General features: G+C 48.1%; 10 protein-coding genes across 14 annotated transcripts; 6 read left to right on the plus strand and 4 right to left on the minus strand.

The window, feature by feature from the left end:
• Positions 1–29,825: 29,825 nt before the first annotated feature.
• Positions 29,826–31,892, plus strand: LOC117837806 (probable carbohydrate esterase At4g34215). Its single transcript, XM_072290648.1, has 3 exons — positions 29,826–30,708; positions 31,189–31,409; positions 31,625–31,892. The coding sequence occupies exons 1-2, from the start codon at positions 30,184–30,186 to the stop codon at positions 31,393–31,395; spliced, it is 732 nt and encodes a 243-aa protein (XP_072146749.1). The 5' UTR covers positions 29,826–30,183; the 3' UTR covers positions 31,396–31,409; positions 31,625–31,892.
• Positions 31,893–32,468: 576 nt separating this feature from the next.
• Positions 32,469–35,561, plus strand: LOC117837807 (large ribosomal subunit protein uL14x/uL14z/uL14y). Its single transcript, XM_034717580.2, has 4 exons — positions 32,469–32,622; positions 32,729–33,013; positions 35,182–35,223; positions 35,304–35,561. Exons 1-4 carry the CDS (start codon positions 32,610–32,612, stop codon positions 35,384–35,386), a joined length of 423 nt encoding a protein of 140 aa, XP_034573471.1. The 5' UTR covers positions 32,469–32,609; the 3' UTR covers positions 35,387–35,561.
• Positions 35,562–36,068: 507 nt separating this feature from the next.
• LOC117837804 (uncharacterized) lies at positions 36,069–40,387 on the minus strand. Of its 3 annotated transcripts, none has more exons than XM_034717576.2 (5): positions 40,229–40,387; positions 37,069–37,881; positions 36,812–36,985; positions 36,585–36,704; positions 36,069–36,483 (listed from the first exon to the last, which is right to left on the minus strand). In XM_034717576.2, the coding sequence occupies exons 1-5, from the start codon at positions 40,277–40,279 to the stop codon at positions 36,379–36,381; spliced, it is 1,263 nt and encodes a 420-aa protein (XP_034573467.1). In that variant the 5' UTR covers positions 40,280–40,387; the 3' UTR covers positions 36,069–36,378. The 3 variants fall into 3 exon arrangements, with proteins under 3 accessions (XP_034573467.1, XP_034573469.1, XP_034573468.1); XM_034717578.1 differs by lacking the exon at positions 40,229–40,387 and adding an exon at positions 38,701–38,889; XM_034717577.2 differs by lacking the exon at positions 40,229–40,387 and adding an exon at positions 37,984–38,694.
• Positions 40,388–46,976: 6,589 nt separating this feature from the next.
• On the plus strand, positions 46,977–54,961 carry LOC117839003 (pre-mRNA-processing factor 19). Its single transcript, XM_034719226.2, has 18 exons — positions 46,977–47,165; positions 47,254–47,339; positions 47,429–47,500; positions 48,396–48,458; positions 49,453–49,539; positions 50,620–50,761; positions 50,840–50,958; positions 51,186–51,302; positions 51,865–51,960; positions 52,054–52,113; positions 52,203–52,277; positions 52,833–52,937; positions 53,030–53,146; positions 53,236–53,313; positions 53,391–53,487; positions 53,740–53,791; positions 54,377–54,447; positions 54,542–54,961. Exons 1-18 carry the CDS (start codon positions 47,153–47,155, stop codon positions 54,670–54,672), a joined length of 1,581 nt encoding a protein of 526 aa, XP_034575117.1. The 5' UTR covers positions 46,977–47,152; the 3' UTR covers positions 54,673–54,961.
• A 946-nt stretch (positions 54,962–55,907) lies between these two features.
• Positions 55,908–57,824, plus strand: LOC117840586 (uncharacterized). Of its 3 annotated transcripts, XM_072290997.1 has the most exons (3): positions 55,908–56,121; positions 56,843–56,958; positions 57,089–57,824. In XM_072290997.1, exon 3 carries the CDS (start codon positions 57,101–57,103, stop codon positions 57,569–57,571), a length of 471 nt encoding a protein of 156 aa, XP_072147098.1. In that variant the 5' UTR covers positions 55,908–56,121; positions 56,843–56,958; positions 57,089–57,100; the 3' UTR covers positions 57,572–57,824. The 3 variants fall into 3 exon arrangements, with proteins under 3 accessions (XP_072147098.1, XP_034577000.1, XP_034576999.1); XM_034721109.2 differs by lacking the exon at positions 56,843–56,958 and having other exon boundaries at positions 55,908–56,117; XM_034721108.2 differs by lacking the exon at positions 56,843–56,958 and having other exon boundaries at positions 55,910–56,121.
• A 226-nt stretch (positions 57,825–58,050) lies between these two features.
• LOC117840585 (uncharacterized) lies at positions 58,051–60,941 on the minus strand. Its single transcript, XM_034721106.2, has 7 exons — positions 60,587–60,941; positions 60,344–60,461; positions 60,179–60,222; positions 59,839–59,949; positions 59,211–59,303; positions 59,008–59,126; positions 58,051–58,644 (listed from the first exon to the last, which is right to left on the minus strand). The coding sequence occupies exons 1-7, from the start codon at positions 60,670–60,672 to the stop codon at positions 58,520–58,522; spliced, it is 696 nt and encodes a 231-aa protein (XP_034576997.1). The 5' UTR covers positions 60,673–60,941; the 3' UTR covers positions 58,051–58,519.
• Positions 60,942–76,484: 15,543 nt separating this feature from the next.
• LOC117840864 (RPM1 interacting protein 13) lies at positions 76,485–79,842 on the plus strand. Its single transcript, XM_034721399.2, has 4 exons — positions 76,485–76,727; positions 76,870–77,581; positions 78,086–78,172; positions 78,292–79,842. The coding sequence occupies exons 2-4, from the start codon at positions 77,177–77,179 to the stop codon at positions 79,456–79,458; spliced, it is 1,659 nt and encodes a 552-aa protein (XP_034577290.1). The 5' UTR covers positions 76,485–76,727; positions 76,870–77,176; the 3' UTR covers positions 79,459–79,842.
• A 5,152-nt stretch (positions 79,843–84,994) lies between these two features.
• LOC117840866 (uncharacterized) lies at positions 84,995–88,042 on the minus strand. Its single transcript, XM_072290440.1, has 12 exons — positions 87,884–88,042; positions 87,693–87,782; positions 87,538–87,615; positions 87,331–87,405; positions 87,089–87,141; positions 86,762–86,912; positions 86,432–86,548; positions 86,166–86,292; positions 85,969–86,072; positions 85,723–85,858; positions 85,509–85,561; positions 84,995–85,422 (listed from the first exon to the last, which is right to left on the minus strand). Exons 1-12 carry the CDS (start codon positions 88,040–88,042, stop codon positions 85,342–85,344), a joined length of 1,224 nt encoding a protein of 407 aa, XP_072146541.1. The 3' UTR covers positions 84,995–85,341.
• An 817-nt stretch (positions 88,043–88,859) lies between these two features.
• On the plus strand, positions 88,860–90,476 carry LOC117840867 (large ribosomal subunit protein eL21x/eL21w). The gene is made up of 2 exons (XM_034721403.2): positions 88,860–89,169; positions 90,012–90,476. Exons 1-2 carry the CDS (start codon positions 88,933–88,935, stop codon positions 90,267–90,269), a joined length of 495 nt encoding a protein of 164 aa, XP_034577294.1. The 5' UTR covers positions 88,860–88,932; the 3' UTR covers positions 90,270–90,476.
• An 851-nt stretch (positions 90,477–91,327) lies between these two features.
• LOC117840865 (beta-amylase 1, chloroplastic) lies at positions 91,328–94,471 on the minus strand. The gene is made up of 3 exons (XM_034721400.2): positions 93,536–94,471; positions 93,336–93,446; positions 91,328–93,249 (listed from the first exon to the last, which is right to left on the minus strand). The coding sequence occupies exons 1-3, from the start codon at positions 94,265–94,267 to the stop codon at positions 92,464–92,466; spliced, it is 1,629 nt and encodes a 542-aa protein (XP_034577291.1). The 5' UTR covers positions 94,268–94,471; the 3' UTR covers positions 91,328–92,463.
• Positions 94,472–119,145: the final 24,674 nt, after the last annotated feature.

Raw genomic sequence — 119,145 nt, forward strand, 5'->3', positions numbered from 1 at the left:
TGTGATACTGGAACCCCAATTGAATTAATTGAGTCAATAAAATCAATACAAAACTCAATGACCTCCTCGGTTTCATATCCCCTGGTGATGCTTCCTTCTGAGCGGACATGATTAAGAACATAGTTTTTTAGACTGATATGAACCTCTCGAAATGCCACATATTGTATAGGAATACTGGACCGAGAATAGTAATCTCTTTGACTAGGTGAACCAGGATATTGAAGAAGGATGGTGGAAATACTGACTCAAAGCTGACAAGACATTGTCCCACATCATTCTATAGCTTTAGTAGCTTGGTTGGATCGATTGCCTTCTGCGAAATCACATTGAGAAACGCGCATAGCTTTACGAGCGCCAATCGTACATTTCTGATAGAATACCACTTAGTGCAACCGGAAGCAACTAGGTCATCAACATATGTCAGTCATGGGCCTTTAAATTTGTGAACTTCTTTTCTTTCATATTTATTATTCCCTTTATATTTAGGAGTACCTAGAGGGAACCATGATACTATTCATGCAGTCAAAGTTATTATCATTCTCTTCCTTGCTGAGAGTGTAACTAGCAGGACGTAAGTAGTGTTGTCCTTTATCTCTCTTTTCCGAATGTAGGTCATCTCGTTGCTTCATACGTTTCAGGTCCTGTCGTACTTCCAATGTATCTTTTGAGTTCTCATAACAACCTAGGAAGCCTAGCACGTTAACGCAAAGAATCTTCGTCAGGTGCATCACGTCTATTGCATTGCACACCCCTAGGATTTCCCAATAAGGTAGCTCCCAAAATATAGACTTCTTCTTCCACATGGGTACACGTCTATTATCATCGTTCGGAACAGGTTCGATACCAAGACTCTTTCCAAAAACTACCCTTACATCCTTTATCATCTCAAATACACGCTTTCCATTATGGAGTGCAGGTTTTTTACGATGGTCTGGCGCCCCTTTGAAATGCATCCCTTTCTTTCTAAACGGGTGGTTAGCAGGAAGAAATCGACGATAACCTATATACACGATCTTCCTATAATGTTTCAAATACATGCTATCTGTATCGTCTAAACAGTGGGTGCAGGTCCGATATCCCTTATTTGCCTGTCTTGAAAGGTTACTCGGCGCAGGTCAATCATTGATGGTTATGAACAATAATGCTTATAGGTCAAAGCTCTCTTGTTTATCCTCATCCCGCACACGTACACCTTCTTCCTTCCAGAGTAGTAAAAGTTCATCAACCAACGGTCTTAGGTACACATCAATGTCGTTGCCTGGTTGTTTTGGGCCTTGAATAAGCACCGACATCATAATGAACTTTCGCTTCATGGACAATCAAAGAGGAAGGTTGAACATACATAGGATCCCAGACCAAATACTATGACCACGACTCAACTCACCGAATGGATTGAATCCATCAGTACTTAAACCAAACCTTATGCTCCTTGCATCACTTTCAAAGTCCGAGGATGCTCTATCAATTAATCTCCACTGGACCCCATCAGCGGGGTGTCTCATCATGTCATCTTGCTTACATTTTTTTATGCCATCGCATCAACTTAGCATTCGCCTTATTTCCGAACAAACGCTTCAAACGTAGTATTATAGGGAAATACCACATCACCATCGCGAAAACTCTCTTCTTGGGAGGCTGCCCCTCAACATCACTAGGATCATCTCGCCTGATCTTATACCGCAGCGCTCCGCACACAGGACAAGCATCCAATTTCTCGTATTCATCACCACGATAGAGGATATAGTCATTAGGGCATGTATGTATCTTCTGAACCTCCAATCCCATAGGGCAAACAACCTGTTTAGCTTCATATGTTGTGGATAGCGATTCATTATTCTCGAGAAGCATGTTCTTTACAATTTTCAATATTCCATGTTATGTTTTATCGAACACACCATTTTTTGCCTTTCATTACGGCATTTCCAATGTGGTACCTAGTTTTCTATACCCTGCTTGCAATCTGGGCACAACAATTTTTTGTGATCATCTATCATACGCTGCAACTTTTCTGATTTCTTCTTAGTTTTGCAGTCTTTTTGTGCATCCCGTAGCACTTGACAAGGATCATCAATAGGGCCATCTTCTGCAAACTCTTCTTCATCAACCTCACCCATTGTAGTATTTGCAAAAGCTTGGCTTGCAGTCTAATCCGGAATGTTGTTATCATCCTCCTCTTTCTTTGCCGTCTTCCATTATAAACCCTCTTTCGCCGTGCTTGGTCCAAACCAAATTGTTAGTCATGAAACCGTATCTAAACAAGTGGCTGTGAAGAGTCCCCAAGAAGAGCAGTCCTTCTTATTACTACATTGGAGGCATGGACAACATATGAATCCCTTCTCTAGCTTGTTAGCTTTGGCCACTTCGAGAAAATCATGCAAGCTATCAACGAACTCTTTGGTCTGTCTGTCCGCGTTGTACATCCATTGCTGGTCCATTTGCATCGTATTATATGAAAAATGGACATAGGTCTTCGTATTAGATAAAGAACTTAATCAACATTGATAATTGACACCAATCAACCTTCATATCATTCCCTTGATCGACAAAAAGAAAAATGCTAGAATTCTGGAACAAGACAATATATATATATATATATATATATATATACACACACACACACACACACTAAAGATTACAGACACTCCATAGTGGATTTCATGTAGTCAATAATCCTAAAATAATGGTACAACATAGCATAATGTTCGCCCTACAAGCCATCTCTGCACATGACTCAATCTTCTCCAAAGTCTACGGGGAGTCACCTCTGCTCCTCCGGTATCGAAAAATAATGGTACAACAGAAAATCTTCGAGTCCATATACTCTAGCTGAATATCATAAATGAATCTTGAAATAATTGTGCAAACATCTTTCGGAGCAAGTGTCACATTTTCAGAATAGAAGTATAGTGGCACAATAGCCTATCCAGGCAGAAGACCTGTTCACTGAGCATGGCCCATTTTAGCAAGCCAAAACTAACAAAAAATTGATGGGTCAAGGTTAGTAAACAAATCTTTGCATGACCAGGCTATTGGCCCCCTCATACTTTTATTATGAAAATGTGGCTCCAAAAGGCGTTTGGAAAACTATTTCAAGATTCTTTTATGATATTCAGCCAGAGTTTGTGGACTCGAAGTTCGTCTGTTCTACCATTATTTTAGGATTCTTGACTCCGTGAAGTCCACTATGGAACATCTGTAGTCTTTAGTATATCTTTGTTGTCCTGTTCCATAATTCTACCATTAAGTTGACCGGTGTAATTTTCATGTCACTCTAATTTAACATGCAAACTATCCAAACAATTGTAGCAATGACCAAATTCTTTTTCTTCCTACAATTTATTACCTCTGTTTTATTGCAATGACTAAATATTTAAAACACATTTACTCTATTTTTTTTCCCATACCTAATATTGATCAAGATATTTATCTAATACGAACCATATATAACAAGCAAGCTATCCATCGAATTATAGCTAAAAAATATGTATAAATAAAAATCCTCTCCATTCTCCCTCATTCTAAAAAACTCATTTTTCTCTATCTCTAAAGCAATAAATAAAGGGAGGATGATGTAGCTAATCTTGACAACACTTTGGATGAGTGAAACCCCCAAGAAATTGAAGAAAAAAATCGAGCTCAAGGGGACTAAATGGATGGCCTTTAGTCCTGGTTGGTGTTACCAACTGGGACCAGAATCCATCGTCCTTACTAGCCGTTACGATCGGGACTAAACGAGTTCTTTAGTCCCGGTTGATATCACCAACCGGGACTAAAGCTCCCGCCGTCGGTGGTGGCCGTTTGACCTGGGACTAAAGCTCCCTTAGTCCCGGTTCCAAAAAGCGTCGAGACATGTTACGCTAGATGCAAGGTCTATTTTCCACCAGGGTGCAACCGGTACTGCTATATCGGTACTAAAGGAACCGGTACTAAAGGGGAGCCTTTAGTACCGGTTGGCGAGACCAATCGGTCTAAATTGCCTGCCACATCACGCGTGACCTTTTGCTTTCCCTTTTCTTTTCTCATTTTCTTTTTTTATTTATTCTATATTAGTATTTCGTTCCATGGAGCTGGCCACCACCGCCCGAGCCCCACACACGTCGTTCCACCACCACGTCATGCCCGGCCGCTCTGGGCAGGGCGGGGCACGCCGCTTTGCTAGCTGGAGTTAGGACCGGCCGCCCTGCGCCGCCGCAGACCCTGGCCTCCGAGCACCGCGTCGCACCTCCCGGCCACCACGCCGCCAGGCTGCGCTGCGCCGCTCCGAGGTGCTCCGAATCCGGGTTGCGCTACCCTAGTCGCCGCTCCTTGGGGCCACGCTGCCTAGGTCGCTAGCGCGCCCCTTCGTCGGGCCACGCTGCCTGGTCAGCCTCGCCACCATGCCTGCCCACGGGGGCTGGTGGTGTCACCACCATCGCCACCCCGCCCGCGGGGGCTGGCCGTGCCACCATTGCCGTCGCCTCGCTCGGGCCTCGCGCCTACCCGTCGGTTGCCCGCGAGCCATCCCACCTCTGCTGAGGGAGATGTTATAGAGGATAAGTGAGAGAGAAACTGAGAAGAGATAAGGGAGAAAGGGAGGGGACGAGGAGATAAGAAGGAGAGAGAGGCAGCAGTGGGGCCCACATGGTGTGGTATAGTGTACTAGTGTTTGATTTTTTTTTCTCCGCGCATGTTGCTGTGTGTGGTTGCCCGCGCGCTGGTTTCAATATGCTTTTTGAGGGCGGACAACCCAATTAGTACCGGATGAAGCCTCAACTCGGTACTAAAACCTTCAGGCACATTAGTACCGGTTGGAGGCTCCAACTAACTAATTTGTAACCTTTAGTACCGGGTGAAGACTCCACCTGGTACTAAAGGTCCTCACGAGGTTCTCATCAAGAACTAGCCATTAAGTCCGGTACTAATGCTCATATTAGTACTAGATCAAAATACAACCGGTACTGAGCATCGTCCAGCATAGGGATGAATGCTTAATTTTTCGGTAGTGCAGAGTCGCCATCGCACTAAGGGAGCTAGCCAAAGCGAAGGTGCGACGAGGTCGTCGGCGGCCTCGTGTCCGTCCTGCCGTCGGATCATGTGGGAGCGGTGGGCCGGTGGCCGTCGAAACCGATCGGTGGCAGTTCGGCGCGGTGACCGGTCCATGTGCGGAGCTACATGCAGATGGCCGCCATGGACGTCGTGTCGACGCCCGCGCGCAGCGGCGCGGGCCACGTGCACAATGCGTTCCCGCTGCCTGCATGCGGCGTGCCAAATCGATCCGTGGGTGAGTTGGGCGAGTTGGGCGAGATGTGATGCTCCTCATATTTGCCTGCGAGAACGGTAGTGACATGACATGTCATCACAGGCCGGTATCTTAGATTCTTATCCTTGCAACGAAGGCAAATTATTAAATCCAAAAGTATATACATCTCCACAACACGTGTGTTAAAGCTTGTAACATGATCTTTGGATAATCTTAAGAAAAAAGAAGGCATCTAGTCATCAGCATGCGTAGGATCGAGGTGGCATCTACAAAGTACACGAACTTGTACATCGTAAAAAGAAAAAGAAAAGGAAAAAGAACTCACTAGTGTTAAAGCAAAAAAGGAAAATAAAAACTCGAGAATGTTCGTTGAATCGAGATTGGGAACGGAGAAATTGACATCTGTCCGACTACGATGAATTTCTGCATCCTGCAACGTGTCGTTAGAAAGAAAAAGTTAAGCGCACTCGTGTCGAAGCAATTTCTGTAGCCAGCTAAGAGCGAGGAAGCTTCGAGCCATCAGTCTGACCGGGTGATCAGCATATATCATACAAAAAGGACGGTCCTTGCATGGTGGTGGTAGGCTGGCAGCATGGGGACGGACAAATCATCCGATCCATCGTGGTCCAAGGATGACTGGCCATATTTTGGCTTTTGAGCACTAGTAGAGAAACGACTTTCCATCCATCCCCTTTTGTCCCGGTTTAAAGTTGGTCCGGGACAAAAGGTTCACCAACCGGGATTAAAACTCGGTCACTGGTGGGGGGCTCACCAACCAGGACCTTTTATCCCGGTTGCAAAGGCTAGTGGGAAAAAAAGACTCTGAGAGGCCTTTTATCCCGGTTTGAAACACCAACCGGGATAAAAGACCCCCCCTTTTATCCCGGTTGGTAACACCAACCGAGATAAAAGGGTCAAGAGCCTTTTATCCCGGTTGGAAACACCAACCGGGATAAAAGGGGGTCATTTATCCCGGTTGGTGTTTCCAACCGGGATAAAAGGGTCCCCCAACGAGGTGACTGGAAGGTGACCGGAAGGGGATTAAATCCTCGAACCCTTTTATCCCGGTTGGAAACACCAACCGGGATAAAAGGGGGTCTTTTATCCCGGTTGGTGTTTCCAACCGGGATAAAAGGGTCCCCCACGAGTTAATACAAAAGGATAGTATCCCCTACATAGTCAGATGTGGTGTGTAGGTGGGATGGTAAGGAAGCTACGCGCGAGGCTGGAGGTTGTGGGTTCGAATCCCACGAACCGCGCACGCGCATATTTCGCGTGAATAAAAGGCTCGGGAATTTTTTTTTTTTTGCAGCTGCCGGCCGTGGGTGAACCCTTTTATCCCGGTTGGTATTACCAACCGGGATAAAATGGGGTCTTTTGTCCCGGTTGAGTGACCCGGGATAAAAGACCCCCCCCCCTTTTGTCCCGGTTGGTTTATCCCGGATGCATTTCCGAGATCTTTGCACCTTACCAACCGGGATAATAGGTGAGTTCTCCACCAGTGGAGCTTTTGCCCTTTTACACGGCTACTTGTTAGGAGTAGTAGCTTTAACTTGGCTACAAGGAACAAATTTGTGTGATTGCTGCATAGAACGATTTTTCGTTTGGAATCAGCTTCAAAAGTTCCCATAAGATTTGTTTAAATTTCATCTCTTCTTTTGTTGAGGATCGTAAAGGTCGCCTTATAAATGCAGCAATATGTAGGTAAAAGCATGAGAACCAATCTAGTATAAATATAAGTCATGAACTGCAAACATGAGCAAAAGTTGCAGGAGTAACTCTTTTGGTCACTTAACGAATGCCTATATTTCTTGTTGCTTACAAAAATAGAATTTGTTATGCTTCTACATCCTTGATTAATGCAGCGCCTAAGATGATTTTATTCCACTATGCCAAAAGAAATGCGAATACCTGTCGGTTCAACAAATTTTGTACGAGAACATGCGACGTCAGCTAAAAGAAAACCAAAACTAGAGTGTCCAATGGTAACGGAACTGGCTACACGGTTTATCTACACTAGCTGGATCACTAGTTACCTCTGTGCTGAACAAGAAACATAAGGCCATCAAGTTTCCGTGTTTATTTTAGTGGCATTCACAGTTTCAGCGATCCCCCTCCACCCAAAAATCTACAAGAAGCTGCAGACAGTTTGGGCCGATCGATGAACAATTGGTTCAGGGTGTGTGGCACAAATCAGAACAGAGAACGCAAGATCTCAGAAGTCAGAATCAGCCGATCAGGTTAGATAGAAGCCATTCCATTCCAAGCTTCCAACAGCTGAACAAAACATAATTCTGTAGATGGATAGATGGCAGATTTGACTTAGTCTTGCATATATAGCTGACAACACAGAAGATTAATTAGATACTGTACAAAGACTCCACGAGCTAGCTAGCTAGCTATCTAATTGTCACTGGAAATCAGCTGGTACTATCCCCAAAATCAGTTACACGTACAAGTATAGAACTACTGAACAAATCCAAGGAATCGTTGTAGCTAGCTACAAGCGGTGGCCGTCGAAGGAGCCAAGGCCGTCGTCGAAGTTCTGGGAGTAGCTGTGCAAATCGTAGCCGAACCTCACCGCGGCCTGCCTCGGCCGCGCGGCGCGTCTCCTCCTCCAGGAGGACCTCAGCCTCGACAGCAGCTGCTTCACCGCCGCCGCCGCCGACCGGCCGCTGCTCCTGCTGCCGCTGGCGTAGCTCAGCTGCAGCTGGGTTGCCATCGCCTCTTGATCGCTCACACACTTCTCACAAGGTTGTAGCTACCCTCGCAACTAGCTTCCCTCTTTGCTCCGAGCACACGAGCTATCTCTGCAGCTGGTAGCTTCTGAACTGAAGATCCTGTGCAGAAGAAACCACCCATTGTGCAGCTTTTATAATAAGCTCGCGGTTGGGGTGTGTCCCGACAGGCGTCAACGTCGCCAGCGGCCAGCGAGACCCAGCCAAGCGGCACGCACGCACTGACTCACTCGCGTACATGGTGACGAGGAATCCACTGTGACCGACGGTCATCGGAATGGTTCAGGCAAAAGCCGATTTCAGGCATCTTTATTTTTCGGAATCGCCGTCGTGCAGTCCATAAGCATGTGTGCATTCGGTTTGCTGGTAGGGCTTTAAGATCAGGTGGCGGTTCGGCGCGGTGTCCTGTTCCATCATTCCATTGCGCGGAGCTGCATGCACATGCATGGACGTGTCGACACGCGCGCAGCGGCGCCGGCGGTGTTGCATGTCACATACTCACGTGCAAAATGCGTTCCACTGCATAGGTGTGGCCTGCCGAATCGATCCCAGAACATGCATGCATGGCTACGAGATTCGCCCGCTTGCAATGCAAAGTACTAGTGCTGAACATACAGGGGATGTCATCACAGATCGGGAAGCCGGTTTTACGAGACCGGTGGTGATGTCTTCCATTGATTCTGGATCTGATGCTTCTTTTCACTGCCAGTCCATAAATAAGTTCGGTGATGAAATTAAAGCAGACCTCCAAATCCAAAAATTTTATCACCTACTCTTTTTTTATCAACCTGACGTCCGCTCTCTTATCCTCTCCCGTCCCTCACTCCGTCCCCACCGCCACCCCTTCATCTCCCACCGTGCGCGTCCCTCACCTCCCCCTGCCACCCCTCCCCTCCGGGCGGCAAGCCCCTCCCCTCTCTCTCCCCCCTCTCTCCTCTCCCTTATCCACTCCCAGCCCCCCTCCCCGACTCGGTCCTGTCCTCTCTCTCTCCCCCCCTCTCTCTCCCAATCTCCTCTCTAATCACCGCCAGGTGGCGGCCGGAGGGTGGGCTGATTTTTTTGGTCTCTTTTTAATGAACATCACCGCTGGGTTCAGCTCCGTTGGTGAGGGGATGCCGTTGACCCTTTACCAACAACACCCATAACCGACGGTGATGTCGTTTTTGGGACCGACGGTGATAGGATCTTGTGTAGTAGTGAACTGATTCTAAACTTTTTGGATGATCTTATCCTTGTACTACTAGCAAATTAAATCCGAAAGTATGTAACTTCACAGTACATCACGTGTCGAAGTTTGGAACATGGTCTTTGGATAACGGATAGCTTCAAAAAAAAAAAGATGTCATCGAGTCAGTCATGCATAGGATCGAGGTGGGAGCAGATCACAAAGTGTCGCCTCTACCGACTATACAACCCTAAAGAAAAGAGTAAAGGAAACGCACTAGGGTTTAAAGCAAAAAACTCTAGATGAGAGGAACAAAAGCTGTTATTTGCATGCAATAGAGTAATCGGTCTGATCCGGATGATCTGCAGATCACCGAAAAGGGACGGTCGTTGGCGGCGGCAGCATGGGGATGTCGTATAAATCATCTGATCGAGTCATCATGGTCCAAGGATGATTGATAAAATTCACTGTTGAGGTTTTGCCTTGATGCTAGTTATCACTAATGGCGCCGCTCCCTTTGATTTCCTTCAACCCGAGATCAGTGAAGATTGAATTTTGATGATTTTGACGGGTGATGCTTCCTACTAATTAAAGTTCGATTCCAATAGTCTTTGTTTTTCCAGGACAATTGCATGGATCTTTTAAGGAATTTTGTAGGATTAATCTCAGTAATAAGGGAACGCTTTTTTCTTATGAAGTGATTTTGAATATTTGATTTTTCTTCAAAATTCACGCTTGCTAGCTATTCTAATACTCCATCCGTCCCAAATTGTAGGTCGTTTTAGCATTTCTAGGTCATGAATCTAAAAATCTAAATTGACTTACAATTTGGGACGGATGGAGTAGTATTTAACACAACACGAATATGAAAAAACACAATAGTATAGCAAAAGTACTAGTGCATGACATTAGAGGAGGATGAGAAATGCCATTTGACGGGTTCATAGACCTGGGGTCCCCAATGAATCCGCCTTTTCACAACGCTCGGCCCAACAGGCGGCGCAACGATAATGCGCGCCTGGGCCGGCCCTTATACGCGACGGTAGGTCGTGACCACGATCCGGCCACCGACCGGCGCTCCCGATCAGGAGGCCTTGTTGGCGCCCCGACCAAGGGGCCTAGTCGAGGCTAGGGCCACAATCCGACTCCGACCAAGCTCCCCCAATCGGGGATGTACCTCTGATCGGACCGGCGCATATCGCTCCCTCGGTCGGACTGACCGGGACGACCGACTGGGGACACCCACTCGGCATAGGCTTGGGGAGCAGGTGGAGCGGATAAGGGAAGACGCTCAGGTCAACCGCCATACAGAGGACTGTACCTCGCCACGCCCTGTGCACGCAACGCACAGTACCACCCTGCCATGTCAGGTGGGCACTATGCTACCTACCCGTCACGATGGAGTGACCTGACGAGATGAATAGGGATGGAGGGCGATGGCCACCCCGTACCCGACAACGTGGGCACTAACAAGATTAGGCAGCACCCATGCACCTTTTCTCTCCCTCTCTCTGACTTGTAAGGCCGTCCCCTTGAACTATAAAGGGGGCGCTCTCTCTCTCTCTCGATCGATCGAAGACTCTCTGACTCTCTCCAACACTTAGCGCACATTTGAGCCCCTATCACTCTCCTCCACTCGGACCAGAGCACGACCGAGCCTTGAACACCTCCTTCTCCACTCCTCACTCATTTGTACCTCCGCTGCAAACTTTGAGCACCTAGACTCAGGAATACAATCGACCGACCGACCCCCGACTGGACGTAGGGCCCGTTGCCCGAACCAGTATAAATCCTGAGTTATTGTGTGCTAGGTCATATCCGATCAAACTACGTATATTTTCCAGTAACATATGTAGCAATCAAGCATAGTCTTCTAGGCTTGTTCACTTTTTGGTGCCAACCCGTTCAAACAGGCAAACCAGACCATAGAAACTAGCTATGCGATTCCCACCGGGTTGGGCTAAACGAACCGCGGTTTGAAACCAGTCAACCCGCTGAGAAAGTACCTCGTTGAACTCATCAGCAACCAATGCAGCTACGGCACCGCCCCACAGCTAGCCTAGCAAGCGAAGCGGTAGATGCTCAAGCTGCAGCGGCAAGAGTCTCTCATAAAGCTCGCGACCCATCACATCCTGTAAATTAGTGCATGTTTTCTTCTATTTTTTTTATCTATTCCTTTCTTTCGCTGCATTGGCAACTAAGCAAGGTCGTCGAACAAGCATGCAAGCAGAGCTGGACCTAGGAGGATGGGCATGCTGTCATTTGTTTCTGCAGTGAGATTGTTCCTGCCGTTGCCACCGAAGATGCTAAGGTCGCCAGCCGTCTGTTATCGGCGGCATGACTTCGATTTCCGACATGGCGAACTCGTGGAGGCCGTACAAGCGCTGGTACTTCAATTCCTTGCGAGATAGAGATCGTGGATGTCGCCCTTCTTCGACTTCCCATGGTGTAGACGTCGCGATCTCGAGCGCTCGCGACGATCTGCTTTATCTCTGGTTCTAAACCGCATAGCCCGTCAAACCAACCCGACTAACCCACAAACGTACGGTTTGGTTTAGTAAACCACCCTAAACCGCCGTTGAACAAGCCTACATAGCCTTCCCGTGAAAAAGGCCAAAAATACGCGCATACGCCATATAACAGCTCAAAATGAATAAATTAAAGCCATCCATTCCAACGGCTGAGCCGAGCAATCCGCCGATTGCTGAATGCTAGTCTTGCTGTCATGCAGAGCTAATTGCACAGAACAAGCGAATTCTATCTATATATCTGTATATACAACTGTACAAGTATGGCATGCAGAAGAAGGATCGCTAGATCCCAGCTACAAGCGGTGGCTGCCGGAGGAGCTTAAGCCGTCGTCGAAGTTCTGGGAGTAGCTGTGCAGGTCGTACCCGAACGTCACCGCGGCCTGCCGCCTCCGCCGCGCCGCGCGTCTCCTCAACGTGGACCTCAGCCTCGACAGCAACTTTGTCACCGCCGCCGCCGATGACCGCCCGCCGCTCCTGGCGTGGACCCTCCTTTGGTTGCCGCCGGTGTACAGGCCCATCACAGACGCCATCCTCTCTTTCTTGTCTCTCGATCGCGGCCGCGGATCGCTCACAGAGCCACAGCCGCAGCGTTCTCACAAGGCACAATCTGCCCGGCCTCTTTTGCTCCCTCCCTCAGTCCCTCGTAGCTACCTGCCCTGCCTACCTCTGAAGACCTTGTGCAAAAGAAAGCACCCATGGGTGCTCCTTTATAAGCTGGGGCAGGGGATGTGTTTCGGCATGCTCTGACGTCGCCGCGAGACCCGCCAGCAGCATGGTGACGAGGCTTCCACTACAGCGATCGTCGGAATGATCCAGGTAAAAGCCGATTTCAGGCATCTTTTCGGGAGTCGCCGACTCGCCGTCGTGCAGTCGAAAAGAAAGATAACCGTCTACCACCAACCCCCCGCACAGTGCATGACTGCATGTGCACTTGGTGGTAGCCTTTGTTTCGGTCACTGAACTAGGATGTGAGGTGGCAAAACAAAATGGCTATGGCAGCATCTCGTCGTCTCAGGCTCTCAGCGTCTTTGGTTTCCGCTGCCTGCCGCCTGCCAAATCGACCGGTGTACGATGCCGGTGGAGAAGATCATATGAAGCGACGAGCTAGAACATTCCTTGTAATGTAGGAAAACTAAATCCAAAAGTGTATAATATATATATATCCACAAAGCTTCTTGGATATCTTCAAAAGAAGGTGTCATCCAGTCATCATCATGCGTAGGATTGAGGTGTGAGCATGTCAGAAAGTGTCATCTCTACCGATTACAACCCTAGAGAAAGAGTAAAAGGGAACGCACTAGTGTGTTAAATTAAAGAAAAAAATTCTAGGTGTTAGAATCTAATACCCCTCGTTATGCGCGGCAGCCCCCGAATCTTGAAAGGATATTGCGACTATGACATGAGCTTGCACCGTATGAAGAAGAACATAGATGAATATCGTAGAAAACCCTAAATGATGGCGTTGAAGCAACCGCGACAAGAGAATAGAATTTTGGCGAATCCGACCGTAGATTCTTTAAGCACAACTTCCAAAAGAGTACCAGTGATTGTTGCTCCCTCACGACCCTACTTGACCCTTTAGATTCCTCCGATTCTTGTCCTATACAAGAATCTAGTGCTATAGAACTGTCTAACCTATCTCTCTTGAGCGCTCCTAATTGCCTCTCACAAGTCTTAGATGAGACCTTGGTGTTTGCCTCTGGCTTGATTTATTCCTAGAGGCTCCACCCCTTATTTATATAATCCCCTCCAAAATCCTCATACATGCAAATAGGAATCCTACACTTAAATAGAATTCAATGCTAGTCCTAATAACATACCCTATTAAGTCCTAATCAAGTAGGACCATGCAACACTAGATGACAGGAAAGCTGCGATTTGCATTGCATGCGACGGAGTCGTCAGTCGTCTGATCGGATTATCGGCGTACATCAATAAAAGACAGGACGGTGGGTGGTGGCAGCAACATGGGGATGTCGCAAAAATCATCCAGCTGAGTCATCATTGTCCAAGAATGACTGGGAAATTTTGCTTTTGATAACCAAACAAAATTACTTTTGAGGTTCTGCCCTACTATAATTTTAGGTTACTTCAATACTTCCTCCGTTCCAAATTACAAGTCATTACAACTTTCTTGAAAAGTCAAACCATTTTATGTTTGATCAAAATTATAGAGATGATTACAAAAGTTTATGGCACCCAATTATATACTATGAAAATATATTTAATGAAGAAACTTATGCTACTTATTATTTGGTATCATAAATGTTATTACTTGATTGTATAAATTTGGTTAAACTTGAGATGTTTTGATTCTCCAAGAAAGTTGGAATGAGTTATAATTTGGAAGGGTGGGAGTAACAATTACTAGCGATAAAGCATACCCTTGACTGCGAAAAGAGTCAAACATACGAGCATATATGGCTAACATCAGGTATCCCTGCCGGCTACCTCCATTAATCAGAGCACATAACAGATCGAAATAAACAAATTGAAGCCATGAGCAATCCATTCCAACATCTGGGCAAAGCAATCTGCCGATTGCTGAATGCTGATCGATGGCAAGTATATAGTCTTGCTGAATGCTGACCTTCTAAACAAATAATTGGACGAGCTAGAGCTAACTAGCTAACCACCGGAAATCAACACTGGACTCGATCTCTCGGTGAGGAAGAAATAAGCACTAATCACTTGGCTAGTTACACAGAAGCATATGTGCAACAGAAGGATCGCTCCCAGCTACAAGCGGTGGCAACTGGAGGAGGCGAGGCCGTCGTCGAAGTTCTGGGAGTAGCTGTGCAGGTCGTAGCCGAACCTCACCGCCTGCCGCCTCGGCCCCGCCGCGCTTCTTCTCCTCCACGTAGACCTCAGCCGCGACAGCAGCTGCTTCACCGCCGCCGCGGACTGGCCGCCGCTGCCGGTGTTCAGGCCCAGCACAGACGCCATCCTCTCCCGATCGCTCACAGAGTCACACTCGCAGTGTTCTCACAAGGCACAAGCTCGCAACTAGCTGTCCGGCCTCTTTGCTCGTCGCTGCCGGCCTCTGCAATTACAGATTCTGATCAACAAGAGCTTGTGCAAAAGAAAGCACCCATGGTGCTGCTTTATAAGCTGGGGCAGGGGGATCGCGGCGAGACCTGCCAGCAGCATGGTGACGAGACATCCACTACGGGCCTACGGCGATCATCGTGGACGGTCCAGGCAAAAGCCGATTTCAGGCATCTTTTTCGGAGTAGCCGTCGTGCTGTCGAAAAGAACAGAGAGGCAATTCTCTACCTAATATTAGGAGTTGTTTGGATCACGAGTTTTAAAAAAAATCAGATTATATAAAATTGACTTTGACGTAACAAACTCAAAAATGTTGTTTGGGTACTCCCAATAAAACCCGCACGTCCAAAACCAGTCTCCTATAAACCAGGATTTTTACGTTTTGTGATAATCGGATTAACGTCGTTTTTGTCAAAACTGATCCACGTAGCGCGATTGGAAGGGCCCAACAAACTCCTATTCCAAACAGCATATTCCGTAGACCCAGCTTAACCGAATGACAAACTAAGATTTGTTTTCATAAAACTCCAGCTAAAACCTGTTTAAGAAAAACTTACTCCAAATCTCGTTGATCCAAACAACCACTTAAAGTACGGAACAAATCCTTCATGAATTCTGCCACCTTAGTTTCGACCGCCATCCTCAGGCCCTTTGTTGCGTCAAAAATCACGCGTTAACCGATTCGAAACCGTACAGAACCAGCACTTGCCGAGCAAAACCGAAACCAACTGAACACTTCTGCCTCCGAGGAAAATCCGATGCGCAAAAAGACCAGCTGCGGTGGCTTCCCGTGCGCGAGGCAAGCGCTCCCGGCTCCTGGGCCTGCTGGGCCGCCTGGCTGCTGCACGAGGCTTGTGCCGCGAGCTGGCTTTCTCATCTAATCTCCAAAAATATACGACATATCGAACAAATCATCTCCAATATTATCTACTTTGGTCCTACTTTATATGATTTCAACATAATCACACATGCACCATTTATATGATTTCCCCTATATTTATTTTCAGCATACTTCAAAACAAACAAGCTACTTTAGGGATCGAAGAAGAATGAGAAGAAAATCAATAAGTTCTGCAGGATCAAAGAAATATAAAAAAAATCCAATGCATGATGCACAAAAAGAGCTCGATGAAAGTCCGGCCTTTAGCACGAAGAAGATGACATCTCCACCTATACATTGTCTTGCCTCAAGGTCACCACGACATTTGCTATTCCCCACTCATATCCATTGCCATTTAAGGACATGCATGGAGCTCGTCCACGGTGGAGGCCCCAAACACTGTGAGCTGAACACAACCCATGCATAGTTCAGAGGACATGCACGACGCTTGTGCCGCGAGCTGCCCTGTGTCCAACACATGCCACGCTCTAGCCTTCCAAGATTGAGACGACATTGATCATAAAACGTTCGAATTATGTTTTGCGTTATAGCATGATAACATATGTGTATAGCATTGATCCGTAGCAACGCACATGCATATATGCTATAATCTCTACCTAATATTAAAGTATGGAACAAAATCTTCATTCTGCCACCTTAGTTTCGACCGTCATCCTTTGAAAAGTGGTCTAGCACCATACAACATGAGTTGGGAATGAACTGATGGCAACTTTTTAGATGACAAGGATCCGTAGCAACACACAGACACTTCTCCTAGTGAACTGCCTATTTACCTACAGTGCATTTGCAAACGAGCAACGACCAGGCTAGTATGGGAATAGGTCGGGTCGGCTGAACCAAAACCCACCTATAATGAGATCCATCACATCTTATCGTACTATTATTACTAATTGAAGATTTCATTTAAAGTCTCTATGTGAAGCCATCTAGGATCCTAGGTGGACACTTAAGAAAAAGAGAGAAATTCTCTCAAAAAAGCAAAACATCTAGCCATCAATTAGGTAGACTCAAAACACCGTAGCCGTTGAATTTATTGTATTTTCTAAAAAAATTACTCGTAGAGCGGCGCGGGCGCAAAGGCTGGCAGAGAGTCAGTGCCGGCGGCGGGGATGGGGCAGCGGCGTGCATAGACATGCTAGGGTTGGAGAGAACGGAGGTGCATCCAATGGCTGATATTGCGAGCATGAATCTCAAACAAAATGTGAGACGCCGGCAGATTGGAAGGATGGGCATGGACCAGTCTTGATCTAGGTTTGGGTAGAGCTAGGCCCAGACAATACCTACGATGAAATTAATTAAGATTAACAACTTATTTGCTTTAAGATTCGTACGGCATTCATGAAAAGGACCACAGGAGCAAAACTTTTAATTAATTAGTGGCATTCACAGTTTCAGTCGTCTCTTATAGATCGCCCAAAAATCTACTAGAAGCCGTTTGGGTTAAAATAGTTTTAAAGTTTAGGGTTTGCTTTGAGCTCATTTAAGCTGGGTGCTATTGAGCCAACAGTGCAAATAAATTGGTTTGGTTTAGGCTACAGTAGCAGTTCGGTGTGGAATCGGTGCGGATAACATGCTAGTTTATTTTACTACTAGTAAGGTGGCCGCGCAAATAGCGCGGGTACCTATGCGATTGAACATTTGAGTTTTTTTAGCTTCACCTATTAAATGTATGCAATCAATTTTGATATTTTAAATAGCGGGCTAAGCCATTTAACGGCAACCTCTTCCAAAAGCTATAAAAAGCTATAGCGGGATATAGCGGAAGATAATTCATTTAGCGGTTTTATGGAAATATGAACATTTTTAGTTAACCATGCATAGAAATATGGACCTAAGGAAAAATTTATGAATACTATGCATGTCCAGGGCTACAGGAGAACATGTCTTCGTGTCTACCGCTTCAAAATTAAAGATTACAGTTAGGTTTGGTACTGCTATCATAGTTTTTTTAAGCAATTAATGGGCTTTTGGACCTCTAGTGTGAAGAAAATGAAGCATCATCAACCCGCATAGCCGAAAATAAGATTAGCAGTGCTAAATAGATTTCGTGGCTAAGCTAAATAGCGGTGTTCAGCGGAGCTAAAGCGTCCTTAGTAGCCATAGCGGAACAATTGGCAATAGCGTAGCGCCATCTCTCTAAAAAAGCTATAGCAGAGCTATAGCGAGGCTATAACGGGTTATTTAGAACTAAGTTGTGGGGGCTGCTCCAAAAAAGGGACCCCGAATGTCATTCGTATCATTCCCTGGATAAGTAGATGATAGGAGCATTTCTCACAAGAAGTATCACATCTATCGGATTTAGTGACCGACAGTCCACTTAGGGGGTACCCAGATGGTTGATTTGTAGGCAAAGAGGATCGTAAGACTATGAACTTGATGGTAACGCAAGGTACAAGATACATAGATTTATACAGGTTTGGGCCGCCAGTGTAGCGTAATACCCTACGTCCTATTTTGAGGATTGTATTGCGCCCTGCGCTCGGGTGTTTAGGGTTTGTATGGTGGGATTGGATGTCCTCTAAGGGGTACCCCTGCCTCCCCTTATATACTCTGAGGGTAGGGTTACATGGCAAGTCCCCTAGTTGGTTACTATAGATGAGAACTAGTCCGATTACAACATGTGGGCAGCCCTAGCCGGACTCTATCTTCTGCCTTCTTCATCAAGTCGGGCCGACCCATTAGTGGTCGGCTGGGCCCTCCATGAGGGTACCTAGGTATCTATAACTGTCAAGCCCTCGAGCGGTGTGGAGTCAAGCGGCAGCCCGACGCGAATACTGAGTTGGATAAGTTTTGCTCGAGTGTTTTCATCATCTGGTTGCCTGAGAGGCTGCGCAGTGCTCAAAGAATAATCCTCGATCTGGTAGTCTTCATGTTGTGAAATGTCATGGACACACATCAAGTGATATCCCGCACCAAGCCACCGAGCTTGGGAGGTCGGCCGAGTTGCTGAAAGCACGTCGAGTTGCCTGTGGCGCCAGCCCCCGACCCAGGGAGCCAGCCGAGCTGTGGAAGTATGCCGAGTCACCTCCCGCCCTGAGCCCCTAAGCTTGGGAGGTCAGTTGAGCGGCAGGAGGCACGCCGAGTCGTCTGGTGCCCAGCTCCCGAGCCTAGGAGCCGACCGAGCCACGGAAACATGCCGTGCTGCCTCCCACCTCGAGCCCCCGAGCCTAGGAGGTCGGACAAGCGGTAGGAAGCACGTCGAGTTGTCTATGGTGTCCAGCCCCCGAGCCTAAAATAGGCATCCAACCCCCGAGCACGAGGACTAGCAGAGCCAAGGAAGCACACCGACTTGAATATGGCGCCCAGCCCCCGAGCGCGAGGACTGGCCTAGCCACGAAGGCACACCGGCCTGAAATAGGCACCCAGCCCTCGAGCGCGAGGACTGGCGGAGCCACGGAGGCACGCCAACCTGAAATAGGCGCCCAGCCCCCGAGCGCGAGGACTGGCGGAGCCACGGAGGCACGCCAACCTGAAATAGGTGCACAACCCCCGAGCGCGAGGACTAGCGGAGCCACAGAGGCACGCCGACTTGAAATAGGCTCCCGGCCCTCGAGCGCGAGGTCTGGCGGTGCCAAGGAGGCACGCCGACCTGAAATAGGCTCCCATCCCCCGAGCGCAAGGTCTGGCGGAGCCAAAGAGGCACGTTGACCAAAGTAAGGCACCCAGCCCTCGAGCCTGGGAGCTGGCCGAGTCATGGAAGTACGCCGAATCGCCTCCTACCCCGAGCTAGAGAGGTCGACCGGGCAACGGGAGGCACGCTGAGTCGTCTGTGGTGCCCAGCCCTCGAGCTTGAGAGCCAGCCGCTCCACGGAAGCGCGCTGAGTGGTTTCAGAGCTGTAAAAGACAATACAAACATTATGTAGCATAATGTAGAATATTGAATAACTCGAAAGTTTAATCGGTGTAAAAGTAAATCCTTGCACATTCTGCTCTTGTGGGCTATGTAATTTTCTCGGGTAGTTCGCCTGTTACGTTTAAGCACCTAGCCTTGCTTAGCCAGCAGTTTGCTGAGAGCGGATCTCGAGCTTGTAGACGGGGCATTACAAGATAAGTCAAGATTTCACGGATTAAAGTGTGTGCTACCTGAGTACTTTAGCAACCGATAAGAGAGACGGACAAGACGCAAAGTAGTCGAAACTGTGCGGGAAAGCGAGAGTGTGCGCTGGGCACTCGTAGGGCGTAGCCCCGACTGCCCGTGTAGCGGACGGACCAGGCTATATAAGCAGTTGGGGTGTGACCGAGGTAGTCGGTGGAAGTCATGAAGACAAAGAAAAGCCAGAGCATATTGAGATATACGGAAAGCCATAAAATATTGAATTGAAAACAAGACTTAGCTTGATTCATGTTGAGTAGGAGAGTCGTGCCTCACGTCTGGGTTTAGAAGCCCCGAGCACCATCTTGATGGTCGTGGTCGGAGGACAGTAGTCGGCGAAGTGATCGAGGACTCACCCCGACTAGCTCCATGTCGGGTCGAGTCATCGAAGTTGTCACGGGCGCGTCGGCGTCGCTAGTGCTTTTGTGGCTACGGTCATGGTCATCGCTGCCGAGTCAAGCACATACAGATGGTGTGTGCATGTAGATGGTGCCTCGATCCTGCAAAAGAACAAGACTCGGATCCATCCAAGCATTCAAGAAATTAGCAACCGATGGAGATAATTAGAAATATGAAGATAATATTAGCCGATTTAACTGAGAAAGAAAATTAAAAGTAAGAAAAAGGAAAGACGTGTTCCCTGTTTCATGCGTATCTTTGTAGATGGATTTTTCTTCGCTGCGTGTAGACGGAGGTGGCGTCAGTGCTAGAGTGCCGGAGCGTAGGGATCCGGCCGCACCCTTCATGCACCGTCAAGCCGACACAGACAGTATCGTGAACGGCAGCTTGGTCTAGATGAATACAGCTCGACTAGCAATAGCACCAATGATTGTGAACCGAACACGGCAGACGTGTTGGCGACGACTGCAGCAGTCGTGTCCCCACAGGGCCGTGCGTGACGGCGCATGACACCGGACTCGATTGCAGGAAAAGGGTCGATCCATATAGATGGGAAGCCTGTGACGGTGAAGAGGTCGGCGGATGATGAAGATGAACGGATTTGATAATGACTTCCATCAATCTCGCTGGGAGGATCTCGTGATCACCCCTGCCTGGCGTGCCAACTATCAGATTTAGTGACCGGCAATCCACCTAGGAGGTATCTAGATGGTTGATTTGTAGGCGGAGAGGATCGCAAAATCATGAATTTGATGGTAACGCAAGGTACAAGACATAGAGATTTATACAGGTTCAGGCCACCAGTGTAGCGTAATAACCTACGTCCTATTTTGAGGATTGTATTGCGCCCTGCGCTCGGGTGTTTAGGGTTCATATGGTGGGATTGAATGTCCTCTAAGGGGTACCCCTACCTCCCCTTTATACTCCGAGGGGTAGGGTTACATGGCAAGTCCCCTAATCGGTTACTATATATGAGACCTAGTCGGATTACAACACGTGGGGAGTCCTAGCCGGACTCTATCTTCTGCCTTCTTCGTCAAGTCGGGCCAACCCATTAGTGGTCGGGTGGACCCTCCATGAGGGTACCCAGGTATCTATAATCGTCAACATCCATACTTTGTACAACTTTTATTGATAATTTACATAAGGTTGAAAAGAGAAAGCATACTATTAAACATACAAGAGGGTCATAACCTCAACCTTAATTATACATCAGAGTCCTACGTAGGCAGTCCCAAACCAACAGGCGACTTGGCTCCTATGACAGATCCTCAGGATCCTCACCCTCTTCATCGATAACTTCTTCCTCTGAATAAAGGAAGGGGAAGCAAGAGTGACCATCATACAGTGGGTACATAGCAAATCCCACATTTGTTGTTTATTATTTTTATGCAGGGTTTCAAGGAATAGCTGCTAGTTTGCCTGAAAGCTAGTTGCATGCATAGTGTATATGGCTATAAATTGAAGAGAATGGAATGCATATATTTAGAAGTTGTTGGTCCTGGAGGGGAAACTACCTCCCTACCAGCCCCCAAGTTTTAAGAACATCAGGATCCGTCAGGGATTACCCGAGCCGGCTTTTGCCTTATTTCTAGACACATCTCAGGACAAGCATGAATCTCACTCTTTTTACAAAAGAGGTTATGACTAATAAATGGGAGCTTTAACTATGCGAGCTCTTGACCGTGAGCCTCGGCTATTCGAATAGTTTTACAACTCTACGCAGAGGTGTACACTTTACCCACACGTTCGATCAGTCCATACCTTGATCCTAGGCAGTACTGACTTACGAAACCTGTACCCACCAGTATCTATTCCTAGACAACATTCCCTAACTCCATCCACAAATACGACTGGGGTCTAAACAAGGGTCACACTATGTCCACTCGTGGACTCTATCTCGGGAAAAGATGCATCATAACTTGACATACAATGTCAACAGGCCCTACGGACCTCAACTCGTGACCCATGCCGACCAGACCTGGGACTCTGCGAAGATCCTGCTCTAGTCTATTTGTTGCCTACTGTGACCCCTTTGGATGATTTATTAGGTTCAGTTGGTGGGGTGTGAATCAAGACCTCACATGTTTAGGCACTCCCGAAGGTTGTACCTTTTTGGTACGTGCGGATGTACTGTCCACTAGAAAGACTTCCCCATGAGCCGATCCTCATATGACTAGAGTAAGCTTTTTAGGATAGGATCCTCTATCGAGGCTACCCTCTTACTCGCGGGTCTAGCCTTAACTGGTTGCTAGACTCACTTTAGTTATTTATGCCATAGCACTCACACTCTTCCTTAGGATTTGTGAACCATAGTACGACCTAGTGTATGTGGGGTTCATGACATCCAAGAAGACTCAAAATTATTAGGATGAGCTAAGCATGGAAATAAAGGAAATATGCAAAGCATATAAAGTAAACCGGTTATTATCTTGGTTTATTTTACTAGTAAAGCTTCGGATCAAAAGACGATGATGATTTGTGGGACTTGCCTTCCTCGAAGTCTGGATCATTTAGAGCTTCTTCTACGTAGTCCGGATCGTCAAACACGTTTCCAGTGTCGTCGTTTTCTACATTATCGTAGTTATACATAAGCAATAAAGCAAACAATTATAGCAATACATCAACATGGGTTAAAAGAAAAGAATTGGGGTTTAGGAGACTTGGGTAATTTCCTAGAATTTTCTAGGATTTTTCTAGAGCTTTTCGAGATGGTTTCCTATTTTTGGCCACATGAAATATGGGATTTTCTTATTTTAGGAAAGAGCAAGGATTTATTCTAGGGGTTATAGGTATTGGATTTGGGTAAACAAGGTATGGTTAGGTTTGAAATGGACTCTAGTATTTTTGGTGAATTGTTGGTAATTTTTGGGAATTTCTATCATGGCTAAGTGAAGTTTGGGGTGCACAAGCTTGGGTGGCTTTAGCAGAAATAAGGGGAAGAGAGAAGAGCGACAGACAGGCGGGCCTGAGAGCAGGGCCGCGTGGGTGCGCTATGTTGTGCACCATGGACGGAGAGGGGCATGGACCGGGCATGGACCGGGGGTGCATGGGTCTGCGGCTCATGTGAGCTGGGTTCATGGAGGGGAAGAGAGAGGGCGGGACCGGTGTGGGGCCACACCATAACTGTGTTGGTGCGCCCGTGGGCTCATGTGTGTGGATCAAGGGGGAGCGTGGGTCATGGGTGCACGTGAGCCAGGTGTAGGAAGGGGGAGGTTGCGGTGGCGCCGCCCAGGTTGGGCTGTCAGAGTGTCGTGCGAGTAGGGGAGCTTGCCAGAGTTGCCCGTATCGGCTAGCTCCGGTCACGAGGAGCAGCAGGAGGTGGCCTGGGTGATAGAGGAGGGTAGGGGAACTGTGGTGGGTGATGTGGGTGATAAGTGATGACCAGCAGCGAGCGAGCGGCTCGCCAGAGATGCGCGGCGATGTGCCCGTGCGAAGACTGGATGCTAGGGAGGCTTAGGAGCTAAGACAAGAGCGTGGGGGTGTTTATGAGGGTAAGGCGCACGCGGCGGCTTGTCGGTGTTTTGGCGGCGTGGCAGCCGGGCAGCAGGAGGGCTAGAGGGGGCGAGTAGCAGCGTGGGCGGTATAATGGCTATACCTGGAGCTCGTGAGGTGCTCACTCAGGTAGCATGATGGCTGGAGCTTGACTGGCAGCGAACGGATAACGGTGAGGTTGAGCGGTGGAAGGGCACGGCGAGGAGCGGCCGCTCGAGGCTCGCTACGTCGCTAGGGGAGAAGAGGCTATCGCCGCGCAGCAATTCCCAGCTTCGACCCGGCCCGGCTCTAGGAGATAGAGCATGGCGGCAGGTGGGGATGGCGCGGCATTGTCCTAACCCGGCAAAGGCTGGTGAGGTGGAGAGGGGAGGGGCGAGGAGGGGAAGGGAGCACGTGGAGGCTATTTATAGCTCGACGCGGCATCCAATGGCGCGACGGCGCGTGGCGTTAGTGGCGGGGGTGGATAGGGCCGGGAGAGGGGATGTCGGTGGGGAGGAGCATGGTCCTGGACACGCCTAGTGCTAGCACATGTGGCGCACTCGCCAGGGAGATGAATCGGGTCGGGATGGAGGAGATCAGAGGGAGCTCGCCAGTGGCCGCGCTTTGGAGCGCGGGCAGGTGAATAGGGGCGGCCGGGTTCTTGAGTAGCGGGGAGGGTTCTGACAGGCGCAGGCGATGATGGGAGTACGGGCGATGGCGGCGCCCTTGCTAGGGAACAGTAGGAGTGGCTGGAGGGCCGGGTGCAGTGCACGGCTGGCGTGACATCGTGGGCGGTCGAGGAAAAGGAAAGGGGGATGGATGGAGGTTGGGGACGATGATGTCATGACGACATCATCACGTGGCCGGGCTGGGCTGAGCGAATTGGCAGGCCGGGGCAGTTGGGCTGGGCCGCGTGCAGAAGAAAGCGGAGGTAGGCCAGGCTGGAAAGGAGGAAGGGGGCCGGTTCTGAGGTTGTCGACCCAAGTAGGTTTAAATGGTTCTTCCTTTTAGTTGGTGAGGTGTTTTAAGTTCAAATTTGAAATGTGATTTCAAATTTGAATTGGTTTTGGTGTAAGGGTTTGGAAGGAATGTTAAGGTGGAATATTTTAGAGTAGAGGGAATAGTTAGCTCAAACAAATGCATATGTGATTATGGAAAATTATTTGTGGTGCAATAATTCAAATGCAAGGCTCTAGGGCTTGAATTGCTATATAAATTTTAGAAAAAGTTTTGGGGTCCATATTTTAAATGCTTAGAAAAATTGGGATGTTACATAAGTCCAATCATTGTAATTGTTTTCTCCTAATAGCCCAAATAAAGATATCATCTGGGCTTTTTTTAATCATCATATTCTATGGGGATTTTTAAAACATGAATTTAAGAGAAAAGGGAATATCTATAGAAATTTTTAGGTTTTTCCGCGCAAATAGCACGGGTACCTAACTATTTAACATTTTAGTTTTTAGGTTCACCTATTAAACGTAAGCAATCAATTTTGTTTAGTCTGATCATCGTAATTATTTTGTCCTAATAGCCCAAATAAAGATATCATCTGGGTTTTTTAAATCATCATATTCTCTGGTGATTTTTTAAAACATGAATTAGGAGAAAAGGGAATATATTATATAGAAACTTTTAAGTTTTTTTTTCTAAAATTAATATAAAGAGTTACATATTTAACAGAAATATAACCCTTTATTTATTTTTACTCGTGCTGTACATCTTTGTTTGAATTTTAGTTTTGGTGACGGTTATCCTTAGATTTATAGAAGAATATCCAGGTGAGTGGTTAAATATATTCCACCAAAGATAATACTTAGAATTTAAATTTAAGTTTGAGTCGAAATCTTAAAGAGGATATGCATTCTCTTTAGTTCTCATCATATCCAAGCCTCTGTTCTTTTCTATGTTCTACAATATCCAACTTATAAAGACCCATGAATGCATTGCTCCCCTCATCTTATAGCTGCACCACCTTTTCTCCGGCAGAAACTATGCATTGGCTACGACCGGCAAGGTATAACCCTCTGCTTTGTGCTCGTCTCCTCTCACGTGCTTCTGCTCCCAACGAGCTCCGTCCGCTACACCGAGGTATTAAGGTTGTATCCCTAACAATGCACATTATATTGACACCTCTCATCGACCGATACTTGCAGCTTGCTATTGAAGGCCGTGCATATCAAACATTGATTTTTTGATATGCTTTTGTTCTAGATTGCATTGCCACTCCATCATGAGAGTACCATTGGTCTTGTCTCTTAAATTTTCTAGCTCTTGGCCATCCACTTATCAAAATTCTACACAACGATAACCAACTTCTCATCGTCACTGGAGGTGATCGTCATTCCTTGACGGCAACGATAGTATAGGTTGATGTTGTACTTGGCAATTGGGGATGGGATCGTGCCATGGCTGTGCCACCTACCTATCATTGACGTGCACCTGATCTCCAAACATTGGCTATCATTGTACCTTCCAAGTTGAGCACTCTATCATCGCTTTGTAGATCGATATCACTTCCTGGTTCGCCACTCTTCTCTTCTTTTCTAATTGTGCAACTTTTCCCCGTATGCTGCTCTTTGGTAACGCTTCTTCATGGATGACCCAATACTTTTTCTTCATGGTTCTTGTTACCTTCTCGTAATCTGACCCTCCTATCATTTGAAACTCTTTCTTCATCTTCTAGATCATAATCACACCACTGCTTTGCCATGGCCACACATTCTAAGTTTTTTCTCTCCTTTCTTTTTGAATGTAGTTATTCCATGTATGGTAGTGTTAAGATGTGCTTCTCCATGGCCGCCCCATCATTTTCTTTATGGATGTTGTCACGCCCTCTAAATTACACACTATATCATCGTTTATAGTTCCTAAGATTTTCATTCTAAATTTAGTTATTTACAAATCAAAGTAGCACCTTCTATTTTTTTTATTTTGATTTAGCCGTATTAATTTATTCATTGTGTTTGATTTAGAATCTTTGGGTTAAACTATATTATTAGATCATCATAACATTCAACTGGTATGTTATTTTTGTTTTTTCTTATTAAAGTGGAAGTGCCAATACTCTTGTAGTGTAGTGGTAAGTTTCCCAATTGAGACCAATCATTCAAATCTTGGTGGCAGCAAAAAAAAAAACGTTCGCTGACAATCCAAAAAAAATAGAGGTAGGGTGCCGGCCTGTGGCACCTATAGTTGGTTTGTGCGATCCTACCACAGGATAGTTGTGGTGATCGTCAACCTAGTGGGTCGTGGTCGGCTCTGATTATGGTGCGGCCCTATAGGATGAAGTCGGGGTTCGAGGGTTTTCTCAATCGGTGTGGCTGATATTTTTTTAGTGTAATATCGTTGAGGCGTGAAAATTGTATTTGAAATCTATGTTACTTGCACGTTGCACCGAGTTCAAATAAATTGCAAAGGCTATGTTGAAACAAAGAGTTATACATGCATCGGTGTATGTGACACGTGTATGTTGCAACCTGCTACCGGGAGAGGCATGATCCGTATAATAAGTCATAGTTTTGCTAGCTCGCAGAATGTTGCAGCTGATGTACATTGTCTTTGTAGGTACAACACTTCACTTGCCCTCTTGATTTCCCACAGAGCTTAATCCTTCATATGTGCGCTTCGCATCACCTTGGTAACAAAAAAAAAATCGTTGTCCTCTTATGTTTTCTGCCCCTATGAATAAGTATGCTCATCGTCTCCTTCCTGCAGCTTGTCCCTCACCTACTACTCGCTACTACATGATCATATCCATAATACTTGTAGGCAACTTTGTGACTGGTTGCAAGGTGCCTAGCTTTTATCACGATGCATGTATATCCATAGATATGTTTGTGCATGATCTCTCCCTCCTCTATAAAGAGATGTTTTCCAGTCAAAGAAAATTCCCAGAATTCATAGCCGTCCCATGCATAATCCATCAACACCATATTGCTTGTCCATCCCCCAAAAATTGGGATTGCTCGGCTATTCATATCTAGTCGCCACCAACGGATCAATACTTCTGTACCATACCAATCATCGTCCTTTTGCCTACCATATCACCACTATTTATATTTGAGTTGGTGAAAGATCATTGTCTTCCAACTTCCACGACCATGGTCTTTCAACTTCCATGACGTACCAACTCATATTTGAGAACTCCCGCAGAGGATAGGCACTTCCATGTGGCTATAGCGCTTCTAGACCAGAGCATTTTGAGCTCGGCCCATGAGCCTAGCCGAGCTTGGTGGGTTTCGGCCCGCCCACGCTACCTGCCGAGCCAGACGTGGTTAGCGAAAATCAAGTTCGAGAAAAATCGGGCTGGCATGAGCCTGCACAAATAATTAATTTTATTTATTTTTCCACTAAAAAACGGGAAGCTCGAGCCCATCCTGGATCCGACCTCAAAACTTGTCTCGGCAATACCCATGGGACTGTTATGGTGGGCACAAAAAATTCGGCCCAAAATAAATCGGGAATTTTTTAGTCCTATCCGAGCCCGACCCGACCTGCAAAATGCTCATGTCTAAGTTCTTCATGTGACTGCAACTTCAGATGTTACCATTGTTCCCGTCGTCCACGCTTAGATATGAGAAGCGAAAGCGGGATATATTGGCACTTACATGCAGCAGGGACTTGCAATTGAAGCTAGTCGAATCATCCTGTCCACGCTTTCCTCACAGTTGACGGTCTCCTCGATCTACTTTTCTCACACTAGTTGATGGTAGTTGCTGGGCAAAACGATTTCGATTGATGACTTCCCAATAGCGACATAATTGGGCAGAATTAAATCAAAGATATCTTTAGTAGTTCGGGCTCAAACAATAACTACACACAGTTTAGTATCACATATGGATTCTTTTTCTTGATATATTGTTTTGTTTCCCTTCCAAGACACGTCATGCATGCTTTGTCTTTCTTATTTCCCCCTTTATGTGTGTGTTTCTTTTATTTGTCGTCCAGGTTGTTTTCCTTCGTTTTTTCCCTTCATGTGAGATTGATTTTTAATAGTACTACTCACTTAATTTAGGTAACACCGATATTTAGCTTTATATATGTTGGTGTGTTTATTAATTGTTTATAACATGAACTTTTTAGATTAATCTAATCCGTGATCATCATAAAATCCAACGTTGTATATTCTTTTCTTTTTCGATTAATGTGCTAATTTCTAACAATCTCGGCGAACGTATGGAATTTATTATGCACTACATAAATGATATTGACATGTATGGATATGGTTACTTATATAAAAAAGATAAATTTATTATGCACTACATAAATGATATTGACATGTATGGATATGGTTACTTATATAAAAAAAGATAAATGATACGTGGCAACTGGTTTGATTAATTATCATTAAATATATATTTACGTTTTCCCTTAAGCTAATATGTTAAGCAACTCCAAGAGTATTCCAAAAAATTCTTCCCCAAAACTATGTATTGGGGGTTCTTCCAAAAAAAATTTCCTCCAAAAACATATCAATCCACAGCAGATCGCTAATAAATAGCCCCCAATATTTTAAAACAAGCCACGTCATCGTATTGGGCCCATCGGAAGGGACGTGCGAGTGTGCGGGAATCAGGATTGGGGGAGGAATGCCAACGTTAAAATATACGCGGTGGTAGGCTGTTTTTTAGTGTTGCTAAAAAATTAGGGAAGGTTTGGATAGACTGTTGGAGTTCATTTTTTCTCTTTTTTTCCTAAAAAAAGTATTGGGGTAAGATTAGCAGCCTCTTGGAGTTGCTCTTAGAGTTGTATTAGCTTATGTTATGTTAAAACCTGTAAATATTCCATCACATGATGTTTTATGTCCATTTTGAATTCCAACGGAAAGGATTCCATACTTATTTTATCAATCTTTAGACTAAATCTACAGCACGTTAAATTGTGGGGTAGACCTTCTTTTTTTTCAACCAGTTAAATTCCTTTTTATGAATCTGATTTTTTATATTTATTAGTCTTATTTGAGTGGGACTCTTTGGGTTAGTTTAAGCCGTTAGATCTTCATCAAACCTGACGGTGCGTATTCTTTTTCTTTTTAGATTAACTTGGTAATTTTTAGACTCTCTCGACGAACATGGTGTCTTCTTTTAACATTATTGTCTCTTAATAGATAGATAGATAGATAGATAGGTAGATAGATTGATCATTGCAGTAAGAATGTAATGTGTTTCTGTTAAATTATTATTGACAGTGTAGGCTTATGGCTGTATTTGTATCCAGCACTTTAAGTCTGCTAAAACTGCACTTCAACACACATTGTACGCAGCCCACTTTAGCAGAGCTTATCACCGCCGGCCGCCCGCCGCTCCTCCGGCTGCTGCCGCTGGCGCACAGCCTCAGCTGGGACGCCATCGCCTCTCGATCGCTTACACACTTCTCACAAAGTCGCGGACGCCGCAAACTAGCTGCCCCGTTTTGTTCCGAGCGCTAGCTACCTCTGCAGCCGGTAGATTCTGAAGGTCCTGTGAAGAAGAAACCACCCATTGTGAAGGTCCTGTGAAGGTCTAGTCCGCCATCAAAGCCAGCTCTTGATCACGCGGGGCATCCGCGGCCCTCTCCTCTCTTCGCCCCTGCAGGCCGCGGTGCCGTGCCAGCCATGCGCATCTTCGTGCTCTCCGGCCAGAGCAACATGGCCGGCCGCGGCGGCGTGCACCACCGGCGCTGGGACGGCGTGGTGCCGCCGGAGGCCGCGCCGGACCCGTCCATCCAGCGCCTCTCCGCGGCGCTGGACTGGGAGGAGGCCCGGGAGCCGCTCCACGCCGACATCGACACCGCCAAGACCTGCGGCGTCGGGCCCGGGATGGTCTTCGCCCGCACCGTGCTCCCGTGCCTGCAGGAGGACAATCCCGGAAAGGGGGCCCGGACCGGCATCGGCCTCGTGCCGTGCGCCGTCGGCGGGACGGCCATCCGGGAGTGGGCTCGCGGGGAGTTCCTGTACGAGCAGATGGTGTGCCGGGCGCGCGTCGCGGCCGGGTACGGCGAGATCGAGGCCGTGCTGTGGTACCAGGGGGAGAGCGATGCGGAGTCCGACGCCGCAACGGCGGCTTACAACGGGAACATCGAGAGGCTCATCACCAATGTCAGGGCAGATCTTGAGATGCCGCAGTTGCCTTTTATTCAGGTGATGGTCTTAGTTCCTACTCCCTTTGGTGTAATATGTCAGGGCAGATCTTGAGATGCCGCAGTTGCCTTTTATTCAGGTGATGGTCTTAGTTCCTACTCCCACTTTGGTGTAATTTAGCTGGGTTCTTGGCGTAATTGCTGTTCTATTCTTGCTAAATTCAGATGGAATTAAACTGCATGCGTTGATCTCAACTTTGTGGTAGAAATTCTTGTGCTGATTTAACCAAATCTGATTGACAGACATGGTAGGGAAGACCAGAAAAAGAGGATGAAAGTTCTCAATTTTACTTCCATAGTCTTTCGGTATCATCTTTCGTCTTGATGCTTTCAAGTTTCAACTAACGCTTGGTAGGCTGGGTGCTGATTCCACAGTTGATATCTCAGTCTTTTCATATTAAGAAATCATCCTTTATGCTCCTAGATATCACCTGCAGTATCTGCTACCAATTTTGATCAAGATTGTATATGATGTCAACAGGTTGCTCTTGCATCCGGTGATAAAAGGAACATTGACAAAGTGAGAAGTGCTCAATTTAGCGTTAACCTGCCCAATGTTGTAACTGTGGATGCAATGGGTCTGGCGTTGAAAGAAGACAACATGCATCTTACCACCGAGTCACAAGTAAAGCTTGGTAAAATGCTTGCAGAAGCCTACATTGAGAACTTCTTAACACCAACTTGTTAGGTGAATACAATTAGGTAAAATTCTTCGAGGCTCTTATTCATACCGTGATCTGTCTGACCATTTATTTCAATTATATATCATGATGCATCCGTGCAAGTCCTTGGAGATAAGGAGTAAATAAGGCACATCTGTCTCTTAGAGAAGAGTCTATAGCGTATTGACTGAATCATGACTGTTGTCAACAATACAAAGCCTTGGCCCTTGTTTCATTGGTTCTGTACTTTTGCAGGCTGTTCCCATCTTCTTTCCACAGTAAATATGTTTGACAAGGGCACTGCGTTACAAGAGGGTCATGTGCTCGAGCACTTGATCAAAGGCATTGTGGCATCTTATATTCGGGAATTCACCCTAAGCCTCAAATTCATGTATGAAGTCAGTCCTGTATGAAGTGTATAACATTTCAAGTTAAGTTCAGAACGTTTCCCTCCCTATGTAATGATAATTGCTACCCGTTGAGTTTCAAGTGAATGGGAAAGGCAAAAGCCGATTTCAAGCAACCTGTTTGTGCTTTTGATCCTTTTGCTGTCGAGCCGTGACGGCGACATGCCCTATGGTTTCACCAGTCTTGACTCTTGAGATGATGAGTGGATATACGACTGCGTGCGTAATTAGTTTGAGGCGCTTTCACGCGGGTGCAGTAACATGAAAAGAAATGGGACTCGTAGATGGATCAGGATTCAGGATATAGGATGCCTGTGGCAGATTGCCGCCTGCAGTGATGATGGACTGACGCATGAACAGCGTTTTTAGTTCAAAAAAGCATGGATTGGATAACATATTGCTAGGCTTTTGTTAAGGTCTGTTTGAGAGAAAAGGATTTTTTCTTATAAAAGGACTGGAGACCTGAAGGAATTTGACCTATGGACCTGTGTCGTGTGAGTGTGAGCTTCTACTCATCCTGTTCTAGACTTCTAGTACAGTTCACCTTTTTCTGTGCGGGTTGGAGGTAAGTTTTGGGTTGGCAAAACACAGACAAAAATCGTCGTGCAAACGTGTGTGTATTGGGCTCAGGCAGTATGCGCTTCACCCCTTCCCATAAAGCCCAGAAGGTTGAGAAGGCCGAAATCAGACAGTGGCCCTGGCTGTCATCACCCCAACCAAAGCCTAGGCCCAACTACCACCTCGCTCTCTTCCCCCTATAAGTAATGAGCCAGCGCAAACCCTAGCCGACCCCTTCTCCTCGCGCCGCCGCCGCTCGAAGCGCCGCCGTCGCCATGTCGAAGCGCGGTACGTGTCGCCAAGCTCCATCCGCCATCCCACCCATCCGGTTCCTTCCTCCGTTCTCATCTTCGCTAACCCAGCCGTCTTCTGTGTCGGAATGGAACGCGTGCAGGGAGGGGAGGGACGGCGGGGAACAAGTTCCGCATGTCGCTGGGTCTGCCGGTGGCGGCGACCGTGAACTGCGCGGACAACACGGGCGCCAAAAACCTCTACATCATCTCCGTCAAGGGCATCAAGGGCAGGCTCAACCGTCTGCCGTCCGCCTGCGTCGGCGACATGGTCATGGCTACCGTCAAGAAGGGGAAGCCCGACCTCAGGAAGAAGGTCATGCCCGCCGTCATCGTCCGCCAGCGCAAGCCGTGGCGCCGCAAGGACGGAGTCTACATGTACTTCGAAGGTAACTAATGACGCCTCCTGCTATCGCTCGATCTCGATGTGCCCAACTGGATTCGTAGTGGTTTCTGCTTTGATGCCTAGTTGCTTGGTTTCTGATTTGTGATGTGCCTCTTTGCCGTTTGGTTGTTTGTAGTGTATTGCATAGAACGACCATGTGTGTGAATATCAGTCCAGCCCTAGATTGTGTAATTTGGCGAAGACCATACCTATCTCCTTTTATGATCAGAAGCAGTATAGGAAAGGTGTTTGATTGATTCATCCGGGATCTGAAAGCGGCTGCCGATGATTGTAGTGATTCGATATTTGCTATGCTTGATTTGTCAATACTACTCTTGCTAGCTTGATAAGGATTTTTAACCTCCTGCATTGTGTTGTCATGATCCTAGGGAATACATAGATGCTTTTCCTTAATTACTCGTTCACAAAGAGCTTACCATTATGAATTTAACTCATCTCTTAGTTTCTTCTACTCGAATGTGTTCCTAACTCACAAACGTGCTTATACCTCATTGTCTCATAGCTTGCTCTGCTTGGTTCTCACACTTCATTGCTTGTTTAATTCTTCTCTCTGGATTTTTAGTAGTATGCATTAAATAACTCGATGATGGAAGGACCATGAGGTTCTTCAGCTTTACATGGAGCAAACTTGCCATGTTTGCATATTCCCAAGCAAACATCATAAAAGAAGCTTCTTTATGTTGAGGCATTCTTCTCTGTAAGAATATCTCCATCTGGAAGTGGTCTCATATTCCATCGCCTTAGGTAGCGGCGTTGCTGCCATAAAACTTTGGGACTGGCCATGAGACATATATTTCTTATACGCCACTATATGGTGCCTCTTTCAGTTGGTATATATATTATTTAGTTACAAAATTCTTGTGATATTGCTGTTGTCTGTGCATTTAGGACATTTTGATTAGCTTATTGCCAATCCACAATCTGCCTGATTGTGTATGTTTCTTTGTGAATGCGATTTTCTTGATTACTTGGTTAGTAGCAAGCACTTCAGTTCTTGTTTCGTTCATTTTCCTGTTGGCTTTCATTTGTTGATAACATTCAATGACGGGAGGACTGAGGTTCTTCAGCTTTATATGGAGCAAACATTCAATGTTTGCATATTCCTAAGCAAACGTCATAAAAGAAACTTCTTGGTGTTGAGGTTTTCTTCTTGTAAGAATTTCTCCATCTGGAAGTGGTCTCATATTCCATTGCCCTAGGTAGCAGCGTTGCTGCCATGAAACTTTGGGACTGGCCATGAGACATACATTTCTTATATTCCACTATCGGTTGTTTGTGCATGCATTACTTCTTTTAGCTTATTGTTAATCTGCAGCCCCCTGATTGTGCATGTTTGGACATTTTTCTTTGTGAATGTGAATTGCTTGATGTACTATTGGCTAGTACCAAGTACTTCATTGCTGCTTTGTTGTTTCTTGTTGGCTTTACTTTAGCAGTATGGATTCGGTGACAGTCAATGACGGGGACCATGAGGTTCTTCAGCTTTGTATGGAGCAAACTTTGCATGTTTGCATATTTCTAAGCAAACGTCATATATGAAGCTTCTTGGTGTTGAGACTTTCTTTTTTTTAAGAATTTCTCTGTCTGGATGTGGTCTCATATTCCATCGCCTTAGGTAGTGGCATTGCTGCCATGAAACTTTGGGACTGGCCATGAGACATATATTTCTTGTATTTCAGTGTATGATGTCTCCTTCAGGTTTTGACTAGTTACACAAAATGTTAGATATCTGTACTATCTAGGACATTTTGTTAAGATTCTTGTTGATGGTCTGCCTGATTGTGCAAAATGTCAGATATTGTATGACATTTGGATTAGCATTTTGTTGATCTGTGGTCTGCCTGATCGTGCATGTTCTGTTTAAATGCCTACCAAGCTTCATCTTAGCTATATCCTTTTTTTCATCTTTTTATAGATGTTTTAGTTGTGCCTGAATGTATTACACCCATCACAGTTGTGATTTTAGTGATGATCTCATGTGGATCATGTTAGAGCCGAAAATGTACTCTTTATGGAATGTGTATTCTCGTGACTGTGGTACTTGTCTCCCATATGGACAAGTATCAATCATGATGTGGTTTATTGTAGCTATTAATTCCATATTGTGCTATGACTTAAGAACTTAACAGTTGTTGTAAATTGCTTTTGCAGATAATGCTGGAGTGATCGTCAACCCCAAAGGCGAGATGAAAGGTAAGAGTGGCATGCTTCTCCATTCAGTGACTTAATTCTGGAGGCTCTGCGTTGCTGAACACATGGTTTTCCTTTTGCAGGATCTGCTATCACTGGACCCATTGGCAAGGAGTGTGCTGACCTTTGGCCTAGGATTGCTAGCGCAGCCAACGCCATTGTCTGATATCATGATGGGGCAAGGTTGAGAGTTTCGTGTGCTCCTTATTTAGGTCTATTCGATGCAGTTTTGTACCTGAACATCTGTGGTGATGTACTGTTCCTGGAAATGTTTTATGATAATTGAACTCAAGGAAAAGCACACAATTAAGGGCAAGAAAGTATAAACTTATGTTTGGCAATGGGTTGGCAGGTGTTGTGACTCTGATCCTTTTTTTTCTGGTTCAAGCTGAGGCTCGGAGCCACTTGAGCATTTGTGTTTTCATGTTCCTTTCAATTTGCGCTTTGTCCGTCCCCGCAAAAAAGAACAGTGCGCTCTGTACGTTTGTTTTCAGCAATGTGTGTTTGGGCAGCTCCAGTGTAGAATTTCAGAGAAGAGAAAGAATCTTTATATTTGTTAGTGTGCCTCTGGGAAATGGGGCTCGCTGCTGCAACCTGCTGCAATAGTTGCAGTAGCAGTGGCTACTGCATCTGATCTCGGTTCCAATCAATTTTCTAGCACCAGTAGCAGTGGCTACTGCATTTGATCTCGGTCCCAATTTTTGATAAGCTAGCACCCCGTGCGTGGGCCCGCAACAGAGAGTGCATTCGTGCAATGTTCTAGAGCTGCCCTTAATCACAGCAGAAGGTTGTCCTTCTACTTGAAAAAAAAACATGTGATCCCATTAATTTGTACTTGTAAAAACATGTGATCCGAAGCTCTCTTTCTATTAAGAAGGTATATATATCCTCAACACATGCGTTATTTTCTTCAAAACTCTGAACCACCCTGGTTCTTTTGCATGATGCAAACTACGGGCTATTGTAAGTTCGTAACAGGGTGAAATCAGATTGGCATACTGTAACAAGTAGATCTATAGCAACTCAAAGCTGAGCACTGCACTTTATAACCTATACAAGATCAATTATTCCATGGCACCAAATAACCAAAAGGCTCTGTTGAAATCTGCACAAAATTAGGAAACCAAAACGGAAACATTAGCCATCGTCCTGCATGCTCTACATCCAGGATTCAACCGTGTGGTTGTACATGTAGGAGTTCATCCCGCTGAGGTGCGCCTGCAGGGCGTCAGGGTCGAGCATGTCTTCTCCCTTCAAGCCGGCCTGAAAACAGTTAAACAAAGCAATGCAATCAGGTTCTACGTCGTCCAGAATTGCATCGCGTTCGTGTAGTTTTGTAATATTTTATTACTCGGATCACTTACAATCTGATCATACTCGTCGTGGTTCTGCATCGCCCTCGACGGCTCGCCGTAGTCGTCGTTCTTGGCGAATCTGCCGCGCACGCGGGGCCTGCTGTCCGCCAGGGTCTTCCTGCAAGCGTACTGCCATTGTTGGGGGCGCAGGCAGCAAGAACACAATGCCGTCAGAACCATGCATGGCTCGATCTGAATCTGAATCCACAGAATGCTGTTCGTGTTCGTGGCGTCACCTTGATCTTCTTGCTGAAGTTGCGCTCGTTCCGCTTCTTGATGTACCTGTGGATCTTCTCCCGTCTCTCCTCCGTCGAGATGCGGGCGCTCTTGAAGCTCGCGTCCTCCAGGCTCGACGCCTCCGTCACCGCCCCGGCCGCCGGCAGCTGCCCCGGGCTCATGCCGCCGCCCATCTGGCGCGCACCACCAAGAAACGGGTCATGCCTCATGCGCGGGTTCGGTTCATCATGCCGTGTGCTCTGGCGCTGAACTCTACCTGCATTTCCCCGGCGCTGCCGCCGAACGCCGCCATCTGCGCCGCGGCGGCTGAGTCCGCGTCGGCGCTGTGCGTGGCGGACAGCGCGGCGCTGGCGCTCTCCATCATCCGCTGGTACTCGCCGATCTCCTCCATCCCCATCATGGACATCACCATGCCGGTGCAGCCGGCCCCGAAGAAGCCGCCTTGCGCCACCGCGTACCCCTGCGCCGCGGTGTCCATGACGCCGGGCGGGAGCAACGCGCCGGGCTGCAGCGGCGGCTGCGGCTGCTGCTGGCACAGGGCCTCGTCCAGGCCCACGTACCCTCCTCCGGCCATCGCCGCCGCGAAGCACTCGTCGCTGTACCCGGAGGAGGTGAGGTGCATGAGCTCGGACGCCGTGCTGCTCATCTGCGTCTGCAGAGCCGGCTGTTCCGCCGCCGCGGCGGCCACCGGGAGCGCCACCGGGACCTGGTCGAACTGCTGCTCCGGCTGAGGCTCGTCCCCGGCGACCGCTGCCGCAAACTGGTAATCGATGGGGAGGAAGAGTTCGGTGTCGGGAACTGGTGGATCGTCTTCCTCGAGGAGAGCCGATAAGGTGGAGTCCAGCGACGCCATGGGGGAGAAGGCCGAGGCAGCGGCCGCGGCGCCTGACGACACGTTGTCGCCGTGGCTGCAGGGCGCGGGAGGCGTCGTCACGGACGACGACGAGGCATCCTCTGAGGACGCCGTGAACATGTCCGAGGCCGCGTTCACGGCCGCGAACAGGTCTCCGCCGCTGCCATCGTCGCAGAAGTCTAGGATGTGCGCCGCGATGGGGCTCGAGATGCCATCCTGCGAAAATTCAGAGGTTAATCAAGAACATGTCAGCAACATCAGTTTCAGACCAATCTTCTTTCTTTCTTTTATTAATATAAACAACTGCGTATTGCAAACCTGTAGGGTACAAATACTAATCATCATGTAAATTCTAAATTGAGAAATTTTTTCAAGGACACACAAAGATTTGCATGATCCTAAATTGCAAATCGCTAACTGCTAGCCATTCTGTATTGTGAAAACATTTCCTCGATTCTTTTATAGTCTTTCTTTCCAGAGAATCAAATGCTGTACAGTTGTATTTGTAACAGTAATGTTCTATTTGCCATCTCTCTGGGGATGGCAGGAACAGTATAGGGTACGTATGATGGCGAATGTTACTATTGGGATTAGGGAATTCAAGCAAAAGAAATGTCCCAATAATCAAAATTCTCGGCGAAATGGATATAAAGTTCATCGAGACCAACAAGCTAAAACAATCAAGTCGAGGCATCTATTCTCTTGGTACCGCAGGGGGTCCAAAAGCTAAAAGATTTCTTCCCGATCTTGCTTCTTTTTTGCTTTTCTAGGATAGCCACCAGACAATTATTGCACCACATACCCATTGGTCTCTCAAGATCAAAGTGTGCATGGCCATTGCCGATCCAATGGAATCCTGATCAAGAACAAGCATGGGCAACAAGGGGAAAAAATGGCATGCACGCATCAAACCATGCATCGACCAAAAACCCGTTGAAGAAAGGCCTGAAAACACCTTTCTCAAAGATTCTGAAACTCTCAAACAATTCCAGGGAGCACATTGAATTGAGCCTAATGGTAGTCCAGGAGATTTACGGCGAAGGGATGGTCGTCGTCGAGCATGATGGATCGCCAACTCCAGAACCGCTAGGGTGAAGAATTGTGCTTCTCCCTTTCGTTGTTGTTGATGGAGGGTGATCAGATTGGAGAGGATTGAAGACAAGAAAGGGTACGAAAAACTCGTAGATCATGCAAATGGCAACAGCTTCTATTTATAATGACGAGAAGGCGAAGCAACAGAAAGTTTACAGGCTATTTATAGCCCATAAGAGACGGCAAGAACTTTGGATTCAACAAGCAAACAATACTACTTGCTTATTTGGGAGAAGGGTTTACAGACATGTCATATTATTGTAGAAATCTTAATCTGCATGATCTTTCAGCAAAAAACATAGATGGGAAAATAGCTATTTTTGTGCATGCTATGTGTTGTAATTTAGCTCATGAACAACTAATTAACCACCTCGCTGCCTATCCAAGATTAGTTTCCCATACTCCTAGCTCGGTTTTGACCGAGACATCGTTTTATTTTGTTTCACCCTCTGCGAGTAAAAATCGTCAATTTTTTTTACTCATGATCATTGACAAAGAAAAAAGATGCTTAATTAAGCTATGCATCACCATGCCTCGAGCTAGCAGCCCGCGGTGATGATTGCCACCATCTGGAAGTTTTCATGAGAGGTGATATTCAAAGATCCTACATATCAATGATAACTTTCAAATATACATTGCTTTCAATAAAATAGCATAAAACTCTTCCTGTCCGGGTATAATTTTCCAAAGTATATGTTTCATATTTTTCAAATAATTCTTTGTTATATATATTGTATAGTAAGCTACAAATATCAACGGAAATCTTGTGTACAAAGACATAGCTAGAGAAGAAAACTGAAAAGACATTCTTGCTTTAGCGTGAGCATCAGCAACCCCTTGGTTGGTGACATATCAAGCCAAGCCATCAGTTTTGGCAGATGCTTCTAAAGAACTAGATGCCGGACGTCACAAAAAGCAGTAAAGAGTATATATGATGTGTACGTGATTATGCAGAAAATCGTAGGTGACTCCATCTCCTGATTTCTTTCATGTAATATGTAACAAGATTCTCTAATAGGTCTCGGGATTTCGATGAATAACCTAATCCTTCAATGCCAAAAAAAAAAAGTATGCACAAGACATGAACTGGTCATTGATGGTCACAAAGATAGAATAGAACTACAAAGAAGTGCACGCAGACAGTTGCAAAAATTGCATGTTGTCTTCTGAACCAAGGTGCAACGTCGATAATGGTGATGCCATAGAGAGATGCCTAAAGCAAGAACTTGTTCCTGCTCCCGAGCTAAGTGAGACAAAACTTCATAGTACGTGTTAATTAGTTCAAACAAAAACATTTAGATATATGAACATGATATGCACCTTAATTAATGAATTATAAATGCCACAGAAATTTATAAACAAGCATGCATCTAAATTTCAATAAAATAAAAACATTGTAGTTGATAACATCATAGTGACATTCAAACTAGGAGATAAAGCCAAAACCAAAGAAGATGTTGGAGTGAATTACACTGCATATTTCATTTGAAGGTGTCTTGATCCTGTTCATCACAAACATCATCCTCACCTAGCAAGAGTGACCACTAGATCTTGTTACCGATGATGTAAATAAGCTAGAGAGAAGGTAGAACATATGGAAAGTGGTGGAAATGAGGAAGTGTTGGAGACAAGTGTTTATACGAGAACACAACCAACTATATATAGGGTTTAGGTACATGCCTTAGGTGGAGCTACCCTGATACCATTGCTCGTAGGTTGCATCTCTAGCATTGATGTGTGCGTGAGGTGGCTGAATTTACATCAACTAGATATTTTACTCCATTAAGTCACCTGGTTAAGTCACTCGATATCAATATGTTATGCTTGATAACAACTGTCAATTTGTCTTTTAGTATATGACTATTGTGACAACATGGTATGCTAATGATTTAATAGACTTTACTTTATAATAGAATTTTATGCTATTTTTTAATCAATTAGTTATATATGATTTACTTCATCAATGCACAAATAGAGTTACGCTCAATATGATATATTTTCATTTTTTTAATTGTGGGTAAGTGTCGGATTTAGTGACCGGCAGTCCACCAGGGATTACCCATGTAGTAGATTTATAGGCGGGGGAGATCGCAAGACCAAGAACTAGAATGGTAACATAGAGACGCAAGGTTTAGACAGGTTAGGGCCTCTGGAGAGTAATACCCTACGTCCTGTGTTCTGGTGTATTGTATTATTGGTATGGGATGCGAAAAGTTGAGGTGCCCTCGGGGGTGCCCCTAGCCACCTTATATAGGCTGACGACCTAGGGTTACAAGTCGGATAGGATCTAATCCTAATCGGTTGTTACATGGAAAGCAATCTTAGTCGGACTACAACATGAATCCCACGATATCCGAGCAGAATCTGTCCGCTCGGCCTCCAAGCTTATGCTCCACGCGTCTTCATTCCTTGCCCCACACGCCATAGTCGGGGCAGGGCCCACTTGTTAGACCAGCCAGTATGGGGGTACCCTTATCCCTCGGTAAATTCACATATAACCTAAGATACATGTATTTAGTTTACTACTACTACAACACAGTTAGTAGGTATAACGATATAAATAAAACATAATCTAATTTTATTTTGTAGCAAAACATATCCAAAACTTGAATGTTGGTGTCTTAGATCTGTGCTATAGGAATAAAATTACCTAAATACCTATTTATGCTTTTAATTTATATTACTTTACATATTTTTTGCAATTACTTCTTTTATGTAAAAAAAACTTTTAAAGGTATCTGAGACACCAATAGCAATTCATTTTATTTGTTAGTACAGTGCTTTGAAGTTAGATGGCTTAACAACTGAGCATTAGAAGACTTTGAAACAAATGTTATATAGACATACTCTAGGATCTAATGATCTCTGTGTGAATCTCCATATTCAAATAGTAAGTTCAATTTAAACATTTAACATGCTTTAAAAAGTTAGGTATGGTCAAATGACACTTGGCCAAACTTGCCCACCCATGTTTTTTTTACAGTTGCTAGATACTTCAATAGCACACTTTGAACTTTGAAATGTCATTTGTGGTCCGAATGTAGAATAGCTTGTTGAGGGCGTATCAGGTACTCCCGCACTCTCACATACTCCCGTGCTACCATGATTAGTAAAACAAAAAAAAGTATGAAAATTAAAACAAAAATTTGAACGGGTAGAGGATGCAATGATCTATATTCATACAAAGTTTGAAGTAAAAAAAATGTACAAGGAGAAGTAAAAGAGACCATTTCAGCATGTAATTGGGTTGGATGCACTTTTCATGCAAAATCCACTTCTATTCATATTAATATTTGTCTTTTCTGTTTCTTCTTACACAAAGTTTTATTTATCCTGAAACTTTGTATGAATATAAATTATTGCATTATCTATCCATTCATATTTTTCTCGATTCTTTCATACAGTTTTTGGTAGATTAGCACGTGGAAGGTTCGGAGCTAATATGTATTCATAGTTCCTAATTACAATGGGGATATCTCCTTCATTGCTAATGAAAATAAGATATCTCCTCTGTAGTTAATGAAAGCAAAGAAGAGTGCTATCTTTATTTGATACTGATTCAAGCCCATCTCTCGTTCCTTTTACACCTGCATGCAAAGTGCTCACCATCAACATGCACACACGCGTCGTAGATTCTTACCATATCTCTGCCCAAGATATTTGCAGCCGAGACACGGCTCCAGCTTCTACGCGTACATCCTGCTTTAGATATATTTTCATTTTTTTTCTAATGGTTGGTAAGTTCATATATGAGCTTAGATACATATATTTAGTTGACTACTACTATAACATAGTTAGTAAGTATAACGATTTGTCCACTTAAATAAAACATAATCTAATTTTATTTTGTAGAAAAATATATTCAATTATATGATACCATCATAGTTTAAAAATGTACGAAACCAAATCTCCAAAACTTGAATATTAGCGTTTATATTTGTGTTATAGGAATAAAATTAACTAAATACATATTTATGCCTTTAATTTATATTGGAATTTCTATTACTTTTACATATGTTACAATCACTTCTTTTGTGAAAAAAACTTTTAAGGGTATTCGAGCAACCAATATCAATTAATTTTATTTGTTAGTATAGTTCTTTGAAGTTGGATGGCTTAACAATCGAGCATTAGAAGACTTTGAAACAAATGTTATATAGATAGCATCTAAGGATCTAATAATCTTCATATTCAAATAGTAAGTTCAATTTAAACATTTAACCACATGCTTTAAAAAACTAGGTATGGTCAAATCGCAAATTTAAGGATCAGGTTCGATAAGAGCCGGGTCATAATAATATATGATTTTGAGCTAAAAATAGACATGACTGAGTTGGATTGTGAAGGAGGTATGAGGGTTATGATCCATTACCACCCCTACCCATATCTTTTATAGTCGCTAGATACTTCAATAGTACACTTTGAACTTGTGTAGTAGGCAACCAGTTAAGGGTAAAGGCATACTTTCTTGAGGAACTATTGAGGACCTATCAGATACTCCCGCACTCTAACACACTTCTGTGCTCCCACAACTAATAACTAAAAAAATGTATGAAAAATCCAACAAAAATATGAATAGACAGAGCTCGCCATTAACGTGCAAACACGCGTCGCGGAATCTTATCATGTGTCCGTCCAAGATATTTGCAGCGGATACACGCCCTAACTTCTACGGGTACATACACGTCCTGCTCGGATATTTGGAGCAGACAGCAAGAGGCATCGATCTCTCTTCCTCCTCGGGGGTCAGACGATTGGATCGACGCCGACGCGTCTCGGATGGTCGGGCGCACGCGCTGCTCGACACCTCGGCTCCGGTACGTGCACACACTGACACACACCCTGCTGGAAAGTGGTCGCGAAAGCGCGGGCGGTGATGATGGAGATGGACGCGGACACCCGGCTGGGAATTGGAATGGAGTGACCCAGCGCCGTCGCGATCGATCGATGGCTCCTGGCTTGCATGAACCCAGGCGATCTCCGATCCCGGCGGCGTCGCTGTGGGGCGATCTCCGGGGTCTGAGACCGGCCAACCAGCGCGCGACATGCCCCTGCGCGAATGGAACCCGGTCGGCCTCCGCCGCCGTGCCTCGGAGCGATTTTTCAAACCAAAAGCTCGTACGGCGGCGGGTACGTACGTGCGCTTTACGCGTTCGCCCCCACTGGCCGGAGGCGGCGAGGTCGACCGGAAACATGATCAGAGACAGAGATCTTCACCCAGGGATGCAGAAAGGCCGTGACATCCGATGCGATTCCTCATCGCCAATGGATCGGAGGTCGACTTGGGGAGATATCATTGCTGGACCGGATCAGATCATCAGAGTGTTGTGTCCAGGCAAACGGATTGGAGAAGCTAGCATGCGTAGCAGGTAGCACGATGCGCGGTGTTCATGTGCTTATACCACCAAGGAAAGACGAATCGATGCCTTTTCGAAGGATAAAGGATCCAGTAGTAATCCTTGTTTGAATGAAACCCGAAAGAAAAAAAAAGAAAAGATTACTCCAGCAACGGAGGGCAGCAGCCTGCATATGCAAGTACACCACCAAACGGAACCAATGCCGGCCCTGCTGCCCGTCTGTGTCGTCGTCCGGGCCGGCCTTATCTCTTCCGATCCTTGGCCATGCATTGCACGCAAGGATCACGCAACTCCTCAAAATTACCGTTTGGAACGTACGTTATCAGCGGTGTCTATCTTCGCCGGCCATTTCGCGACATGGGATCCGTGCCACACTCTCTCATCTCATGTATTCCCTTTGTATTTTTCTTTTCTGTCCAGGTATAGTTGCAACGTGGGCCACACTCTCATTTTTCTCTCCCCCTCCACCGTCTGCCCGGCACCGCCGCCTCGCCGTGCACTCCATGTCCAACGATGTCGACCCGCCAGAGCTCCATCCTCACGCTCCCCCATGCAGGGCAGCACTCGTCGCGTCTCTTCAGTCTCTGTATCCAGGGTATTTCTCTCCCTCTTCACGCTGCCTCTCTGCTGCAGTTCTTGCGTGCCCACCCCGTTCCCCTTCATGATCTTCTCGTCATCAGTGGTAGCATATGGTGCTCTATCATGTTGAAATCTGAATCACTCACTTGGAAAACTGCATTCCACGAAGTGTCCTATTGCTCATGGCATTCTGATTCAGAGTCGGCGAGCGGCGAAGGGAGCGGCGGCGGCGGCGCAGGTCTGGGAGGCGAGCGAGGAGGAAGAAGCGAGGAGGGGAGAGGACGAGAGACGGGGGATAAAAAGATAAGGCACAGGAAACAAGGATACGTATATGGAAGTATATGTGAAGCGTATATGTAGAAATAAAGAAATACAACATTCCCTTCACTCTGACAACATCTGACATATCTGGAGCACCGTACGCCCGCGGATAGCACCTGCTCGGAACGTGCGAACCAAAAACCCGAGTCACACCACTCCTAGCTCAAAGCGCCATGCACACGCCCGTGCCGGGCATAGCCGGCTAGCTCCGGCCGGGGAATCTGTGTCTGCATGACTAGGCCAGGTCCCCGTGGCCCAGGACATGTTCAAAGCGAGAGGCGACCTTTTCCGTTATACTGCGACTAACTTGCACGTATAATGCACGCAAGTAGCTCGCGGCATGGGATCCATCCAACTTCGTTCCGTCAAATTTGAGATGAAAGGTGAGAGCCGTCGTACGTTGCTGGCTTGCTGCAAAGTTCAAAGATGCATGTGTATCGATTGTAGGCTAGTGCCTAGCTAAGGCTAAGGGCTAAGGCCACCCAGCTGAAAGATACGCGTGCGCCTTCCCCTGCTTCTTCTCATGCTGCCTGGTGCCGCGGAACTTGGGCGTAGTCGCGTCGTCTCGGCCTCACTCTCGCGCCGGGGCGATGGGAGGTGGGAACGGAGCCGCCGTTCGATCCGGGCTAGCGGGAGGGCCACGATTTTCCGAAACGTGGGTGGGTGTTCACATGTTTGGGAGTCATCGATGAGACGCCCCTGTTAGTGATAACATGTGAGCAATCAAATGCTTGATAAAAATTCTAAAAAAGATATGTACACCCGTGCGTATTTAAAAAAAATCTAAAAAGTATTTTTACGTGCAAACGTTGGTAAAATATGCATCTCATACAGAATTTGGTGCAAAAAATAAATTACACATGTGCAGATTAAGTTTCTCGGAGTAGAATGGAGGGGGTGGCGCGTTTTCGCTGGAAACCTGTCGGAAGCGCGGGGTCGGCACACGCGCACCCCGGGGCCCTGCGCAACGTGCTCCACATATTCCGTTCACGCGATCGAGTGCTGGCTCCGACTTGTCAATTTTGCCTGCGCGCGGGTGTCGATCGCCGGGAGGGGGAGGGACGATGCGCGGGCGTACGGCGGCGGCCGGTTCGTTCCTGCGTGGGACTGGGTTGCTGTCACCACAGTGTACAACGGCAAGGCACAAGGCATGCGTGGTTATCAGATGCTACATTGCCACCAGGGTTTTTTTTTTTTTGGGGGGGGGGGGGGGGCGGGGGTAAAAGTGTGGCAGATTTTGGCGGATAACGATAAATTATGCTGTTCTTTAGCATCCCGGAGTTCCTGACTCTCTCCGCTGTCTTCCCGACAGAATCACGGTTAACAGTAGTGAACGTGGGTTAATCAGGGTGTAACTGTAGGAGTCGTGCGGCCGTACGTGCAGGGGCTCCCTGTTTCCATGTTAGGAGTATATGGAGTATGGAAGCACTCGACGAGCACGCTAGAATATATGTAGATGCTGGGTGGCGTGGCATCTTCGTGGTCCCCCTTTCGCCTTTCGGTCACGACGCTGTCAAAACCGTGGTGGGAACGTGCCCGCTGCACGCCGGATCCGGTCCGGCGGCCGCCGTGGCAAGAACGACGACGGCGACCGGACGGACGATGCGGCGGCGATGGGGACGGCCGGTTTGAACTCAGACGCAGCTTTTGAGTGAGCGAGTTGTTTGAGCTCATCAGAATGCCACGCCGAAGGAAGGAGTCAAACAGGAATTGGCCCAAGGTGTCGTGCATTTCAGCCCACTCTTGCAGCCCTTTAACGGGCGGGCCAGCAGCAGATCAGGCCTACGAAGCCCAACAAAAACTGTCCAGCCTTTTGCCACGAAAAGGACCGCGAAAATTCGAGGGCATGCTTGGGAATTTGCCAGAAGTTGAGAGCGCTCACGTCAATTTCGCGCCGCCACGGGCGCCAACTAGGAGGGCTAAAACGAAAAAGAACACAGGATGACAAAATTTCCCACTCCACTCGAATTAAAACCCTAGCGGCAAAAACCTTTTGCTCCCCGCCGCCGCCGAATCCTCCCGCCCCGCCGCCGGCGCCGCCAACCGCTTCCCGCCGAGGTGGTCGCCGTCCGGGGGGACCCAGCCGCGGCGCCGCGCTCTCTTTCCGCGCCGACCGTCCTTCGCCCTCCCCCGCCGCTATGATCTGCGCGAGTAATGCCCCCCCCCTCCCCCCTCCTAACCCTAGCTTATCTGATCCGTCGCCTCGTGAGCTAACTCGTCCAGTGTTGCTTCCCTGTAGTCTCCGGCGAGGTGCCGGACGAGCCGGTGGTGTCCAAGAAGTCGGGGCTCCTCTTCGAGCGGCGGCTCATCGAGCGCTACGTTGAGGTCCGTAGCTTCGTCCCAGATCTCGCGCCGCAATTTTTTATTCGGAAAATTGTTTCCGCTAAATTCGTGTCGTGGCGGTCGCGTTGCAGGACCATGGCAAGTGTCCGGTCACCAAGGAGGAGCTCACCATGGACGATATTGTGCCGGTCAAGACCAACAAGGTAAGGCTTCTCTGGTATGCTAACAAGTTGTTGAAGCAACAGTTTCCAGTAGCATATATGGTGTGGACTGTAGAGTATCACAGTAGCCAATTTATGTCTCGTAAGGTTGCTTGCGATATTTTTGAGCAAGGTAGAGTGGAGATCCTCTAGCATCATATGAAGAAACCAAATTACGCCACAAGGTTCTTGTGCATTAACACACTAACAAGGTGGCACATTGTCAGTATAACTCCCACTACTTTAGTAGGTAAAAGCCTGCAAACCATACATCTGAGATTCAAAAGAAAATACAAAAGATTGTGAGGTTAGTGATCAATTTGTAGCCGCATCATAACCTTTTACCTATCGATATTTTCCTTGGTTATGTGATGTGTTCACTTCAGCTGCCCAGATACAAGTGGGAAAAAGATGATGTTAGGGTTTTAGTTTACCTTCGTAGGAGACTCTATACATGGTCATTCCTAGATCCATACAGGGTTCTTTAATGTTTCTTTTCGCATGATGCTATTGCAACACCCTATCCAGTAGCTGAAAAGGAACATACATATGCTGAAGTTGTAGTTCTACTGCTATTTGCAATGCAAAAATACTTTCTAAAAAATCGAACTTATGAAATCCATGAAATTTCATCAATTCTTTTTTCTGGGCACTTAAAACATTAGATTACTCTTCTGAAGTTTCATGAACTAATTGATATGCTTTTGGAATCAACAGTGGGGTTTGATTTTGTGTACTCTTGATATTTTGCATTTGCATTAATTGCTGTATTTCATTAGGACCCAGTTGTTGTATCACTCATTAGTTTATTGACTCTGGTAGTCTTGTGTAATCCGTAAATATTTTATTACTGCTGGTCCAATCTGCCAAAACTCTTGAAGAACTCTATCCTTCGCAGGTTGTGAAGCCTAGGCCTTTGCAGGCTGCAAGCATTCCAGGACTCCTTGGAATTTTTCAAAATGTAAGGGTTCCAATCTTTGCCAGTAATTTCTACCAGGCTTATTTAGCATATTAAAATTTGATCTGAGCTATCGATAACATTTCTTCAATTGTTAGTGTTAACATTTGTATCCCATAGTGCAAGAAACGTGTGCCTGGATACAGCGCAGCATGACCACCTGCTGCTCCAGGCCCAGTGCGCATTTGCGCAGGTGCACGCCTTTTTGGGCTTAAGCGCAAAGTGGCAGGGTGCAAAGTCTATGACCCACACGTGCCTGGGCATTTCTTTTAACTAATCTGTGACATGTATGCTGTTGAGATTAACTACACACGTGCCTTTTAAGCCTGCACAAGTCTGCCCCCTTATATCCTTATTATCAAGGTTTTAAATAGCGTTTGTAGGAGCATAGCAGCATGGTGCCAAAATAGACTGTACCACTTATAGTGGCATGTGTAGCTAGCTATAGTGGATCTACAATATCTACAGCTAGCTATTTAGAACCCTGTTATATATATATATATATATATATATATATATATATATATATATATTCAACAGCTGCAGATTAGATATCCCATTGCATCCATCTGTCCTCATTCAAACCATGCATCCATGCTACTGTTAAAGTCTGTGGAGTCTAGCCTAAAGTTAATATCAACAGCAGGTTACAAAAGTTTTAGCTCTCATCATCTACGTCCTAGTAGAAAGCTATTTTCTAAATAAAATGCTAGCTACTGATCCATAATTGTTGTGTAGGAGGCAATTCTACATGTTAGTGTATGTGCACAAATTGAAGCACTGATTGCTATATTTGGAAGTGAATCTGACAGTTGATCTTATTTTAAGAATAAACTTGTAATAGTTTGCTGGTTCTTTACTTCCATGATTGTGCTGAATCAGCATGGAACTTGGTATCTTTATGTGATCCATATCATATTACTATGGCCTTTCCAAAAATTTTGAATCACGATCCACTCTAGCTCTAAGCAGAACTTGTTTTTCCTGAACTTTGCAGGAGTGGGATGCTCTCATGCTTTCTAATTATTCTTTGGAGCAGCAGCTTCACACAGCAAGACAAGAACTTAGTCATGCGCTCTACCAGGTCTTTCAATCACCTATTCATTTTCCCCATATCCTGTTTAAGCAATATGTTCTAGTTTGCTTGGAACAATATACCAATGTTTATTTTTAGGGTAATATAAGTCTGTAACTTTGGTTGATTAATGGTCTGTTTGGCTGTACTTGAGCTTCTCCATAGCTTTGTAGCTGGAGCGCGGTAGATTCATGTTGAGCATACAACTTCAATTGACGAAACTGACTTTCCCTCCTTATGGTAACACTAGATGTGCTAGGATGCCAAATCATTCTGTACAACAATGTTTGCTTGCTCCTCTATTTATTTATATTTAATGGCTTATATACTCTTATTTGAATATGTAACCTTTGTTTTAAGATGACTTTTTGAATCAAATTGATGGCCCTGAATTACGATTTATATTTAGATCTATATAATAAGCATTACTCCCTCTGATGATGAAAAAGGTGTAGTTTTGGACATTACCACAAGCCCATCTAGTAGTTTCTACTAGATGTATTTTTTTAATATTTTAAAATTATAATGTTGTGAAACTACTTTTATATTGTATATTTCAGTTGTGCATGTGCTGGAGGATGCTTTGTGTAATGGCTGTTGATTTAATGGCACTACATTTATTTCTGGTTTTGAAATTGGTCAGCTGATTATGTTCCTGTATGCTGAACTATTGGTGTGGAATTCTATTTTTTGTTTCCTTTGCATAATAAGATATACGAAATGTCGAAATGATGATAATGGCTTGGTCTGCAATAATGCTAATAAGCTGAATCTAGGAAACAACTAAATGATAGATATTATTAGCGCTAAACTGCTAAGTCATTTTTAAGGAAGCATGTCTATTGGTCTACAAGCTTTTTGGTAAAGAACTATATTTACCTTGGTTTCTTTGATTTTCAATAAAAAAACTGTGTATGCTATATGCTTCTTTCTTATTACTGCTAGAATTTTCTGCTGTATTGAAGTTCATATGTTAAACTCTTTTCTCAACTAAATGGTTTTGGTTATATATTTTTTCGGAAAAAAAGTGAAAAAATAATCTATCTAGCCAATGATGTTTACTTGCCTTTTTCTTTTTGTCCCTTCCAGCATGATGCCGCCTGCCGTGTTATAGCCAGATTAAAGAAGGAAAGAGATGAGGCTAGAACACTTTTGGCTCAAGCTGAGAGACAGATTCCTGCATCAGTTGCAGCAGCTGCTCCTGCAGCTGTTGTTTCCAACGGAAAAAGAGGTATCAGCTGATTGGTCTTCTCTGTGTAAATTGATAGTTCAGGTTCTAGGTAAAATGATTCATCTTTGTTTGATACAGCAACGGAAGATGAAATTGGCCCTGACGGGAAGAAGATTCGTCCTGGTATCAACCCTGTCATGATTGATGAACTTACAGAGTGTAATACCATGCTTTCAGCACAGCGTAAGAAAAGACAGGTATGCACTATCCTTAGCAGCGTTAAAAAGTAGAACAAGGTTGAAAACATTCATTGTGGTAGTTAATCATGTTCTCCAGATTTAGCTTGTTTCAAGTTCATGTCATGGTGCAAGTTACTTTAAATCTGACACGCTAATGCACTAGTTCCAGACCCTTCCGCTGTAGGTTAAGCTTTAGCTGTGTTTTATTCTTCACTTTGTGACTAATTCTTTCTGTTTTGTCTCAGGTTCCACCAACTCTGGCGCCGATTGATGCACTTGAGAGATATACTCAAATCAGTAGTCATCCCCTTCATAAGACAAACAAACCAGGCATTTTGTCCATGGACATTCATCCTTCAAAGGTTAGTTTGTTACCGCAACTTGTTCGATACTGGATATATGAACCTACTGAATCACACATTTTTGCTACTGGACATAAGGCTGTACATTGCTTGTATCTGGCAATGTGATGCATTTTGTTGCACCTGGATAAGCAATTATGGACAAATTAGTGGCCCATACAGGGCTCTGTATGCTACAAATTCATTGTTTTAGCTGACGTAGTTGACTTTAAGCCTGATTTCCCGTGGCACTCCCTGTAAACAATCATTGATAGGGCAGCATTCCATGACACCTCTTGTCATTTTGTTGCCCATTCGGCCATTCCCCTTGTGTCAAAGCATTTGGAGTGTACTTTGCCTTGATGCGGTATATCCTTGAACAGGGAAATAGTGATGCAAGAACCTTCTGAGAAAATGTTGATATGCTGTGTTAAATTTGCTAGTTTTCAGTTATCATCATGATTAATTGATTATCGATGCAATTTTAATTGGAGCATTGCTTATTTCAACGTTAGTTTAGTTAAATTAATGGAGAGTTTTGTTCAATTTATTCAGTTACTTTGTTCTTATCATGGATTCACAGGACATTGTTGCAACTGGGGGTATCGACACAAATGCAGTGCTGTTTGATCGGCCATCTGGTCAAATCTTGTGCACGCTTACTGGTCACTCAAAGAAGGTATTTCTCCACGTGCTTTTGAATTTTACGGTATCTTCTATAGTTGCCGCCAAATATCTTTCTAAGGCTTGTTTGACACTATCCATTCCACAGATAACCACTTTGAAGTTTGTTCCACGGGATGGACTCTTTGTAACTGGATCTGCAGATAAGGTGATTCCCATTTGTTATGGGTTTAAGTAATTGCAAAAAATAATGTCGTCATAGTAACTGGATTACTGATTTATTTGCAAATGCTGCAGACTGTTCGCATTTGGCAAGAGAGCGAGAATGGAAACTATAACTGCATCCATACATTGAAAGATCATACTGCTGAGGTTAGTATTTTGGTGGTCTGATTTCTGTAATGGTTCTTGCATTCTTAATTCCACAATTTCCCCAAGCATAGTTTCCTCGGACATCTATTTGTATGCTCTATGCACACATCCATATTCCTTTCTTTGCATTCAGATTGCCATTGCTGTAAATTTGGCAAGGCTTACAAATATGATATTATTACTTTGTATATCTGATGGAATGACTTATGGTTTGAGGTAACAATAAACTTCTGAGGTGAAATTTGTAATGTAAATTATAGTTTGCAAAATATTTTCTGATGGATATATCTGATATGCTTCTATCACAAAGTCTTGAAATATGATGGTTTTCGATCAAGTTTTCTTGATTGCTGCACTATAAACTGTTTTAGCTGTTTTAATTACAGAAATGTGAAAATGCACCCTTTCTTTTTTCATTTACCATACTTCTATACTACAGCAGTGCTTGGCACCTTTTTATTAGACAGGAACTATAGCTGGACTTGTATTAATCCTTGTCTAACTTTTAGTCACTTTGTTATTAAAAAGCCTATGGTTCCTTTTTGTATTCCTTAGGTTGAAGCTGTTACAGTCCATGCAACTCAAAAGTATTTCGTGACTGCTTCCAAGGATAACTCCTGGTGCTTCTATGATATATCAACAGGATCTTGCCTCACACAGGTCAACTCTTCACTCTTCACACATGAACATAGCACTAACACATTCTATGAATATGCATACCAAATTACCAATACGTGTGATTATTACTTCAGGTTGGCGAGGCTTCAGGACAAGAGGGATATACATCTGCATCTTTCCATCCAGATGGTCTTATCCTTGGAACAGGAACTACTGATGCTGTTGTTAAAATTTGGGACGTGAAGACTCAGGTATGGTTTGTGTTATGTATCACTTTATTCAAGAATATCTTTAGGTGATTGTGCTCTTGAAACATGTCTGATAATGACTATATCTGTAGTCAAATGTTGCAAAGTTTGAGGGGCATGTTGGACCAGTCACTGCTATGTCCTTCTCTGAAAATGGTTACTTCCTTGCTGTAAGTACTTTCCCATAAAAGCAATGCGCACAATGTTGAATTTATTTGGTTTCTAATATTCTCCCACCACTTTGCAGACTGCTGCTCATGATGGTGTCAAGCTTTGGGATCTTCGGAAATTGAGGAATTTTAGGACCTTCTCTCCCTATGATTCAGACACGCCGACGAATGCTGGTAAGTAGCTTACTAGGTTGTGAACAGCGAATGTTGCACATGCTTGCATATTTATAGTTAGAGCTAACTTTACAGGGTTATTTGATTTATGAAATTCACTATCGGCATGTTACCTTGATACTTTATTGCCCTTTGTGGAATTCAGAATGTGCCTGTTTCCTGTAGAATTCATTCGTTCTTTTGTAAATGAAAATTATTTTCGTTCTTTAAAATCAGTTTAAAAATCTGATCTATTACTCTTTTGTCTTGCAGTGGAATTTGATTTTAGCGGAAACTATCTTGCCATTGGTGGTTCAGACATAAGGTAAGTTTCATTAACTTGTAATTACTGGTATTTGAGAGTTCATGTTCCTGACAATGTTATTTGGGGATTCCTTTTGTAATCTAGACAAGTTAGACGGACCTCCAGTTTGCAGGCTGGCTACTTGATCACCTAGTGGCCTCTGAGCACTTTTAGATGGTTTTGCTATACTGCATATTATTTCTTTAAATGTTGTATACTTTTACATTTGTTGCTTTTGATGTGTTTTTGTATAGTACAATCATGCTTATTACACAAGAGACTTCTTGAAATGCCAGAGTTTCTTCCATCGAGATTCATCATTTGTTCGGTTTCTGGCTAGACATTTGCATCGAGATGTTAAACTTGATAGACAATGTTAGACCACATGTGTATCTGCATCATAATATTTCTGTTGCACAAAGAATATAAACTTCATGGCTCCATAGGTAACTTGACAAATATGAAATATTTGAATTGTGCTGTCAGTATTATATACATAATATAATAATATAAGGCTTGTGTTATACAGAAGAATAATCGCTCCTGATAGTGGTAGTCATATTATTATTGTGAAACTGAAGGACTGCCTTCTGATTGTGTCTGTAGGGTTCACCAAGTAGCTAATGTTAAGGTTGAGTGGAATCTTATCAAGACGTTACCGGATTTATCAGGAACTGGTATATCCCTCACTCCCTCTTTTGTCGATGTCTTTGATTACCATCTCATCTTTTAGCACACTGATTGACTTAGTGTTGTGGCATTCTTCCATAGGTAAAGTAACTTCTGTGAAGTTTGGAGCCGATGCTAAGTACATTGCCGTAGGTTCTATGGACCGCAACCTACGGATATTTGGACTCCCTGGAGATGACCAAATGGAGGAATCAAACACAGCAGCTGAGTGAGGAAATCCATTGTACTTGATTTATTTCTTTTTTGCGATGCTCCCAATGTCATTTGATGATGGATAGACTGCGTGCCCATGGATACATCAACACAAGAGGGAAGGAAGATCCTGGCGGGGAGCCTGGTCTGGACTACGGTCGGTGTAAACAAGCTTGTGACATTATTGTATTGTAGGGCTTACTAATTTATCTGATGAGGATATGATTTGTTTTGTTCTGAAGACGAGTACGATGCTAAAGTTCCGCGCAAAGTTCAGCGATTCAAAACAAGTTCCTTGTTTCTGTTTCAGTGTCTGTCAGCGAGTGTGACCCAGGTAGTCTCTTCCGTAACGGACTCTAGGGCAGAGATTATCCGCCGTCACCAACGTGCCGGTGTCACTGTCAGTGCTTTTCTTTATAGCGATTTTTGTACGCTATTAGTTGTGCTCGGGTACGGGGAATTTGAAAGCAAGGCTGCAACATTTCTACGTTTCTTTTATTTTTAGGAGTCTATAAAGAATAGTTCTTTGCGCTAAATACGGAGGTCCCGCAGTGGTCCGCAATGGCTATCAGAAAGCACTCGTTTTAAAGGATCTCTAAAAATGTCTAGAATATGTTCCTAAAAATCTGTTTTGAAAACGAATCAGAAAGCACTCGTTTTAAAGGATCTCTAAAAATGTCTAGAATATGTTCCTAAAAATCTGTTTTGAAAACGAATCAGAAAGCACTCGTTTTAAAGGATCTCTAAAAATGTCTAGAATATGTTCCTAAAAATCTGTTTTGAAAACGAACCAGGAAAATCCAGCTCCAATAGTGGCCCAATCTGTGTTTGACCAGGCTTGGGCTTTGTATGTCAGCTTCTGCAAATTGCCTGTCGTAAATATTGCAAAGTGGTTCATTTGATAGGTGTAGCTGTAGATAATGGTCACTCTGTAAAATTTCGAGTCACATTAGCCGGCTGTTTCACGGCCACATCACTCTATGATGTTGTTCTGATTAGCTATGAATCAATCACCTATATGCCTGGAAGGTCATGATATTATACGTCCCGATACACGTATGATTAATTCGATTTAAAAATAATAGTTTAATTCGCGATACGATTCCGATACCCAGCGATACGTCGATCTGATACGTTAACAACTCATTTTGAAGCCATTCGCAAAAAAAAAAAGAGAAAAAACCTCATTCTGAAGCCCAGTTGACGTTGAAGCCCATCTCCACTAGGCCCATCCTAAACCCCTCTCGCTCTCTCAACAAGCTCGGCAGGCAGGAGGGGGGAGACGAGTCGACGAGACACCGGCGGCCGCCCCTATCCCTCTTCTCGAGTTCTTGCTCTCGTCTCCTGCGCCGCCGCCGGGAGGGAGCGCGCCGCTCTCATCCTCTTGCGCCGTCTCTTTGCGCCGCCGCTGGGACGAGCGCGCCGCCGGGATCGAGCGCCTCCGCTGGATCTAAAGCCGCCCGGAGTAGGTAACTTGTGAACTGAAACTCCGTCCCTCTGCATTTCGTCCGTCTTGCTCGTTTGTTTTGCTGCTAGCCTGCGATTGAACTGCTGCTATGTCGTTGCTATTGCTAGTCCTGGACGGCTGGACGTTTTCCACCTATATCATCGTCTTGCATATTGAGATATTGTCGAGGGAAATTTTAATACTTATTTATGTATACTAGACGTATCGGTGGATACGTAGCGAGTGATTAGCCGGGGAGCTTGCATGTTACTGTCCATCAAATTTCCTGCCTGAAATATCATATGATTTTTGGATCATGATCCATGTATGTCTGGGTACTGCTTCTTCTTAGAGACTTAAGAGTTCAGTCCTTGAGTGCAAATGTGGCCAGATGTCATACCTTTGTTGGCATTCCTGTTATTTTCATCTGTTTCAAAATGTCTCCTTTTCTTTCCCTTTCTCTTTCTTGTAGAAAAATAAAACGATTATGCTGCTGCTGAGAGAGAAAAGCTGTGTCACTGGCTAACTCATGTTGCAAATTCGACATAGGTCTCTCCTAGATGTCCTTTGGCTCTGCCCGGGGTCATGTATATACTCAGTAAATTCATCAAGCCAAGTTACATTACTATTTGATCGAACAGTTGTTATATATTTGAAGAATAGCATCTTTCCCTTGAAGGTTAGAATAAGATTTCTGTTTTGAAGGTTTTTTTGAGTGATTGCTCTCTGTGCTTACCATGCAGTGTTCTTGAAGATTCACTGTAGTAGATGATTCCAGTGTTCTTGAAGGTTCACTGTAGTAGATGATTCCAGTGTTCTTGAAGGTTCACTGTAGTAGATGATTCCAGTGTTCTTGAAGGTTGATTGTAGTAGATGTTTTTTTTTTTAATCTGTTCCTGAAACATGACTAGTTACACTAGTCATTTTCAGCTACTGCTTCGTTGACTCTGAATGATGATGAATTGATGGAACATCTTGTTATAATGCAGGTATTACTCTGAATGATGGCAGCAACTCTGAAAGATGCTGCAGCAAGGAAACCTGTACTGGCAACAATCCGTCTTATTGTTCCAGCTGGTGCTGCCCGTCCTGCACCTCCAGTTGGTCCAGCACTGGGTTTCTATCGGCTCAATTTGATGGCTTTCTGCAAGGATTTCAATGCCAGGACCCAGAAGTACAAGGCAGAGACTCCAATGCAAGTGACCTTAACTGCTTATAAGGATAGCACCTTCGAGTTTGTGGTCAAGTCACCCTCAGTATCATGGTTCCTCAAGAAGGCTGCAGGAATAGAAACAGCCAGCAGTCGCCCAGGCCACAGCAATGTGTCTTCGCTCACTCTCCGCCACGTGTACGAGATCGCGAAATTGAAACAGGCTGACCCCTTCTGCAAGCACATGTCGCTTGAGGCGCTGTGCAAGTCCATCATTGGCACAGCTAACTCCATGGGCATTGAGATTGTTAAAGATCTATGAGAAGCATGGCTAGCCTAAGTCAGGAAGAATTCCGTGACATTTGCGTGTTCCTAGTTTTGAGTTCGTTCTGGAGAGGTAGAACCGTGTCTCACAGAGCTTTCTACCATCGTGATGTCTGATGCCCTGGCATAGCCTTTGGTTCAGCCTTTTTTTTTTTTGTCCTTTGTTATTTTCTTGGCAGCTTAACTTATGTGGTTTCGCGACGTTGTTTTAAATAATATACATTGCAATGTCTTCCACATCTTTTTTTTTAGTTACGTCTTCCACATGGTATGTTATACTTTGCAAATGGTCGAAAGCTCCAGATTGATAAGCTCATCAGGTTCTTGCGCCATAAGTGAGATGCAATTTTTTACGGTTGAGCCGTGATGCGTCAGATGTCATGGCGACCTTGCACTATATTTTCTTGACGTACTTTACTAGCCGTTTTCATAAAGCGTTCGATGCAAAAGCATACACAGAATGAAGAACTCACAGGAAGAGCAAAGGCCAATAAAATAGTTAATAGAAATACACCTGAAACTCAATACATTGATCTGAATAGAAATGGTGAAGTTGACTACTCAGTTATCACTTTGCTCGTGCCAAGGATGTTCCTAAAAGGCTCCCTTGCTACTTCGTTAAGTAGTTGTCAGGCACTAGTAAGCAATCCAGCCCAGCAACTAGAACAGTTCCTGAGCTTCCGGAAAGATGAGGACATTGGAAATCTGTCAGCACTCAGCACAACATACTTGCTGTCGTTCAATACAACATAAACCAGGTTGCTGGTTGGTGCACATGTAAAAGTCAAATATCAACTAGGGATGCAAATTTTCATTTACAACCAACTCATATGCACCAAGTGCAACTGGTAGAAATCTGAATACTAAACTAGCTGTTGGCTGCTCTGATAGGTAACTTCTCCACAGTCTTGGGCACTCAAGTGTAATAAAAAAAGAGAGAGGAGTCTTAATTGCTGATCTCTTCAAGAACAAGATATTGTAGCGCTACTGAGTACTTAGCTTTTCTTGCTTTCTTGGATTCGCTTTCTGAACTGCCAATATTCTTAAGTATGTAGGATCCTGTGCCGTCACCTACAAAAGGACAAGAAATTAAATTGTGTAAACATGCTAACTCAAGCAATATTAAACATGTATTGAGTCATGAACAAAGTAACTGGAGCTATTATTAAATAAAAGAAAAGGTCATTTGGTTCAAAACAATAATCTGCATTCTGAAGACTATTTGACAGGTAGTTTGACATGTTCACCTGGGCATTTTAAGTTGGATACATATTAACATTATGCCCCAACATGACTTCCAATCTATGTGAATGCAAACAGCTCTACCATCTCAACCATTGAAACTTTTGAGATGATGAGTGGCAACACAAAAGGATTTGCATAATACAAGTAAGAATTGAATGAACAAGAAATAATGTCTACTACAGGATTTACCTCGTATTGTATATATGGAATTTATCCATCTTTTGTAAATGAACAGCGATCTTGGGGTATCACCTTGCAGTACATCAGATAGTAATAGATTGCAAGAACCAAGGGTTCCCAGCTTTGCACTATGAATGAGATTTAGATGGTTACTCCAAACAACATACTGGTACTAAGATATATCAAGATTTAGCACTGACTACATCACTTACTTTGCATGCCCAATAGCATTGTGGCACAAAGCTAACACGCGGACCATCGCAAGATCTCGAGCCCTAGTAGTCCCATATCTTTGTTGGCAGTTCCTATTACAGTTTCAGCAAGGTCAGAACTACATATATAGAAAAATAAAGGCTGCAAGTCTAGAATTTAATTTTTTGTGCACTGGTGCATAACTTTTTTGTATAGCGGAAAGTGGAATCAGACAAAAATGCTTGTTAAGTAGGTTATATTATCCATAAAACATAGTGAAGTAGTTTCTGCTATAAGGAAATGCTTAAGTAAACAACTGATGACAGTATTCTAAAATGAAATATGCTCAGCTATGAGATAATATGAAACTCAAGTGATATGTACAAATGATTGAGCACATAACATTAACAATTCAAGACAGAGTGCACAACAAAATATCTGATTTTCAGGGATCAGTGCCCTTAAATCCATCATTTAAGTTTTACTTAGAAGAAACATAGAAGGAGGGACATTGCAAGGTTGCTGCATATTAGGGATTTAGGGTGTTTATGTACAAATGCTGAATCATATTTGCATGCCATAGCATGAAGTTCGCAATCTTTTGTAGACAAATATCATTAAAGTCACAAGACAGAACAGAAGTGACACCTTTCAGAGAAGAAATCTGCAAAATCATCAACAATGACTGCAGCGGGGAAGTTGTCAAGAAGGTGAAATGCAGCAAAGTACTTTCTGATCTCGTCACCATCTTCAACGTATCTATGAGCAGACAACACATAATTTGAGCATAAATTAGCCATCGCTACTTGAAACAGCCACCGTTTTAGCAAAATTTTAAACCATAAACCGAGCAGAAAGAAAAACCAGCATCACAATCTATCAAATACACAACATTGCACAATCTTACACCATTCAGAATTTCAAATCATGGGATCACCTCATCACTATGCAGAACAAGGACCACATCCATGAGTCAGAGATCTCTTACTTGATTTGTATCCTCTGAAGTAAGCTCATCGATGGGTCAACACCCTGAAATCAAATTTGAAGGCGTGGCATCGGAAGTAAGGAACATCGGTCCAGCACGTGCAACCTCTGCAGGTTGCTCCCCTTCCCCATAAGCAACGTTGCCAAGCAAACGAAGGCTCCTCACCTGGGACAAGAAAGGGGGGTTGTTCTCCATCCTCCCCTTGCTGCAGATGAACACCACGCCGCGGCCGCTCTCCGCGGTGCGGTTCACCGCGAACTGGAAGAGGAGCGAGGTCTTCCCGCTGGCCTTGCAGAAAAACAAGAGCACGGGGGGTGACGATCCCGGTTTGCTGCGATTCGATCCCGGCGCGGCGCGTGCGCAAACGGGCCTAGTTTGAGCAACGAAGGTGAGGACGAGGCGCGTTACCAGCACGGAGGGCCCGAGAGCAGGGTGATGCCGGCGTTCTCATCCCGCCGTGGGCCGTTAGAGGTGTAGGAGAAGAACTTCTCCATCTCCTCCGGGGATCAGCCGGCGGGGATGCGGAGAAGACAGCGGTGCCGCCGTGCCGGCGAGGTGTTCGACGGAATGACTGCGTGGGAGTGGGGTGGTCCGTTAAGTGTCAATGAGCAGAGCCCGAGCGTGCCCAGGTGCCCAAGCTACAGCACGACACCGCCTCGAGCCGAGCTCGAGCGAGCTCGGGTTGGTGTTCGAGACCGGCGCGGACAAAGCTGCTTACCTTGGAGGCTTGGAGCTCGAGCTCGGCTCGTATCGGATCAGCTAGATGGCCCAAAGAGAAGAGAGTCGAGGGGAACGGTGTTCAAGGTGTTGAATCTTAACATCACTAGCTCTAGCTAGAACACCAAAAATTTGATTAAATCCATAAACACATATCATCGTTCGATGAATAGCCCTAGCGGCTCGCTAACGACCATGTGCCTGCTTGGTGCTCTAGTTGATGTAGATGCCCTAGCATAACTCTTCCCAATGCTCCACCATCAGCTTTGATTTGCGAGTGAGCTCACCCTTCCTGAGTCGCGAGTGAGCTCTGCCCCCTCCGCCCTACGCCAGTGACCACTCTGGTCCTAACGGCCACAGCCACCCGCCGGCTGCCACTCTGGTGCTAGCGGCCAGCCCTCCGCACCTCCTCCACCCCTTCCCCACCCTTCCTCCCACTCGCGTCTCGCTGCCATGCCCGAGCTCACCTCGCTGGAGCTAGATCTAGATCCGGAGGATCTCCACCCCTCCTCCTGCGCCACGCCCACCTTCGGCGGTCTGGGAGGGTCGCCAGGGCCCGGCTCCTCAGAGGCGGGACCCTCAATCTCGTCGATCCGCGAGATCTGGGCATACTCTCGCGTTCGGGTCGCCGTCCCTCTCCGCATCGGGCCGATCGCCATCCCCAACCTTCAGGGAGGTCCTCCGTGGATCCGGCGTCCCTATTCCGGAACACACGCCCTCACCCTCGCCAGCGCTCCTGCGGTGTGCCCCTCCGCCGGTGGTGTGGCGGAACCGCCCAACTTAAGCTGGTTTAAGTGCGCTTAATCACTGTCGGAACAGCAATTATCCGAAACGCACCTAAAACAGCATAAGTCCGGTAGTCCGTTGAGTGTCCCTAGGACTCCTCGAAAGATCCACGACGTGTCTCATAGCCATACCTCAGGATAGTATCCGCGATGGGATAACATCAACAAACATTACATTTTTACATACATATAAAAGGTACGAGTTATTACAGAACATAGATGGAAGCAAACTTAGCAGTGCAGTGTTAGACAGAGTTCTAAGATTTAAACATACACAGTTCAGGAGGAGATGAGCATTTAAAACTTCTTCTCTAAGGGTATTGTGAGACTCATAACAATACCCTAGGTTTCCTCCTCTGTAGACTCCTGCGGAGCTTCTGAAAGATAGCCACAAGGGAAAACCCTGAGTACGGGGTACTCAGCAAGTCTTACCCGACTAACCAATATAATAGTTTTCTTGGGATGTATGTGATAGCTTTTGGTGTACTGGGTTGATGCAACTTTTGCCGAAAAAGCTTACTATAAGTGATGCCTTAGTTTTATCTTTTATTTAGGTTAAGTCATTACCTATCCATTCTAAATGATGAGCATAAGGCAAAAGCGATCATAGATATTAAGTCATACATCAAACATTATCAGAAGATATATATATATTGCATGAATTTAAACTACGATGCTCAACAGTGATCAAGTGCATTCATAACCGAGAATTGCGGCGATCCGGATCAATTTACATCCTGCAGGAGAGTACCCTGATCACCAGCTTTATACGACTGTCCAGGTCGTACATAACAACCTCTCGATTAGCAAAATCAATGATTAGGAATACGACTACCCGGACCCAGGGATGCACCCCCACATGGGACCCCACGTCTGGCCCGATCACCATGTGAGTTTCAGGCTACACCCCTGCCAATCTCCAGCACGTCAAGCGCGGGTATGAAGTATTCCCGACCATAGAGTTTACTAACCTACTGGGCTTTACTGGTCCCATACCCAGTAAGTGATCAGATGCTTATCACTTGATCAAAGGTTAAGACAACGAATCGGGCCTTAACCGATTAATCTAGCAGACAGAACTATATCTCTAGCTTCTGTCCGCTTCTCAATTTCTAAGATATCTTTCCATAAGCAATATGTATGACTCAAAAGTTTTCCTTAAGGTTGGTAAACCAAGTATGTAAGCAAGTAAGCAGTTCTAGACTTGGGTATCTTCTCAGGTTTGAACAAGTGGCAAAGATATCCTTAAAACAAGGCATGATCATACACAAGAATAGGTTTCAAGCAACTCCTAGACTTAGTGCATCCATTTAGCAAATAACCAATAATTGGACACATGAAATAACGACTCCAAAATAGATAGGTATAAATGCATCGGGGCTTGCCTTGTTCGCTTAAAAAGTTAGTATTCTCTGATGGGTTGGCTTCACAGGGGACTAATTCAAAAACTTCTTCGAACTCCGAAGGTCCTTCTGAAAATTCCAAATATTCTCCTTCTGGTGCTTCGGGATCTATAGCACAACACATGCAGGGGTTAGGAATGCAAAATTTTGAATAAAAGACTATACAACTTTCCTTCATGATAAAGTTGCAAGCCAACAAGGACTATACAATTTATCATGATAAAGTTGCAAGCCAACACACAAAAACCCAAAAAGATTAACCCAAAATTTTTATTTTCCTATTTAACCCTACCTAAGGCTTTTTCTTTTATCTTTAGAAAAAGTTATAATTAATTTCTAACTTGAAAACCTAATTTCCTATGAGTTAAGAATAATTTTGTGGTTAAGAAAATGTTATTTGATATTTTATACATTTTATAAATATTAAGTATTTATTTAATTACCTTGAAAGGAAGGCATTAAATAAATACTCGAATTTTTATTATTTTCCTAGGGTGTAAAAATTTTAATGCATAAAGGAAAATAAAACAAGCCTAACAAAATTGGTTTCACTAATTTTGGACATTCCTAGAAATTTCTGTGATTTAAATGGTGTAAAACGGATTTAAACTAATTACTTTCTAAAGGAAATCTAATTTTTTTTCCGAAAAACACCCGGAAAACTTTTCTCACTCAGCTCGACGCTACCCTCTCTCACGCGCACTGGGCCCCACGGCGCGGACCCACCTTTCTCCTGTTCCATTTTCCCGCCGCCCTTATTCTCCCTCTGGCGGGCCCTGTGGGCCGCTTTCTTTTTCTCGGCCTACCACCGGCCCAACGGCCCTCTTCCTTTTTCCTCTTTCCTTCACGGGCGCGGCCTGCTTCCACTGGGCCTACGGCCCTTTTCTCTTTTATGGCCGACCGTGCGCGCGTTACTGGGCCTCAAGGCCGCGGCCCAACAGACGACCGCGCGCCCGGCCTCTTTCTCCCCCTCTTCTCCTTTCTCTCTCTGTCGCGCGGGCCCGAGCGTCCAGGAGCTTCTTCCTCCTCCCGCCAAAACGCACGCGCAACAGGGGGCGGCGCGACTCGCCGGCCGGCGCCCCACCGGCGGCGAAGCTAGGTCAGGACAGCACCTCTACACCTTCACGCACTCGTGCGCAGCAACAGCTCCTCGGGAGATGGCCGGAGCCATTCCCTCCACGGCGACGGGCGGCGACACCCTCGGCCGGTCGCGACTACTCACGACGGCGGCACAAACTACTCGAACAACTACTCTTACACCATCCTAGGACCCTAAGGATTGGCCTACGACTACTTAAGGAGGAAGGGAACCGGTGCAAGATAGTGCTCACCGTGAGCGGGTGGCGCGGCGACGGCGGACAGGAGCAGCGGCGGTTCAAGGCGTGACAGCGAAGAAGCTGGGCAACAAGTTGCTAGGGTTGCTGGTGGGGTGTGGGCGGAGGTGTGGACGGAAGGAATCGGCGGGAGCTGCGGTGTGGCGGTGGAATTTTGCTCGGTGGCGGCAACGGGGACAGAGGCGCTGGCGGCGGTAAAAAGGAACGGCGGTGAAACGGCGGCGCGGGAGCGGTAGTTATTCAAGCGTTCACCGCGCGCATGGGCGACACCGTGGCCTACTCGTAGGCTTGCGTGGTGAGGAGGTGGCGTAGCTGCCGTGCTGGCGAGCAACCGAGAGCGGCGGCGGCGACACGTCCTGCTGCTCTGTCACCACTCCTCTTTCCTTCTTCTGACGCCCGAGATCTACAGAGCTTCATCACGGCCGATTTCCAATCCGACGGTGCACATGTGTCTTAACCAAAGTTGTAGATAAACTTGAATCCTCCAACTTTTATTTTGGCTCTACCCCGAGATAAACATCAAACCGGGCGGAATTTTGAATTGTTTCTCGTGTTTGTCTGAATTTGACTGAACCCGACATTCAGTTCGTCAGTTAACTGACAGTGACATCGATCTCACTTGGTGAATCAATTTAGTGATCCAATTCCTTTCCTTCCAGTCCAATTTCTTCCCAAATGTGTTCTACAACATCCCAAGGTTCCATTTTGCTCAAGAACACCTACCCCTCTTGATCTACATTGCTCTGAATTCAAGTTCAAAGTCGACCCTATGCTGTTGGTTTCAGACTTAACCATTTTCAGGGTGACAGTTAACTGTGACAATGTGCTGACTTTGAGCTCAATTTCGAAATTGTTCCCTTCCATGTTCCTGGCCAACAACACCCAATTATTGGAGTCCAAAGTCCATACTTTGATATGGTGTAGTTGTTCTGATTCACTTATTTGAAAAATTCACCAGAAATTAATTTTGAAAACAGACTCTGCTGCTGTTTTTCTGAACTTCTATTTTCGGACGGTGAACAGTAAATGTAGTTTTTCATTTCCTTCTCTGATTTCTTTTGAGTGTTTAGGATCAAATCTTATTCCAAATTTTTGACCCTTAAGTTCTAATCATCCTTACACCTCTATTCTATATTTTTGCTGAATTTTTCTGAATTTCAAATTCAAAATTCAAATTTCGGCCAAATTTGGCCCAAATTTGATTTTTGGCCAAATTCTTTTCCTTTTCTTCTCGAATTGCTTCCAATTTTTTCAAAGTCACTTAAATGACTTAAATGGCAGCTATTACAGGTGGCACCCGCTCCGAAGGCCACGCCCACCACCTCACCAACGCTCTTGCGGTGCCCCCCCCCCCCCGCCTGCTCCGACGGTCGCTCACACTCCCTCGGCGGGGCCCTTCCGACCTTTCACTGCGTCCGACCATCGGTCACCGTCCCCCCACAAAATGCTCCCTCACGGCACAATCGCACCGCGCCTAACCCCCTACTCGCCTCGACGGGCTCCAAGGTCGCATCTTTTCACCCTAGGTCGCCTCCAAGCCCATGGCCATTCGATGCTCCCGCCTCGATGAGCTCCATGGTCGCTGCATCCCACCACAGGTTGCCTCCCAGCCCACGGCCGACTGATGCTCGGGTGCTGTCGGTGGCCGGCGGATTCATGGCGGACGCCCGATGAGCTAGCCCCATTCAAGTGGGCACAATCGTCATCATCCCGACCGTGGAGGAGGAAGGGGATGAGGCCGCGGAAGAGGGTTGGGAGGTCGCTGGCCCCAGCAAACACTGATGTCCCGCTCCCCGCCACGCCCGCGCAGGCCGGTGACGTCGGACCTCGTGGGACTCTGCTTCAATTGCTTTGGCGAGGACTATGTCGCCGCCAGGTGCCCCAATGCCGCGTGGTGCTTTCGTTGCCACCAGGTGGGCCATCGCGTTGAAGACTGCTGGCGGTCGAGGGTCCTGCGCCACACCTCAGCAGGCCCTGGCGTCGCAGCGCCCCATCTTCGTGGCGCTGTTGGCCTAGGGAGGGCTTCGCGCTGGGCACCTCCTTGCGTGGTACCGCCACCCCCACCGCCACCGGCCGATAAGCAACCACAAGCGCCGTTGAGGCAACAACACCCCGCATCCACCACCTACCGGCAGGCAACCCCAGGTGCCGCCGGGGCAACTCCATCAGCACCAGCCTCACGCGTCCGGGGCTAGGGTGGACCGCTCGTCATCTTCTACTTCGACTGTGACCGGCTCCAACGCGGTCTGCGCCACACCCTCGCTGACAAGTTCCCACCCTTGTCGTCTACAAACTATGGCCAGCCCAGCTCCAGAGGTGGTCTCCTCTCCCCCACCTCTTGGTGCTCCGTGTCGGAGGCTGAGAATCGAGCTGTGTGTCATCCCGCATACTGTGGAGGTGGTCGCCAATGAGGTCGCGCTCGAGAGAGCTTTGGTCGCGAGCAGCCGGTCGGCTTCTTCTATGGCTGATGTCAAAGAGTACCTGCATGGTCGCTTTGGGGTTGAACCGGGCTCTTTCCTAGTTCACCCCTATTACCCTGAAGAATTCCTCATCATGTTCAGGGACTTCCACACCATGATCCGAGTCCTTCATGCCCCGGTGCCGGAGGGAGAGATGCAGTTCGTCTTCCGTTGATGGCGACACGAGAACTGGGCCAGTGCTGCGTCCATGGACTACCGGCTTCGGATCGACATTGTGGGGGGTGCCAGTACACCTTCGGATGCATAGCACGACCCAGGAAATTCTTGGGTCTTCTTGCTGGGTCATTTCCCTGACACCGGAGATGGAATCAAAAGGCAACCTTAAGGAATTCTTCCTTACGGCTGATTGCATCCACTAGCGAGCGGTTATTAACATCCTAGAAGTTACTGACCTGCTGGTGGTCGCAGCGAACTCCTCGACCCCCACACGTGATGGTGCGGCCATGCGGGTCAGCATGCCGCGAGGTCCTGGTGCGGGTCCTGGACCGAGAGGTGGCGGGCCTCCTCCCGAAGGCGCGCCTCCCGGACCCGGCATGGTGCGGGAACTGCCTCCGTTGGATTGTGCATCCTCGGTGGGTCACCCTTTGGGTCGCCAATTCTTCCCATTGCAGCTCGCCCCGGCCATGCTCCATTCCATCATGGGCCCCCCAAGGAATTCATCGCCCGATGCTGGTGGCTGGTCGCAACAGCCTCCTGTTCGCAGCCGCGCTGCCGTTCAATCCACCACCCTCGACGGCGACCTCTTCGCCATCACCTGGGAGGGACGGATCACCTACGACGGCCCACCACATACCGTGTCGCCGCCTTCAGCCTCTTCGACGGTGGGGCCGGACGGCTTCCCGCAGCGGGCCCAGGCGCCTGTGAGAGGACCTAACCCTATGGTCTAGGAAGCTGATTGCGCGGCCCGCCCCGCCCAACGCGCGACCTCCACACTGGTACAGGCTGGGTGACGCAGGGAGCGCAGCTCCTCCACACGACCCATTCCCCTTCGATTGGTGTTCTGCACCATTCCGGCACCCCTCCAGCCGCCCCCTAGAGGGCTCACCTTTCAATGGCAGGGCCAACCCTAGAGGCCGTCTACTTTCCTGGGGTCGCACTTCCGCTTGGTGGCCTTGCAAGACAAACGGTCGAGGTGTCACCAGGCGTGATCTCTGAGGCTGCCCCCATCGTTGTGCCATTGGTCGTGGGACCTGCGGCTGCGGCCTTCTCGGTGGCTACTCCAGATGTGGATTCCCCACCTCCTTCCTAGGTCACTAAGGTCGATAACGTCACCACCACAAGGGCAGTTCGCCTGGAAGTTTAGGCCCTCTAGTCGCGGATTTCTGCTCCTCCCTGTAGAAAGTGATTAGAGTGCCAGTCGTTACAGCAAAGCCACGAGTTAGACGTGCCAAGGCACTGCCTCCCATCACTTCTCTCCGCCGGAGCAGTCGCATTGCGGCTTTCTCCAAGGGACGTCGCACGAACCTAGAGATGGCAATCCAAAACGTGATTATGCTTTGACTTGGGCTTATTGCTCAGGACAAGGCACCCGACACCACCTCATTTCAGGAGTACTTGAAGCTGTTCGTGTTGGGCCTCTCCGATGAGCACTGTCTTGCCATCCAGGAACTCTTCGGTATCAGGATCGACGGGTCGTTTTAGGGCGCCATCTTGGAGGATGACGAACTCATGCTGCGACTAAGGTGCTATTTCCAGATGAGCATTTGATTAGGGAAGGGTGCCTGTAGCAGCCCTCGCGTTCCCCTTGGTCGTTCCTATTGATTTGTGTTTCTTATGGATGTAAACTTAAGTGTATGGAATGTTCACAGTCTCAACCGCCGCGCTAGACATACTGTTGTTCGCGAACTTGTAAGGTCGGAGAAGGTTTCACTCCTGTGTCTACAGGAAACAAAACTAGATGTTGTAAATAGCAACATTATTTTGGATATGCTAGGCTTGGACTTTGACTATTTTGCGCTTCCTGCTACTCATACGTGTGGGGGTATCTTGGTCACTTGAGATACCAATGTTTAGAATATCTCCTATCCCACTATGGGCACTCACTCTATCATTGTTAAGGTCGCTGCTCAGGATGTGCCGCTACAACATTGGTGGCTAACCATGGTGTATGGGCCGCAGGACAAGCCTGATAAGGTCGCCTTCTTGCAGGAGCTCCGTTCCCTCCATGGAACGCTAACTGGCCCACGGATGCTCTGCGGGGATTTCAACCTAATATATCAAGCGGCGGATAAAAATAATGGTTGTCTATCCAGACGCATGATGGGTCGCTTTCGGAGGATCTTTAACGATCTAGAACTATTGGAGGTCCACCTGCATGGTCGCATCTTCACCTGGAGCAACGAGCGACTATATCCCACAATCAAATGCATTGATCGGGTGTTGTCTCCACAAATTAGGAGCAGCTCTTTCCCAGGTGTTCGCTACAGGCACTCACGATGTGATGCTCAGATCACGCACCTATACTACTCCAGTTTGATGATGGGTTCCACCCAAAGCGTCGATTTCGGTTTGAAGCATATTGGCCATAATTTGATGGGTTTTTGGAGGCGATAGAGGGGGTATGGAATGGTCTGAGGCCGATGGAGGACCCTCTCCGAACCATTGACCACCTCCTGCGTGAAACAGCCAAAGGGCTTAAGAAGTGGAGTGCCAAAGCGGTCGGTAGCATACAAACACAGATCCAGGTCGCCAAGGAAGTTATTTTTAGGTTGGAGGCTGCGCGAGACTCTAGGTCGCTCTCCCCTGCAGAACTGTCTCTACGACATTTCCTCAAAATTAGATACCTCGGACTCACTTCTCTCGAGCGGACCATCGCTAGACAGAAATCCAGCATTAGGTCTCTACATGAGGGTGATACTAACACCAAATTTTTCCATCTTCACGCGAACCACCAATGTTGTAAGAACCGCATTGCTTCGCTCGAGGTCGCGGGAGTTACGTTGGTTGATGAATCCGACAAAGCAGACGCAACCTTTAACCACTTTGAGACAAATTCTAGGGACCAACCATGACAGAGGTTGTGCTCTCAACTTCCAAGCGCTAGGCCTTCCCCAGTTGGACCTGTCCGACCTTGGTCGTCCTTTAATGACCTCCCTTCTGACAAGGCGCCTGGTCCCGACTGATTTACTAGTTGCTTCTATAGGTCAACTTGGTTGATAATAAAAGAGGATATCATTAGAGCCTTAAATTCCCTCTCTTCGATGGATTGCCGAAACTTCCATCACCTCAATGAGGCGCTGCTAATCCTTATACTGAAGAAGATGGAGCCGACCACCTTGGGGGATTACCGCCCCATTAGTCTCATTCATAGCTTTGGAAAAATCGTTTTCCAAAGTAATGGCTAAGTGCTTCGCGCCGCACCTACATGAACTGATTTCGCCAAACCAAAGTGCTTTCATTAAATGTCGCCAGATACATGATAACTTTCGCTATGTGCTCGGAGTGGCAAAGATGCTCGCTAGGAGGAAGCTACCAAGGATAATGTTCAAGATCGACCTTGCAAAAGTTTTTGACTCCGTTAACTGGGTCTTCCTCGTCGAGCTCCTTTCGGCAATCGGATGTCGACGCACATGGACTAACTGGATATCAACTATTCTAGCCACGGCGAGCACCAAGATACTTCTAAATGGAGTCCTGGGGAGAAGAATTTGTCATGGTCGCGAGTTGAGACAAGGCGACCCACTCTTGCCAATGCTCTTCGTTCTTGTCATGGAGTGCTTTCAAGCGATGATCAACACGGTGGATGATCATGGGATGTTCGAGCCTCTCGGTCGTGATTCAATCAAATTTCATGTGTCCTTATACGCGGATGATGTGGTCGCCTTTTTCTCCCCGAGCACCAAGTATCTCTTCATGATCAAGGAGATTCTTTCACTGTTTGAGAAGGCCACAGGACTTGCAGCTAACTATGATAAAAGCCAAGTTTTCCTTATCCATTGCTCGGATGAACATATCTGCCTTGTCTGAGACATTCTTGGTTGTCAGCTCGCAGAGTTTCTGTGCACCTATCTTGGTGAGCCGCTCTCAATCCACAAGCTGACCAAGGCAGCGATGCAACCTCTGGTGGATAAGTTCGCGAGACGTCTCCCACCATGGAAGGACAGGATGCTCAATAGGAGTAGGCACTTAGTCCTTGCGAGGTCAACTCTGGCGGCCATCCCGGTTCACATCTCCATAGCTGTTGCCGTCGCACCGTGGGCCATCAAAGCCATTGAGACCCTAATTAGAGGCTTCCTTTGGTACGGATCTGAGGCTGCATTTGGAGGAAAATGTGCATTCGCATGGGTTAACATCTCCTGCCCCACTAACCTTGAGGGTTTGGGCATCCCCAACCTTCAACTTTTGGGGATGGCTCTTAGATTGCGATAGCTTTGGCTTGCACGTACTGATACGATGAAGGCTTGGTCGGCCCTGAGATTCCCACAAGGCAAGCTGGAGAAATCCTTTTTCGAGGCTTCTATTTCGGTCGTGGTGGGCAACGGTGAGCATGCCCTATTTTGGTTAGATAATTGGATTGACGAATGCTCCATAAAGACATTGGAATCAAACCTTTGGGTGGCTGTACCTGCACGTACTAGAAACTCTAGAACAGTGCGGGATGGGCTGATTAGACAACGATGGGTGAGAGACATCACCCATGCCTGTACAGGTCGTGACCCAATACCTACGTACATGGGATCAGATACACAGTTGTTCGCTAACCCAGGAGCAGGATATATTCATTTGGAAGTGGTCGCCCTCGGGAGAATTCTCCTCTGCATCACCATACCAAGCTCTTTTCCTGGGACGCACGCAAATGTTGGGAGCCGACCAGCTTTGGAAAGTGCAAATCTCAGGGAAATTTCGCTTCTTTGGATGGTTGGTTCTACATGGTTGTTGTTGGAGTTCCAATAGACTTTGACGCCATGGACTTCCAATAGACTTCGCCGCCATGGACTATGAGATAGAGATGACTGCGCATTATGTGCCCAGGAAGTTGAAATGTTGGACCACCTTCTCATTGGTTGCGCCTTTAGTCAAGAAACATGGTTCCGCGTTCTAAGGTATTTTCAACTAGAAGTGATGGCCCCACAAGTGGAGCAGCCTTTTGCTGAATGGTGGACCCATTGCTCGGAACAGGATCACGAAGGTTAGACGCAAAGGTTTCGACTCCTTATCTTGGTTGGTCGCTATGGCGGGAGCGGAACCAAAGGGTCCTTGAGTGTTCGGCATTGCAGCCAGTGGCTCTTGCTCCGACTATCTTGGAGGAGGCAAGATTATGGGCTAGGGTTGGATTTGTCGGGCTGGCTTCTTTGGTTGCCTTCAGACCTCCATAGCTTGCTTTCTTTCTCTTCTTTCTTCTTCTTTTTGTAATATGTGTTAGGTCGTTTTGTTTTCCTTCTCGTGCAATTTTGTGCCTGTTTGTACATTAACACTTTCCTCCCTTCTTAATGAAAAATGTGCTATACACATCTTAAATTGATTGGTAGCTTAGGGTTCTTAGATAATCTTAAGGTCTAAGGGGTCCTCTCCTTATATGGCATTGGGAGGTCTCCTTTAGATGTGTTTAGGTGCTTCTAGAGCCTCCAATCAAGGCACAAATGCAAATTGGTTTTGATTACTAACAACTAGATGTTTGTTGTCACTAGCACAAGCCAACTTGGTTTTTGCTACCTTGAGCTCACAATCCATTAAGTGCTTTCACACTTGAGCATTCACATGATCAATCCAACACAATCAAGGGGATCAGTCGAGCACACGCTGGCGGCGGCAGAGCTGGTGAAGAAAGACATGATGCTCGTGGTAGTCGAGGAGATGGTTGGACGATGAGTCATTGGCGCCGCCGCTAGGTCTTGGACTTGGCTCTTGCCCACTTCTGTGCCGATAAGGGCAGAGCAATGTATCTAAACCAACAAAACTACTGATGAAGTTTATTTTCCACCTCCAACAAAAAAAAAGATTTTTATCCTTGTCTTTTAAAACTATATTTTCTCCCTTGTACGATTTTGATGGCAGTTAGTAGCTGGAGGGTAAATTAGGCCTAGTTAATAGTTTAGGAATCAAATGAATATTTTTCCACGCATAACATATAAGTTATCATAATATTATTCAAAAAGTTGTCCAAATTTTTGCTCAAAAAGTTACATACGTACGTACGTAAAAAAAGTCCCATCATCGTAAAAAAGCTAGGTCCTAGTGGGTGAGCCGTTGGTACCACTCCTCACATATTGTTCCTTTTATTTTCTATTTTTCTATAAAGTATTATGATAAAGTATTTTGAAGATATTTTTAGAAAAAATATTGATAATTTTTTTGTTGAAAAACATTTGGTTCTGTGTTATGGTGAGGAAAAGTATATTTGACGCCTACGACATCGCGTAGGTTAAAACCATTGTCAAAATCATACAGGTGGCAAAACTGGACCGCTTCAAAATTTGATGAAAATGAAAATCATATTTCTTGATTAGAGGTGAAAATCAACTTCATCAAAGATGAAAAAGGGTGGACTTTTCCTGAAGCGAAGCACAAACAACCGAACTTAGGATGGGAAACTTTAGAGTGAGCTTGATCGCTTGATATTTGTCTTACTTAGGCCTTGACCATTGAGTAACAATTAACCACCATCCATGATCCTATTTTTCAGTCCATCGATTTTGCAGCTTGATCCTAATTGGGCTTGTGTTGGTACACTACTATGGACATGACACGAACGATTGTGATGCAATAAACATATTAGGTATGTGAACCTTGTAATAATTCAATATTTGGTACAACTATTTTTGGAAGCTCCATAATAAAATAGTAGAAGATATTTGAAAAATATAAATCATTGCATGCATGTGAACTATATAGTTTTTGAATAATTGGGACAACTAATTTTGGAAGCTTTATATTAAAGTAGTAGAATATATTTGGAGAAAATATAAATCATTACCGTGTATGTGAGCCTCATAGTAGTCGAATAATTGGCATAACTAATTTTGGAAGCTTTATAGTAAACAAGTAGTAGCATATATTTTGGATGATAAATTGTTGTGATGCATGTGCACCTTACAGTAGTTGAATATTTGGTACAATTGGTAAAGTAATAGAAGATATTTGGAATGTGAATCTCAAGATAATTAGATACCTCTTTTTAAGGAATCGGTAGGGGAAGTCCCACCCCTATTTTTGTATACACATAAAAGAATATTTACATGACACAAAATCTTAGGTTCAAGGGGGGAGAGGAGGGTGGGGGAGGGGAGGTACTACATGAGACTATTCACCTAGAGTTTTATATTGTCACCTATAGATAGTTTGGTCCTAAGAATAACCATCTTCAACTCTTCCACAAAACAAGATCTCCATCTAGCAAATGAGAGATATTTGGATACTTGGTGCATCTAATTTTGGAAGCTTCACAGTAAATTAATTGAAGATATTCGGAAGATATAAATCGTTGCTATGCATGTAAATCTCAAAGTAATTGGATACTTGGTGTAGCTAATTTTGGAAGCTTTACAGTCAAGTAATTGAAAATATTTGGAAGCTATAAATTGTTGCCATGCATGTGAATCTCACAACAGTTAAATATTTGGTAGATCTAATGGTAAGCTTGAGTAAAGTAGTAAAAGATATTGAGAAGATATGCATTAAATGCTTAATATCTTCTTGGCAAGAAAATATCTTCTTAAAGATTTTGCGCATCTTCTTTATTAGTTTTCAATAAATACTATAATTTTAACAAAATACACTTGTTAAACCATATCAACAACAAATGTGTTGCCTGCATGCATGAAACAACTTGTGTGAGGATGCCACGTGCGTTGGACCATGATATGCGGGTTGTGCCTGCTATGGAGAAAGATAAAAAAAACATCGAAATCACACAGTTGGATTTTTACTGTTACAATGAGAGATGTAACAATGAAAACCAAGTATCAAATGTACATGTAATAAGTTGTTCTTTGGTGAGATCATTATATGACTTGGATCCAAACATCAACGTCTTCAACCCCGATCATACAGCGGCCTCCGCACCTAAGTGTCACTCCAAATATTTAGATTCAAACATAAATATCTCAACAACAAAAAAACAATACAACTAGTGCTTTGTTTTTAATGAATAAAAACTTTGAACTCATAAATCTAACCCTAAACTTGACATTTTAATTTAATAAAGTACAACTTGCGGGTGCAAGTTTGGGCTCAAAATGTTGGCGATGATATTAGGACTAAAATCTCAATCCAAACAAGTTGAAACATTTGAATATATACATTAACTTTGTAATAAGAAAATATACTTTAAAATCATATGCATATAAGTTCAACTTGGAGTAGCAAAGTTTGAATTCATTTCGTATTTAGTCGTTTGTGAGAATAAGGTAGGGCGTTAGAGGTAGACAATACAACAACCAAGATAGAAGAGAGGGGAAATATGGCATGTAGGATGTCCGAATGTGTATCCAGTTTACACATAAAATGAAAAATAGTGACAGGTGGAGCAAAATGATGATTTCCTATGTGCTATTAGTTCATATAACTCACCACAATGAGTCTAATGAGTTAATACATCGAAATAGACAAACTGACAAAGCTAAGACACTTAGAAATCCAACAATTGAAGTAGAGAAGATAGTTTAAGAAAAAGCGGGAAAAATTCTCCTTACGATGCCAAAGGGACATTGGCATGAATGCTTTAAATATCGCCTCCCTTCAATCGTTAAGAAAAAACATTCTAACAAAGCCCTAATTGTTTTTGGATGGAGCTTCTCAAACTTGCAACCACATCATCCAACCAAATGTATAACACAAATACACGATGCACTGTATTCATTTCACCATCAAGCTAATTTGCTCAAATATTTGAAGCTTCCATTTAATTCTTATCAAGGGCAGCGGCCATTTGAGACTAGAGACATTTGGAGGTTATTGAGTCAAGCCAAGTGAGGATGCCGGTGCCACGGGCTCGCTGGAGGAGGCCACCGAAGGACTGGCTCAAGGTTAATAATGACGCGTCTTATATGATGACTTCTGCATCAGGAGCAAGCAGTGCAGTACTAAGAAACTCCCGAGGTGAGGTGCTGGCGGTGATGGCGCGAGCCTATACCAACGTCGCGGATGTGATCACAGCAGAAGCATTGGCGCGCGCGGGATGGAGTGTTGTTGGCTCTTGAGCAAGGAGCAACGAGGGTGATCTTGGAGATGGATAACACCCAACACCCAGGTGGTGAACCTCCTACTTTCAAATGAAGGGATTCGCAGTGCTATTTCGGGTGTTTGGCACGAAATCACGGAGCTTTGTAGTTTGTTTGTTGCTTTTGATATTTCTTTTGTTTCCAGAGGGGGCAATGAGGCAGCTCACAGGTGTGCGAGTATGCCATCGGAGTCCTCCCCTTCTCTTAGTTGGGTCGGCTCTCTCCTAGTTGGCTTATGGAGATTGCTGCCAAAGACTGTAATGATACTATGAATCAATAGAAGCTCTTGTGAGTTGCCCTGAAAAAAAAGTCAAGCCAAGTCAATCCCCAAGTGGATCCGACTCCACAACCCGTAACCCGCTCCCCTGCCTCAACGGACCACGGGGCGGCCACCTGCACGGGACGGGAGCGCTATATCATCCGCCCTTCGCCCCTTCCATCAACGCAAAGAAAAATAAATCAGAGGGCCTGCAATTCTCTGCCATGGCCCATAGGAAGATCGTTAGAGCGATGCACAGTAGCGGCGGAATGAATTAACAGCAGCATCTCTAGGGAGATTTTCGGCAGAGGTGATGAACTGCTTCGCCTGCTATCTCCCCGGGACGCCAGAAAGAAGTGATCTTTCTCTTCTCCCCTCTCCCTCTCCACCGAGGGGAGAGAGGACTGCTTAAGGTTTGCACACTTCTCCTCCCCCTGTGCGCGTTTGTGTTTGCTGTTGTTAATCGTAGCATCTGCGGTTCTGAATCGGCTTCCTCCAGCGATGTTGATGGTTTGGTGTGGTTCTTCTCTGAATCTGTTGGTTTCACCGTTTCAGGCACTTTCCCCACCCCATCGCCGCCGGATTTCGCCGTTATGCGGTGACGCCCTTTGCGTCGACGAGCAAATCGGCTGCCGGATGAACTAAGATTTGCGTTCTGATGGGATAGGGGATGCCCCTGGTCAAGTTTCTTGGGAACCCTCTCCGGTTCTTGATCCATGGCGGCTGGTGACATGTCGAGCTCACCTTTCCCCGGCTAGCTTTGTGTCGGGGGAGTGTTTCTTGGTCCCTCGGGACCTCGTTAAGTTGTTCATTTAGGGGGAAATCTGTGGGGCGGCTTAAGGATTTCTGATTCGCGGTTCGGATGGCGCCGGTGGGGGGTGTTGTGGACATCAGCTCCGATGAGGAGGACTTCCTCATCAGCGACGCCCTCGGGTCCATCGACCCCGCCGGATGGACGGCAGACCTTTTCGATGTGGATGATGATGCAACCGGGGAGGATTTCGATGACCTCATGGTTATGAGTGAGATATCTGCTCCACCGGTGCTGCAGCAGACAGCCAAGCCTGATGACCTTGTGTTTATGAGTGAGTTGTCCAAGCCTGCGCTGCAGAAGAAGGCCAATGCTGATGGTGGTTGTGATGAGGATGATGATGACTGCGTCGTCCTAGATGGTGACCCTGATAAGGCGGTTACCGTTGCCGATGAGGAGGGTAGCGCGGGAGATGGCAGCTCGGATGAATTGCAGATAGTTGCGGAGAAAGGCCCGGTATTTGATTCCTTCCTTTTTTATATGCAGCACTAGCACTGCATTTTGTACATTCCATAAAAGACTTTTTTATATTTTACAGCATGTATAGAGAGTTGAAATGTTGAATCATTGAGTTGCATTCATGTATTAGTAGAAGCTTTGCATAAAAGGCTAATGATTCCCTATGTTTTAAGCTATGTGTGTTGTAGTTATCTTCTGCTGATTTCTTGTTATGTCTATGTGTGGCTGAGAAGGTGGTTAGTTTCCGGCAGCATGTAGTACTTTGATTGCATGTTGTTAATGTTGTGGGATGTACCCTGAGGTGCATATAATGTGGAAGTGCTTGAACATTCATTACTCTAATGTGGAATGATGTACTTAAGTGCATATGTATTTCTGTCTATATCGGTTCATATTGATATTGCCGGGCTTTGTTCATGTCAAGTCTTTTCGTAGAAACTAATCTATCTTCACTAGTATTCTTTTATTATTTATTTTTAACAATTGTCTATTCTTTTGCAGATAGCATGCAGGGACTTCCCTCATTCACGCCATTTATGTTCAAACTTGCCATTCAGCACTACTTCTCATGCGAAGCATTGTGTCATGGTCAGTAACAAACATTTTTCACTCCCTGACATTGTTGGCAACATAATTAGTTAAACATGCTAGCAGAGTAACCAATAAATGTCTTTAATGCAATTGTATGGTTGTTTTCTCAAATGCAGTGCCACTGTTTTGTATGTGACGCTCCAGCTCCATGCAAATATTGGGGTAACAGTACATCATCTAATGATCATTGCCATGCTACGGATAAGGAGCCGAAATGGAAACTGATGAGGCAAGTATTCAGGAGCACCCAGCTGCCAGCATCTGCTCCAGAAAAACTCCCCAATGACTTGTACTCAGCAAGGCATTTTGCAGCCCCTCAATTGCCTCCGTCTTCTGTATTGCATGCGGGTCACCCTCCTCTTGCCATCCAAAGCCCTCTTCTTAATGAAGGGAGCCAAAACCAACAAAGGCATCACTCAGTAAGAGTCTCACTGAGCGTAGGGGGAACAGTCAGTTCACCAAGGGCTGGAAGAGGTACTTGCAATGCTCATATTACTCAAAATACTCATTCACGTGCAATTTTCAAAAGAGCAGGGGCTGTTTCTCCAGGCTTTGCATCCAAAAATGCTAGCCAATTTGGTGCTGCTTGTCCAGATAATTCCCTGATGGACCAGGCATTGCCGCATGTATCTCAGGCAGCTCATGTGGCACCGACAACCAATGCTTTCACTGGAACTGCTCAGAACAATCCTTTCCAGAGATCTTTCAGTGCACCAACAGCATATCAGGTGCAGCAAGTTCAGCCAGCGGCATATTATCAGGTTGCCACAAACGGGATGGATGTCATAGAGCCACAACTTTCGCGGTGCACCTCGCTGATAACTGAGAGAACACCATGCCTACCAGAACCAGTAACAGATGTTGGCACTAAAAGCTGGGAAGACATACTTGCTACCGTGGCATCTGATCTGGGGGTAGCAGATTACGATATCAGCACCACTGAGTCTCCACATGTAATGACCGACTCTCAACCTGTGCATTCCCCAGCAAACCAGGGGTTCGGTCTTCAGCATGAGTCTGTTGCTGCAATGGAGAACTTGATGTCTTCTCATATGCATGACTTATCCAGTCACACAACAGTTAGCAATGTTCAGGCAAATAGTCCCTTGGAAATAACAGAGAATTGGGGCATTAGTGGAAGCAGTCCTGTTCCTAACGAAGCTCGCCTGAATGATTTTGCTAGTGCCCCTGCTGATGTGTTATCGGTAGAAGCTGCTACTCATCAGCTTGAGGTGTCAAGGCTGGAATCTGCAGACATACTGTTTGAGTTTGATTGGAGTTAAGCAGTGTCTGGCTGCACTTGCATTTCATGGGCACCATGAAACAATTGATTGGAGTTAAGCGGTGTCTGGCTGCACTTGCATTTCATGGGCACCATGAAACAATAAAATCGATGGCACCAACGTGCCTCTCTAGGTTTCCTTCATAGGAGACAGAGTACATGTTCCTTGTACAGTATGTAGAATCTGTGGTAGGAGTGTCTTGCTATCTATGCTGCTGTTAACATGCCGCCATGTCAGTCGAACTTGTGTCTTAGCCTCTTTAGGGGTTAGATGTTACGCCTTGTACGGCTTTAGATGTTAACAGCTATCCCCCCTGAAGTTGTGGGGGGCCAGAATTTCAATCCTCGTATTGCTCGTCATATATCTATGGTTCATACTTCATAATCTGTTGCCAAAATGTGTTCGAGGTAGTACCCTCAACCGTAGCTACCTCCTTATAATCTGAATGAACTTTTCAGGTACAAAATGGGTGAGTTGGATATCAATCCCTTTGCTGGTGGATGATATATCCAGGTACAGAGAGTTGAGTTGGATATGCAGGGCCCAGGAGCTGGAATTAGACGCAAATGCTTGGTTTTGCTGATCCTTTATCAACAGCACTTGTTCTGTTCTTCAGTTTTACAGTTTTTCACATTTCAGTCTGTGTGCATAGAGCAAGCCCTTGGTTCCTTCCTGTCACTGTCTGGAATCAGGATGGATCGAAGGCGTAGTGCATGTCGACGGCGGAGACGATGTGCCAGGTGCACCGCGTCCCCCTGGAGAAGACGGACGAGGTCACCGGCGCCGAACTGGACGGCGCCGTCCGGCGAGCCCTCCACGGTGGCGCTCACCCTCCCCCTCACGACGTAGCACGTCTGCCGCGCGCCGTAGCTCACCGCCCCACCTGCAACGTGTTCCAACAACCGCAGGTGACGTCACGTGTTTCCTAACAGCGTTATCGTGCCGTCTCAGGGCGTGTTCTCTCAGCAGCTTCGGTTCCTCTTGACACCCACCTAACGCGTTAACGTAGAAGCACTATTCATCGGAACAGGTACGCTCTCCCCCCTCCCTCCCCTCACAGCCGCCGGAGGAGCTAGAAATTGTGACTCCTTCAACTCCAGCTTGCTACTGTAACCGGTGAGCAAGGAGTCCAACCAAACTGGCTGGCCCTTACTCACTTGGGCAAGGACCTAACGCCGAGCTCCTTCAGGCAAGCCGGTGGTGGCCTCCGCTCGACGGTGACCGTGACCATGGCGGCGCGCGTCGACGGCGTCCGCGCCTAGCGCTGCCGAGCCGGAGCTCGAAGCCATCGACACTGCAGAGAAGCAATCAGACGAGGCGGAACGAAGCCGTTCTCGCTGCAGTGCTGCGATCCGATTCAGTTGGGTTCGGTTTGGTTTATGTCAACATGACGGCAGAAGAGGGGAAGTTGCAACTTGCAAGCTGATTTGGAGTTGGGCTCTCCCCAAGCCCACGCACATTCCACGACTTGCCGCCGCCGTGCACCGCACCTCGTCACGTCGGCGGCGGGCGCCGGCGGGGTCGCTTGTCCGTCGCGTTGACCCAAGCGCCCGGTCCACGACGTGGCGACATCGGATTGGGCCCAGCAATACAACCCCAAGTGTTGACCACATACAAGTTCACAATTCTCTTTATCAAAAAAAAAAGTTCAAAATTCGGAGGCTGCTACGGTCTCCTTTTGCAACCACCGTCCTTGATGGTGACCAGTTCTGAATTTTTAAATAGCAGTTCAACTCAACTCACAAATTCACCTGTTCTGCACCTCCGAATTTCAGAGGGTTTGCCCTGGTCTATTTTATTCAACCAAACAGTACTTCTAGAAACACATATTCAAGTGGCCAAAAATCAAATAAAAAAAGAGGGAGAAACTTCCAATTTCTTGTGCTGAATGATACTGTAGCTCACCAGTCACCATGTATCAACCTGTGGACTTATGAACAAGGCGGCGGTTCTTCTATTCCGGGTCATTTTTCTATAACTGACAACACAAATGGCACGATTCTGACGACTCCTGTCTAGCACAGAAACTTGGCAAGGCATGGATCAGACAGCCAGGGTAGAGGTAGACCAGCCCAGCACCGATGGTTGATGCCCGCCTGAAACATGAACAGAAGGACAGCATGATCAGCTCAACCAGGGCCAGCAGCAACTGTGAGTAAAGCTGAGGATAGCCCTGTGGAGGATGAACAGCAGAAAGGTGACCTCACAAAGGTAAAAAGAATTATTATATCGGATGGTTTAAAAGGTGATACAGTCATAAGTGATTGTTGGATATGTATGCGCATAAATCATGTAGGACACATACTCTTAGTATCAATCAAACCTAGCAATTCCAGCAGAAGCAAAACGGTTTTGGTATTTTGTAAGCTAAGAAGGATAGACATAATGCAGAAAAGGTTCAAGATAGAAAGGCATTCTTGAGGGAGCTGCAATTCCTCACCGTGAAGTACTACTCCTATGAATGCATCCCCACAACCAGTAGTATCAACAAGCTCTGAAGCGGAATGGTCTCTGCTGTTCCTATCAGAAGTCTTCCGAATACTGTCCCAAGCCCTCTTGCAGAAAAACTCAAGAACTAGAATTTGAGCAAAATAGAAAAGAGAAAAGAGTAAAAGAGGTGCCGGGGCAATTTATCGCAGTTTGGATGAGTCAATAATCTGAAAAACAGAAGCATTCTTATACCTTGAAAAACAGACAAGTCAGCAGGATGCCATCTCTTTTTGTACTTCCAGCTTTAGGGACTCTGCAACCTTTTCTATATCTGATGCATCTATTCCAGAATCATCGCCTATTTAATATACAACATCAGGTAAATAAATTGAAGTCTCAAAGCGAACATGTGCCCATTACTGGATCCTAGCTGTTGTTAAATTCATCCTGGGAAAACCAATATTGACCACCTTCGCTCCTCTCAAGCATTGTGCAGCCAATTACCCCAAGGGTTAAAATTACAAATTTTGCACGAGGAAATTGGAGAAGGGTCTCTAGTAGTGCGCATGGTACAGATGAGGTTGATGTTCACTTCCTAAAATAGGAAAGTCACTTTAATTAGCATGTGGGCAAAAACTAATGCAGCCGCACTAAAATCCAATTTAAACAAGGATATTCATGTCTTTTGAAATTTATTCTGACCTCACAATATTACCTTTGGAAATTTCCCCAAGCAAACAGTGCAGCTCGCTAGATTGAGATCTTCCAGTTCTGCCTTTGTTCTTTCTGGATCCACATCAACCAAAATTGGAATATTCATCTCATCAGCCTGTACATTTCTGGTTTATATCAAGCAACAAATTAAAATATGATTTGTAGTGTTTGGAAGGTTCACTTGTGTAACAGAGTAATTCTGCGAAACTTATATTAGTTTGGTATCAAAGTATATATTAGCCAAATGTTAGAAGCACTGTTTATTATAATTAGAGAGGTGGGATGGTAAAATTAGGCAGGAAGTTATACGATTTACTCTACAAGTCTACATAGCTCTCCCTCTCTCTCTCTGTGCCTCTTTCTTCTTCAGCATATATTTGCAAGTACTAGGTTTACAGACCAAACTATGCCTATTCTATCCAACCCAACCAAGCACCCTGACAGTTCAACCCAACAGTATATGCCCAATAGGACTCTATACTGAACAATCGAGACAACCTAGAAAAACATTAGCATTGTATGGTGTATCAATGAATTGATGTGGCAACACAATAAACAGTAGCTTACCCGCTTAGCAATAGCCAATGCCATATCGTGCCAATATCCATCTAGAAATAACAGGTTTACATGTAGAAGTTTTCCTGCAAGCGCAAAGAGTTATTCATGAAGATATGTTTTTGATGTCATAAAGAGATTTTGTAATATAAGAATGGCCAAATAAATCAATAATGCTATGCTCAAATAAAATCAATAGTTTCAGTTTGAAACTCATGAACTATGAACTATGGTGTTGAAATCTCTGATAAAAACAGAACTAACATTGTGAAGACGCTACATGGAATGGATTAAATGCATAGATAACTGAAAGATTGATGACTACGCTAGGTTCTGTATATAATAAGATAGTTATTGTTACATTCAGATGAATAGGCCTAATAAATTGTTCGGGAAATCTGTTACCAAACTTTTATTTGAGAAATTTGGCTATACTCCACATGAACCTTCAGAGAGGACAGAAACAAGGAGGCCATTTTTAATTGTCTCACTTACCTTTGTGGCCGCATAAAGATAATTTGCAAGTAATGACAAAGAGAAGTATTCTTACGTTTTGTTGTCAACAATGACAAAAGTAAATGTCGTGCACACACCATCAGAAATCTGCAAGCACAAAAAGAATATGAGATAGAGGAGGAAGAAAATTCAGATATTTCACGTATATTGAACCAGAAGCTCTACAAGTCCATCCTTGAACACAAGAACAAACTACGTATTCTTCTAATCCCTTTTACGGGAAAGATGTAATCATCTATGTCATTGTCATCTTAATAGTGAAAGCCATCATCCAATATTTCAGTAAGCAGGAAGTAGTTGCCATGATTAGTATTAGTACTGAAACAAGGGATATTGCCAGCTTGACTGTTTGTTAAAAGAAAATGGTATCAGATGGGTACTTTTCCTTTTCGCGATCTGACTCGTTTCATTTGATCAACAAAGAGTCAAAGATGCTCAAATCCATCGTCGGCCACCTGAAGAAAACACATAGGCTGGGTGAAATGCATACCAACAGAAGATGAGTAGGTAAATTATACCCTGTGACTGAATGACTCTGTAAAGTCTAATTGGTGGAAGCAGAGTACCTTGGAGATGAGCCTCGTTGCTGAGGGATAGTCTGGCGGCGCGGGGAGGGGGGTCCAACGAACCACGACGCGGTCGTTCGCAGAGAGGACGGCGGGGAGTCGGCGGCGCCCCGACCCCGAGGCGACGCGGAGGCCCAGGCCCAGGCTGGGAGGCGTGGAGCTGAGGAACCCATGGCGGCTGGGCACGGCGGAGGAGTGCGGCCGGAGAGGGGGCGCTGGTGGCGGCGAGCAGGAGCAGGGGAGCAGCGGCATGGTGGCATTGGTACACAGCCCTGCGCCCCTGCGAGGACGGATAGCGGCGCAGTTGGTGGGAGCGACCGAGCAATGATGGGAGGAGTTCGTCTGCTGGCGCCGACCGCCCTCTCGCGCGCTGTCGTGCAGTCATGCTGTGAGCGCCGCGCGTCGAGAAATTCTCGCTCCTCGGAGGAGTCGTCTGGGCTCGTGATCCGAAAGCTCGGCGAACATCAGGATTGCGACAAGGAGCCGTCCGGCGCGACGTGATCACGTAACTGCGTTAACACGGTGGAATTTTCTGCAAATGTTTAGATAAATCTTCGAGTTCCAAAGCATGTAGGAGCAGTTTGTTACGCATGGTGTTTGTCTGGATGTTGAGCGCTGCGTTTCCATGATGTCAGTATTAGAAGATATATTTGTAACGGATTCAAATGTAATCTATCTACGAGTTTAAACTACCTAGAGCTGATTAGCCGTAGGAGATAGAGTCCGTATCCATGTAAATAGGAGGATCGGCCAGGTGGTTTAAACTCGTTAGTAATCCACGGTGGAGATTTCCACCCTATATTAATACGCAGAGCGGCTCAACTTTTACAGTCAGTGTCGTCGAGAGAGCCGTTCATCAGGAGAACAGTGATCAAATCTGAATGACGGTCCAGTCACGCTGAAATTCCTCCAAATCAGTCTTCTCGTCCGGGCTTAAATTGCTTTGTCCAACGAAACAGCGTACTTCTATCGGCTATACCACTGTATAGTACTGTCTACTGTACCACTCTATGAGCTATGATCAAGTCCAAGTGAGGCGTGCGTGTCGCTGATGCTCACGACAATGTCTGATTCTTCTCGCGCCATCTCGACACGCCGTGTATCACAGGTACTTGGCCAGCCGTTGGTCGGACCGCCACGGCAGGCCGGCCCGCGCGCCGATCGCTCGGCATTTGATGCCTGCCTGCAGCAACGTGAACATCTCAATCAGAATCAGGATCAGCCGACCGTCGTTTGCTGAATTTCCATGCCAAGGGGAAATTGGCTTACCACTTGAGAAGCAAACGGGAGCATCTTCTCGGTAGGAATCTCTGTTGACAGAGCTGTGCAGGACGGACAAAGAGAAGCGGTATCACGTCACACAAACACGGTACTCTGGAAAGGCGACAAACTGGTTTCTCGTGGATTTTTTTCGGTACTCATTCAGCAATAAAAGAGCTCCAAAATAGCTAGGGACACTGGGAGAATAGGTTGATTTCCTCACCGTGAAGCACTGCTCCTATGAATGCATCCCCACAGCCAGTGGTGTCAGCAAGCTCTGAAGCAGGGATAACCTCTGCTGTTCCTATCAGCAGCCGTCCAGATACTGTACCTTGCCCTCTTGCAGAAAGCCTCAAGGACTATAAAAACATGGTTAAACAAAAGAAAGGTGAAAACACTATAAGAGATTGCATTTGATAACACCGACAATCTAAATAAAATTTAAAATAAAACAGAAACACCCTCAGACCTTGGATGCTACACAAGTCGGGAAGATGCCATCTTTGTGCAGTTCCAACCTCAAGGAGTCGGCAACAGCCTCTATATCTGCTGCATCTACAACGGAATCGTCACCTATTTAAGATTACAAGTAAATAAATTAACATTCAATTTACAAAAGGCAGCATCTACATTACTTTGACTTGTCCTGAAAACATCTGAACTAACCAGCTTCACTCCTCTCAAGCATCATGCAACCTTTTTCTCCGAGGGTTGCAATGACAAATTTCGCACGAGGGTATTGCAGAAGGATCTCAAGCAGGGCACAGGGTAAGGATGGGATTGAGGTCCAGTTCTGTAAAAATAAGAAAATCACTGTCATTAGTATGTCAGCAAACAATTTAATGCAAAGGTACCAAAACATACAATCTAATTAATTATCTAAGCCGAGAATCTTCGTGTCTTTTGAAATGAAATATAGCATGAATTAGTACCTTTGGAAATTTCCCCGAACAGACGATGTAGCTTGCTAGAATGAGCAAACCTTCTAATTCTTCCTTTGTTCTCTCTTGCTCGGCATCAACCAATATTGGAATATTCATCTGATCAGCCTGTATATTTCTGGTTTATATCAAGCAACTAATTAAGATATCAATTTTCAGCAGGGTTTTCGCATCGCTTCTGTAGCGCGCATGTTATTTTCAGACAGAGTTTTATGCCAGAAATGCCTATTTTAGTATGACTGTACTGTATGTATTTATTAGTTACACAGAGCATGATATGATTTTTCAGTGAAATGGTGTTGCATCAAATGAGGTTTTTACCTGCTTAGCAACAGCCAGTGCCATTTCTGGTGAATATCCATCTAGATATAACAAGCTTACATCTTGCAATGCAGCTGATAAACTTGACATCGGCAAGTCACTAGGAACCATTGGAGGATCGCCCGGTGTGAGTATACATGTACGAGTTTTCCTACAAAAGCAAAGTGTTGTTATACTACGGACATGTGCATGGTAACTTGTTTATGACGATGCCACAAGGCGATGTTTCAAAAGTTGAATGAGAGTGCCAATGGGCAAATAAACGTAAGTTTAAATGAAGCCACGTAGAAAAACTGAACCAGCAACCAGTAGGATGAATATTCTTACGTTTGCTTATCAATAATGATGTAGACAAATGTTGTGTTCCCACCATCAGAAATCTGCGAGTGTGATTGTCGCATGACGAGAGATATTAGGAACATGCATGGAAGAAAATTATCCGTTTCAGCTGTTGACCTGTTGTTACTTGTTACTAGGAAATGGATACAGAGCAATTGTTCCTTGCAGATAGCATCACGACTACCGACAATTGATGAACAAAGTTGTGCAAGCTCGTCCTTAGTCCTTACTATGACATGAGATGTGTCAATCCCAGTTTCCTTGAGTTCTGAAAGAACAGTTCCTCCGGTTTCGTCATTGGCCACCTGATAAAAACAAATGAGGGTGAATCATCGAGTGAATTCATTCCTCCCTGTAATAACTGTGAGTGTTCCGGCAGAGTGTACGTGCTTGGTAACAAGCATAGCAGGTGGTGGAAGTAGAGCGGAGCAGTTTACCTTGGAGATCACCCTCGTGTTCAGGCCGAGGCGAGCCGCGGCCGTCAACGCGTTCCCGGCGTTCCCTCCGCCGGATTTCTGCAGCACGACGGCATTGCCAAAGAAAGCACGATGTTGATCAGAGGCCGACGATCGATGACTGGCGATGAGCTCACCTGCAGCTCCCCGGTGCGGATCTTGTCGTCGGGCCGCGGGTACGCGTCCACCGTGGCGAGGTAGTCCAGCGTCACCAGCCCGCACCCCAGCTGCAGCCAAGAAAGAAGAGGAGAGAAGCCGCCGATCAGCCGGCGAGTGTCAGAGGTTCGGAGCCAGAGGAGGCAGAGGTGTCGCCGAGCGGCGTACGCACCACGACGCGGTTGTCTCCGGCGAGGGCGGCGTGGAGCCGGCGCGCGCCAGCACGATGCCCGGAGCGGAGGAGGAAGCCCCCGAGCGCCGCGGCGGAGGAGGAAAGGACTCGGAGTGGCGACGGCGGCGGCGAGCGCGGGTTGGGGAGAAGGAGCGGCATGGCGGTGGCCGCCCGGCGCCCCGGCCGGCGATGGTACGTTGGAGACCTGAGCGGGCGGAGCTCGGCAATTGCAAAGTTTGCTTGGAATGCTGCTGGTGGGAGTGGGAGTGGAGCGGCCGAGAAAGGAGGAGGAGCAGGCCCCTTTTGGTTTGTGTTGGGCGCCGGCCGCCGCCGAGTGGTCCGCGTTGCTGGATCGGATGGGGTGGGTCGTCGAGCGGTGGCTCTCATGTATTAAAATTACGAAAGTCTCCATCTCTCCTCTCGTACCGAGTCGATGTCAGCAATTTTGATGATGTGATATAGAAGTTAATGTTCATGAAACTCTCGCAAAAATCTCAATTGAAACTGACCTCATGCTAGACGCCGGCAGCCGTGCGCGTCCAAGGGATCGCCGCTCGGCGGGGAGCGGTCTCGTGGGTGAGTCGTGAAAGCTCGGCAAACGTCATTTCGTCCGACGCGTAGTTCTTCCCGAAATCGTGTACGGGGTCGAGCTACCATGCATAGAGTTTTCTGTGAATTTCTATAGGTCCGAGAGAAAAATCGTTGGTATCGAGAACGGCTCAGAATCATATGGATTGTGCAAAGCAATCAGAGGAATCAGGATTTCAGGATTACACAAACAAGTGCAGCATGGGTACGTAAATGGCTCAACTATACGGCCCAACACGAGCCTGTTCGTACCACAAAGTCCAACACGTGCCACAGGTAGCCCACTCAAACTAGCCCAGCCCAACACCAGAACCGCATCCAGCCCGGAGCCATTCCCAGTCCCACCCCACCTATAAAACCGTCACCACCCCCAAACCCTCGCAAACCCTAAGCGCCCGCCTCCCACCCTCTCCCGCCGCCGCCACCGCCGCCGCCGCGCGAAGCAAGCAGGAGCAGCCAGGATGCCGGCCGGCCACGGGCTGCGCTCGCGGACGCGCGACCTCTTCGCGCGCCCCTTCCGCAAGAAGGGGTACATCCCGCTCACCACCTACCTCCGCACCTACAAGATCGGCGACTACGTCGACGTCAAGGTGAACGGCGCCGTCCACAAGGGGATGCCGCACAAGTTCTACCACGGCCGCACCGGCCGCGTCTGGAACGTCACCAAGCGCGCCATCGGCGTCGAGATCAACAAGCAGGTATACGACGCAGATCCCCTTTTCGCTCGCTCGCTCGCTACTGGGGTGATTGGGCGGCACCGCAGCTGCTCATCTGATTCTGTTGGGCTTTTGCCTTTTGTCGTTACCATTTAGGAATCGGAAAGTTCTGTATGATTTAGAATGGAGATAAGGTTGTGGTGGTATGTTGTAGATTTACATTTGTAGAATTTGTGCATTTCATTGATTGGTTCAGTGTGCCATTTGGTTGTAGTTGCTGAAATGGGCAGCTAGACGCCTAGACCCATTTCTTTTAAAGGCTGTGCGCAGATCTGTTTGATTAAGTCCGCTTAGTATGGTCTGGTACTGGTATTATGTGGTAACGTGCTGATTCTAGTTACTTTATGTATGTTGGATTATGTGTGCAGGTTCAATGTGATTCTAGTTTGCCTAAATGTATGATGTTTCAACTAGGATGTTACAGCTTTGTTGTAGGTAGTTCTCTATTGTTGTGATGGAAGTTTTCATGCACTGTATGGATCAATATGTTTTTACAAATTACCAAGTTCGAGTGTTTTTTCCACTTCTATGCCAAGAGTTTCTTTTGCTTCCACATGGCAATGGATCAAAATACTTCTATGATAATTTGTGTGCATTTGTCTTGTGAACACAATGTTCATCTGGTCAAATCTGATCAGCTGAAGGTATTAATTGGTTGATTGTTGCATAATCACAATTGTTCCTGATTAACCCCTTCCAACACTTGGGACACTTATGCATTACCTCAGCAACATTTGTAGTATTGGTTTGTGTGCCTAGTTAACTCAGCAATTATCAGGCTGAATCTATGTATACATTCTTCTGATAAATTGCTGCATTTTCAGGTTAATGGCCGCATCATCAGGAAGCGTATCCATGTCCGTGTGGAGCATGTCCAGCCGTCCCGCTGCACTGAGGAGTTCCGCCTGAGGAAGGCTAAGAATGACCAGCTGAAGGCAGACGCCAAGGTGCGTGGTGAGGTCATCAGCACCAAGAGGCAGCCGTTGGGTCCCAAGCCTGGCTTCATGGTCGAGGGTGCTACCATCGAGACTGTCACCCCCATCCCGTACGACGTGGTCAATGATCTCAAAGGTGGTTACTAGGTTGTTTGGTTGGCCTATCTACCTGCACTATCAGTTCTATATCTGTGTTACTCTAGTGCGTACAATTTTGCTCGCTCCGAGCAGTAGTCTGGACCTATTCTGTCTGTTCCTGTTGAAAGATTTTCCATTCTAGGTGCAAACCTGAGTTCATCAGAACGCTCAATACTGTTATCTTTGCTTCTGAGAATGAAGATGTGCTTTCCTGAACCACTGCCTCTTGGAGAAGGTGCTGTTTTGCAGTAATGATCCATTGTTATGAGCACTCATGTCTGTTGGATCATGATAGTCGCTTGCATCTGGATCCATAGTGTTCTCCATTCTTGTTTCCTCGTCAACAGACTATTTGTTTGTTCTTGTGTATGTCCGAGTGCTGCAAGCTAACTGAGGCCTGGTTTGGTTCGTTTGCTTATTTTTAAGCACCCGTCACATCAAATGTTTAGATACTAATTAGGATTATTAAACGTAGACTATTTACAAAATCCATTACATAAGTGGAGGCTAAACGGCGAGACGAATCTATTAAGCCTAATTAGTCCATGATTTGATAATGTGTTGCTACAGTAAACATTTGCTAATGATGGATTAATTAGGCTTAATAGGTTCGTCTCGCTGTTTAGCCTCTACTTATGTAATAAGTTTTGTAAATAGCCTACGTTTAATACTTCTAATTAGTATCTAAACATGATGTGACACTTACTTAAAAATAAGTAAAGGGAACCAAACGCCTCCTGACTGACTATGGTTGTGTTAGTACCCATTTATGGTTTTGTAGTTACCCATAGCGTCGAAGTATGGATGATTGTCGATGATATGACGTAATTGTCTCCTAACGTATGGATGTGTTTAACTTTACCCAAGGAATCACTCTGCAATTCTGTGCGTCCCAAATAGCATTTCGTGTTAGGAAAATATTATTTAGGTTGGTATAGCAAGATAGGACATGATCAAATTGCGTGATTAGGGGTAGGTTCGTATAGCAAGATAGGACGTGATCATATTCAGTGATTAGGAAAATCTTGGGTAGTTTCAGATAGCAAGATAGGACATGATCATATCCAGTGATTAGTGCAACTGTGCAAGTGATATAACTCAGATCAAAGTAGATTCAGGCTAAATAAAATATAAAATAAAGACTTGGTACATATTTACACTAACTATCGCGGTCATCGTTTTTACAATCTCATCATGTGTTTTTGCGGGCAACCAACGAGTGTATTCTCAACCTCGCTGATAAGCACTTGAGCAGAATCATGTTCCAAGTGATCTCTATCTAGCTTGCTTACGGGTTTGGTTGCCCTCTCACAATGCGCCGAGAACTAAAGCAAAGATGGAGCATGATATGGGCCAAACAAATTTCAAATGCTCTAGATTTTTGAAGCTGCAAGTAGTGTGTAAGCTTGACGCGAGTTTATAGGAGACTTTGTATCAAACAGCCGCTTACATGAGTACCAAAATGGCAAAGTGAGCCAATTTGGCCGCAGCTACCATTTAGCATCTCCGATCAAAGTTCAGTTCCTGCATTTATAACACGACCTAAGTAGTTAACTTTCTCGACGAAGATAATATATTTGGTCCTTTTCGTCAAAAAAATATATTTGGTTCTTGTAGGTGCCGTGGTACTGTATTCCTGGTTGCCGTTGCAGCGTTGCTCCATGAAGAACATACCACCGCATTCTGAGGCTCTGAGCCCAATATTAGAGACTTCCGCATTGTTTCTTCATGGACAATTTTACTAGTGCTATTAGAGACTCCAATGGAATGAATGCAATATGACTTCTATTGCAATAGTGATTTACAGACATCCATAAAAATGTTGCGGCCGGCTCAAACACGGGCCGTCGACCTCTAGCAGCCTACCGGCCGGCCAAGCAACAGCGCAGAGCAGAGCAGATGAGAGGAGAAAGAAGACTGGAAGCAGCACCGAATCAGCCAGTGCAAGAACACAGCGTTTTCTGCGGATTTCTGCAGGAACTTCTGGATATATTCCCCGAACAAGCCCCGGCGACGATCGTCGGAGCCTGAGAACGTGACAAAAAAAACACCATTTTTTTTTTGTCCTCCCCTCCCTTTCCCTCCCGCCTTGGTCACAATCTCGTCTACGCGTAACCGTGCCCCGAGAGATCGCTCGCCGTCGACCTCCGAGCACCCTCCCTCCCAAAGAAAACCCCTACACAAAGCGATGGGAAACCTCAGGTCAGCTCCGCAGCGCGACGGCGGCCTCGTGCACCAGCGAGCCGGTGGCCTGCGCGACGCTTCGCGCCTCCCGCTCCGCGGCCTCCCGGCACGACCCGGCGCCGTCCATGCGGCGCACGAAGGCGGCGAACCGGTGCCAGTTGTCCGGGTGGAAGAGGTCGGCGCCCATGCGCAGGTACGTGAACGCCACCATCCGGTCCTCGGCGGCGCGCTCGGCGGCCGTGGACACCACCTGGTCGTGCGCCGCGCCGTCGTACCGTGGCAGCGCGTTCTCGCCCGCCAGGCCCACGCCGGCGGCGCGCGCCGCCGCGCCCACCTGCCGCACCAGCGCCTCGGGCATGCACTGCGCGTCCTGCGGCTGCTCGTGGTCCCGCATCTCGACGCAGGTGAAGTTGAGCACGGCGCCATGGCGGGCCAGCAGCCGCGCCACGGGGAGGTACCCGTCGTGGTGCCGGGTGTTGTAGTACCCCGCGGTGAGCTCCGGCGCGTGCGACCGGGTGCCGTAGTGCCAGTGGATGCCGGCGACCTTCACGGAGACCACGACGGGGGAGGCGGAGAACACGGACGACGCGCCGGTGAGGATGCGGTCGCCGTGCTCCATGAGCATCTGCGAGTACCACGACAGGAAGAAGTCGCCGTACTCGGTGCTCCACCCGCCGTTCTCCCGGCGGAAGAAGATGGTGTCCTCCGGCCAGTTGTTGTAGCTGCCGGCGTCCGTCGGCCCGCCGTGGCCCCACTCCGGCTTGCCGGCCGCCTCCGCTGCCGCCTTCAGGCTGCTAAGCATGTACTGCACACGCCAAACATCATCCGTGTCAGAAATTCTTTTTTCATTTTGGTTGCGAATCCGACGTGTCAATCATCTGAAAACCATACCCTGTCGTTGCATTGGAAGGCGCCGATGCCGGGGAACCTCCAGGTGCCGTTGCTCTCCGGGTAGGACGGGTAGCGCAGCTCGCCGGCGGGGCCCATGCCGACTTGGATTTCCTTTAAATTTCCATGAAGATCCGGTAAGCAAGGCCAAAGCAGAATAGAAATCAGTTTGTGGTGATGAACGGAGAGGAAGCACGACGTACGACGATGGTGTTGCCGAGGTAGTCGGCGAAGTGGTCACGGAAGGCGCGCATGAAGTCGGTGTAGCACTCGACGGGCGTGCGGCCCTTGAGCACGGGCATGGCGTCGCATCCGAGCGAGACGTACTCGAAGTTGCGGCGGCCCCACTGGTCGGTGTAGCAGAGGTCCTGGTCCTTCTCCATCTCCTCCAGCGCCCAGCGCGGCAGCGGGATGTTGACGGAGTCGCCGACGTTGCCGCCGCACTGGTGGAAGGACATGACGGCCTGGACCTTGAGCCCCGTCTTGCGCGCCATCTCCATGAGCTCCGCGTACCCCGCGAAGTTGTACCTCCCGGGGCCGTCGCTCTCGGCGATTCCCCACCACACGTCCACCATGACGCCCTCCACGCCGGCGCTCTTGAGCGCCGCAAGGCTCGCCTGCACCGCCTTGCGCCGGTTCAGCGCGGTGCCGCACTTCTTGACGGTGTCGAGCGGCATCATCACGAACACAGGCACGCCCGCCCTCCTCGAGGCGCGCTCGGCCGCCGCCGCCGCGGCGCGGCACGCCACCGGACGCGCCGGCGCCACCGACGGCTCGCAGCACGCCTGCCGCTGCAGCCTGAGGCCGCTCGACGATGGCGGCGCGCCGCCCGCCTTCCTTACGGAGACGGACGCGGGCGCCGCGGCCGCGTGGCGAGGGGTGCGGGGCGCGACGGACGCCGCGGCGGCGGTGCTCTGAGCAAGGTTGAAGGCCATGGTTTCAATCTGGGTGATTGCCAAACGACGATCGAAGTGAGAAAGTGTTGGGTTTTCTTTTCTTTTCTTGTTGTGGGATCGGATCGGATTTCGGAACGGCTTTGTTTTTTGTTTTGGTTTTGGCGCGGGAGTGATCGACCAGATTGTTGGGAGGAGGAGGGGAATTGGGGGAATATATCCCAACAAGAATTTATTAAAATTCAATGGGTGGAGGTCGATGGAGGTAAGCGTCGCAGGTGGTGCTGTTCAAATAGGAGGCGAGGGCGGGGGAGGAGGAGGAGAGGAGGGAGACGGTCACGAGCGGGGCGCGTGAGCGAGGGGGAGCGCAACACGTGTGTGGTGGCGGGGCTGTGAGGTCCGGATGGGGGCAGGACGGCGAGGGTGGACGGGCGGGATCGTCGGGGACGCGTGCCGCGGGCTTGTGGCCTGTGGGGCCGGGTCTTTGGTAATTCTATGAGGCCACGTGGATTCAGAACGGGATGGGAGAAAGGAATGGGGAGGATGAGGGATGGCCTGGAATTAATCCTGTTATTACGGTAGTACTTAAATTTAGACAAGAAAAAAAAAGTAAAGGAATTTTGAAGGATTTTAATCCTGTAGGAAAATTTCCTATGTATCCCTTTGAACAACGAATTGCATCCTATATAATTCCTTAAGATTCTCATGGGATACATGAATCCATAGAAATTTTAGAGAAAAATTAACATGAGATCCAACCTCCTGGAAACTTTCCTTTATATCTATCTCTCTTTTCTCATTCCTTTATTTTTCCTATATTGCATCCACACACTATATTACAAACTTTATTACAAACTTTCCTATATTATCAAATCTTATATGATTGCAAATGTTATGTAATTCTATTTCTATATTTTTTCTATTCCTACATTTTGATATTCTTTCATTCCAAAGAAATCCTAAAAGTGCCTCCGCTTGTAAAAAGAAAAGAAAATTTTTCTTAACGACACTTAAAAGAGCGTGACTTCATCTCTAGGACAATGCGTTGCTAGTACTAGCAACTTGATTAATTACGGTTTGGACTCTCTGACTTGTTGAAGGGAAGTCACCGGTGAATTTCTCTCTCCTAGATGCCATTTATTGTTCATCCAACTGTTGCTGATGCAATCAGATCCAATTCGAGAATGAGACAAGAAATTGCATTTAACAGAGAAATTTTACTTAATTGCAGGATCAAACAAGTATTTCACTTTAATTATTTTGCACAGTTCCATGATTCCAAATAATCAAAATTATTTCCATCAAGGCCATTACCGCGTCAACTGGTTTATTCTAAACTGATACTTTTTTTTTGGAGATTCCGTTGCGGTGAAAAAAAAAACTTGTGTGGTATTTGCTGAGATTCCAAAAAACACAAGTTTATTTGCACAAATTTATCTGATACATTAGTGGCTTTAAGTAGAAGTTACTTTAGTTATTTGAATCGTGGAACTATTAAAATAAAATGCTTGTTTAATTCTTCAGTTATTTTTAGAGGTAATTCTTCAATTATTAAGTAAAATGTCTTTGTTACATGCTATTTCTTGTCTTATTCCTGAACTGGGTCTTATTTGGGCTGACATGAGCAGTTGGGCTAATTGTTTGGGCATTGAAAAAACTGACTGCTTCAACTCCATGTGTTGGATGGACCACTGAACTACCTCCTCTGCAGTACCGTAGAAGGACTCAGCTCACTGCCGCGTGGGCCCCTAAGTGCCACCAGGTCCACATTCAGCGACCGCTAGTGCCTCCGCATTATTGCAGAGGAGGCTCGACCATGGACAACGGATGGCATCCAGAAGGGTCCTGAAGGGAAGTCAGACGATCCGCGCGGGATTAATTAGGCTCGAGCAATGTCCACGGTGGCGCCTTGATTCGAGAAGCCTTGAAGAAACAGGCATGAAAAGGATACTCTACTGTACAGTCCACTGTACCAGTGATCCAGGCAGAACCACTCACCACTGGAACTCAAGAACGAAGACGAAGGAGAGACGGCGATGGGATCCCTCGCATCTCAACTCACTATCCGATCAAAGTGACAGGCGCAAACATAGGACCAGCGAGAAGATTGCGATCTGCTGTGCTCTACACGTTGCACGCCTCGTAGCCAGGAAATCGATTCCCTGCGGCCTGCTGGGCCACTGCCGGTGCTAGTACTAGGTTAATTGGAAGCTTGTCAGCCGTGGCAGCCGGCGAGAGGGGCGGCCGCGCCACGCACGTGGCGAGTATAGACGGTTCTGGAACCCGGGCGGGGTCCTATGCGCTGCGCCTTCGTTCGTTGTCACGGGATCGAGCAGCGCGCAACAGGCCAACAGGGATCGGTGATCTATCGGGTTCACTGGAACCGCCCCGAGCGAAGCCAACGGCTCTGGGCGCGGTGCGCGCGTTGTAGGCTGCTTGCAGGTGTGGCCATGGCCGGCCGGCGTCGCGAGCCGAGAGCGCGCGCGCACGCTCTAGTCTGAGCCTCTGACTGAGGGCCGCGATCGATGATGCAGGCCATACGTCGATCGATCATCAACGCGACATTGATAGTGCAACGTTTGGCAGGCAGCCGAGGAGGCTTACGGTCCGAGACGGTGTCCGGAGTCCTGTGCACTGCGTAACTTGTGTCCTCACGTCACGCGGTCGCGTAGTTCCGAACGAGGACAGGCGGACAGCCGTTCGATCACAACGGGCGAAGCTGGTATACGCCGGGGTTGTTACTACGCAGCGGAGCATTTCCAAACACGTCTTAGAAACCCACGATGCTAAGCACAAATTTGATAAATTCTGATTCTCTTCGTAAGTTGTTTCTTTGAGAGAAATGGTTTGGTGACTGAAATTTATTTTCTTTAATTCTTTATCATAAACTTTATAGATAAAGGATTTTCTGTAAAAAAGTGAATAAGGAGAAGATATTTTTCAGCTCAATTTCAGATAATTACTTTCTAGAATCAGTATACAATCTCGACAAGGCTCCTCTAAATTCAGTCTAAAAGCTGTACCTGGGACGTCTGACAAACATGCCCTAAATATATAAAGCATGATCTACGGCAACAAATACAACTACAACCCATTTACAGCAGCACAAATTTACTCCTTTTCAGCTATAGCTCCTTGGGTTGCAAGCCTGCGGCCGAGCAGGTGCAAGCATAGCTAGGACTTGTTTGCTTTGGGCCTCGTTGGAGCTGCGTGGCTCAAGCAGTGCTCCAGGCATCCAATTTTAGTCGCCTGGGGTTGAGATCGCTGCCTAGCTGGCAAGTTGCCTGCCAGATCTCGATCCAAACAAGCTCCTGCAGCCGAAGCTGCGGCGAGCAGATTCATAGCTTTTGGAAATATTAATTGTGTAGATAACGCAATCATATAGTAAATGATGACTTTTATTGATAAAGTGAGCTTTTATGGTAGTACCTACATCCTACAATTCCTCACTATAATGGCAGTTGTTCATCTTGTGAAAAGCTAACTATTACATTATTAATTGGAATTGTGGTGGCTAGAAAACATTGGGAAGTTCTTCATGGATGTATTGGCGATTGGAAGTACTAGGGTTTCAAGAAACCAATGCCGCAAAGGAACTGCAAAATGTTTTTTATTCACTGTCACCCTAGTGTGCTCAAAAGTATTGTCTTTTGTTAGCTCACACACTATTGCTGTAAATATTGAATGAACCTTACGAATTTTCACTAGTGGTAGCTGCGCTAGTGCTACCTGGGCTAGGCCATCGAGATCTCCTCAAATTTTCACTAGGGTTCAAGCTGATAGAAAAATTGCTAGGTACAAGGAGGATCTAGGAAAAAAAAGATAGGGGATGAATGGTATGCCTACGACTCGAGTAATATCCTCTAAACAACTAATATATTATGTTGAGTAGGACTCTTTCTACTTTACATGGATTTGTTTTCTCTCTCAACTTCAACAATACCCTCTAAACAAACCACCTACTTCTGAGAGGTGAAACCCACCTAGGAAAAAAAGATAGGGGATGAATGGTACGCCTACAACTCGAGTAATATCCTCTAAACAACTAATATATTATGTTGAGTAGGACTCTTCCTACTTTACACGGACTTGTTTTCTCTCTGAACTTCAACAATACCCTCTAAACAAACCACCTACTTCTGAGAGGTGAAACCCACTTCTAAGTTTCTAGCATTTTTTTCCTTTGTGACATACAGGCCGCTTACTTCTCTTCCCATCTTCTCTCTCTTCTCCCTCCTTCTTTCTTGCACTACTCCATCACGCTCGTGCAAGAACCATCATCGAGCTTTCCACCTTGCAATCGCTCAGCATCTCTCACCCGCGAGGGCTAATTGGAAGAGCAACCACTACATTGGAGGTCAAAACTCTGGGCACAGGCGTGGGATGTAGAGGCGGGTAGGGCGACAAAATCAGGCAGAACCCACAGCTGGAGAGGAGGTTGGGCCCAAGCGCCACCTCCTCGTTGAATTGGACGTAGAATCGATCGGATGGTTGTGGTGCCTGCGCATGAGAGGAGGACCAATTGAGAAGGAGCTCGTGGGTGTCACTAAGGCTGGGATTGAGCTTAGGGGAAGGGGGAGGGGGTGGAGGAGAAGGTGGTAGAATGGCACGGCCTGGCACATGAGTAGGCTGTGAAAGGAGGGAGGAGGAAGAAGGTTGGATTGGGGGAGGGAGGGGCATGAATAGAGGGTTCTCAAGAGACCTCCAGGCTTGGGGTGTGCACAGGGGGGATTTGGAGACCTTTCTATTCTAGTGGCCGAAGCATAGGGCTTGTTGAAGTGGATTTTTTGCTCCCATCCGTCAAATTTAGAGTAGGGGCTTGTTTAAAAGATCTGTTGGAGTTGATTTTAGCTGGTCATATGCGTCTCTACATATTGCAAACTTGCTATCGGTGTTTAGACCCGGCAACATACTGAGAGGGGTACCTGAGGTAGTGTTTAGTGCGTGGGGCTCGCCGAGATCAGGGATTCGAAGGTGAACTCGAACACACGATTTAGACAGGTTTGGCTGCTAAATTGTGTAATACCCTACGTCCTGTGTGTTGGTTGTATTGTATTGGATTGAACTTGTCATGGAGGAGGTCCCTACCTCGCCTTATATTGCTTGGGGTAGGGTTACATGTCGGTTGTTTATAAGAATACTAGTCGGATTCAACTAGTGAGTTCTACTCTAAATTGCTACGAGTAGTTTCCTAACCCTCGACTAATTCTTATCCTCCACGTAGACCAAGCCGTCCTGCACCGTAGTCTCCATGTCTGACACATCTTGGTGCACAACTCTGTATTTAGGACTGTCCAAACCTTCTGGTGGATCCATAGATGTATATACGACACTTGTAGCTGCCTACGCACCTGTAGATGTTGTTGCGGCTATTGGCCCACCCACCCGCATCCTAGTGAGTGCACATTGACGTAGGAATTGTTGGACGGCCTACTCGCTATCGCATATAGTATAAGGCCAAAATTCTTCATCTTCTACCTCCAAAGTCAACCATTGAAGCTTCATCCATTTTGGCTACAAATTAGAGAGGGTGAAAGGGGAGGGGGAGTGGTGCTCCATGATCTCGCAAGTAGTAGGAGCAGGGGCAGAGCATTGTTTTGGCTAAAGTAGGCCATGACCCCTCCTGAAATTTTGTATCCTAAAGATTGACCCTTAGCAAATGGCAAGATTTCAGTTTTTTTTACTTAGCCTATCAAAGGCCACCCCTGCAACTCACTAAACACACTAAGGCCGCCTCTCTACAAATTGGCCCAAGCTCCACCACTGAGTAGGAGGGATTGAGCCCCCATAGTCCTTATTCGCTATAGATCCACTATTGGCTGGGTACTTGGTTATGACGTGGGTCATTGGTGTTAGCCAATCCCTACGTCAACATGAAGCTTCGACCCCCCCCTAATGAAAACCCCTTAACCCTATATCCCCTATCCCCTTAGATATGCTAATATGCTACGGGGCTGGGTACGTGAACACAACCCAGTCATCGGTGTTAGCCGACCTCTGCATCAACATGCAACTTTCATCCTGTATCAAAACTATGCAAGTTATATGCATAAGATGAAATCATTAACCACCTCTTGTTTAAATATCTAGTGGGCAGTCAGTGTAGCATAGGATGGCCGAATATTACGATTCAGGTGCATGATTTAGATGCCGTCATCTTGAAAACCCTTTTTATCTGCAATCAGTTAGGTCAAGGTGAACTTGAAACAAGAGAGTTTTCTTTAGCATTCCGGTTAAGGACGGGTTTGGTAGGGCTCCAGAAATAGCTCTTGGAGCCATTTTTGCTGAAGTTGTGCCAAAGAGGAAAAAAAGAAAATAGCTCCCAAGGAGAAGCACTTGAGAAGCCGTTTCGTTTTTCAACTAGGGAGGAAGACCCGGAAATTGTGGCTCCTCCACCTTCACCTCCACCTCGCATCATCATTCTGTCATCTTTGGCAAAAATGCCCCACGCAGATGCTCGTTGACGCAACGCACGATGGGAAGGAGTAGAGGGGCTCACAGCGATAGATAAGAACGGCGGCGCACGCACGACCGGGCAACGGCCCAGTGCCGGTGGCGGAGCGTGCGGTTGAGAACCCCGGCGTCCGCGGGGTGCCAGCAGGAGCAGAGTGGCAGCGGTGGAGTAGAAGGAGCAGGGGCACAGCGCAGCGGGGATGCGGCGTGGCGAGGCTAGAGAAAGGATGGAGGAAGGAGTTGTGAGGTGGAAGAGATAGGAGCCAACAGATAAGCAAGGTAAAAGGAGAGAGGAAAAAAGATAGAAAATTAAAGGAGAGAAAAAAATAAAAAAAGTTAAAGGGGAGAGAAAATAAAAGATAAAAATAAATTATTAGTTAACCTATAATCACACTGATTAATCATTTTCATTAGACATGTAAATTGATGAAATCAAAGAACAATCAAGTCAAATAGCTAAGGGCATAATGGACATTTGACATCTTTCATCCATTTATAAAAATGTACAAGAAGCCGTTCTGCCGAACGTTCTCCAAAACTATTCACTTCCACCAGAGAAGCTACTTCACCGAAGGAGCCAGAGCTGGAGCCATTTTAGAAGGAGTCGAAATCTTACCAAAAGAACCTAAAACACCGTTGTTGGGGGGAAATATTAACGACCTCCTAATGACCATTAAAACAACAACCATGAAGGCCCAGACCCACCTGCGGCAATGGCGACCGCCATCGGCCCAACATGGGAGGGGAGCGCCCCGCTCCGCCTCGCCCGACCCAGTGTCCCGGGGTCAGACGCTCCCGACCCCTCGACGGCCAGACTCCGCCTCGCCCGACCCGCGGTCCTAGAGTCGGGAGCGCCTGACCCCTCGCCACAAGGCTCCGCCTTGCCCGACCCAGGGCGTAGGGGGTCGGACTCACCCAGGCCCACAAGACGAGTATCCGCCTCAGGCGCAGACTGGAAGATAAGAGTGCGGATCTCGTGGGCCTCCTGCCAATCTCGCCATAAATGCGTCGCGGCTCTGGCGTGCAGAAAGGTGCCCGCGCCCCCAACATGACCCGTCACAAGTACCCAAGCATGACCGCACAACACATGCTACAGTGGCTGCGGCTCTCCCTGATTCGTTATAGGGCACTCATGGCCTGCGCCGCCCGGCACAGGAGGAAGCCCCGCCCGTTCTCGCGCCCCGCGCATCCGGCGACAGGGACGCGACATCCACGTCCCATGGGCCATCAGCAAGATAACAAGATCAGCCATCTTCTCCGATGGGCACGGATGCCACGACCGAACACCATCATCATGCCTGGCGGCAATGGCCACCAGGGAGATCGTCGACAGGATCCGAAGGCAGCCGTCCTTTTCCGGTGGACGCACTGACAGGAGCCGAAGGCCGGAGCGGGAGGCGGCGACCCGGGGACTTGGTCCTTCCCCTTGTATTGTATTTTACTTGAATTAGCTTATCTCTTTTATTTCTCCTCATGCCTGGCTCATCTGTAACCCCGAGCTCCCCTTGCGCTATAAAAGGAGGACCGGGGGTCCTGAGACTGTGGGGACTCTCTCAAGCGAAGAGAACATACACACTCACCATTAGAGCATCAGTGCACACCCAAGAGACTTGGGACCAGCTCCCTCTCTCGCCCTCCTGTAACCCCTACTACAGACCCCGGTTGGGCAACATGAGCAGCTCCTCATACTGGACATAGGGCTTTCCCTTGCCCGAACAAGTCTAAACCCGTGTCTCCCATGCCACCATCCGAAGCCTTACACGCATAAAAGAAATTTACTAGTCTTAGTCTTGATCCGCTAATCCTGACAACGACAGTTGGCGCGCCAGGTAGGGGACCTTTGCGCGTACATCACCGGCTTCAGATGGCCAACCACGATGCCAGCTTTGCTCCGGGCTCCCTGGTCCGCTTCGGGAGTCTGGACTTCCTCGCCACCGGGGAGGGGATCGAGTTGATCCCTCTCCTTGTCTTGCCCGCTCGCCCCATCATCTCTGGCTCTGCCGCCGGGATAGTGGCGAGCGGCCGGGCGCGCGCCAAGGGGCCTCCTTCGGAGGGGCGGCCCTTCGGGCTGCGCAATGCTGCGGCGACCTACGGTCGTCTCCTAGCGCGGTCCATGACCGTGCCGCCCGCAAGCAAAGAGCTCACGGGCGTGGCGAGGACGACTTCCGACACCGGCTCCAACAACGGGAGCCACCACCCCTCGCGCGAGTGCTTCATGGCTGACGTGCACTCCGAGGGATCCAATGATGACGGCACCGAAGGAAGGCAGCAGACTCCCCCACCGCGCGTCGCGGCTACGACTGGAGCCCTTGCCCGGGCCCCGGTGCGACCACGACAGCCGGAGGCGCGCGCGGCGCCCCGCCAGGAGGTCGAGCGCCCCCGCAATAAAGGCGGGGCACGACAGCGGGCGCGCAACGTCCAGTAGCGTATTTGCGCAAACAAAGATCGCCCTCAGCTCTTCGCCCGCACTAGCCAAAACATCGCCCCAGCGGCAGCCCGACTCCGACGACTCCCCAAGCCGACGACGCCCGAGGAGCGTCAGGCGCACCAAGAGGTGCGCAACCTGCTCGAGTGCGTCGCCGTCCAGTAGGCGGAGAGCTCCGCGTCCCGGCGACACGGGCAAAATGCCAGCAGGGCAGCGCCCACCGCACCCCCCGAGAGGCGGGGGGAGTCCGTCCACCAGCCTCCTCCTAGGGCGAACCAGGCCGCGCCTGCTCGACGGACACCGCTGCCCGCAGGAGGCGGGGCTTAGTCCATTCACCGGCGCGTCGGTCCCATCCGCAACGCCCGTGACACCCTGGACGCGCGGAGGCGCTCCCGCGCGGATAGGGAGGAGGGGGTGGACCGCGGCTACCACGTCCACCGTGGCGGCTGCTACGACAGCGAAGAAGACTGCAGCCCGAGCCCCAACCCGATGGGGCCCTGGGCCTTCTCCGCGCGTATCCTGAACGCGCCGTTCCCGCCGTGCTTTAGGCAGCCAACGAACGTGGCCAAGTACTCTGGGGAGACGAACCCCGGGCTATGGTTAGCGACTATGGCTTGCATGTCAGGCCGGTGGGGCGGATGATGACCTGTTCATCATCCGCAACCTTCCACTCTTTCTGGCCAACTTGGCACGAGCCTGGCTGGAACATATCCCTTCGGGTCGGATCCGCAGCTGGAACGACCTTAAGGAGATATTCGTGGGAAACTTCCAGGGCACGTACATGCGCCCTAGCAATTCTTGGGACCTCCGGAGCTGCCGCCAGCGGTCAGACGAGTCCCTCCGGGACTACATCCGACGCTTCTCCAGGAAGCGCACCGAGCTCTCCAACGTTGCGGATGCCGAGGTCATAGGGCTTGCCTGGAAAGAACTTCCTGCCGGACCCTCGTCCACGAGCTAGGGCACCGAGGCCTACGGACCATGGAGGAGCTCCTCAATATCGCCACCAGTTTCGCCTCGGGCGAAGAGGCCGTCGGAGTAATCTTCGACCGCTCCAAGGGAAAGGCAAAGCGGGAGAAGGACGCCGATGAGGGCACCTCCAATCGTCAACAGAAGAAGAAGAACAAGCAACGGTGCGAGGCTCCCCTCGTGGCTACCGTTGAGCGCAAGCGGGGATAGCCGCGGGCACCCCCGGCTTCTTCGACAAGCTGCTCGAGGGACCATGCCCGAACCACGAGTTTCAAAGATTACAACCTCATGAAGAGGTATTTTGTAGGCAACTCGGTGAAAGGCGACCAGAGACGGAAGCCCGACGAGGAGAAGAAGGACGGCGAAGAGAAGGAGGACAGCTTCCCCAAGAAGGACGGCTGCTTCATGATCTTTGTTGGACCGGCAGCTTACGACTCCAAGCACCACCGGAAGCTGGAGCGCCACGAGGTCTACGCGGTCGAGCCTACAACACCGGCCTTCCTCGACTGGTTGGGATCCTCCATCACCTTCGACCGGTCCGACCACCCAGGGTGCGTCCTGCAGCCAGGATGCTACCCGCTCGTCGTCGATCCCGTCATCGGCACGACGCGCCTCACCAAGGTGCTAATGGACGGAGGCAGCGGCCTCAACATCTTCTACGCCGAGACTCTCGACGCCATGGGGATCGACCGCTCCCGCCTCCACCCCAGCAAGGCGCCGTTCCACGGCATCATGCCTGGGAAACAGGCAATGCCTCTCGGGCAGATCGACCCGCCCGACACTGTCGGGACTCCGTCCAACTACAGGAAGGAGATCCTCACCTTCAAGGTGGTGGGCTTCCGTGGAACCTACCACACCATCCTGGGGCAGTCGTGCTACGCCAAGTTCATGGCCATCCCCAACTACACCTACCTCAAGCTCAAGCTGCCGGGGCCCAACGGGGTCATCACCGTCAGCACGTCTTTCTAGAAGGTGTACGAGTGCGACGTAGAGTGCTGCGAATACGCCGCAGCCATCACCCTCACGGAGGATCCGGCGGTCTAGCTCGCGGAGAGCGCCGAGGACTAGCCCGACTCCAAGCAGTCGGCCACCTCCTTCGAGGCCACCGAAGGCGTCAAGGAGGTCCCCCTCGACCCCAGCAGCTCCAACGGCCGGACCGTACGGATCGGCGCTACCCTATCTCCCAAATAGGAAGGCGCGCTCGTTGACTTCCTCCGTGCGAACAACGACGTCTTCACGTGGAAACCCTCGGACATGCCCGGCATTCCGAGGGAAGTCGCCGAGCACTCCTTGAACATCAAGGCCGGCTCCAAGCCAGTGAAGCAAGGTTTGCACCGCTTTGACGAGGAAAGGCGCAAGGCCATCGGCGAGGAGCTCTAGAAGCTTTTGGCGACCGTATTCATCAAGGAAGTGTACCACCCCGAGTGGCTAGCTAACCCTTTTCTTGTACGGAAAAAGAATGGGAAATGGAGGATGTGTGTTGATTATATCGGTCTCAACAAGGCGTGTCCAAAGGATCCGTTTCCTTTGCCGCGCATAGATCAGATAGTCGACTCAACCGCCGGGTACGAAACCCTTAGCTTCCTTGTCGCATATTCCGGCTACCCTCAAATCACGATAAAAGAGTCCGACCAGCTCGCAACCTCTTTCATCACCCCCTTCAGCCCCTATTGCTACGTTAAGATGCCATTCGGCCTCAAAAACATGGGGGCTACGTTTCAGCGATGCATGCTTAAGTGTTTCGGGGACCTCATCGGGCGAACCGTTGAGGCTTACATCGACGACATCGTAGTCAAGTCCAAGAAGGGCAACCAGCTCATCCCTGACCTCGAACTAGCCTTCGAAAGGCTGAGAGACAAGCGCATCAAGCTCAATCCTGAAAAGTGCGTTTTCAGGGTTCCGAGGGGCATGCTACTAAGTTTCATCGTCTCCGTACGCGTCATCGAATCCAATCTGGAGAAGATAGCAGCCATCAGCGACATGGGGCCGATTCGAAGCATAAAGGGAGTTCAGCGCGTCATGGGATGCCTGGCAGTCCTGAGCCGCTTCATCTCGCGTCTCGGCGAACGGGGGCTCCCTCTCTACCGACTCCTGAAGAAGACCGATCGCTTCGAGTGGACCACCGAGGCTCAGGAGGCGCTTAACCGGCTCAAGAACCTCCTGATGAAGGCCCCGATCCTAGTCCCGCCAACCGACGGGGATCCCCTCCTGCTCTACATCGCGACGACCACCCAGGTAGTTAGCGCAGCTCTGGTGGTGGAGTGAGAGGAGGAGGGACACACCCTCAAGGTGTAGCGCTCGGTATACTTCATCAGCGAGGTCTTGAACGAGTCCAAGGCGCACTACCTGCAGATCTAGAAGCTCATCTACGCCTTCCTCATCACGAAGAGGAAGCTGCGCCACTACTTCACCTCCCACCCGGTGACGGTCGTTTCGTCATCTCCCCTCGGCGAAGTGATCCGGAACCAGGATGCCACAGGACGGATCGTGAAGTGGGTGCTCGAGCTCATGGACCAGGGCATCACCTATGCCCCCTGCACCGCCATCAAATCCCAGGTACTCGCCGATTTTGTAGCAGAGTGGACGGAGATCCAGACGCCATCAGCGCTGGAGAAGCAGGAGTACTAGACGATGTACTTCGGCGGGTCGTTGATGAAGGCTCGCACCGAAGCGGGTCTAGTCTTTGTCTCTCCTCTCGGCGTGCACATGAGGTACATGATCCGCCTCCACTTTCCTGCATCTAATAATGTCGCCGAGTACGAGGCTCTCCTCAACGGGCTTCGTATCGCCATCAAGCTGGACATCCGACGGCTGGACATCGAAGGCGACTCTCAGCTAGTCGTCGAACAAGTCATGAAGGAATGGAGCTGCCACGACCCCAAGATGGCAGCCTACTGCAATGAAGTCCGCAAGCTCGAAGACAAGTTCAACAGACTAGAGCTCAACCACGTTGCATGGCGTTTCAACGAGGCGGCTGACGAACTGGCAAAGGCGGCATCTGGCCGAAAGCCCGTACCTGACGACGTCTTCGTCAGCAACCAGTTGAAGCCCTCGATCCATTACCAGGAACCGGGGAGGGTCGGCGACACGCCACCTGCCCCAGACTCGAGCCCCGACCCGGGAGAGGTTGGCAACGCGCCACCTGTCTCGAGCTTGGGCGCCGACCCAGACGAGGTCGGTGATGCTCAACCTGTCCTGGACTCAGAGGCCGACCCCTCTAACCCCGAGATCATGGAGATCGATGCGGACCCAGCAGCGGGGCTCGACCCCTCGCCTGACTGGAGAGCCCCGTACCTCGACTGCCTCATCCACGAGATGCTCCCGGTGAACAAGACGGAGGCACGTAGGATTGCGCGCCGCGCCAAATCCTTCGTCATCATTGACCAGGAGCTCTACAAGCGAAGCCACACCGGCATCCTCCAGCGCTGCATCCCGATCGAGCAGGGAAAGACGCTGATTCAGGACATCCACGCCAAAGCCTGCGGCCACCACGCCGCACCAAGAACCCTCGTTGGAAACGCCTTCCAGCAAGGCTTCTACTGGCCGACGGCGGTTGCTGACGCCACCCACATGGTCCGCACGTGTGAAGAATGCCAATTCTTCGCGCGCCAAACTCATCTGCCCGCACAGGCGCTCCAGACCATCCCCATTATGTGGCCCTTCGCGGTCTGGGGTCTGGACCTCGTCGGGCCCTTCAAGAAAGCGCTCGGGGGCTTCACCCACCTGCTTGTCGCCGTCGACAAGTTCTCCAAGTGGATCAAGGCACAACCGGTCGCGCAGATCAAGTCTGAGTGTGGCGGATCCACTTTGGATTTACTTGGTTAAACATGATTTAGCCGCATGATACGCGACGCTCATGCCTAAACCGAGTAAACACGAAGTGCCGTCGGATTTCATCCGATTTAACCACTTTAACAGGACCGAATAGCAAACCCACACGAAGGTAAGCGGTTCCAGAGAATACAGCAAGTCCCCTAAGTTAAGCAAATTAACCATCTAGTTTGGTTATAAACCATCATCAGAGTTTACAAGGTTTGAAAGAAAACCATAGAAGATAGAACCACAAGCGGAAGCTACTTCGTCGGGGTCGGACATCCCTGGTGAGGCCAACCGGGTCGTCAATGATCCCTCTCCTCGCCGTCCGAGGAGGGATCCCACTCGACCGTCCAACCCGGAGGGAGTTGGGGCGGCCAAGTGCCAGCAGAAAGGGGCTCAGAAGCAGCAACTTCACCTGAAAAAGAAGAGCCACAACAAGGCTGAGCTACTAAGCTCAACAAGACTTAACCGACCGGGAGCGTGCTACTACCTCTTCTAGACATGCAAGGCTTTTTGGCTGAGGGGTTTGTTTGCCAAAAGCGCTAGATGTAATCCTACTTTCAAGTTTTAGCTCCGGTTCTAAGTTCATTACCCGTTCTAAGTTTTGCAACCTATTCTAAGCAATCATAGAACCAACCAAAGGTATATACAACATCAGCAAAACCATGTCATCATTAGATTTCTTATTTACTCAGGGTGACATAGCGATCAAGCAGTCTCAAACTGTGAGAGGCAGACGAATCGATTCGAGTTTCTTAACCATGCATGGCGAACCTAATCTCACGACATCCGCGCACTACAAGGGCCGCTTCCTGTGTCGGCCGTCCCCATCAATTCCCAGGCGCGTGTCAGGTCCAAACTTCCCTTGGCATGCAATGCTCCACAGTCCCGGCCTCTACCGTACTGTGACCGCACTTGCACCCACATGATGCACCATGGGAACCTCGTTCCAGGGACAGCAGGGGTATAAGCCACGCCCTAGTTCAATCAGGTACTAGGCTTCCCCATCCCATACTAGGTATGAGATTAGTACTTTCAAACACTTGATCACGAACACCACCACTGTCGAGCCTTAGCAAGTTTCATAGACAGACGGTGCGATCATCCGACCACCAAAGAGTTACCTCAAACCCTGCCCCGTCCATCGTCCTTATAGTTGTGACAGAAGGGTAAACATCCAACTCTTACAACTTGCGAGTGACAGGGAATCACTCAGCTTTTACCGTTTCCTATTTAAGCAAGCATCTACTCGGTCCAACAGCTAGTGTTCAGATCAGGGGAGCTAAGTTATGCATCTAGGGTTCCAAACAACTCCTATACGTAAATGCACAAGCATGTTAAAGAAGGCATGCGCAAGTCTGGTAAAACATAGGGGAATTTATGCATCCGGGGCTTGCCTTCGAGCAAAGAGGAAGGGAACTGCTCGACTTCTGGGGCAGCTTCGGCTTATGGGGGCAGGAGCTCAGCTACACCGTCGTCTTCTGGCGCCGGGTGCAGCTCGTAGCAGCCGTCGGCGAGACGCAGCTCTACACGAATGTAATGCATCGGTTAGCATAGACGGTTATTTCAACAGCAACACTTGCAAGTCTGAGCCCAGAAACTTGCGACAAGTTACAGGAGGGTGGGGAGGTTCAATGGAGTTGATGGAGATCAAGAGGTAAGGGTCGGAGGGGAAAGAACTTATGATCTGACCCTTAATCTAGAGGGTTTGATGTACTAGGGGTCCTCAGACTCAACGCTGAAAGGTCCCCAAGTTTTACACATACACCCTCGGTTCAAAGAAAAAGATACAGCCGAGCCCTCGGGCGAGGCGGAGAAGGGTCGGCGGAACAGCCAGGGTCGGGCGAGGCGGATAAGAGGGGTCGGGCGAAGCGAACAAGGGTCGGCAACCTACCTTCGTCTTACAGAGGAGGCTTGGGCGGAAGAACTATGGGCTTGGGATGGCGGCGAGAATGTCCGGCGGCGGCGGTGCTTCTTGTGGATCACAAGCAAGCTCTTGGGCAGCACTGAAAGCAGTGGCTGGCGGATCGGGGAAAGCGGTGGTGCTTGAGCAGAGAGGAGAGTTCCTCAGACTTAGGTGGTGGCGCTGTGAGCTCGAACAGGGAACAAGAGAGATGGCAGCTAGGGCAAGGGAAACTCCGGCGGGGCTTGCGCATCCCATTTTATAGCTGCGTGGAAGAGGGAAGGGGGAGCGGCGTGAAGGCCGGGGAAGAAGCGATGGAGTGCTCGGCCCGGGCGGCGATTGAGCGACGAGGGCGGTGAAGTAGGACTTCGGGGATGACACCGGCGGTCATTGGGCACTGTCGTTAGGGCGGCGCAGGCGCGGGTTTGCCGGTGGTTGAGATTTGGCGGAGGCGGGCGTCGTCGTGCGGTGGATCTGATGGAAGTGACCGGAAAAACGGCGCTAGGATCGAGGGCGCACAGGTGAGAAGACAGGCGGCTGCGGGCGCGCGGGCGAGCGCGGAGCAACAGATTGTCGGGGCAGCTTCTGACAGGGCGGAGAAAGGAGCTGTCGCTGCCGCGGTCTGGGTTGGCGGAGGAGGAATCGTCGTGTAGCGAAGACCGGGGCGGCGCGACTGTGGCGAGGTGACGGAAAAGACGGGCGGCATCGGGCTCTGCGACCGTGATCTGGCGATGTGATGATGGGCGCGGGTGGCGAGGTACTGCAGAAAGGGTTGTAGAGGGGCTTCTGCTGCGATTGGGGAAGGGGGCGCGAGAATCCATCTGGTCGTGGGCCGGAGATGAGGCGGAGCGGCGGACGTCAGAGGAGTTGAGCCACGCGGCGGGGAAAAACTGAAGCGGGCATGCAACTCGAGTGCGCCTGCCGCGGGAGATCTAGGGGAAAAGATCTAGTGGGCCCACCGGTCAGTCTCGGTGGTCCACTGCTCGAACTGGAGGGCGATGCTGCGGGATGGCTTAGGAAGATCCGACGGTGGGTTGGGGGTCGGCGGGGTCGGAACTGGGAAGACCACGGCGAGGGGTCGGATCGCAGGGGTCGGAAGAGCTGGAGGTTGAACACTTAGGCTTGGAAAACTAAGACAGGTGATCAGGGGCTCGGATGAAGATTGACGCGAAGGATTTTTGTCCGAGGCCGTCACACTGAGTAGGCGGTACACTTCTTCACCGACATCATCCATCGCTTTGGAATCCCCAACTTCATCATCATGGACAACGACACGCAGTTCACCGGGAATAAATTCCTCCAGTTCTGCGACGACCACCACATCCGAGTGGACTGGTCGGCCGTGGCGCACCCCCGCACGAATGGGCAGGTTGAACGAGCCAACGGCATGATACTCCAGGATCTCAAACCATGGATCTTCGACCGCCTCAAAAAGTTCGGTGGCCGGTGGGTCGCGGAGCTCCCCGCGGTCCTATGGAGTCTAAGGACGACCCCCAGTAGGGCGACTGGCTTCACCCCGTTCTTCATGGTCTACAGGTCTGAGGCAATCCTCCCTACCGACCTGGAGTACGGATCGTCGAGGGTCAAGGCGTATGACGAACAAGGGAACCAGGCATCACTCGAAGACGCGCAAGACCAGCTCGATGAAGCGCACGATGTGGCCCTGCTGCACTCGGCCAAGTACCAGCAGGCCTTACGACGCTACCACAGCCGCAAGGTGCAAGGCCGAGCCTTCAACGTCGGTGACCTGGTGCTCTGCCTCGTCCAGGACAACAGAGGTCAGCACAAGCTGACCCCTCCATGGGAAGGTCCCTTCATCATCGCACAAGTACTGCGGCTAGGCACGTACAAGCTGGCGACCCCTGACGGACAGATCTTCAACAACGCTTGGAACATAGAGCAGCTAAGACGCTTCTACCCTTAGTTTTTGTATCCAAGTTCTGTACATAAACACTTTTGTAACTTAGTAATTTACGGAAAAAGGAATTTTTAGTCGATTTCGTTCAAGTTTCATATCGAACTCAGGGATATCCGACCCTGACTCTGCCTCAGGGCCGCATATCCCTCGGGGGCTATCAGGGGCTCCGGCCCAAGTCACTTGACATCTTCTCAAAACGCCATTTCTTTCCGAGCCGACCCTCTTCCCAAACTTTTGGGCATGAAAAGAAGAGGGTGCAGGAACGGCGTTCAGGCAAGACTGATCGGACTGCGAAAAAGCCTATGCTCCAGCGGCTACGGTGCCTTCACCCATCAGTGCTTACTGACATGCCCGACCCGCACTCTAAACTTTCCAAATCCAAAAAACAAGAAAGAGGATCAAAAACTTTTTTCGACAATTTATAGAAAAGGCCTCGGTGGCCATCACAAAAACAAGTTCAAAGTCAAAACTAACATATTTACATCTGGGGCACCTAAGCCTGATACAACTAACTCGTCCTGTGGTCTTCGGGCGGGACGGCTTCATCGTCTAGAAGCTTCACCAAGGCATCCACTGGGTCGAGCACCGACGCGTCGATCTCGTCCAGCTCGGCCTTGGAGTAGCCAGAGGCGTACCCCTCACTCATCCCGGTGAAGTTAATGCCGGAGTAGTGGAAACCGAAGTGTGGCGGATCCACTTCGGATTAGCTTGGTTAAACATGGTTACGTCGCCTAACACGCGATACTCATGCCTTAGCCAAGTTAACACGAAGTGCCGTCGGATTTCATCCGATTTAACCAGTTGAACAGGACCGAGTTAGCAAACTCACACGAAGGTGAGTGGTTCCAGAGAATACAACAAGTCCACTGAGTTAAACAGCTTAACCATTTATTTCGGCCATAAAACCAACATCAGAGTTTTACAAGATTTAGAAGTAAAACAACAGAGGGTAAGCAAACGGAAGCTAAACGCCGGGGGTCGGACGTCCCTGGTGAGGCCAGCCAGGACGTCAGTGATCCCTCTTCTCACCATCCGAGGAGGGATCCCACTCAACCGTCCAACCCGGAGGGAGTTGGGGAGGCCAAGTGCCAACAGAAGAAGACTCGGGAGCAGCAACCTCACCTGAAAAGAAAAGCCACAACAAGGCTGAGCTACTAAGCTCAACAAGACTTAACCGACAGGAGTAAAGCTACTCCACCTTTCTAGACATGCAAGGCTCTTTGGCTAAGGGGTTTGTTTGCCAAAAGCACTATGTAGATTCCTATTTTCAAGTTTTAGCTCAGGTTCTAAGTTCATTATCCGGTCTAGGTTAGCAACTTACTCTAAGCAAACATAGAACCAAACAGAGGGTATATAACATGATCGAGACCAAGTTGTCATCAGATTCCATCATTACTCAGGGTGACATAGCGATCAAGCAGTCTCAAACTGTGAGAGGCAGACGAATCGATTCGATTTCTTTAACCATGCATGGTGAACCTAACCTCACGACATCCGTGCACCACCGAGGGTCGCTTCCTGTGTCGGCCTTTCCCATCAATCCCCTAACCCGTGTCGGGCCCATTTCCTTTGGTGCAAGGTTCCACAGACCCGGCCTCTGCCGTTCTGTGACCACACTTGCCACCACGTGCGACAGCTAGCAGGGGAAACTCTGTTCCAAGGACAATGGGGCGACCGCTCACGTCTAGGTTCAATCCGGTACTAGGCTTCCTCATCCCATAATAAGTATGAGGTTAGTACTTTCAAACACTTGATCATGAACTCCACCACTGTCGGGCCTTAACAAATTTTATAGACAGACGGGGCAATCAACCGTCCACCAAAAAGTTAACCAAAACCCTGCCCCGTCCATCGTCCTTATGGTTGTGACAGGAGGAAAACAACCAACTCCTACAACTCGCGAGTGACAGGAAATCACTCGACTTTTACCACTTCCTATTTAAGCAAAGCAGCTACTCGGTCTAACAGTTAGTGTTCAGATCATGGGGGTCTAAGTTATATATCTAGGGTTGCAAACAACTCCTATACGTAAATGCACAAACAAGATGCAGAAGGCATGCGCAAGTTTGGGAAACATAGGGGTTTCATGCATCCGGGGCTTGCCTTCGAACGAGGAGGAAGGGAAAGGGTCTTCTGCTGGGGCGGCTTTGTCTTCTGGAGGCGGGAGCTCGGCTACAACTCCTTCTTCTGGCGCCGGGTACAACTCGTAGAAGCCGTCGGCGAGATGCAGCTCTACACGAATGCAATGCAAGAGTTAGCACTTTAGACGGTTATTTCAACAGCAACACTTGCAAGTCCTAGCTCAGAAACTTGGTAGCATAGCTACGGAAAAAGGTGGGGAGTTCGCTTGAGTTGGAGAAGAACAAGGTAAAAGGGTCGGATGGAAAGAAGCTTACGATCTGACCCTTAGACTAGAGGGATAGATATGTTGGGGGTCCTTAGACTTAACGCTGAGAAGTCCCCACATCTTTACACATATACCCTCGGGTCTAGAAAAAGGATACAGCCGAGCCCTCGGGCGAGGCGGAGAAAGGGTCGGCGAAATAGATAGGGTCGGGCGGATGGAAGGGGTCGGACGAGACGGACAAAGGTCGGACGAACCGAAGGGGTCGGACGAGACGGACAAAGGTCGGACGAACAGAAGGGGTCGGACGAGACGGACAAAGGTCGGACGAACAGAAGGGTCGGATGAGGAGAACAAGGGGTCAGCAGCTTACCTTCGTCTTACAAGGAAAGCTTGGGGTCGGGAAGAGCAGGTTCGCGCGGAGGAACTGGAACACTAAGGCTTGCGGCGGAGATGTCCGGCGGTGCTCCGGCGGCGGCGGTGCTTCTTGTGGATCACAAGCAAACTCTTGGGCAGCACTGAAAGCAGTGGCTGGTGGATTGGGGAAAGGTGGTGTTTGAGCAGAGAGGAGAGTTCCTCAGATTTTGGTGGTGGCGCTGTGAGCACGAACAGGGAGCAAGAAAGAGGGCAGCGATGGCGAAGGGGAAACTCCGGCGGGGCTTGCGCATCCCGTTTTATAGCTGCGCGGAAGAGAGAGAAGGGGGAGCGGCGCGAAGACCGGAAAGACGCGATGGAGTGCGCTGCCACGGCGGTGTTTGAGCGGCGAGGGCAGTGGAGCAGGACTTCAGGGATGATGCCGGCGGTCATTGGGCACTGGCGTCGGGGCGGCGCAGGCGCGGGTTTGCCGGTGGTTGAGATTTGGCGGAGGCGGGCGTCGTCGTGCGGCGGATATGATGGATGTGACAGAGGGAATGGCGCTAGGAGCGAGGTTGCTCGGGTGAGACGACAGGTGGGCTGCAGTCGCGCGGGTGAGCGCGAAGCAACAGACCGTCGGAGCGCCGCGCTGACAAGGCAGGAAAGGAGTTGTCGCGGCCAGGGCCGGGGTTGGCGGAGGAGGAATCGTCGCGTAGCGCGGACCTGGGCGGCGCGACTGTGGAAGTGCTACGGAAAAGACGGGAGACCTCGGGCCTTGCAGCCGGGATCTGGCGACGTGATGATGGGCGCGGGCGGTGAGGTGCTGCAAAAAGAGTAGCAGAGGAGCTTCCGCTGCGATTGGCGAAGGGGGGGGGGGCGCGAGAATCCATCCGGTCGTGGCCGGCGACGGGGCGGAGCGGCGGGTGTCGGAGGAAACGAGCCACGCGGTGGGGAATCTCTGAAGCGGGCATGCTACTCGAGTGCGTCTGTCGCGGAAGATCTGGGAAAAGATTTTTGTGGGTCCACCGGTCAGTCTCGGATGGTCCACTGCTCAGATTGAGAGAGAGACTACTGTGAAGACTTAGAAGGATCCGGCGGGTGAGTTGGGGTCGGCGGGGTCGGAACTGGGGCCAGCGGAGAGGGGTCGGGTCACAGGGGTCGGGACCGGACTGGAGGTTGAGCACTTGGGCTTGGTAAAGCTGATACAGGTGATCAGGGGCTCGGATTAAGATTAACTCGGAAGATTTCGGGGTCGGTCGTCACACGAAGACACCGAAGGCCCACCTCACGCCGACGCGGAGTGCATCCAGAGCGATCTCACGGGTCCGCCGGTACGTCCCGAGGACACGAGTCGCCAACGAGCTCGCCCCCTCCCCCTGGACCATGCCAAGGCCGTCGCAGACAACGCGGACCGCGTCCCGTAGGTTGCCGTGCTCGACGCGCTCCACGTCGAGGACCTCCCTCAGTCAGGCGAGTTCGTCTGCAAGGCCCATCCGGAAAAACCCGCCAAATCAGAAAGCATCACAACACCACAAAGGCAAAGAAACAAGAAGAGCCTTACCCTCGGACCGAGCCTTCAGCTCACACTCTCGGTCGAGCTCCTGGGACACGACAGTCTGAAGCCCCTGCACTTGCACATGGAGCTGACTGACCTCCGCCCCGAGCTCGGCCACCATCTTCTCGGCCTCATCCTTCTGGGCCGCCTCGAAGTCCCAGTCCTGCCAAGCCTTCCGCCGCTCATGCCGGATGCGCTCGACAGTTTTCTGAAGGGCTTCATGTTCCCCCTTCAGCCGTACGAGCTCCTCGGCGTCAAGGCGGGCCTTCTCAGCAGCGGCTTGGAAGTCCTCGCGATCGAGGCGAGCCTTCACGATGATGGCCTGGAACTTGTCCTCCGCCCGCCACGCATCCTCCCGCGCCGCCTGCTCGCGCCTTTGCAGGTCGTTGATGACTAGCTGGGCGGCGGCAACCTGCGCGGTCAGCTCCCCGGTCCGCTGCCTCTCCGTAGAGAAGCGTTCCCAGAGCCCCCACTCAAGCCAGAGGAAATTGGACTTCCCCCGACTACACTCCTGGAGGGCCTACAAGACAATATATACTCAGTAACAGAGCGACGGGAGGAAAATAACCGCTAGGGAGAACACCATACCTGGCCACCGGGAACGATGCCGCTGTCCAGCTCCCCCATCGCCGAGGACAGGGTAGCGCAGACGTTTGCAAGTCCGCTCTGCACTGCCTACCACTTGCCCTACTCCTCGGCGTTATCCAGCGTGAAGAGGGGTCTTTGCGGGTCATCACGGGACATCCAGCGCAGGGTAGTCCCACTCCATGCCTTGGGAATGGGATTGACCGAGACAAGGGTAGAGGCCGCTCCGGCCGCCCTCAGCGCCGCCGTCCTCGACGTCGCCGCCGGGGCAAGCACCGCCACCCCGGATGCCGCTGGCCTCGTCAACGGCCCCGGCGCGTGCGCCGCCGTCCTTGTCGAGGTCACCGCGGCCGTCGTCGACGCCGACGTGCGTCCTGATCCATCCGCCGCCGCCACCGTCTCCATCGCGGCTGCCGGAGCGGGCATTCCCGTCCCCGCCACCGCCGCGGCCTTCGTCGCGACCACTGAGGCAGGCGTCCTCTCCCCTGTTGTGGCCGCCGGAGTAGGCACCCCCGCCTCCGCCGCCACCGTTGCCTTCGCCACGGCTTCCTGAGCGGACGTCCCCACCTCCGCCGCCGCCGCCGGGACGGGCGTCCTCACCTCCCCCGCCGCCGCTGTCCCCGTCATAGCCGCGGGGGCGGACTCTCTCTCCTCCGTCGCCACCGCCGTCCCCGTCACGGTTGCTGGGGCGACTGCCCCCGTCTCTGCCACCGCCGTCGGAGCCGCACGCTCCTCCTCCGCCTCGTCGTCGAGGTCTATCACCTCCCCGGTCGGAGGGCCCCCAGGGGCAATGCCTTGTCCCGCGAGGTCGGCCGAGGAGGCAGAGGGCGGAGCAGGGGTCAGACCCTGCCCCGTGCCTGGCTGCAGCACCACTCCACCGGTTGCTGCCGTAGGAGCCACCTCCGCGGTAGGCTCCGCTGTCTCCCTGGTGACACCGCCGCTCGCTGCCGGCGGAGTCGCGGTCCGCCCCGCGGAGGTGGACGACACCCGTAGCGCCTTCTTCGGCGCCAGCAGCGGGACGAGGCCTCGAGGGGTGGCGCTGTGAAACAACAAACAACATCAGCAAAAACGACTCGATGCCAGGAAAGGAATGAGACGCGCGAGGAATTTCCACTTACATTCCCCCAGCGCAAGGATGGCGGGTGTGTTTCGCCTCCGAGCCTGACGCCGACCCCGGGGCATCTGGCAATGGTCGCTTGCTGCTACTCCTCTGCTCCTGGGCCACAGGTAGAGGGACGGGGGTCAGCTCCATCGACTCCCAAGGCACTGTTGGGATACGAGGTAGGCTACACTAGCACAAATCAAAATTTTCTACCGCGTATAACCAGGAAGAACTGCCGTATAAGGATCACGGGATTACCACTCGACGCACTACTGGTGCGGAAGATGTAGATTTGCGTCGATGCAGTGAAGACGATCACGTAGTCGTACGTAGTCGATCAACGTAGTCGTACGTAGTCGATCACGTCCAGCAGCTCCTCAGCAGCTCGTCTACGTGCACAGCAAGATCGCCTCCGGTACCGTGGCTCGTCGTCGGCTCGTCGCGGCTCGTCGGCGGCTCGTCGGCGGCTCGTCCAAGTGCTGCAGGCGCAACACCTCCAAGGTATCCACACGTGCAGGGAGGAAGCGTCGCAAGCCGGATTGCTAGATCCGCGAGTTGCAACAGGCGAGGGCGTGGGAGGCGCGGCAAGTGTGTTCAGCCAAAAGGTGTGTAACCCTAGGGCGCCCCCACCCCTCTATTTATAGGGGTTCCTGATGGGCCTCTGGATCCGAGGCCCATTAGTACTCCTAAACCTAATCCAACTCGGATCAGATCCGAATTGGGCTTCCAGCCCCTTAAGTGTGTGACCCTATGGGTTCGGATACGTATAGACATGGCCCGAGTACTCCTACTCGGCCCAATAGTCGGTAGCGGCCTCTAGCAAGACGTGCCAACTCCTATACGCATACGAAGATCATATCAGACGAACCATCACAACATAATATACATGCTATTCCCTTTGCCTCACGATATTTGGTCTAGCTTCAAGCCGACCGCTCTTTCTCGATCCTATGATTCGGAATCCCTTTGTAGGTTAACTCTTAACCGTACGTAGCATGGCCATGCATTTTCTGATCCGATCACTCGAGGGGCCCAGAGATATCACTCTCAATCAGAGAGGGGCAAATCCCATCTTGATTGACCATGTCTCATAGCATGCTTCTTGACAAACCCGAAAGCTACCTTTATAACTACCCTGTTACGGCGTAGCGTTTGATAGCCCCTAAGTAGGTCAATCCACATCTAGAATACATGCGACAATCTCAGGTCTAAGGACAAAGCGTATATGTTGTTTAAAGAGAGAACTACTTCTCGTGTTGGGTCAGTCCTAACACATGTCTCCACATGTGTCCACATTATTAGTTCAACATCTCCATGTCCATGACTTGTGAAACATAGTCATCAACTAATACATGTGCTAGTCTAATATTCATGTGTGTCCTCACATGAACTCCGACTAGGGACAACTTTAGAATAACCATACAAGTAAAGAGTTTCACATACAATTCACATAATTGCAAATCAATTCAAGTAGCCTTTAATGGATATTCAATGAACAC

The sequence above is a fragment of the Setaria viridis genome, chromosome 9 (genome assembly GCF_005286985.2).
Source record: "Setaria viridis chromosome 9, Setaria_viridis_v4.0, whole genome shotgun sequence".
Classification (NCBI taxonomy): Eukaryota; Viridiplantae; Streptophyta; class Magnoliopsida; order Poales; family Poaceae; genus Setaria; species Setaria viridis.

Excerpts from the sequence above, each read along its gene's own strand:
- LOC117840585 (XM_034721106.2), bottom strand. The coding sequence starts at position 60,672 with ATGGAGAAGTTCTTCTCCTACACCTCTAACGGCCCACGGCGGGATGAG. Across the intron at positions 60,223-60,343 it reads ACCCCCCTTTCTTGTCCCAG|GGTGTTGACCCATCGATGAG; the intron begins GTGAGGAGCCTT and ends ATTTGATTTCAG. Across the intron at positions 59,127-59,210 it reads AATGCTATTGGGCATGCAAA|TGCAAAGCTGGGAACCCTTG; the intron begins GTAAGTGATGTA and ends TCTCATTCATAG.
- LOC117839003 (XM_034719226.2), top strand. Across the intron at positions 47,340-47,428 it reads TCATCGAGCGCTACGTTGAG|GACCATGGCAAGTGTCCGGT; the intron begins GTCCGTAGCTTC and ends GTCGCGTTGCAG. Across the intron at positions 52,278-52,832 it reads TGAAAGATCATACTGCTGAG|GTTGAAGCTGTTACAGTCCA; the intron begins GTTAGTATTTTG and ends TGTATTCCTTAG.
- LOC117840866 (XM_072290440.1), bottom strand. The coding sequence starts at position 88,042 with ATGCCGCTCCTTCTCCCCAACCCGCGCTCGCCGCCGCCGTCGCCACTC. Across the intron at positions 86,073-86,165 it reads GCTTGAGAGGAGTGAAGCTG|GTGACGATTCCGTTGTAGAT; the intron begins GTTAGTTCAGAT and ends AATCTTAAATAG. Across the intron at positions 85,859-85,968 it reads CGACTTGTGTAGCATCCAAG|TCCTTGAGGCTTTCTGCAAG; the intron begins GTCTGAGGGTGT and ends ATGTTTTTATAG.
- LOC117837804 (XM_034717576.2), bottom strand. The coding sequence starts at position 40,279 with ATGATGTTTGTGATGAACAGGATCAAGACACCTTCAAATGAAATATGC. Across the intron at positions 36,705-36,811 it reads ACTTCAGCAAGAAGATCAAG|TACGCTTGCAGGAAGACCCT; the intron begins GTGACGCCACGA and ends CAACAATGGCAG. Across the intron at positions 36,484-36,584 it reads ACGACGAGTATGATCAGATT|GCCGGCTTGAAGGGAGAAGA; the intron begins GTAAGTGATCCG and ends AACTGTTTTCAG.
- LOC117837807 (XM_034717580.2), top strand. Across the intron at positions 33,014-35,181 it reads AGTCTACATGTACTTCGAAG|ATAATGCTGGAGTGATCGTC; the intron begins GTAACTAATGAC and ends TTGCTTTTGCAG. Across the intron at positions 35,224-35,303 it reads CCCCAAAGGCGAGATGAAAG|GATCTGCTATCACTGGACCC; the intron begins GTAAGAGTGGCA and ends TTCCTTTTGCAG.
- LOC117840865 (XM_034721400.2), bottom strand. The coding sequence starts at position 94,267 with ATGGCCTTCAACCTTGCTCAGAGCACCGCCGCCGCGGCGTCCGTCGCG. Across the intron at positions 93,447-93,535 it reads ACCTCGGCAACACCATCGTC|GAAATCCAAGTCGGCATGGG; the intron begins GTACGTCGTGCT and ends GGAAATTTAAAG. Across the intron at positions 93,250-93,335 it reads CCTTCCAATGCAACGACAGG|TACATGCTTAGCAGCCTGAA; the intron begins GTATGGTTTTCA and ends TGGCGTGTGCAG.
- LOC117840867 (XM_034721403.2), top strand. The coding sequence starts at position 88,933 with ATGCCGGCCGGCCACGGGCTGCGCTCGCGGACGCGCGACCTCTTCGCG. Across the intron at positions 89,170-90,011 it reads GCGTCGAGATCAACAAGCAG|GTTAATGGCCGCATCATCAG; the intron begins GTATACGACGCA and ends CTGCATTTTCAG.
- LOC117840864 (XM_034721399.2), top strand. The coding sequence starts at position 77,177 with ATGGCGCCGGTGGGGGGTGTTGTGGACATCAGCTCCGATGAGGAGGAC. Across the intron at positions 77,582-78,085 it reads TAGTTGCGGAGAAAGGCCCG|ATAGCATGCAGGGACTTCCC; the intron begins GTATTTGATTCC and ends ATTCTTTTGCAG. Across the intron at positions 78,173-78,291 it reads ATGCGAAGCATTGTGTCATG|TGCCACTGTTTTGTATGTGA; the intron begins GTCAGTAACAAA and ends TCTCAAATGCAG.
- LOC117840586 (XM_072290997.1), top strand. The coding sequence starts at position 57,101 with ATGATGGCAGCAACTCTGAAAGATGCTGCAGCAAGGAAACCTGTACTG.
- LOC117837806 (XM_072290648.1), top strand. The coding sequence starts at position 30,184 with ATGCGCATCTTCGTGCTCTCCGGCCAGAGCAACATGGCCGGCCGCGGC. Across the intron at positions 30,709-31,188 it reads CGCAGTTGCCTTTTATTCAG|GTTGCTCTTGCATCCGGTGA; the intron begins GTGATGGTCTTA and ends TGATGTCAACAG.